This window comes from Pleuronectes platessa, chromosome 10 (genome assembly GCF_947347685.1).
Source record: "Pleuronectes platessa chromosome 10, fPlePla1.1, whole genome shotgun sequence".
In the NCBI taxonomy this organism is placed as follows: Eukaryota; Metazoa; Chordata; class Actinopteri; order Pleuronectiformes; family Pleuronectidae; genus Pleuronectes; species Pleuronectes platessa.
In genome coordinates, this window is record NC_070635.1 from 15,690,811 (window position 1) to 15,803,446 (window position 112,636).

The following is a 112,636-nucleotide window of genomic DNA, read 5'->3' on the forward strand; positions in this document are numbered from 1 at the left end:
ATTTGGGTAAACTATCCCTTTAACACCACTCAGCTTTCTGCGGATACATTTTCTCTGAAGAGATTTTCACTTCATAGCTTCACATCGATGCAAAGATGCTGCACGCTGATCAGTTAGAAGGGTCGCTCCGCCATCTAGTGGTTATTTGATAAGGTTACGTTTAAAAAAAAAAAGTCCACTGAACTATTTAGACACAAATATTTGGGCTACAAGTAGAAGAAAGCTTTAACAAGAAAATGGTAACAGCCAGGATCGCCCATGGTACTGGACTTTATTGAAATGTATTTATCAAGTGAAGACAAAGTTAACAAAATCCTTTTTAATTAAATAGGTTTTCTTAACAAAAATGTACTTAAAGTATGTATAGGTACTTCTACCTATATATTAATTTATTTCTGTTCGTTTCTATTTAATTTGACTATATTTAAGTGGTGTTTTGTTATTTTACGTTTTCTGTTTCAATTGTAAATATCTGTAAAACTATAAAAACATTGAGTTATATTGGGATGAAAGATGAAAGAAATTATCTTAAATATGAAAAAGACATAAAGGCACTATCTTGTACCTCATACATATATGATATTATATATATAAATATATGTACATGGCTGTTTGTAATTATATATTTGCACCAATACAGGAATGTTGCACGATGTAAGAGCCAGGCTTCCTCACATTCCCGCCTTCATTCAGATCATTACTACTGAGCTGCGCCAAAGAGGGTATTAGTTTATTTATGTTGAGAGAGAAACAGAAATAGTAAGATTATTTTGGTTTAATGAGGTGTGGGAGCCACACTTGATTTGTACTTTCATATGGAAATAGGCCATCAGATCTAATGCACATTCTTTGTTGTGGTAATGACCTTCAGAACAAACATGCAAACAAACAGCGCATGCAATCTTATTAAAGGTGCGTATTATTTAAAGCACTTTGATTAAAAATGTATTTCAATGAGACGGGGAGCAGATGCACAGACTAGTTGTTACACACAAACACACGGTCCTGCATGGGCTTTGTGTTGGTGGTGTGTAAACAGGCTTTCTGGGGTAATTAAGAGAGCTAGGTGCCCTGCTCAAGAGCACGCCAGTGCTGGGGCAAGGGGGAATTCATGCTTCCTCGCTAAATGTTTTTTATATAGAATATGAGAACTTATAAATCTAATGACCCAGTTTCTCTCTGCTTAAAGAAATACAGACTGTAGAACTTTATCAATCTGTGTGATGTCCAAACTACGGCCCGCGGGCCAACTGCGGCCCGCCATCCATTTTTAATTGGCCCCCATTAATTTTTTTTTTAAACTAAGAATTTAGTAGCACTTAAATGGCACTTACTTATAGCACTTTGTAGTTTTACAATTTTTTTGAAGAAATTGTACTTTCTTGATTCTTGTTGTTCTGGGTTTGTAACCTCGGGTTGAATGCACTTATTGTCAGTCGCTTTGGATAAAAGCGTCAGCTAAATGTAATGTAATGCAATGCAATGTAATGTAATGTAATGTAATGTAATGTAATGGACTATGGCACACTGTATTGCACTTCTCAGTTTAGACAATAGGTGGCGCACAACTCACCCCTGATATGCCAGTGTGTCCCTCAGAACGCCGCTGTATTTGTTTCTGTATGTGGCCCTCGGGATAAAAAGTTTTGACACCCCTGTCTGAGAACAACACAACAGAACATAGATCCAGTCATATCAGAAACCACAGTTAGGGGTTTACACTTAAATAGATCTTTGTGAAACAAGTGAGGAACCTCCCCACCTTGCATGTTTTTGTCTCCTATCATTAATTGATTTAATTTAATTTAAATTTAATTAAAGACAATATCAACTCAGTTATGCTGTGATGGCTCATTATGACTCAAAGATAAGCCGACAGGTGAGTTTTTTCTGTTGATGGTTTCGAGCAGCAGTTAATACTGGCAAAATTGCAAATAGTCTGAAAACACCAGCAAATGTCAAATGAGGCAAAGGGAACAGGAAGCTATACAGATGGCTGCAGGATGAACAATAGATATGGCAGATATCTTTACAGCTGAACCGGTTCAGGGATTGGGATCAGTTCTGCAGATACATGACGGTGAATGTTGCGGGATATTGAAGAGAAATCTGGATCTGAAACAGCAGAAAAGAATCAGCTACTGGTAGACTGACGACAGGAAAAAATATGCAAAGGTATATATATATTATATGCAAGAAAGTGAAATGTAAAGTTTATATGAATTAATCACGTTTTATAATGTGAATTATTGCGTTATATCTATGATATCTTAGCTATGGAGTGTGAGCAACAGGATGACGTCGGCAGTTCACAGTAATTGCTGCTGGTGACAATAATAGTACAAATAATAGTACAAATAAACATAGACAAACATAGATGGGTGGCTTTGGCTGAGGGGTAGAGTGGTCGTCCTCCAACCTGATGGTCGGCAGTTCGATCCCCAGTCTGACCCATCTGCATGCCGAAGTGTCCTTGGGCAAGATGCTAAACCCTAAATGGCCCCCCTAGAATAACAAAGTGCTGCGAATAGATGCACTGTATGAATGTGTGTGTGAATGGGTGAATGTAAAACTGTACTGTAAAGCACTTTGAGTGGTCATCAAGACTAGAAAAGCACTATATAAATACAAAACTATTTACAACCTTTATACTGCCGATCGAAAAACAGTCACAGTTAACATAACATGGTGAGATGGTACCTTAAAATGTATGTAAATTTCACCATTTAAACTCAAAAACTGTCAGGCAGCAGTAGAGTAAGAAGTGGTCGAAAGGCTTCATATTACATGGGTAAAAATAAAAATAAAAGTAATATGAATGCATTGGTGATTCCTCAAAGTCTAGTATTATCAGTTTCTGGCTGATTTAAAATTCAAGAACCCTTATTATATAGGAAAGAATATACATGATTTATTTCATTTGAGCGAACACTGAACCATTACTCCTCTTGAAGTCAACTCTACGAAAAAGGACAAATAGTAATCATTGAGTACTAAGTAGTTCATGCTGTACTTTGCATTCCTGCCTCTGTCCACTCTTCAGTGAACCTCGGCCTCCGCCTTCTGCTTCTTGTCATTCCTCCTATCTTTTCTCCACCAGATGGTTCTGGTCCTTATTTGTATTCATAAATCTTCCATTCCCTCCAGCTCATTGTCACATTTTCTCCTGTGTATGAACCAGTGTTCTTGTCTCCTATTTATTCACACACCGCCCTGTTCTTGTTATTCTGGTTGTGGCTCACGGGCACACTGTGACACACAAATACGAATCAACAAAACAAATAAGAGAAAGTAATGATCGAGAATTCTTAATTAGCTGCTGGATTGTCAACTCAGTTAAATTATTGTCATTGAAGGGCCCATATTGTGTCAAATAAATTTGCTGGGCTTTTACTAACCATAATGACTTGAAGGGCTCAGTAGGGACCGTCAAAGTAGGAAAACAGACACTCTACTCAGTCCATTCTAAGAAATATGTTAGTTAAACGTCATTCAGGATCGCACTCGCCACTCAGTCCCACCCAACTGGTACCAGTCCAGCCTCCTATTGTAACCAGCTGTAAATATGTGCCGGCCTTCTATAGATGTATCCAAACATAGAAATGTGACTTTCAGCTGTGTTTACAGCCAGAGATCGTAAATGCGCCAGAATGAGACTGGTGATAGGCCTGGTCGCATGTCACTCAAAATGCAGTCAGCCAATCAGAAGAGGGGTTCAAGAGGCCCCGGCAAAAAAACAGCCTGTTCTGTCTGTATCTCCAGAGAGAGGCAGAAGAGAGGACATGGAAATACACATTGCAGCACTTTTTTCTGACTTTAAACCACTGATATATCATCTTAGGGGTTCCAATACCTCAAATTAAATCCCAGAAGGTGTAAAATATGGGCTCTTTAACGGGGTAGTCCACCGAAAAATGAAAATTCACCAATTAACTACAGATGGAGGTGTGGGTGAAGTGTTTAAGTCCACAAAACACTTTAGGAGTTTCAGGGGTAAACAGTGTTTTATAAAACAATAGAAGTGTCTGTTAGCTCTTGCTTTTACATTCGACTCGAAACAAGGTAATTTACACTCTGTTCTACCGGAGGCCGCGATGCTAGCGGACACGGCCACACGATGTGGTGCCCGAGGGTACTGAACGCACCTTGAAGAGGGCTATCAGAGGACATTGAGGCTTAAAATGTGGCGGCATTTTATGTTTTTTTCTGTTGTTTTATTATGTCTGAAGAAGTGGTCGCAATTGACTTAAGTTGTATTGGATGCAGCTGCGACGCTCTTTGATAATAAGCGACTTTTCATCTATCAGTGCACTTTCCCTTTAAACAGAAGGGAGGAGTCCGCCTCAGTGGAGGAGGAGGAGTACTGCATTATTTACAGGGAAGTGAAACCACTAGTAACCTTTAATAACAAAGTCTAGTTCGTGCAAAAACACACACGACAGAGCTGCGCTTCCACATTCCAGCAGGTACGGTTCAAATCATGATAATGTTCCGATGTTCTAGAATATTTATAACTACATGTTAAATGTTGTGAAGCTTTTAAATCCAGAGAGGAATGACTGGTGGCTGTGAATCTACTTATTGAGAGTTTTTTATTGTTTTTCTGAAACTTCAGTTTGCTGCGAGAGGCATACCAGTCATTTCATGATCTGTTTGCCATCAGAAAGTATCTGATGTGAAATCAGTTTTTAAATTGTTGTTGTTGGTGTTGTTTAAAATGATTAATCCCAACAGGAAAAAAATACATTTATATTTGCTGAGTAAGACTTAGATATTGCCGCATATCACATACGAAAGATATTATATATTAATAGATATAACATACAGTAAAAATGTTCATGTACTTTGTCATGTTCATCCCGATCGGAGATGGCTTGTTGTTGTTAATCATATTGATTAAAGTGAATGATTTGATGACTAGTTTTTTTTCATGAAACCCCAGTATGACAAAAGTGACTTAATGATCTATTGCCAACAGAAATTGTTTTATCTGACATGAATTAATCTGCAGTGTTTATAGTTCCAGTCATCTTTGTGAATAATTATATGTTTGTGTAAAATGGCCAAAACAAAAAGCAATGAATTGTCTATGTTTCCTAGACTCTCCTCTCCTCTAAATATGGCCTCAGCCAGTGGGTTCCTGTCTGAAGATCAGTTCATGTGCTCCGTCTGTCTGGATTTCTTCACCGAGCCCGTTTCTATCCCATGCGGGCACAACTTCTGCAAGGCCTGTATCAGCACGCACTGGAAAGGCAAAGAGCAGTGTGAGTGTCCGCTGTGCAAAGAGAAGTACAGCAAAGGACTCAAGCTCTGCGTCAACACCGGTTTCAGGGAGGTGGTGGAGAACTTCAGGAAACAAAGTGTCTCAGCTAATAATGATGTCCTCGTCAAAGCGGGACAGGTGCCATGTGACCACTGCACTGGCAAGAAGCTCAGAGCCTCGAAAACCTGTTTGGTTTGTCTGGCCTCTTTTTGCGAAACACACCTTGAGCCTCACCGGAGAATCGCTGCATTACAGAAGCACAGACTGGCCGATCCTTTGCAGGACCTGGAGAGCAATGTGTGCAAGAAGCATAACAGGATGTTAGAGCTCTTCTGCAGGGATGACTTGACCCGTGTTTGTGTCCAGTGTACAGAACATAAAGCTCATGATATGGTCCCTTTAGAGAAGGAGTACGAAAAGACGAAGGCTCAGCTGGAGCAGAAGAAGGAGGAAGTGCAGGAGATGATTCAAGAGCGACAAAGGAAGGTCCAGGAGCTAATAGATGACGTGGACATGAGGAGGAAACACAAAGATGAAGCAAAGGTGAATAGTTCTCAGGTTTTCTCCACTTTTTTAGTGTCTTTTGACAGAGGCCTGCATGGGCTGGTGAGGGAGCTTGAGGAGAAGCAAAGAGCAGCAGAAAGACAGGCTGAGGTTCTGGTCAAAGAACTGGAGAGAGAAATCACAGAGCTCCAGAATAGAATCACTAAGCTGGAGAGCATCTCACACACTGAAGACCACCTCCAGCTCATCAAGCGCTTCCTGTCCTGCTCCTCCTCCCTCCCACGCACCAAGAACTGGTCTGATGTCAGTATCAGCGGCCAGCACCGTGTGGAAGATGTCAAGAGAGCGCTGACAGAGCTGGAGCAGACGCTCGCTAAAGAGGCGGAGCGAGCTAGTCGGGATTTCAAGGTTAGTTGTGATAAAATCATCGGTGAACAAACGGAAAAACGGGTCTACACATGCATGGACCTAGAGATGCTGCCCGAAGGCACAAAGTTGGAGGTAATCCGGCAGCGATTTGAGGTTGACATGACATTTGATCCTTGCACTGCAAGTGATCTGCTCGTGTTTTCAGAGGATTTAAAACAAGTACAAACTCCTCATGTAGTGTGGATTTCAAATATCCCGCAGAAGTTCAACAAATATGCCTACGTGTTGGGAAATCAGGGCTTGTCTGAAGGCAGATTCTACTATGAGGTGCAGGTCGCAAGGAAGACCGGATGGGATTTAGGAGTAGCTAGAGAGTCGGTGCGTGGGAAGAAGAAAATCATGCCTAACCCGAGGGAGGGAGTCTGGACCATTAGATTGAGGAACAGCAACAAATACTCGGCTCTGAAAAATGTCTCCGTCAACCTCCGATTGATGAACAAACCAGAGAGGATCGGGGTGCTTGTGGATTATGAGCAGGGGCTGGTGTCCTTCTATGATGTGGACACTTCAACTCTGATCTACTCTTTCACTGGTTGCACATTCAATGAGAAAATCTACCCATTCTTCAGCCCCGGTCTCCCTGAGGATGGTATAAATGGTGGCCCCCTGGTCCTCTCACCAGCCCCCCTCAAATCCTCGACCGCAATAGAAGGAGAATCAACAACGCAGAAAACAGACAAATTTTATGCCGCGATTATTTTTCTTGTTGTTGTGTTCTTTCATTTCATTGGGTGGATGTGAATCATTAAATAGAGTGGGTTGTCCACTAAAAAGGTTGATGGTTTGATCCCCGGCTCCTCAATTATGTGTACCAAGTGTCCATGGTCAAAATACTGAGGCCATATTGTACCTCAGAGTTTGTGTCTGTTTGTATTTAGTGAGTAGACTAGTCAGACTTGATTCTCTCCACTTCTGGAGATCAAGTAGCGTATAGTTGTGCTCAACCTAAATTAATAAGGAAGAAAGTTTTGGCAGCCAACAGCTTCATGTATTGTGCGTCTTTTTATTCAATCACTCACCGTAGTCAGACTATAAACAGGGACCACATGACAGACGTTGAAAACCCATTGACCCGTTATATTGTCAAACGATAGACAATGAGTTTTGAGATTGACAGATCTGTAGAGTGTTGTAAATTATTGGGAATACTCTCTTTCTCTTTACATGCTGTTTTTTCTTTTTTTTTACATAACGTTGCATATTTTTACCCATACCTTACCGTGTATTTCTTTTGATCACACTAATCATGTTCCTTTAACAAAATCTTTCAAATCCAATGTTACAGTTTTCCCCAATGGTGGATGTACTTAGAGACAGGCAGGTATTGGGTCTCCTTCCAGTCACAAACTCATCTGACCCTTCATCATGACAATATCTTGTAAACAGACAATATCTAACATGTTATTCTGACTTATTATGCATGCTTTCTAATGTGGTGAATTAGCTGTCTTTGATTACAAATTTACATAAAGTTTTCCTTTGATAACAAATCCTGACTGTTGTTGTGATTTCTCAAATGAATCAATGGAAACATGTAGAATACACCCAGAGCTCTGAAGGCACCCACCTGCTCCACCTGCTCCTTTAACTCTAGTTTGGCCCTTGCATTGCTTTCTCTGCATTTCCAGGGAAGGACTTTCGTCCCACTCATGAATCCTCTTTTAGTTGCCTCATGAAAATCCCAGTTTCTTTTATGTAAAGCTTCTTTTCAGACTTATGGTTGTTTCAGTTGCTTGTTTGGGTGCAACCTGTTCTGATGGGGCAACACTGTCAAGTGGGGATGTAGTGAGTGAGATAGGTTGGGAAGTTTAGTGTCAGATTCATAAATCAGTTCCTAATAATTTTGTTGTAGGCAGCCTCTGATTATCCCATAAATATATGTTTTTAGTTTCGGTCTGTATTGTGTTAGTGAAATGTATTTATTGTTTAAAAAAAACTAGACCAGTCACTCACTGAGATCACAGAACTGATCGACCCATCTACAATCCACGCCAGCCGCTCTATTACCCAGGCTAAATCAAAGACTACACAACAAACACACACTCAGGCTCCAGGTCATTTGGGTTCTCAGTGTGAAAAAGACAAATGTACTACACAAGTAAAGATGTACAGAACCTCACATTTTAATATCACAAGTTTAAGAATGGAATTCATTTCTTGACTCTTTATGAGTGAAATCAAAGAGCCGCTGAGACTAAAGGGGTGGAGAGCTGGGTCGTCCTTCGGTCTACACTCTAAAATGTTCTTTGCCAAAATACTGACCTGAATCCCCCCTGACAGCTGTGCCGAAAGTGTATGAATGGTGTGTGAGTGAAGAAGCACTGTGTATAGAGGCGTTCTAAGAATGTGTATGTGAATGTAACTATTACTGTAAAGCACTTTACAGTATACAGTTCATTCACCAAATACTATCATAGAGTGGTATAACTACAATAACATGCTGACAGAACTACAGTAAGAGGAGTATAAAATACAGCAACACATAACCAGAAGTTATCTGATGACATTATTCATTGCTCAACTTAAATTTAATAATCAAATTTCACTCATAAACAGTGGAGTTAAACCTGCGGGTATTCATTCTCATGTCTTTCTACTTCCTCGAAGTTCAAGCATAGAAACCTGCTCTGCATTAGAGAGAATATTTGTGGAGTGATTCATCGCATTTCAGTGGCGGAGGCATTAAAACGTTCCAGTGACGTTGACCCTTTAGGTGCAGAGACTGTATTTTTGTTGTGTCTTTCTGTTTTTCAGAGTCAATTGTGCGTTCCCATTCCTCTTTGAGACTACACCCACACCCACACCCCCACACACGTACACACACACAGATTGATTCACAATGATATGTTCACTTCTACTGTCGTCTTAAAGTGACATGTTTAAATATGAAAAGACTGTCCCAAGCTGAAATCTGATTGGTGTTTGGCCGATATCTTCTTTGATACCTGTAGAAAATGTATATTGCAATCCCTCCGTCTTTACACTGTTTCAGTCAGGACTGAGGTGATGGACAGGCCGACCAACTGACAAACTATCATTGCCTGAATCCACGTCACAAGCATCTGTCTTTCTTATGTTTGAATCATTTCGCTGACTCTTTCATCTGAAAATATTTTCACTGAGTGCAACATAGGAATAAGCTTCAAATCCTACATCCACAAACACAACCGACATACCACAAACCTGTGCTCGGCAGAAGCCGCCACATGTGTGCAACCAGACATGTCGACCACAGTGTTAGTCCCCCCGCTGATTCCAGCTCACTGATGAGCTGAGGTTTCCACTGAGGAGCTATTTTAAGAAGCAGGAGCAATTCTACAGGGAATAAGAGAGGGTTTCCATTGTAACCCTCCAGGTGGGTTCACTGAGAGAGGTCAGAGGTCACCACCCCCAGGGGGGGCCCGGGGTCTTTTGATCCTATTTGATGGCTTGTACATCCTGATCTGTTAAAAAGGGAATCCACAGGAAGAGGTCTAGCCTAAATGCACGTGTGGAAACTTTCAGAGTATTGAATATCAGAGACTACTTTCAAGGATATTCAGCGCAAATACTTCTCTAAAATTTGCGCATACAAGATACAAGATAAAACACATTTTTTAAATCAAATACAAAGACCAAATAGTTAGTTCAAAATTTGTTGACAAAGCTGAAGAGTCTCCCAGTGCTAAGGAATGTAGAGCAGCCATACTGTTAGTATGAGGTAACACTTGACATACATTTGATTGACCTAGAACCTGCATAGAACCTCCATGAAAACTATATTGGTAGCCCAACAGTGTGATAAGATAAGATACATTTATTGTCCCACACACATGCACACACACACAACATGCAAGGGGGGAAATGTTTTTCACTGCCTCTCCCTGCTCGGTTTAAAGTCTGATTACCTCAAACCAAGGAAGTTACGATTGCTCCTCTGCTTATCTGTTTGTTAGCGGGACTACGCAAAATCTAGAAATAACCGACTTCAACAAAACTTTATGGAACATGGGCCAAGAGAGGCCCGATAAATGTTTCCTTCTGTCCAAGGCCCCTAGTTTCATTGTGCTTCTTCCATGGCATCATACTCTCCACTATGGTCTTAGTGCCAAGGTCTATTCCTCATTCATAATTAATTTCATTTCATTCTCCTGATCGGTTTCTACTGACAGCACATAAAGTCCCCTAAAAATGTCAGTGTGAAGAGTCTTGGACACTTACTTCTCGGTTCACAATATCGTTTCTGCGTCGGTCATCATTGATAAAATGTTGAATTATTCGCAAAAAAACCTAAACTTTGTATATTGTTTGTGTTAAATAAATGCTATTTAGTGTAGCTTTGTGTTATGATTTCATTAGGTTGCACGTTTTGGCTGCTTAGCTACAAGGTTTGATTGTACTTATGGGAACTGTTGGAGTAAAGTCCTTCCACTCATACACAAATCATCACCCCAACTACCAGCCCAGTTATCTGCACCCGCACTGTGACTTGATAAATGCACCTCTTCCCCACCACCAGCATCAATACAAATTATTTATGATTAAATGACAACTAAGAGATTCAAACGTTGATACAAAAAAATACACTTTTATTTATGTTGACTTTTTGCAGATACAGAAATAAGCAGTCTGACGTATAATTCAAGTGAAAGAAACAAACAATATATACAACTACATTTCTAGCATTTAACACTGTGTATTTGATACACACTCAGTCCAACCAACTATACAGCAAGTATTTACAAAACTTTTGTCATTATACAAATAGCTGTTGTTTATGTGCACTACTTTTAACAAAAAGCGTATTAATATCTGTGCTTTCATTGCAACAGGAGTAGGATTTCTAAGCAGATGTTAGGAATGACACCCTTGACCACAGTGACCTCTCTTTCATAGATTGAGCGCTTCGCTGGGACCAGGTCAGAGTTTACAGTCTAGTTATTTCAAAAATGTGACCCAGGGTTGGAAAGTTCCCACAGCAGTATCATGGAAGGCTAAAAGTTCTCGCTAAGCTTGTCTATTTCTTTCTGCCTTCTTGCCGCTGTTTTGATCAATTTCATCCTTATTTACCTTTTTGTAGATTAAAATGACAAAATGTCACCGTACCGTGAGTGATTGAATAAAAAGACGCACAGTACATGAAGCTGTTGGCTGCCATAGCTTTCTTCCTTATTAATTTAGGTTGAGCACAGCTATACTCTACTTGATCTCCAGAAGTGGAGAGAATCAACATGTCTCGAGGGTTAAGTGCTTTACTTTGCAATAGTGGATATGACACTAATTTGTCCACAGGATGATACAAGATATAATCCCTCTGCAGATATAGAGCAATTTCATTATCTATGATCTTTTCCTTAAATGCATGCCATACTTTATAGGCCTACATACTGTTTGTATTATGTTGTGGACACTCTCCATCTAATATTTTAATATAAAGTTTTGAGTTAATGCAACTCACGTTTGTAAAATAAAGGATGTTACGTCCATGTAACAAGCTCGAGGAATCCCTGCATTTAGAGACACAGTCTTCACCTACAATCTGGATTTTTACTGTACATTATAACCTTATTATTATTATCTTATTTGGACCTATAACCTCATGCCGCTGTATCCCAGCTCTGACTGCTGCCACGCAGCATTCTCTCTGGGGCAGTGGTTGTGGCAAACGCAGGTAAGGATCGCCATGACTGGCCTCTTGGCGATTTTACCGTTGGCACACTGGAAATCCACCAGAGCAGTCCTGGTTCTGTGGGGGGTACAGCAGCGGCCGTCTGTGCAGGAGCCACAGTAGCGAGGCTTGTAGACCTGGACGCTGGTGCAGTTCTTGTAGGAGAGGTGGACGGCCTGTTCGCTCCTCACCATCCTCTGGCACTTGCTGCCTCTCTGCAGGGAGAGAAATAGTTATTCACTGACTGAATGACACATGGAACTGAATACAAACTACAGGAGCTTACAATACATTCTCATCGAACTGCCATGGATGATGAAGAAATTAAGAAACTCATTCAGAAATGATGCAGCAAGTAGATTCTCAAAAGAGAAAAGTTACCTTCAGCTGAGTCAGCTGTAGCTGATCCTGCAGGTTGTCACAGGGTCTGATCATACACAGCCGGGTCTGCTTCACCATCTCGCACCGACGGTTCTTATTGGTCACTCTGGTGGACACCCCCATGCCGCAGCTTTGGGAGCAGGCGCCCCACTCTGTGGTCTGCTCGATGCAGTTCAGGCTGAGGTCCCAGTTGTCGATGCCCACCGTCTCCTCCTCACGATAGGCTAAAGGAACACAGATAGAAGGAATATGGTTTAGAGCGATAACTTAAATTCAAAGAAGTTATGGCTGTTACGTTTTACATTTTAAAAGTGAACAATAACACATCCAAGAATATTATAGTAATGCAATATTTAGACATTTTGACTGAATATGCAGAATTCTTAATCTTGATGAGTAAATCCTCTTGAAACAAACGTTTGTGAGCATATTCTGAGAAATCCAGTGGCCAACATGATCACTGACTTCCTTGTGTGTGACTGAAACTAGCTGAGTGGTGTATTACACTACTTCAACACAGCTTCTTTCCTTTGTGTTTCCTCCTCTCTTCTCATGCCTTATTCTAGTTTCCTCCTTCCTTTGGATCTTGCTCCCTAACCCCAGAACAGCTAAGTAAAATGTACCTAACCTTTTAACTCTGTCTCACACTGGAGTGAGACTGGAGCTGTGATTGCATGTGTGTCTCTCTCTGTAAGTTCAGCCCGTATGGTCCATTTGATTTAACTCCACTCACCTGCCAGGGCAAAGCCAACCAGTGTACTGGCCTTCGCTTGGGGCTCGCACACCCATTTCTCGCAGCACTCCCCGGGAACCTGGATCTTCCGTGGCATGGGGCAGTCAGGCCCGGGCAACATCACATCCAAGTTGCAGCGAGGCAAGCAGCCGATCTGTCCGTCACGACACACACACTGGTACTTACAGCTGGGGAAGAAAGTCTGGCCGTTTTGGTAGACGGAACCACCCAAAACACACACATGTCCCCCATGAGCTGCAGGAAAGAGAGAAAGTCGGCAGAAAGGTTTTTGTTTAATTGTCTATGTACTTAGTATTTGCCTCTTTCTGGACATCTTGTTTGTATTTGTGAATGACAGCTCCAACAACAGCCCCCTCACCTTCACAGATGCCGGCCCTCTTGTGAACGTCCGCTGTGTAATCACACCGCAGGCCTTTACGTGTGTCGCAGGGGTTCGTCTCAGAGCAGATCTGTCCTTTCTGACGGGCGCACACCAGGCAGCAGGCACAGTCGTCCAGGATCAGGGGAACCCCAGGGAGACACATGGGGGGCTCTTTAGGACACAGGCATCTCCGAGGACATGACTGGGACCAGACGACTGCAAACACCTGAGTGGGAGAGAATGCAATTTGCTCTGTTAATGTTATTATATCCCTTAAGACAAATTAATATGACTGATTATTGACAGCTGGGATTAAATATTGTGTATTACAAATGTGCATGTCTAAGCTTGATGTCATTTATTAAACATGAACTATTATTTATCTTAAACTGTTAAATACAAAGATCATTTTAGAAAAGAATCACAGAATATAAAAGAAAACATTTATAAGCTAATGTCCTATTGCAAATAATGTGACAAATGTTATAATTAAAAGAAAAGCAATCATAAACTTCAGTAAACCTGAATAACATTTGCTTGGTGAGACTTATTTTTGATGACAGGAAACACGTTTTGCATTAATCAAATCGAATTCAGATAGGAAAACGCTTTGTGATTAGAGTTATTCTCATCAATGAAAGGAAAAAGCATCTTCCTTTCTTCTACAACAGTGAAAATAAAATTTTGAAAATTAAACGCTTCCACCATTTAAACCAGGTGATTTGATTTAAAAATATAAAAAACTCGGTTATGGTTCTAAATTCTTACCTGTGCTGTAAAAAAAATGAAAAATAGAGCTCCATTTGAAAGACTGGACATATTCATGTTGAAAAAGAGCAGAAGCAAAAATATATCTGCAGTCAATGAAGTGTTGTGTTGTCTTCGCAGGATCTGATGTGAGTCCTTTGGTTCGGGGAGAAGCGCTCACTCCTCTCTGGCTGTGATGTAGCAGAAGGTTGTACACTCTTTGTCGTTGTGGCTCAGGACTGCCGAGATGAGGACCTTATATAGCGGAGCTGTCCTGCTTGCACCATGACGACAAACAAGAAGGAATGCCGAGGAAGATGGGAGTCACATTTTATTGTGAGATCCTGTCAAAGTGCACAACACACAAACACACAGTGAGGTTTCACACTTTACAATTTAACATTGGGATAACATATTTTTATTTTATATACACATTTAATAGATTCACGGTATTACTATTTTAATAATAATGGCTGTAAATTAGATACTTGTACATTTGTCATTAAGTCAGTATAACTCATTTTCTTCCCGTAAACGTTGTTCTTAATGAAGTGTTATTTCTGTCATCTTATTCCATGGGTCTCTTTATTCCCACCGACACTGGGTGGTGAACCTTTGACCTTTTTCCAAAACCCACCTGGGAGGTCAGAACGGAAAAACCCTCTTATTCCCAGGACAAATGTTTCTGCTTCCTAAAATAGAAACACAGTCAAACACTGTGGTCGACACATCTGGTCAGAGATGCATATAATGGTTTCTCCCTGGCAGAGGTATGTGGACAGACTTCAGGGGGAAGCTGTGGGGATCTGTGAATGGAGAGCATCCGAAGAGATCAATGAGTTTTGATTCCAGTCCTTCAAAAGTGAGATTTACACAACTCCCCAATACAATATAATAAAATAGAAAGACTGATACAAATAAATCAATAAATCTCCTATTTGTAAAATAAAAAATCGTTCAACATGTTGAATGGCAGTCTCTGTTTCCTCACTTGTAAACAAGACAAATTCTAAAACACTCAAATAAACCACAGAAACACAACCCTACTTTACAGACTTTACAGAATGATACCTTTAAGAAGGCGGGACAACCAAAGCAGGAAGTTGGTGGAAATGGGCGACAGTTTGGACGCATTGTCTTTCAGAGACACAGCTAATGAGAAAATAAGAATAAGACCGCGCAGACAAGAGAAAAACACAACGGGCCAAAGCTTCTGGCCTGATGTGACCAAGTAACAAACCTAGCGTGAAGCTAAATGCTAGCATAGCGTTAGCCTGCTGGTAAAGTTATTAGCCTCTAGTTGTGTGTGACCTTGTGACCTTATCACAAACTGGGATGTGTTGTTCTAAAGAAACAACTCAAACACACCAAGATCCCCCAGGGCTGTCAGATACCACAACGAAACCAGGTTTTTCCACTGCTTGACAACACACAGCTGGTCCCAGGTAAGCTAGCTTACTTTGCTAACTCTGCTAAGGTTTAATGCTAGTTTATTTAGCAGTGTAATAGCAAGATGGCTCCAGGGCCTCATCACATTGTTATCAAAGTGTGACGTGTAGGTGACAGATATGGAATGTAATCCTGGTTTGTTAGAGGTGACAGACTGATTATAATCAGTGTGAAAACAGACCTGTTTTACAGCAGCCATTTTTATATGAAATAGTAAATAACACAATTTTACTTATGATGTTAATGAAGGTTACAGAGCGATGCCAATTTTAAGAAGTAAACTATCTCAGTAACCAATATATGTCCAAATTATATATTAAAATAATTGTAACTAAGTACTTAAATTAAAGAAATGTAATTGCAGCTTGATATTTTGCGGTTAAATCGCAACCTTTGTAATGAATAACAAAACACGTACAGGAAAATGCTACATTTACAAAAAAAAATATTTCTTTAGATTAAATATAAACATACATTCACATCTATTGGTACATATCGATAAACATAAATGCTGACACAGATAAGCCTGTGAAAGGCTCACATCGCCATAACCGTTATTAGATTGAACTTCATTTAAGTAAAATTTAATGAAACATTACTAAGGAAACCCCATTTTAAGAAGAGATTATTGCATTTAGTATAGTGTTATTAATCCAGAACACTTATTTAAAACGTATCTGATATTTGTTGAAAGAAGGTTTGTGAAATAGGGATTAAAATTATATAAATACTAAATACAGGCATTTCTTTTAAGGAGACAGTAATCATAAGCTGATGTGTTGTAGGAGTTGAGTGTTCTACATTTTCTATTCATGTTACTTGACTTGTATCATTTGGTTACACCCACTGCTACCAGTTGCATTTATTTGTCATCTGTTGACATAGTCATTTCTTTGTCTTGGCACCTTGGTATCTAAAATATGTGACCTAGAAACTATTTACAGCCACCCTAAAAATGATTTATCCAAAACACCTATATTAATGAAACATTCTGTCCCGTACTTCCATCTTCGAGAGAAATAAATTGAGGATAGGGATGTCAGGAGAATGACCTGTTATTCCAACAGGCAGTGGATGGCTCTGCCAAAATCTTATTTGAGTGTTGTTCAAACAGTTGGCAGGTGGAAGTCGAAGAATGTCGAACTTGGCATGGCTGTGTTTGCAGACTGTGTGGATCTATTCTCTTTTACATTTCTATGGAACAACTCTTTAATAGTCACTTTCTGCCGGGGAAAGGTGAATTTGGTTGTCTTTAATTGTCACACAGTAACTTGTTGTGCAGCTGATCTGAAAGCTGTTGTTGGATGAATTGTGAATAGTGCAAAAAATACAAATGTACATACTGGAAAACTTAATGTTACAGGCTTATTTGCTGTGTGACAGCTTGGCACAGTGTGACGTGATTTCTCCCAGGAACGAGGTGGAAAGACTGCATACGTACATACATGGTATCTGTGAAATATTTCCACTACTTTAAAGAGGAGAGGGTTACATATGGAAGAAGACAGACAGGGGTACATGGATCGAGATCGTGTAATAACAGGAAGAGAGGGAGCTAGCACCTTAAAGAAAGTTTCTTTTGTCTACAGGGGGTCTTTGGTAGAACAAGTGCTTGTTGAGATGTTACACCTCGTGGAGATGTCAGACATCCACATCATGGTGATTTAAAAAAAACTTAAATCCAGAAATGAAGAGGTGTCTTGGATGAGAGGTGAAATGTCTCCCAAGTATCTACAGCCCCGTCCAGTTGTCCTTGATCTAACGTTTTTGTTGTCACCACCCGCGTCTTTTAGGTTGCCCTGAAAATTCCCTTCATCCTCCCGTGGTAGGAAATGTTTCAGTACCACTTTACATTGAGGTTTGACACAGTCCTCTCTAAACAAAAACGGATCACACAGTCTGTCTGTGGGCCTGCGGGTTGTTGGTGTTGGACTCTGCTCTCTGGCTTCCAGCCTTTTGCCAAGTGGTCAGGCCACACAGTCGCTGCTCACCAAGATTGGCTCATAGTTTACATGGACAGTCCAACTACATTTTGCAACTGATGATATACTAACATTTGGGGTCAGCAGTCTGTGTGGCAAAGTCGTCCGAGGTTTAGGCATCTTCTTTGTATCTTTTTTTTTATGTGATGCTGTTCTTGTCACATCTAGGAGCTTAGATTTTCTTATATTCTCTTTTTATCCAGATTTTTAAGGTTCTTTTGTTTTAACAGTTTTTGGTCAACATTATGTTTCTTGAGTTGTAGCTACGCCAAATAATAAGTTCATTCAGTCAACTCACGTTTAAACGTTTATTGCAACAGTAGAACAGTGTGTGTTTGGTGTCTAGACTCCGACTTAAACACTACCCTAGATATGATTACAGATATGATGGGAGTGATGAGCAAATACTTGTAACGTGCATGGAACAGTCCATTGTAGTGGGGACTGAGGTGGGAGGGGGGTGCTGAGACCCTAATTTCTCATGAATTATAGTCATTCTGATGCATTTTAGCAAACAGGTTTGCAGAATAACATGATAAATTAATGAAAAGTGAAAGAAAATATCTTAACCATAATTGTAATTGTGTGTTTCATGGGGCCCAAGGAAACTGCAGACCCTTGCTTAGTGTTTAAGTCCGCCTCTGGTTCCATTCATAGGCTGTGTCTCAATTGAGGGGACTCAGCCTTCGAAGTCTGCATTTGAAGACCAATTTTATCAAAGCGGTGCAAAGTTAGGCTGTCCTGTTTTGACGTCTCCTGCAAATGGGGCTGACAAATGCCTCCCTCGATGCTCGAGAACCGAAGGTTCCAACGGGTGGATCCTTCTCGGGCTAACCTAAAGGCCTCTGTATGCTTCTCCGAGTCCGTTGCGGAAGGACGGACGGACGGAGCTATAAATCGGACGGACGGACGGACTATAAATCACTTTTTGATTTATAGTTCTACTAGCCTTTTTGTTCCGAAAACAATTCACCGCCAGAACAGTAGTTGGCGCAACGGAAGTCGAGCTTAGAGAAACCTACCTCATGAGGTATATAGAAGAAGTCCACGCTGGTTTATTTACGTCCCCCCGGCTCCTCACACACAGTGAACGATGACAACAGAAAAAGGCTGTTGATGACGCGACAGTTTTGCTGAAATAAAGTGACACCCAGCGGGTCATAATGCTTATGTTATCGTGTCTTAACACAACTGCGTTGCTAATTCAACAGCTGCAACAGCTTGAAGCTACACGGAGGCAGCTAGCTTCCCCCCCAGCTTCTGTCGTCGCCAGGCTTTTAAACTTGAACTCGCCTCCGGCGATTGGACAAGCGTGTTTGTTGATCCAGGATTTGAGAAGGAATAATTAGACACTTATACATGAATTTCTGGAAATTGAACATTTATTGTATTCACTGAAATACTTACAGAGAGTCTCTGGGGTTCTGCCGGACACGTCACCAGGTTCACTGGATCATGTCGAGAAGAAGCCCCCTTCAATCCTAAGTCCACAGTATATATAATCAGACACAGGGTGGGCACAGAGGCGGTTCTTTTTCCCTGAGGGAATTCAGCCATTGGCCAGATGTACACTGATTCCTCAAAGTGCAGTTTTTTGCAAGCACATCACTTTCAACTGACCAGGTGTCCCACTACTGTGGCCTTGGCAAACAGGGAGCTTGCTACAGTGGAGAGACCCAGCAGATTAAGCATTTCAGGAGGATTTCATACCTTTTTCTCACCATGTTTCATGAAGCACCTCATTGTATTAGTTCTGGCACGTCCTCTCTCTTTTCTGAGCATCCGTGCTTTCATTATTTCAAATCTCAAGATGAATTTCCATCACACACTTTTCTCTGAATTGTATTTTGGGTCAGATTGACATTCAGATTGACACCTGCTCTTTCTGTGGTCGTGCTCTGGGCCTGACCCTGCGTCTGAGTCAAAAAGATTATACATCATTCTAAATATAAGAAACAGTTGTAGCATTATTGATTATATGGATTATACAGTTAATATTTGTTCACAGGATATAGGTAAAATATAATCACAAGATACAGAGAAACATAGATATCTCAACACTTCCACACACAGTCAGCAGGGACACCCGATACTAACTACTACCAAGTGTTTTCTTCTAACCTGACGGTGTTTGAGAACAGTGTCATGAGAGCCGTGGGATTAAAGTCAGCGGGTTTTTGCGCTGTTTCCACCGCAGTTAGCATGGTGGCTAGCCCGCTATCCCCGTTATCAAAGTTCGTTATAACCGTATGTGACCGTACACACATGCTGTAAGTGCTCTAACCAGCCACCGTCAGCCGGACAACGCCGCTGGCTTAGCACACTTGTCACATTAATCATAGAGTCGTAGTTGTGATTTAGGTTTATTGTGATTTAGGGAATGAAACGGGAAGTTAGAGGTCCGGAAATGACGTTGGGCGGAAATTATGTTTTTAGTGGACCAATCACAGCCATGTGCTATCCGGGTGCTGTCCGCCATTTCGACGTGTAGTTAGAAAAATGAGAGGTGCACGAAAAGCTCTCAGAGGAGCCGCGGAGAGGCCCGAAGAGGGCGTTCCACGTTGGAGAAGGCGGTCCTATCTGTCCGTGTCCGTCAAAACGGAGAAGCATACATTGGCCTTAAGGAGGCAGACTCTAAATTGAGACTGTACGTTGGGATGGTGATACCAAACTGTCTTGACTGTCCCTAGGTGGCTGGCTGCAGTAGATATCATATACACTGGCTCCTCCGTGTTAGTGGATGGGACATGGACCAAACTACAAAAGTCTCATATGAGAGCCTCCACTGCCTCACAGCTACAAACTGAACCATCCAGAAACACGGCAATCACACAATCAGCATGCAAACCTGTCCTGGACGCATGGGCCGTGCACCTATACAGCATTTGACCAAACAGATGAAGCCTCTACTAGCTGCTGGCAACCCTCAGATTAACTGGTGACTGTGGGGATAACTAGCATGGTGGCCGAGGAAGAATATCACATATGTTTGTCTTTGTTACTTAGTTTTATTCCCTGAACTCAGCTATGTTTCCTGTCTCTCTATCTAAATCTTTTGTCCACTTTTTCCCACACACATGTCGTCAGTTTACATTATTTCCTCATCAGTTTAAAACATAAAGTTGAGTGCTCTTCATATTTTCAATTTGCTGTCAGGCGGTGGGTTGAACAGCCTGGGAGGCCACCACAAATCTCTCACTCACGGTTTATTTGTTCTACACCAATGTACATGAGCTGAGACACAGATGTGACTTATGGTCGGGTGCAATGGACGGACGAAGTAACTGGCTTCCTCTAATAAAACATGTGGTGTGGAAAAATCTCAGGACGCATGACAAGAGGATGCGCAACGAGAGGCCACGCGCAGGAGGAGGCAGTGAATGGAAAATATTAGAGGAGCTTGAGACACGTTGGTTCATCACTGTGTCAGAGCAAAAGAGAAAAACATCTTTTGTTGCCATTTATTTTAGAAGATCATTTAATTGATAATCCATAAAGTCCCTGATCATTTTTGTGATCAGGGACTGATGCTCTAATGGTGTTTACAACTAATGATTTTAGCTTTAACTAATTAATATTTGGACATTTTCAATATTTGCTCACATATTTCTTACAAGAGAATTTATTAGACTCAAACTTCTAAATGGGCTGTTATTATATTAGCGAATATATTTCCTTATTAAAGGTACTACCATCCTTGTATGTTGGCTGAGAAGTAATGTGAAATGTCAATAGGTCAATACTAGGGATGCACCGATTTATCAGCCGAACATCGGTAGCGGCCGATATTCGCCTCGTTTACTGATATCGGCTTATCGGTAATAAACTTGACTTTCACTGATATCATTGGCCGATGTTTATATTTGTTGTAAAACCGCTGGGCACGTGCCGCAGCTGGGGGAGCAGTCGCTCCGTCGCCCTCCTCTCCGCGCCGTCGGAGGCTCAGTGTGCGGCACCGGGAGGTCCTTATCCGGTGGCACCTCACGGTGTCGCTGGTGCGGGGGCTTTCTTTCTCTTGTACCGCAGGGCGGTGTCCATCGCCGGTGCGGAAGGCGGGCCGTTGGAGGGGACCGGGTACGCGGTCAGCGGCGGCCACTCTGGACACGTGTCGGGCCCTTCTTGCGGATCACCTCAGCTACGGCGACCGCTGGGGGAACCCTCCGGCTGGCGCCTAGCAGCTGACTGAGAACTGGTGCGGACCAGGGGAATCCGACTATTTAATTAAAACAAGCATCGCGAAGGGCCACGGTGGGTGTTGACGCGATGTGATTTCTGCCCGACACTAAAAACAGGTAAAACTGAGGAGGGCTTGTTAAGTTATCTTGACTCACGCAGTGTAACTTGGCGTAAAAAGTATGAGCGTAGCGTCTGTTTAAGTACTTTATTCTCATGTGCACCGGCTCTATTCATCCGTCTCATGCACAGGTAACAAGGGAATTGACAACATACGTCATACACACAGAAGCCGTAACACCTCTAATAAACGGGCAATACTGCTACCGTAAATCAATGAGAAGAGCGTTCTCTATAATGATACTTTAACAGGGCTGTTTTAGACAGTGTAAAAATGTGCTGTTTTAAATTATCCTTGTGGTATTTTGACCAAAATATGTTACAGACATTTCATTAAGATCCCGATGAACCATTTCAACTTGTGGTAAAATGGGCATAATATGTCTCTGTTAAATAAAGTTTAGTTAAATCAAAGATTGTTTCATAAATCTGATTCAATTTGTGCTTATTAAAAGATAAGAGTGATGAAGGGCTGAATGTTTTTTAAATAGTGCTTTTTAAATAATGATTTAATTATTTTTCTGGCACAAAAAGGTGAATGAATAATAACAAAAAGAAAATAAACAAATATCGGTATCGGTATCGGCTATCGGCCAGATTGTTATTTTAAATATCGGTATCGGCCAAGAATTTCCATATCGGTGCATCCCTAGTCAATACATTAAAGCCAAAAGTAATCCCTCCCTCCACTCATTATCTATACTGCTCTCTTGAGGGTTGGGGGGCAGGTGGAGCCAAATCCCTGCTGACATTGGGCGAGAGGTCGACCTGTCCACCCTGGACAGGTCGTCGGGGTATCACAGAGACAAACATGCATCCTTGCTCACATTCAAACCTTTACAGCAAGTAATAGTCTCCAGTTAACCTCCTGTAACCCCAGTCTACATGTCTTCAAGAGGGAAGAGGCGGAGAAGAAGAGAAAACCCACCCAGACACAGGGAGAACATGCCAAGTTCACATAGAAAGGCCCTGTTGAACTGGGATTTCGACCCCAGAACCTTCTTGCTAACCACTGCACCATCATACAGTATATTTAGGGCATTCTGATCCTAGATGTTGTGAACATGTTTTCCGTTAGAGAAATCCTGTGTGCCCTTGTGAAAGTTAGCCAGCTCTGTAGATCACTAACTCAGTGTGTATGGGATGTGAAAATCATTGTCAGATCTTCAACTGTGTCCACTCATTCTACTCATGAACCTGTGTGAAACATCTTACAGAGTCAAATATAGCAAATTACTTTCCACAAACTTATTGGCTACTGGTGCAAGCGGCCATGTCTCTGAACAGGACTCCCTGTTGAGTGTTCAGTTTGCAGCCACGGCCGTGCTCTGTCTGTTCAATGGAGATGTTTGTTTTAACTTCTTCTGGGTTGAAGACTTGAACACATGGCAGCCACATGGGTGAGATCTCAGAAGAAAACAAACTGAAATACATTTATGTCCACATTTTGACAGACACTGTTTTAAGCAGTGCTCAAACTAGAGAGAGGACTTGAAACAGAACAATACCAACAAGGTCCGATTAGAGAGATGAAACAATGACTTTTCCTGGAGGGTCATCCGATATTTTCTTCTTTGTCTTTTCTGTACACTAACGATTATTACTGAAGACAGTTTTTAAATTCATCCCCCAGATGCTTGGAGTTATTGGTTTTGTCCCATTTTCACACGTTCTGCTGTCATTCCCTGGTTTGTTTGGGGCAGGGGATGTTAACCTGCAGTGTTTGTCGAACACACGAGACAGTTTCTAGTTTCTAAAGAGTGTGACGTGAAGTGACAAGACTTGCGTCACACTTAATTAAACACAGTGAACACATGTTTTGCAGTGTTTACCCAACACCATTTTAATTGCACTACTCTAAGGCAGTTTACATGTTTTCATTTTCAAAGGAGTGTGTGGTGTACATGCACTTTATGATAGTTGCACACTGAGTCACACTGTTAACAGAGGAACTATCTCTTAGAAAACTCTATCTAAGGGTTAGGGTTAAAAGTGTATCGAATAGCAATCCCCTCAGATCCGATTCATTATTATACACAACAAGAAAATTACTCGTGGAGAATTATATAAAAATATAATTACAGCAATTCATGGGTTGGTCATACATTATTTTTTTTTTATTACATGTCATTTAGCTGACGCGTTTGTCCAAAGCGACTTACATTTTCAGTACACTCAACATTTATTAGGGGCCATTTAGGGGTTCAGTATCTTGCCAAGGACACTTCGGCACGCAGATGGGGAAGAGTGTGGATCGAACCGGCAACCTTCATGTTGGAGAGCGCCCGCTCTGCCGCCCGCTCTACCCCCTTGGCCACACCGCCCCACTCAACACTTTTCTGTCTCATTTTCATATTTGTCTCTAGATACTATTTTACTTGATTTAGGATGTAAACTAATTAAAATTGTCGGCACAATTTTCTTACTCTTTATCTGACCTTCTGTTGTAAAGGTCACTATGGTGCTCAGGTGCAACCACGGCAACCAGTGACCTGGCAGATCCATACATTGTCAATTATGTTTGCCGCTCAGCTTATAGGTCTCTTGAACTGCATTTGGCACTGACATTTTGGGAATGGGAGTGGGAACGCTGGGTTTCACCTAGGAGAGGAACAAAAACGCAAACTTAAAGACGGGCAGACAGAGACATTTAAGGGTTACAATTTACAGCACCCTCCCTATTTGTTTACTTTGGCAGCAACCTTTGGAAGCAGTAAAGAAAAGAGAAAAGACTTGAAACATGAAATAGGTCAGTCGCTTGTCCCTGTGAGGGGCCTGGCTCCAGGGCCTTTATAAATTTAACTCTTAGCAAAGCACAAACCGACTTCATGCAGTGTGTGTAAGCTGTTAACTTAATTCTGTGCTGTACAAATTAAATCTTGTCAGGCTCATATTTTCTGTTGCAGGTTGAGGAGAAATTCGCCTGCTGACACAACGCAGTGCTAGACACTAATGTAATTTGTGGCTTAAAGTTAGGTCTCCTGTGTCTGGGCTGTTCTCTTGTGTCCTTCAACCACCATCATCTTATTTCACTTGTGAGGAACGTATACATTCATAGTTATACCTCCATCTTCTGAAGATAATAATAAACCTACTCTAAGTTTATTTATTTGTAATTTAATTGGTGTCAGCAAATTAATAACACCCTAAAACTTTAATTAACTGTTAATTCCACAGGACTGCCATTTATTTCTTCCTATTTATTATTATTAAAAATGCTTGTGGAGCAAGAGCAAAAAACAGGCTTTAGATGGTTCAGCAGTATTTTTTTTATATTCACAGCAGAAGACTTTAAAAACGTTTCAATTTCAAAATGTGAATTTCTATTAAATGTTTATTTTCAAGAATCGTAGTACTTTGGGCTGGCCACTAGAGGGAAGCATTATGAAACATAATCTTGAAATCATGTTCACGCTCACTGGATCCATCCCCACTCGCATCAGATCTTACTTCTCTGATTTATAAGCGAATAAATACAAATATAAAAATCTTGCTTTTAGCCATTTTGACTAAATGACAGATGGTTCTGGGAGAAAGTGGAGTAAAGCGGTGTTGGTCAGACAGACAGACAGACAGACAGGCTGACACGCACACACGCACACAGACACACACACAAACACACACACACACACTCACACACACACACCCACACACCCATCCACCCACACACACACCCACACACACACTATATACTACAGACACACCAACACACACACACAGCCCCAGTTCTTCTGTCAGTATATTTCAAGGACCTAAGTGAAAGAGAATTCTTACTCATGTCTGCTTTGAGCTTGTATTTGTTCAGTTTCTTGTTGAGCTTCGTGATCAGTTGATTTATCCACGATAAACCAGGGACGGTTGTAAGGTTTCTGGTTTTCAAAGAGGTTCTTCAGAATCTCCGTGCCTATGAAGACATTCATAGATACATGTTAAATGTGAGTAGAAATTAGAAAGTGTTGAGCCTTTGTCATAATAATGATAGAATTTGTTGCATTATTAAAATAAAGGTTTTTATTCCTTTAATCTTGAAACTATTCTCAGTTTTGCATAATTTGTTTGTGCTGTATTCGTAGCTTCTTCTAGAACACAGTGAGCCGTGGGCCCCCAGGTGTAGCACTTGTTAATGTGACAGCAATGGAACCCACCACTAAATAAATGCATCCAGTTGGGTCATCACTTAAGAATTAAGTCCCAGCTAACTGCTTGATAACCTGTTTAGGAGATGCAGGAATGGTTCAGGGCTATTTCCCGGTTCAATACAGGTTCCATCTCTGCTGGATGAATGGAATCAATTTTGTTCAATGGAAATTATTTGAACAGGAACAAAATCAGGTGGATAAAAAGGCTTTTTTTGTACACAGAGCTGTTATTTTCATAGATTTGTTAATATAATATATAAGAGGATGATGTCTGTACATTATGATTATATTCACTGGTGCTTGGAAATGTATTTTGTTCTTTAACCTTTTGGCCAAAAAGACTCAAAGGTCAGATATTTTCTAAATAGTAGCCGATACATGGAAATATAGTGAAATAGTCCAGATTCAGTCTGAAATTTCACTTATTTGTTATTGAATTAAACAGGAAAAGCAGAACTTGTGTCTCTACAGATTGTTAAACCAGGTTACAATCAGAGATACATGCTCCTCTCTTCACCTTAGATAAACTATATAATGCTACGACTTACTAATATCCGACGATTAAAGTATGATCAGGTAGTATTTAAATGGGTTAGGGGTAAGTCCCAGCTGCTGCTGCACAATAACAGGTAAACCTCCAGTGTGCATTCGATCCTGTGATACAGTGAGGAGCAAAGCTTTCAGCCTGAGTGAGAAACTGTTTGTTCTGCAGCAGCTGTGTGGCAGCTGCTCTGTCCACACTCATACATATAATCATAAAGCCCTTAAAAGGTACAAAACAACATACACACGCAAACACTCACATGGATGTATCTATTCACCTTATACAAACACACTATCCAAAGTGTCCTTTCTAATGTTTGTCTGTTTAGTGAACACAAACCCACGCAGAGACTGTCAAAACACACACCGCAGCTTTTTAAGGGCAATCTGAGGCAAAGTAAAGCTTTTAGGTCTGCACCATTAGCTGTTTCTTAGTGGCCGGAGGGGTTTCCATCTACTTAACCACGTTGATGCTCTCTGTGTCTTTTAGTGAACAAACAGATGATCGCCCTGTCTGCCTATTGTATCTTACAGGAGAGGGGTCACACTGATATGTGGTTCAGTGGATCCAGTAGATATAAAGCTGTTCAGCTTTAATGTGTGATATTTATATTTGAAGGATCTATAATGATCAGCCAAAAAAATGGTATAGGTCCTGGATATGAAGGACATTTCTCTGTCTCTCCCTCTGTATCATCTATTTAGAATGGTTCTATAGTAATGTGTTTGATTGGAGTCATTGCATGAAATCCCAATTTTTTGCTGATGACAAAATTGTATTAATGAAGACTACGCATAAAGAGAAACATTACAAATTACTGAATTTATGCATGATACACATACTATCAGGTAATGCAACAGATGTAATAATCATTAAATGATCATTAAATAATGAATACAATACAATAAATGGTGTATTTCTATCATATAATAGATCAAAATGTTACTTGCCTCATTGAGTACCTTAAGCCTAATTTAACTTAATTAATATAAATTGTATGTATTTCATGTATTTAGAAAGGTTGTTAAATGCATTACATTTTGGTAAAAATATTGTGAAACAGGCTCAGTGTCTTCATCCAGAATTTATTTTCTCAACAGCTCAGTTTTTAAAATGACAATAAACCGAATCCTGCACTTTAGTCTTTTTGCAGAGTAACATGCAAGTGGCCAAACGTCAGGATTAAAGAACAACACTTTATATTCCAATGAAAATAATTTTGTTTTCAAAATTTACACTGACACATTCACCGACAAAGTGATTAATACACTGCAAAACACCAGACAGCATAAAACATTCACGTTTAATTGTTTCCTTTAAGTCCTACATCATGCACTATTCAAAATCGTAGAACACAATATCATTTGATATCTATCATACACAGGATCAATTTACACTTTATGAATATTGACCTTAAATAACCTCAGGCTGATCTGAATCAAGGCAAAGCATTCTAGCATTATTGACTACACAACAAACGCAGAGTGAGTTTCCGAACATCACAACCCATCTTTAAGGCTTGACTCCCAGACACAGAGCTAGTTCATTTCTCTGGATAATTCCGTCCATGTTGGCGTCACAGTGACGCAGCAGAAGGACTCGCAGCTTGTCCAGCTCAGGACCGGTGATGCTCGGCTGCAGAGGAGAGAGGAAGGAGGAGAAGGCGTTATTCTGTCAATGTGTTCTTTTTTATGCAGCACAAATTGATTACCTCAAAGATGTTAGGTTTTCACGCCCGTCACTTGTTGTTGTCAGGATTATGCAAAAACTACTGAACCAATTACCGTTGAAGTTTGTTGAGGGGTGTGGCACAACCCAGGGAGCAACTCATTACAGTTTAGACTGCATTGGGATAAACAGGTGGATTTTTTTTCCTTCAGTGTCTTTAACATGGTGAGAGAGGGAATTTTAGCCTGGGCAGTGGTATATATATTCTGCCAGTGTTTCTAGTTTCCATCTGGTAATCTCTGTGCATCAGGGTCATCCATCCATGAACATCTGTTCCAAAGAATATAATTTCTCTGAGGTGACATTACACTTGATAAGATTGAAATGCATTATATATGGAATTAGGTTAGCAACTAACTGGGAAAGAAATGCAGTGGTGCACTGGTGAATTGATATTTACTGCAGTTCACTGGGCTGGTTACCTCGACTTTATTGGTTTGGTAAATGTCCCAGTGCGAGTAAAGCCATAGAGTAAATGCTTTTTGAACAGTCTGACATTCACTTGCTCAGAATAGGACAACGACTCAACGCACTTTTATTCTGTGGTGTTATGGACTCTTAAGTCAGTAAAGCCACACCATCATAAACCTCCATGAAATTCCACCCACCAACCCCTTTGTTAATGCTTTGGTCGTCTTTCAGGTTCATTTAATGATCCTTAGTTAGTCTGTGCTAAAGACCTTTCTTTACACGTGGTAATTCTGCAGCAGATATTAGCGGCATGCATGTGCATTCTCAGGAGTGATGACAATGTTACACGTGGCAGATCTGTGGGTTACATTTGGTGCAATCAGCACCAGACTGTTAGAGAAGAACCATTGAAACCTCTGTGCTAATGTGCACATCAAACGTGTTGTTTTGCTGACTTATTTTACAATTACGCCTGTGGATCAACAGGAACATTGGGTACTGACACAGTGAAAACAATCAAGTAACTTTATTAAAAATCTTTGCTCAACTAAAATGTGTCTCTAATAACTTGCTATTAGCATTATTTATTATCCCCTTCAGGACTGACTGTTCTGTTTTAAAATGTAGTCTCCAAATTCCTTTGTCTTTCATATCAGCATCATGTTTATGTCACAATATGATGATTAGGCAACTATTTTATTTCTAGTTATCATTTCTATATACAAGATATTTAATATTCTACCTTCACTGTACCTATATGGCACTCCTGCAAGTATGACAAATAAAATATTACGACACTATTGTTCATGGAAAAGTGGACTTAAATCAACACTGTATTAGAGTATATTCGACCTGATGTAACCCTGGTCTAAAACAAGTTTCCTCTCAGAGTTCAGTGTTTAAAATATGTTTTTGTTTCCATGGAGACATTTTGATCAGAATGTAAAAACTGTTAGTGGTTTGATTCTGAGCCCTTGAAGCTGAAGGGAGTAAAGTAGCAGGAATAGCAGAAATATTTGACCTCTTCATAGGGACATTTTGTGTGTACATCACAACATTTGAGATAAACAACACACTGAAACCTAATCATTCTGAAACACACTTACTCTGACCAGCTCCATCATGTCTTTGACAAAGCCGTCCACCTCCGGACCCTCCAGTGCTCCTGTCTTACTCTGCATGAGAAAAGGGACAAGAAAAACATAACAAAAACAAAGAAAAGAGAGGGAATTTACAGCCATCTAATGTTATTCTATCATAAATCATTAGTTTTCCTTTCTTGGGTGTATTCCTTTGGTTAAATAATGGGCCTTACTGTTCCTTACTGGTTGTTTTTCAATGATGTGCATTAGCTGTTCACTGTACATGAATCTCCACCTTCAGATCACATTCAGTATGATTTGAAGCAGAAGTGCTAGAGCACAAGGTGACACCCCACCCCACTCTTTCTCTCTCTGTCTGTCTGCTTGTGTGCTTGTAGTGGATGGGCACAGGGGGAAATGTAATTATGTGATTGGGAAAATTGGGAAAAATGGGAAAATTTAAACTCCAGGACAACAGAAGGGGAATACAAAGAAGTTGACTGATCGTATCGGAGCGGGCAGGTAACATTAGACCCCGCCTCCTGTATCAGCAACATCATTCAGAAAATGTCACTGCGCTATTGCCTTATATGTAATTCGCCACACTCGGCAAGTGTTTTTACTTTTAATACTTAAAGGATATTTTTCGAGCAAGTCCTTATTTACTCTAAGTTTGTACTTTTCATTCCTACTTTACTGTTTGAGTACTTCCTCCACCATTTAGTGCAATGCACCTGAAAGAAGGGAGATGTCAAAGTTATAGTATTACAGATTTTGCTGTAAGAAAAAGAGGTGGAAACAAAAGGCTTTCAGATTGACTATTATTTCATACACTTATAGACAGGTTCATAAATATTGCACAGAAAAGGAAGAAGCTTATCAGAGAGTCCTGATAGTTATTACTGACTCCCATCAGGTGCTGCAGTTTAAGTGATCATCATCCCAGAGAGTGACTTGACAACATAATGGGTGCTTAGTTTTATTATGTTACATTAGAGCTAAGGAAGCCAATTGGATTCAGGCTCAGTGCTCTGAGATCTCTCATGCACACGGCGGCACACAGTTGCAGGTTTGAGGGTGTTTATTTCCTTGGGGAAGGGAAACGTTAGGAGCAGTGATATCTGCCTCGGCTGTAAAAAGATGTCATCCCTGGTTTAGTGCAAAGAATTTCGCCAGTTGTGGTCTGGAGGAGAGAACATACAAACACTCTGATACCACACATCATATATTTACCAACCTGCTCTGGAAAAAGCAACAAGATGACCATATTTCAGTGGTTGTTCTTAAAACCAAACTACTCGCTGTCCAAATTCTCATATATTTTCCTGCGGGATCAGGATCAGCAACAATAATGATCTAAGATTTGATCGATACTGTACTTACAACATCATAATGGTTAAAGATCTTCTCAAAATCTCTTTTCCTCTCGTCCTGACTACAAGCCTTGGAAAAGGAGAGACAAATTATCAAAAATTAGAAAAATAAATCAAGACAAATTATATGTAGCAGCATGATTTATGTTTTAATCCGACAAAAGTGTTGAAGAACAAGATAAACAAGCCACTTACGTCCAGCTGAAACCGGAGCATGAAATTCTCTTCTAAAGCCAAGATCCTTATTGAGAAAGAGATATAACATTAATAAGTATGTAAGTAATTTATCAGAAAGGAAAATGTATTCCTTATTTTCTTGTCAGAGGAAATTTAAGATATAGTATAACAATGTAAATGATTGGGGTTTTGGTTGTTTAGACATGTTTTCATCATAGATGGATGAAGTCTCCACTTCCTCCCACAATCCAAAAGTGAATCCAAAAAAATCCCTGATACTAACTCTGCCATCTTGGGCTTTTGAAGTCTTCGCCTGTGCAGTAGCGATCAGAATATGGAAATGTGGTATCAAGGTCCCACTGTTACATGGGCTCGACCAAATTGCAAGTTTCACCCTGTTTTTATATCAGCAAAAAAAATTTAACTTATTGGAAAAATGTTAACTTGAACAAGCATCAATAATGTTTCGTCTGCTAACATGGAGGAGGCAGGATTTAAGATCTATAGTGCAGCCAGCCACCAGGAGGTGATCCAGACACTTGGCTTTACTTTTTTCCTGATTCTTCTTCACACTCTGTGAACCAAAAAGTTTATAATCTAGATTATTTGGGCCTCATTTTTGTACAGTCGAAGGAAGTGAAGAAATATTGTCTCAATATGCAAATTCTTAACCAATGCAGTCATGGATTTGAGATGTCAGTATTTTGCTTAGTTTGATAAGATAGCCACATACTGAATGCAACACTTTTAAATAAAATAAAAAACCATAGGTTAAAGTCACATTTGAACATTGCAGGGACTAAGAATAGCTCTTAGAAAAATACCTGGCCAGGTCGTTTAGATCCAAACGGCCATCCTTGTTTTTGTCAAAGATCTTCATCTGGAAGAAAAAAAGGACATGTGTGAATCTCTGCCTGCTGTGTTTGTAGTTACTTCCTTAAACCACCCCTGGCTCCAGAGCTAGAGTTTTGATCTGATTTGAGCATGACTCAATCTCTCCTAATTGAAATCTAAACAATAACAGGACTGGTCTGTCTGAGGCTCGCAGGTTCCACAGAAGTAACTGAGAGACATGGTTAGTCAGAAATGCTATCTTGGGTTTCTGTCTTTTAATAGCTGAAACATCATCTCAACAGGATATCACAAGTGAAAGGTTCCCCTGAATCACTTTTGGTTTCTGTGGTCTCATTTAGCCGTTTCTTGGTAGAATAGCTTATGGGAGCCACTTAAAGCTTCCCAGTCGTCTGCAGCTTTTAGTGGTTAAAATGGGTATGTCAAAAATAATGGTTGACTGAGAATGTTTAGACTTTTTTCTTTTTCAATTTCAATAAATGTAGCTTCAGTTGCCCAAAGTAGTGAAAGTGAAAGTGTGTGAGTGTGTGTATTGCATTACTACCATTGCGTCAGTGTAATCCTCCAGTTTGTCAGATGACACCTCCTTGCGGTGCTGCAGAAACAGGTCTTTGAGGAAAGCCTAAGGAACAAGGGGCAAACCGGTCAAATCCAGTGAGCGTTAAATTATAAATACATATAATCGGCACATCATTTGTGCCGATTATGTAGCTAGAAATTTACCAGAAAAATTTAAATTGTTCAAAATCATAAAATTACCTCCATTCTCGAAAAATGTATCTGATGGGACAATATGCTTATCTACCAATTTCATTGGATCATAATACGATACAATTTTTAAGTATTGTGATTCTTCAAGTATTGCGATTCGATCTTACAAACCGTGTTTTCTTTTTAGACACTAGAGGCAAAGGTTGTACTATACACCTCTTTCTGTAAACTCAGAGCTTCTGGTCAACAAACGGTCGGATAACTACAATTGGCAGTCAGCTAGAAAGCTTAAGAGTTCCTTGTAGATGTGCATGTTCTCCCACTTCTCGTAGTTATTTTCTTTCCGGATCAACCACTGACTAAGAATCTAAAGTAGAACCAGAATTATTTATCCTGAAGAAAAGACATGTCTGAAGCTGAAAAAGGATCTTTTCTGAGTTTATGACATAAGATGAGTTAGTGGTGAAAGGTTGCAGTCCTTCTCTGCAAGTAGCACAACTCCACAACCATTGGTTGTTCCTTGAACAGAAAAGAAGTGTGTAATTGGTTCTGTGGTGTGAAGGTTTGTACATTTTGTTCAGCATCCTCACCTTGAGCTCTTGAGCCGATATATAGCCACTGCTGTCAGCATCATACTTCCTCCATATCTGCAGTGAGGAGCAGAGGATGAATCCGTAAATGGTTGCAGGAGTACAGCCAACTTGATATAATGTCATGTCATTTTGTATTTATATTGATTTTGACGAATAGAACTAAGTTTGTTACTGAAATATCAAACTGGATTAGATGCCAAAAAGCATAGCTAGGATTCAGATAGTAGAATGTTCCGAACCAGTGAGGTAGAGCTTAACATAAACACACACAGAGCTACTGATGTTATTCAAGAAATTTGTGGATGAAAGAAGAGCTAATTGAGAAGCAAGCAAATGCAATAATGCGGAATCATGGTTGGCAACGGTTTTCTTTTGCTCTTCTTCTATCTTTATTTCTTTGTTTATTGTTGTTAGTGCGCTGGACAGAGCAATCTGATCAAAGACACATCTCACTGTGGACACTTATTAATACCAGGAGTGAATCTAATCATGTTAGAATCATATCTAGATGAGATCTGTACACAAAATGCATTTTAGTGCCAGATATTAAAAGGGGTCTGTGTTAATCCACTGCCCAACCAGAACACCTCTGTAATGTTTTTCATGTTGTATATAATCAGTTCTTCTCGTTTCACCTTTCATTGACGTATCATGTTGTTTGATCTTACCTTCATGAAGTCAACACTGTTGTCCAGAGGAGCTTCTCTGCGGAAGATTAACAGGAAGTTCTCATCTTCGCGGAGGATCATATTGGCCAACTGGAAAACAGGAAGTAGTACTGAGATCAGACCAGGTAGCAGTGATAGGATGATGATGTTCTATGAAGTTGTTATGAGCCTGTTTTTATGAACAGTTTCCTACAGAAGAAATTAATAAAATGAAGGTCTCAACAGTCATTGGAGTAGCCAGATGAAATGGGCCACTTCAACTTTTTTGTTGATATAAACAACTAAAGCATTTCCTTCCATTCACCTGTATTTCAGTAAGGTTGCAGGAGTAGCAGCAGTATTAGGACAGCTGAATTGTGGTTCAGCTCATTCAGTTTGAAATAAAATGATGGACACTACATTACAGGGCCTAATCTGAGCCTTTCTGTGTTTGAGTTTTACAAAAGTTTTTTTTAATCTTGTGGTAAATCCTCTTCGGTCATGGTAATCAATACATCTTTTGGTCGTTGCCAAGGAAACTTGTTGGCCAACATCCTGAGAGCACTCTTGAGTTGCAGTTCCGTCATAAAGGATTTTCTTTCACCTTGCTAATCATTTTTTGCACATCCACAAGATTTGGGCTCCTCGGTCCACAAGAAGGTTTACAGTTCTCTAGTTTTCTTATTCACCTGCTTTATAACAAAGTACCATTGGTGATCTGTCAGATAGATCTTTGCTGATTTAAGCTTCATTATTATCTTCACTTCCATAGTCACCTCTTCACTTCTCATATTGACAGACAACTCCACCTCAATCTAAATGGAAACTGGATTCAACGAACTCTGCTTGTGAGCTCTGTTGTAAAAGAACTGACATTTAAACAATACACAGTTACCCAAGAAATATCAAGCAGCCGATTGTCCAATTTCTCACGAAGCCCTGCAGTTTGGTTTCTTTGTGCTGAATGTGCAATATCTCCCTCACTATTCTTTCTATATTGATGTCAACTTCCTCAAATTAAAGCTGAGACGTGGCACTTTAATGCAGCATCCGTTGTATTTCATATTGAATTTGCTTCAGCAGAGAGCCGAAACACCAATGGGGATCCATATTTTATTGTCTTTTAGATGAACCAACCCTGCACCAGCTCCTCCTGCCTCTGTGCCAATTCACGTTGCCCTCCTTCTTGTCTGTCCTTCTTTAACAATATCAGCCCTCCATTAGTAGATTAAACTGGCTCAGCATCATCACAATACAAGATGCTAGTGCAGATATTTAGGTCACAAAGCTGAAGTACAGCTCGAAGAAAAAGCGCAATGCACCAATAATGATGTCAACTGCACACAAGCAAGAAATAAAATGCTGAACAAAGCAGAAGGGATCTTGCCTTAAAGGGGACATACTATGCCCATTTTACCACAAGTTGATATGGTTCCTTAGGGTCTTAAAGAAATGTCTGTAACATATTTTGGTCAAAATACCACAAGGATCATTTAAAACAGCACCTTTTTACCCTGTCTAAAACAGCCCTCGTCAGATTGACCCGTTTTGAGTGCCCCCCCCTTCACGACATACAAGCGCCCAGATTTTTAGCTATCCATTACCTCTGTAGAAATATGGCTACTGGAGACGAAGATACAATCTTGCAACCATATAGTTTTGAACCAGAGTCAGGTGGGCTGAAGCCTGGCTGGTTTGCGAGAGTCCCAGCTCCCCAGCGCAGCCCCGCAGCCCTGCAGTGTGAGCTTGAGCTGGCGCAGCAGCAGCATCCTTCCACATGGTTGAGGCAACGTTTAGAGGTGTCCCGGGGGTCCCTTGTTTATGCGGCCACTTAAATGTCTGACAGGTAATAGCTCGTCCAAGGCCATTTAGCGAGACTCCCTACATGGGCATGGTGTGACTATGACGTTTATTTCGGTCGTAATCCCATTCGACGCACTCTAGCGTATCGTTTCTGACATAGAGGAACCACAACAAATCGCGGGAGTTGTTTTTGGGACGTTAAACATGCCAGATACCCAAATTAACATGTAGAAGCACTACAAAAGTGGAATTTTCATAATATGTCCCCTTTAAACCTTTTCTTAAAATCTTACACAATTTCTACAAAAGAGGGTAAAACACTTGTGTGTACAGTACTTTGAATTATCTATTTGCTTCCGAACAAAGCAGCTTGGGCTCCTGTTACCTGTTACTTGCTACTCAGACCTTTTCTTAACCATTTAAACTAAAGTCAGCCAAGCTGTTATCTCTCCATCTTTGTGCAACATCCAAGTTTGGGGTTTTGTTTCTAGCACTCACACTTTTGTATGTCATCTGTAGACTCATATATGTACAGCTTGACACCATCCTTGCTAAGGTGGTGAACGAGGTTAGAGGTGTTTGAGTGTCTTCTTGAGACGGCTAATTTGTACAGTTCATTTTTCTGCTCCGTGACAGACTTTTCACACACAAACCACATATATGCGACAGTAGTCACCAGCTCCTTGTCTCATCTTGGCTGCTTAGATTCCTTCCCCTGTTTGGATTTACCTTCTTCTTTGTCAAGTTCTCGCTCCTCCATATTTATTTGAGTAGTCTTCCTGCAAACTTCTGGCCTGCTTCGGTGTTGTATGGAAGGACACAAAGCGCTAGGCCCAAAAATAGTGCAGTAATGAGCATGATCTTGCCGCACAGCAAAATAAAGATATAGAAGAATATGCAAAGACAGATATTCTGTTGTCACACAATATATTTAGTTACTTCACCCAACGGTAGGCAAATTAATACCAGGATACAGTCAAAACTGTCCATCCCTTATTTCTCCTCCCATAGTAAGCGAACACTGTGTCTAATAGACCTGTCATATGATACAGAACTTAATGCAGCTGTTACACCGGATACTATCGTTTTCACACTTGCTCACTGACTTCCTCTTTAGTGCCATAGAGCAGGGCCAAAAGTAAAAAAGGAAACCGCATTACAGTGCATTGGTCTGTAGGCTCTGTTGTGCCTACAGACATGTAATCAGTTTCCAGTTTGTTGGTATACCTTGCTAATATTGATGCAGTCTAAAACAAAAAATGCTAAATTCTTTTAAATATAATTAAAGCCTCATGTATCTCAAACCTCAATGATTTCAAATTGAATGTATAAACATATTGCTTATGGAAAAAGAGCATCTGATTTGCTATTGCTATGGATCTTCCAGACTCCATAATTACTATGGGGAGATTAAAAGTGGAATGGTGCAACCCTACTCCACAGGGCGTGGATCTTGGAAAAACAGCCACAAAGAGCTTTCGACCGCCCTGTCTCTGCAACAGTCTCAGTACATCAGTGCATATATGATTCGATTTTTGTTTTTTTTCCAGCCTCATGAGTAAAAGCCAAAGCTTTGGGGTCTGTGGGTGCGAATGCATTAAGGGATTGGTCTAATGCAGATTTTTTCCCCCAAGATAAAGAGAATGCACCTCAGTGGGAGTGTGGGGGGAAAAACAATCAAAATATGGCTTTACACTTCTAGGAAACGGCCATGGTAGCTTTGTCAGACAGGTTTGATTAAATTACTGAAGTGACAGTCACTGGAGAATCAGCTTTCATCAATAAAGAGCAGTTTGTTTCAGATTTCTGAAAGTCCCACTCAACAGCACATAAGAACCATGAGGCTGTTTCTTATTTAGAGGAATCCCTGTGCCATTCAGATTCAATTTTATTTCCACTTGACTGTATTCGATTTAGATTAATGGTGTGAGTGTTTTCCCGCTCACTGTCTCTTACTGGCTCTATCGTCACTACTTAGTGTGAACCTCAGGAGAAGAGTTTTTGTTCTTCGTGAAAATAGTAAAGCTGAGTCATCGTCAGAGATACATGAGATAAATAAATACAAGTTACGGAATAGAGGAGTCTGTGAGAAAGAGGAAGGAGATCTAGAATAAGGAAGTAAGAAAAGAGATAAAACTGTGTCGAGAGTGACAGAGAGTGGGAAGAAAACACAAATGAAGTGAATGAGTTCATAATTAAAGACAGAAATATTTGTCGTACCTCCTGAATCTGCAGTTTCCCGTCAGCAGTGACATCATAGGCGGACATGAACCTCTGCTTCAGTATCTGAACCTTCTCTTCAGTCACTTTCTCCTGTGGAGACACATTGGATTAAATTGAGATATAACGTTTAAAAAAATATAAAGTACATTTTTTATCACACCGATTCTTGTAAGTATATAATCAGGTTTCCTGCGCGGTCGTAAAAAGTCTTGAATTACAGGTGATAAACCTAAGCCCCGTATAACACATTTAAAGCGGTTGAAAATAATAATTCTAAAAGGAAAATACTGACTGCGTCTACTTTTCTGGTCTACCATTTTCCTATTAAGTTTCGCCTACTCACCTCCTGACAAAATGTCCTTCAAACATTTATGAAGCTGACTGTGTGTGTGTGTGTGTGTGTGTGTGTGTGTGTGTGTGTGTGTGTGTGTGTGTGTGTGTGTGTGTGTGTGTGTAACTGGTCCTTGGCTGACTCACTGTTTTTGATACACGTGTTAACAGAAACTATAACAGTGTGTGTATACCAAAGAAACTCTCATCCAAGATCATTTATTTTATTTATTTGATAGGGACAGAGCATGGTGATGAACATCAGTCTAAAAACACTACATGTAAACAAGCCGGAGTCTAGGAGGAATGCTTATTTACATCTATAAGGAAAAGCAGATATGTCTTTGATTGAGTTAGCAACTCTACAGACTATAGATCAATTGGTTTCCCTATAATTTCCTCAAACTGAACAGTGAAAAAACTGAGGCAGTCCTCATTGGCTCCAAGCACACCCTCACCAAACAGCCCAGTTTCACCCTCACCATAGACAACTCCTTGGTTTCCCCCTCTCCTCAGGTTAAGAGCCTGGGTGTCGTCCTCGACAGCACCCTATCATTCCATACCCACATCAACAACACCATCCGGTCTGCCTACTTCCACATCCGCAATATCAACCGCCTCCGCATTGACCCAAATTCAATCCCTCTTTTTAAATCTAGCATCAAAACCCACCTGTTTAGGCAGGCATATAACTTTTAATGTTCCTGTCTGCTGAAGTTGTTGTTCTGCTGCTGCTCTGCTTTGTGCATTTAAAAAATTTGAATTAACTGTATTGTTGACTGTTGTACGGCGACCTTGAGTATCTTGAAAGGCGCCTTATAAATAAAATGTATTAGTATTATTGTATCATAAGAGTCAGGAGTAATTGAGATAAAAGCTGTTGCCATACAGGAGCATGTCTGAGTTAAGAATAACCGGATTATGTTCCCGCTTGGATCAGTTTTTTCTCAACCAGATGCAGATTTTAGTATATTTAGTCGCTAATCTTCCTCGGTCTAGTAGCTAAACAGTCCTTGGTGACCGTACTGTAACTATAGAAACCTGTAGATCCACAGGGCCGATGACTGAATCATGGATTCATGCAGTGCAGAGCACACAGTCCTCAGACTACGAGGTGCCAGGCCCTCGCTCATTATACACAGAAAAATGATTTGTCTTCAGCATCAGCCGTCTATCAGGAGCTGGTGTTCGGTGCCAGCAATCTCCTGTTGCTAAGCAGAAGTCTTTAAAGCACACATGGTTATATTGACTTCACGCACACGTCTGAAGTAGAATGTTTCCCTGCTGCATGACAAGACTGATTTATTAAATGTCATTGTATCATCTGAAGCTGCATGTGAGCAAATGTAACTAAAAAGACAAATACAAAGACAGATGTGGGGTCTGTTTCTGAGATTCCAAGTTTAACAAAGCCTGAATTCTAAGTTGATAAATCTTAAGATGGGAAAGGAAATGCAACCAAATACAGTTTTCTTAATGTCCACTGGGTCACAGTCTTATAAAGTGAACCAACCATGAACCAAGAGAGGCCACAATATCTGAACGTACCGATGTCTCAGTCCTTATTGATGACTCATTGTAAAGATAGGCTTTGAGTAACAAACTATTAACCAGTCGGATTTTTATTGTATAAGGGATAGTTCACCCAAAAATGAGGGGGAGACGGTGACAGAACTTTGAGTTTTCTGAAGGAAACCTGCCAGTGGAGCAGGTCAGCTTCAAAGAGTAATTCAGAGTTAAAGTGATGTCAGACTGAGGAGCAGGAATCCCAGAGTCCCCCCTCATCTCAGGAACACTGCGCTCAGACTGACTGCCCTCTGAAACATGAGCCTGCAACAGAACGATTGTTTCTGTGTCTTCAAATACTCATCATCCTGAGGGCGTTAATGAAAAAGCAAAAAGCAAACACCAGAGAGACTAAGTGACCTGTGGTCGGTGGTCTCTTTGTTTTAGTGCAACTCCATTAGTATCAAAGGGAGCACACGCACACAGAGGGGGAGAGAGAGAGAGAGGACATTTACTAATAGTTTTACTGTACATTCATCTAATTTTCCATTATAAATGGTCAGGGAGAGTGCTCAGTCTTTAGGCAGTAAAAGGGCATTTAGCATTGCTCAGTAAACATGATGTGTCATTAGCACACGTTAAAAGACACACACGCACACATACACACATTTGCCCCCCCCCCCCCCCCCGCCCAGGGCAATTTGTAACGAAGACAAAGGCTTTTCCTTTGACAGGGACCAGAGCTCTTAAATTGTATTGTGTCTGACATCCTGACAGTCTCCCCACCCAGTCACTGTCCAAAGACAAATTGTGTTTTCTAAACAAATCTTCTCCGATAAGTCGTTTCCCATAGACTCATCAATAAAAATTTGAAATTTGATTGTATTGTCTTGATGACTTGGATTTCCGTCGCACGTAACATGTAATACAATAAAAAAAAGATTAACATGTACATGTGCAGCTCAGATTGTCTCAGTAAGTATAAGAAATGAGTTGGAGATACAGAAAAGCATTTCAAACACAGTGGACACCGTTGAAAGTCTCAAATCAGACGGAGACACATCGCCAATTTTTGATATTTTTGGGAAAACAGCAATCAACTGCCTGAAGCTTCCAACCCACAGGTGCACAACATCTTCTCTGGTGACCTTCAGAGTTGCCACCCTCATCTCTCGCTGTTTGTGAGGTCTCTCTGTCTTGGTGGGATCTTCAGTAAGTGGAATACAGCTCAATCAGATCGAGGTATCTGACTCAGTCGTTTCCACCTCTTTACCCTGAAAACCTCTGTGGCTGATTAGGCGGCATGTTTCAGATTGTTGTCATGCTTAATAATGAAGTGTCGTCCCGTGAGTTTTGATGCTTCAATGGAAATGATGTTCTGATCCTTGTCTTTGTACCTGTTAGACTTCACGTGCACTGTATCACATTCATATTGAACTGCTGTTACAGTTTCCATCTTTACTTGGTGATGATTTGATCCAAAGCTCACTTACCTGTGGACCCAGTTTCTTCATCATGTGACGGAAAAACTCATCAAGCTCTTTGCCCTCAATGTAGCCGTTATCTGTCCAAATAATAATACACAGTGTTAGAAGTAGGTGTAGTTCGCAAATCCAGTAAAACAAGTTCAATTCTGAGTAGAGTAAAGTAAGGTAAAGTAAGAGGATTAATTCCTCCTTTCATCAAACATTGCATTTGACTATAGACATAGAAACACACAACTTAAGTTATTTATCATGACAATTATGTTTAACATGATACTAAGAAATTAAATTACTTGCAACAACCGAATTTCACAAATATTGATTCAATTGAAGTCTTTCCCTCCTTAATCTCTCGAAGCAGGGGAAGAGGAGTTGAAACCCACAGTACTTCCTGTTCTATGTATATTTATGCAGAAAACAAATAAAGACATTAAGTCATTAACTCTTCTTACCATCTGCATCAAAGTGTTGCCAGATTTCCAGGAAACCGGCTGCATCCAGGTTATCAAACGCACAATCCATGTTTAATGATGAGAGATGACAAGCTGCTGTAAGTCAGACTGAGGTGACAAACTGCTGGTGCACTGTTCAGCAGCCTGCCTGTTTGACATATGCTCTTTGTGACTTGGTAAAACCAAAACCACACCTTCTCTGTGCATGAGAGGGGGAGATGAGTGCAGCGCTGTATTTGCCATCTAGTGGCCACTTTGTCCCACTGCACAACAGACATTCAACTCAGCTGAAGCAACAAAAAGAGAAACAATACAGATTTGAAATCCTGTAAAATGACTTTAATCAGAATTAATATTTGCATGAAGGAAATGTCTAACACCAGCAGAACAACTTAGTGAAACATACTGATCCATGACAAACTAATGTATCAAGACCGATAAAATGATTAGTTGTCGTCATCGTTTTGCATTATTTCTTTTCGGAGAAACCATGATGAAAGTAACATTGAATGGATTACATGTAACAACAAATTAATACGTACAAAGAATTAATTTCTACATTTATGAACAAAATGTACAAGTGACAGGAAAAAACAACAACGGTTCAAAGACATCACCTGCAACTTTTTTTTAAATTCCAAATAAGTTACAAACAAACCCCCTAGTACAGACGTGAACTTAGTACCAGAGCAATAAAGCGTTTGCTGTGGTAACATAGGCGTGTGAATAAGTCACAGTGAGTGAGTATATTACATGTGCATATATTACACATACATATATACACATGCATACACCTACATGTAGGAAAGCACATATATACTGTACATACGGTACAACTCACAGCCAGGTCATGCAGTCTCTCTCTCACACTCACACGCACACACACACACACACACACACACACAAACAAACACACGATCTGGAGTTTAGACACAATGCTACTCGTCATTTTCACTTTCTCCACATGGGTGCAGTGGATGAATATTTTTTCTGAACAGAACAGGAAGTCAATATCCGTCTTTCACAAAACTCAACGTAAACGCTACCAGCTGTTTATGGGACTCTACACAGAAAAGCAAAACCAGTGTCTAGAAGTGCCGTGCATCAGGAAATGGAAGAGGTCTAAAATATCAACAGAATACGGTCACGTTTTTTTTCCGTTCCACTTTTCTGGAACGCCTTTCACACAAAGATGCCGTTTGATTTTGGGACTGAGGCTGAACATCTGTAGTACAGTATGACTATATACAGCAGGAACCGTGTTATTTCTAAGCCATGATTAGTGACAACAAAGCTTAAACCTAGAGAAAGACATGGACGCCACAGGAAAAGGTGCACCAGTGAGACCTTTGGCCTCGGACGTGAACTTGACTCTTGTACAGTACAATAAAAGTTGTGCCCCTTTCACACTGATCAGGCATAAGATCTGCTGCTCCTTCTACAGCCTGGCAGAAAACAACAAAACACTCAGTAAGTAACACTGTAGTTTAGGCTGTGTATAGTTTAAGTTTGACAGGCAAGTTTTATGACCCAAATTTCATATTACAAAATTAGGAAAACGGCCAGAGTCTTTATCTTTAGGTCGTAAATGCAGCTGCCAAGATCTATTAGAGAAACAGACAGTGAAGCAGTGTGAAAAGGGAATTTCTTGCTTTTATAAGAGAAACATATGAGCGGAATCATCCTGAGACCTGTTGTTGTTATTACAGAACAGTCCAGCAGAGGTCCATGTGCTACCCTCAGCTCACCTTCACTGTCACGCACCATTTACAGAGGCTGTGATGTGATCACGATGCTGCGAGTCTGGAGAGGTCTTTCCTTTTTGCACAGTACGAAGTGAAATTGAGCTGAGCCTGAAAGTCCTGAAGAACGATTCTCTAGAAAAAGCGGAGGGATGAAGAAGAGTCTACTCAGTGTTTTGCTTTTACACAAAACTGAAGAGGTTAAAAATCTGCCTCAGAAATCGAGCGCGTCTCATTCACACTTTGCTTTTCCTCTTTCTGAGTAAGTTCTCTGCTTTCATTGGACCGTCAGCACATCATTCAAAATAGACATCAGCGGCTGAATGTAAAAAATAAAGATGAATGCGTTTCATCCAGTGTTTGCTGAGGGTTAACAGTGCTGAAGCCTTATTGATTAGTCGTTAGTGAAGTTAAAGTGTACCACAGTCCTCTCAGAGCACAAACACTTCATATGATCACTCCGATTCTCCAACACATGAGAGGGAACGTGATGATTCAGTCCCTCTCTGAATACCTCAAATTCTTACTGTCCAAGCTACATCAGCTCTGTATTACTGATTTATTTATTTTGCTGATGTTCTCAGCGGAAACCTGTATTTTCCTGTAAAAAAAAATTCATGAATTGCATAAATGAAGGTAACCTGCTTGTACTGAAAATAGATCCTCCATAAATCTATTCAAAGAAACTGCGGGTCCCAGTCTGGTTAGATGTAAAGGAGAGTTCAAGTACAGTGGTCGTGGTCGGGGTGTGGTTATTGTGTTTGGTCCCTGGGAGACAAGCTACTGCAACAGATTAGTATAAAGACTTTAGATTAGTAGTTAAAGGAAGAGTTTTAGACGCACACTCAGATTCACAGTCTCTTTTTTTACACAAAAATTCAGCCTTTTCTTTTTTTTTTTATTACTTTACAAACCTATACTGCGTTTCAGTTTGTGTTGTTCACTGACTGAATAAACCGGATCATCCCGCGACCCAGTTCCTCAAATCCTGAAAACTTGATTTGTGTTTGTGAGACGGAAGCTCTAAAGAGATTTAGTTTGGTTTTCTAGGAGACATGACAACAAATTATTAAGCAAACTCCCCAAAATATTCTCTTTGTAGATTAAATTAAATTAAATTGAATTTGAAACTGTCTATTACCTGATACTATAGCAGGTCGTCCTGCAAACCAAACATGATAAGTACTTTGTGGTCGGACAGGACCTAGAGAACAGGTACAGCCTCTTCACATAAATAAAAACATATATATCATAATCCCCCTTGGTTTCATTTCTTAAGGAGAACATCTGAGGCTCGTCGACAGTTTTTTGCTCATATTAAAATAAAGTCTTTATCTGCCTCCTCCCTAGAATCGGATGACTTCCTGCCCGCTGCTTTGTCCTTGTCTGGGTTTGGAGTTTGGTCCTTGGTCTTCAAGGGGCCGTGATCCTCGGAGTTGGTCCGGACAGGGTTGGACCGCTGGACAGAGTCTGATGCTGTCCTCACTGAAAGAGGAGACAGAGAAGATGATGGTAAGTGTTGGTGATGAAAGGAAGAGAAAGAAGAGAGGGAGAATGGAAAGAGTTGAAAAACCCGATGCGTTTTAACTTAAATAAATACAAATAAATAAAATTGTACAGATATTTTGTGACACATGTAGTTACTAATAAGTCAGAGCCTCATCTTCTTATGTTGGCCTTACATCCAGTTAGAATGGACCAACTAAAACAGAGAGAAATGTAATCAAACCACCTCAGTCCCACTTTTAACTTGGCAGCTTTTGGAAAATGTGGACTGTAAACTGTTGGTGTGGATCAGGGGCAGATACAGGATTTTCTTTGTGCTTTCTTCAACATTTAATTTTCCAGTTTCTTGATTTTCCAAGAATCAAGATGTAAAACATCAGGAATATTTTTTGTGAAGCTTGATTGAATTTAAGGGGATTATTGGGCCTTGGCCAGGGTGTGCGCTCTACTGAGTGCCAATCTAGTTATTCTGTAATGAGGTTGCTACAGAGGAAGTGAGATTAAGATTATGTGTGTAGCTCTGCCAGACACCAGAGGGTTTCATCATCACCCACTAAAAAAATCACCAAGCCTGTCAGTGACAGAATAATCGATGAAAGGCTTAAGAGAAACTGAGTGAGAGTTGTGACCTGAATCTATCAGTCTGATGTGTCAAAACGGACATGTTGACTGCGTGAGAACAATGCAAATAAGTGAGACCATAGGGGAAGTTGGATCCTGACAGTGACATCAAACATCCACCGTCTGTGTCTGAGGAATCTGCTCTAATCACAGGACGGGTTTTAGATGAAGGAGGAGGCTTCACTTTCTATTTATCAAGTAACATTGACACATGGATTGATTGGGCTAAGGAGACACACTCAAAGATTTTGACAAATTTTCTCGACCCACCTTCCTGAGTGGTTTTGTTGGAGCCTCCTGACTGCAGACTGGTCTGACCCTCCTTGTCTTTCTCTGACACCGCCCTCTTCAGTGTGGGGAGAACAGCTGCTTTAGGAGACACACTGCCGCTGCTGGGGGAATCTGGACTCTCATCTGTCAGAAAGATGACCAGGAAACACATGTTACTTAAGCATTGGGTTTCGAAGGTAAAGGTCTCTTTATTCCTTAAACATGATCTATCTAGTCCCTCAGTGTGACGACCTGTTCAGATCCAGGGCTTGTTTATTACCTATGCTCTTGCTGCTGCTGTTGGTCCTGGGCTTCTGCAGGATGCTGGGTCGTGCAGCCAGGGCCGGCTTCGCCCCCTGCGGCATCGGTGGCTTGGGACTTACTGAAGCCCCCGGGGGACTGGAGGAGGATGTGGCTCTGAGACGAGGAACTGTTTCAGGCTTGTTCTCACCCCGCAGTGGGTTCTTTTCTGGAGAGCCAGTGTCTGGTTTAGGGGCACTAGTGGGAGGCTTGCTGCTCTCTGGGTTAGGAGGCTGAGATTTGGTTGCTGAAAAAACATAAAAGAAAGTTAATTAGATGAAAAAACTTTTTAAAACTTGTAAAACACATTTTGGGAGGGGGAAGTGGCTGTCTGTGTCTATTTTGACTTTCTGATCAATTCCAAACATGGCGAGTGTGATGCTGAGGACCTGAAGAAGTGTTATGCTGACTGAAGCTTTTCAGATATTGGTTCATGAGAAAGTTTCAAACATCCAATTTCTGTTAATTATCCGATTTGAAAAAAACGAGCCACTACATTAGATGGGCAGTGCAGCACACGGTTAATTTCCAATGCACAGAGCTCAACTGGGACTTTAATTTCTACGCTGCCAGCGAGGGATGGGAATCGATAAGATGTTGTTGATACCAATGCAATTATTGATTCTTCTAATCTATCCAATTCCTTGGCATCTTCCTCAATGATTCCTAATAAATTTTCTGTGTGGACAGAAACGCCCCAGTGCTTTCATTACAATCCTCCCTGCTGGTATCGATAAAAGAAATTGATAAGCGTAAATGGTGCGTGACAGTGAAGGTTCGTATGATTTCGATGGTTTGGACAATTTTGAACCAGTTCTCTATTCCCATCTCTACCATCACCCAGACGCTCAGAGCAGAGCTGAGCAGCAAACCCCAGCAGTAACAGATGTGCAGTGTGACGATAATTAGATGATGCTCTCGAAAAAGCTGCAGGGCTAAAACAATCAGCCTCTACTAACGGGCAAATTTTGATTCAGTGTTGCACTAGTCTAGAAAATGCAGAAATAATATTATTTTTTTTAATCGAAACAGATCAATAAGTTGATATTAATGGAGATATATGCTATTTGAAGGTGGCCCGCATGCATGTATTCAATGGTTTAAGAAAAAGTCTTGACTGACGCTAAAAACATTCAATAATAACAGATAAAAGGCCAAATCAGATCAACACTAACAGTTAACACACGTCAGAAAGGTTTATTGCTAATAATGAAAAGAAAATGTAGAATAAAACTTACTTGTTGCATTACTCTCAGGTCTATCAGGGCTGGAAGACTGAAGGAAAGACAAGGACATTATTCAGTTTCATGAATAAAGTAAATATTAAATGTAACGTTACCCCTCATGCAAAACCTAATTAATGCTAAGACCATACTTCACAGTTTAAGTCAATTTATATATTTGTTTTCAGATGAAAGCTCTTTTAATTGTATGTGCAACTTTTCAACAGAGGGGGGCGCCTTTGTGTAAAATAAGACACACGTGGAATCCAGCCAGAACAAGCAGATGGCAGAAGTAGCTTTAGTGCCGCTGATACAAGGACAGTAAAAAACCCTAATGCTGCAAACACTATAAACCTCTTACTACACACACGGTTTACAAAGCAGTGACTAGTAAGGGACCGATTATACGTTGAGTGAACACACACAGGTGCCAACACCAACTCACCTCTTTAATGCTGACACACACCAGTTGCCTTCATAAATCTCTGTGGATACATGTTGTCACAGTATTTTTGGCAAAATTACGCCATTATTTATTTTAGATTTTAATTAATCTCTTTGTTTTGCTTTTTCAGGAAATAGTAATAAATTACATAGGAAAGAGAGAAATGTATTGAATTCTGGAATTTGAAGTAATATAAAAAGGGAAACACATCTCATAACATTTACATCCTACAGTGAGTCATGAGTATTTGCGGCTGAGCCCTCTTTCTTGTCTTCATTCTGTTGATGTGCTTCTGCACCTCCTCCCCCTCCTCCTCCTTCCACCTTGTCCTCTGGCACAAACAAATCTGGGTTGTTTGTGTTTTTATGTCAACATGTCGACCGGCACAATGACTAGCCTGGAGATAAATGCTAATCTTAGCATCTGCGCGTGTGTGCATGTATGTATGCGTGTCAGTCAGTGTTTCTTATTTTATGTCGTCTGCAAGCTACAATCCTCTGTGTGGGTTGACAGAACAGTGTTGACAGGTGGAGGCTGAACACCTTCAGCAGCTTGTCCCCAAAACAAAATGTGTCCTGGTTGAAACAAGCATCTCTCTGAACCTCGCTGCTCGTCTTAACATATACACACCAATAGATACAAAGGCTGAGTTATAGTTAATGTATAATTGTCACGTTATTTTGAAATTTATGAATAGTTATGGCTTTCCACAAAACTTTATAAATGCAATTATTTTTAGTATATTTAGCATTTAACATGATATTAAATCAAGATATTTTTGGGGCACCACATGGGCTCATTTATAGCAGGTGGTCTCCATTTTCACTCTGCACCAACCGCAACACACTTTCCCCAAATTTCTCAACCTGTTTCTTCTTTACTGTGTTTTTAAATAAAGGCTTAAACCCCTTATAAATGAATGTCCAACATAAATGTTGCTGGTGCAGGGAATTCGAGCTGAAACGGTTAGGTAATTCATCAAATTATTATTTGGACTCAGACTGAACAAGACATTTGAAGACCTCCTGTTTAATTCAGTGATGTTGCGCTGGAAAAGATTGACAGTTTATTTTACCACTTAAAAAAAAAAATAATTGGAAGGAAAGTAACCTTCACATGTGGCTGCACAAGTTATTCAATATTTACGCTAATGCAGCAGTTCAGCACAACCTCAGCCACATGTTGCTGACTTTTAAATTCCCTTCTTTCCTGTCACTGTTTAAATCACCTCACCTTGTGTGCTCTCCTCTCCTGCTTAGCCTTCATCTCTGCCAGGAGGCCGCCGCCCATAATCTGCATCCCCGGGTACCGCCTCCCTCCCTGAGGACTGCCCCGGCCGTCTGACCCCTCCCACGGCTCGTCCATGGAATCAGGCGTCCTCAGCTCGTCTGATCGGTCTGAGCTGCTGCTGTAGTCTGTGGGCTGCGAGCGACTGGAGGCCTCTCTACAGCGCAGACAGAAATTATTAGTGATGCTGGATTCCACTGGTGCATTCAGTGACCAGTTGACTCAAACAAGTATGTAAATCAGTATATAAAACCTTACCAATATAAGCCTGACAGTATTGGTAGATAATAGGAAAATAATTTAGTTTTTGTTCATCTATACCTTGACTTTGACTCAGGTACTGGGCTCTTCACTGCCACCTTTGGTGAGGAGGGCTCCTCAGGGATGGTGGAGGCTGGTGCTGAGGACGTAGCAGAGGATGAAGGAGTCGTCTGGTTTTTCTCAGATTTATCTGCTTTGTCCGATTTGGTGGATCGTTTGATGAGGTTGAGGAATCCTCCTTTCTTCTTTTTCTCTCCATCTTGAGACTCGGAATTCTTCAGGGAACGTCTGACAGGCGAAGACAAAGAAAGGCAGAGAAAGTGACAGAAGGAAAAATATTTAACATGGTTCATGTGTATAAAATAAAGACAGTTTCAAGAAATATTGGTAACAGCCACTAGTACCTAAATACACTTCCACTTGAATACAATGTAATACATGTCAGTCGATAACGAGGAGAAAACAGTTACTGCATTGTCCTTACTTGGAATCCATCTTGGTGACTTTTTTCGAGAAGAACTCATCTACACCCTCATCCACTCGTCCCATGAGGCCGTTCTGCTCCCCATCCTGAGGTGGAGCACTGTTTATTTGCTGAAAGAGAAAGTTGGAGAATATGACACCATATCTGATAGGGTTGGGTACCGGTACCAAACACTCGTATCTTGACCATTTGACAAACAGTGGAAATGCGTGAGACAAAGCCATGTTATAGATTCACAGTTCATAAGTGCAGCGGTAAGTTTATTTTGACTCACAGGTACCTTGCTGGAATGTCTTTTTTTGTTCCTGCGTGGTCGCAGTTTGGTGAAGTGCTGCAGCTTCTTCTCCTCCTCAGACGGCAGCTCCACCATCTTTCCCGGCAGACGGTGCTCCAGTTTGGGCAGGACCTGAGATGGAGTAGGCGGAGTCTGAGATGATGTCGAAGTGTCATCCACATGGATGGGAACGTCCTCCAGAGCCTTGTCCAGGTCAAACTCCATCTCTGTAGGTTTGTTATTAGACATCTGTTTACTCGTATTTACAGCAAGTTGTATCAGGCCAAATATTCAACGAAATGAGGTAAGCATTTTACAGTATGATTTAAAACAAATGTCTGATGAAGTATAAACTAAAAACATTTAATGAGCTACTTACCAAAGGCACGAGACACTGGTCGAAGCATTCTGCTGTGGATGCTTTTCCTCTTGGTTTTAGGAGTCATCTGAAGAGGAGACTAACATTAGTGAATATCAGGAAACTGTGAATCCAAAACCGAAACTTTCATTTGCACAATTGATGCCTGAATAAGTATTTCAGGGTTCATATGCCATATGATGCATGTTCGAGTTAAAACTGAAAATTTAGATGATTAATTATAGACAATCTAAGACCTTGTGGAAACCCTGGGAGATGAGCAGTGCAATGTGGTTTGACACATTAAAAATATGTATTGTATTGTTTCAGTTTGACATATAATTTGGAAAGTGAGTGATGAAGTGACAGACAAATGGCTGTTTGCACCGACTACAGGTCTTTTTCAAATTCACAGAGTGCAGGAGGTTCTCTGTGCCGTAGAAACACACTACAGCAGAGAGGAGTGTGTGAGAGGCAGTGAGGAGAGACAGAAAAAGGAAAAGAACAGTGAGACTTTAAGAGAAGCTTGAAAGGTGAGCTTAGAGGGACAGTCCAAGAGTACTTACACTGGTGCAGCACAAAGTCTCCATGGAGCAAAGGTAGAAAGAGCAGGAAGAACAGAGGAACAGAGGATTGAAGAGAAAGAGAGACAACAAACAGTAAGGCTGAAGAATTAAAAGGAAAAAGATGGAGAGGCAGGCTTGACAGCTGTGAGCTCTAGTGTAGCCTTTTCACAGTAGAAAGCAGAGGTAGGTAGGAGAGAGGGATTAAGAATGAAAAAAGGGGAAGAGCAAGAGTATGAAGGTATTAACATACAGATGAGGAATCTGACGAACATGTTTCTTTCATATCGTCAATCAGACTGCTATTCTTTTCTTACTGCCAACAAAACTATCTATTTACTAGATAACACTCAATATTAAGAGCTAAAATAACCTATCCCTCATCTCAAGACCCAAATATAGGTTCTGTTATCGAATGTATAAGCCATCTCTTATAGGCTGCTTTGCTTATTTTTGCAAATCAAGTGGAGTTTACTGAACAGCAAGCTCTTTACATTATTATCAAAATCAATCCTTTTGTTGCTTTTGGTAAAATGAAGAGTTACTGTTCACAATGTATAAACCAGACCAGCACTTTAAAACCACACTTGCCTAATTCAGACAGTTTATGTTGATTCTTTACATATAAAATTCAATCATTGCCAAAACTGTGTCAGAATATACTTTACATACTCTGAGTTCACACCCAGCCACGCCTACCATGCACGTCTCCAGATCGTCCAGCCTCTCTGCCTCTAATATTTCAGCCGATGCCCGCTTAGGGATCTTCCCCTCTGGGACGTCCAGATCCAACGACCCCTGCTGCACCAGAGGGCGACCTCTGCGTACCAAATGGTCGGCCTGGGATGAGTAGAATAAAGATAGGACAGAGGTAGAATTAAGGGTACAGAGAGGTGAGGTGATGTAGAAGTTTAAGAAAAAGAGAAAGATTGGAAAGATTAGATGAGAAGGTGAAATAGAAGAGTAACAAATGGAGGAAATGAGGGAGAAGAAGAAATAAGAGAGACATCAAAGAAAAGTTTTAGATTTACATTTAAAAACAGTGCTGCTGCATTGGTTTCATGCCCAGGCAAAATGATTATTAATCACATGAAAACAACGATACTCTGTGAATAATCAGTACTCTGAAAGAGTTGAGTGAAGGTAGTTGTAGCAGAAAATACGATACAGATAATTTAGCGACACACATTGTGAATGAATCGATAAACCATTTGAAGCCCTGATGACTGTAATCTTACCAGAGTGTGTTGTGAAGTGGAAAGAGCCTCTAATATCTCATCAACGATGCGATCGGACAGGAAGGACGCTAGACTCAGCTTCACCTCACTGACACAAAGAAAGTCTTTTAGAAACCGCACACATACACATATACACACATATTAGTGCTATATAACCCACAAACACACACCTGAGCTTGTTGGTAATATCCACCCCTGACTGCTCCAGCAGTGTTTTGGTGACAAAGCTCTTCGGCACGACCATCTTGGCTGAGCTGGTCTTCACCAACTCTGGACGAAGATTACTACTCTTCATCACATGCGGACACAGGGACTCTGCAGTGTCCACCATGGACTCCAGCAGAGCCTGCAATGGATGAGGATAAGAAGGTGGGTGGATTATTTCAAATATCGTCTCATTGATCAAAGTTAAGATCGTCTGTTGCTTAACTTCCAGCATCGACAGGTGGCATCCATGTTTTCACTCTCTATTATCATAATGTAATATAATTAATTTTATTTTATCATACTATAATGATAGTATCTTCTGCAATACCTCTGACCCCTTCTTAGTATTCGATTTTAGGGTTAACATGCTTGAACAGATATTTAGTTGACGTTTTAACTCTACCTGGAGCTGTTGGTCCATGACCGTTGTCACCTCCCCGGCCATAGACTCCAGTTTCTCCTGGATGGGGCCCACTGAGGACCTGTCTTCGTCTCTGGACGCTGATCCGAGGTGGTAGAGGTGAGGAAGCAGCTGAGGAGACAAAGACGATGACAAGGAGACCGTTTTAGACTTAGGAGAAAAAAAAAAACTAATATTTCATTTTAAAGTAATTCTCCATGTATTTTAGTGTCGTAGTTAAATAATATAATAATATGTCTTCTTCGAAAAGATATAGAAACTGATCTCCAAATGGGTTATGAGATAAAGTCTTAATTTACACACAACAGTAAGATTGTGACACACGTGTGTCTCCTCACCGTTTTAGAGTTTCTGGCGTCTTTGATGAGGTTCTCTGCTGATCTGACGTCCTCCAAGATGGCATCCGTCTCCGAGTTCCTCAGAGAGTTCAGGTGGTCCTGCACCTTCACGCAAATCCTGTCAATCATCTGAAAAACAACAACACATGAAAGTTTTTATGGGATATGTCAAAGCCCAGAATGTTTACTGGATCTCCTGACACAGTAACTGACGTGTCTAAATGACATTTAAGAGCAACTACAGTTCTATATATCATCTATATCCATATGATTTGGAATCAGTCGAGTAAGAGTTGTTAAGTCTAAGTTAATTTTTCCCCAGAAGTAGCTGCAGAGTGAGCGCTCCTCTTTTTCACTCTGCGCTCTGAGGTACACGGCTCTCCATCGTGTCAACAGTTCCTGTCCTCTTGGGGAAGACGTCTGTGATGGTGCAGGCAGCCGTCCACTCAGGACAAAAGATAAAGTTAACTTCAGTCACCAGCTTAGAATTGGTGAGCTCACGGCCACCTAATAACGTTATTAGCATAATTAGTATGCATTAGCTCGGAGGGAAAACATGGCTTGTTTATTACATTATGTGAATGTCACCGTGAATGTCACATTGAACCCTGTTCCAAAATCTGGTGGTGTGATAAAGAGTTGCTTGATAGTTCAATGAATCAAGTGTGTGTGTATGTGTGTGCGTGTGACTCAGACCTGTTGTGTAGTTGTGGTGACAATGCCCTGCTGAAGCCGATAGGCCTGTTCCTGTAGGTATTTTCTGGTCTCGTGGTTCCTGTAGATATAATTCTCAATCTAGACAAGGACACAAAACCAAAGTCATTAGAGTAAACCAAAGAAATGATTTAAACAGCAACAAATAACAGGCAGAGGAGGAGGAAAAAATGGAACTTATTAAAGTACCTTTAGCAAAGCATCCTCTGTTTTGTCTGGACTGGTCTTCAGAGCCTGAGAGGCATCGATGATGGGGATGGGCATGAAACGAATGGTGAAGTTTCTAATGCACACAGCCAAAGGACATTATAACACATTAGGTCACAATTCTGAGTTAGGAAAAAATATAGAAGCCGACAGAGCAATCAAAAACCTGCTGCATTTGAAACAGATCAAAGCATTCCGAGTTGGTCATTTTACTTGTGAAATTCGCTTTCATTCATTATGCTTATTGAACATATACAGCAAATATGTGCTTTCAAGGTTTATACAGCATATTGTACTTTCATCAATGAGGGAGAAGATGTAGGAGGAAATACTGGTTGTGTTGTTAAGCACCAGAGAAATCAGATCTGTGGTGAAACAAGGCTCATGTGGCTAAAATGGATTCACAGCTGCTGAACCTCCCTCCAGTTTAACAAATATTATTTCACCACAGAATCAAAGAAACATCTGCTACTAATGATCAGATTTCTGCATGACAAGTCTAACTGTGTTTGCCTCTTGATGAATTAAAGATACTGGGTGTGAATAACACATTATATTAGGCTGTGTGTGTGTGTGTGTGTGTGTGTGTGTACGTGTGTGGTAACAAGGCTGAGATGTGGCACGACCTCTCAGCTGGTATCACACTGCTCTATTAGAGAGCAGCGAACTGACACCATTGGAGGTTACTGATCTTGAAAGAGAGGTCACCACACGGTATTAATATTCATATCATGATGGAGGAGAGGAAAGAATGAAAGGGAAATAAGAGAATAGAAAAATATATAATAGAACGGAAAGAAATCATTGATTTTGTTCTATGGAACATCTGATAGAAACCTTTAAAGAATGCACAGAAAACACAAACACAGGAGACATGGGGAAATAGACTGATACTAATGAAATACCATGCACTCAAACACACAGTGAAACGCACACGCACACACACACACACACATACACACACACACACATACACACACAGAGACAGAAACTGAACAGATGGAAAATTGTTATTTCAATAATACAATACAGGGAGTCAGAGAGGAAATAGGGAGCTGTGCTGCTGGGAGAATATGATAAACAGAGACAGGAGATGAGACGGAGGTTGTACAGATGTGTCCCAGAAGTCAATTTAGTCAGACGCTCACAATCACACAGAATATTGAACCTTTAGATGAGCAGACAGAAGATACAGTAGACACAAGTCTGATTTATTCAGCCTCGATTTTTTGTCTCTAACTTTCTCTGAGTCTGAGCATCTTTCCTTTGTTGTAGTATTCCCTGTGTGTGTGTGTCCCTCTCTCTCCCCTCATCAGCTTCCTGTCTCTCATCCTTTCTTCCTGTCTACACACAGCTCAAGGTTTCCTCCTGCTCAGCATGAGGCAGAGTCACATCACAACTCATCAATCCCACTCAGCGTGTAACACACGATTTTGGTAGGTTATTAGATTTCATTCAACAGGAACACAAGTAGGGAGTCATCAACCTACAATTATACTGTATATACATGACTCACAAATAAAACAATAGAGGCAGTGCCACTCACTTCTCCAGAGCAGCTGCTACATCCTGAAGACCTTGCGGGCTGGTGTTGTTCCTATCCCAGATCACTGTCCTGTACAAAAAAACAAAAGAAAAAAGGTGATCATCAAAAAAAAGAATTAGTCATTTCGAGACATTTGCATGGGTCTCTGAACACTTAGGCTCAAATGACAAAGCTAATGACTCTTTGTTACCACAAAGTACAACTAGAGGGGCAACCAGATCAAATCCAAAAATGATTAGGTCATCCTCTGGTCAGACTCCACCCCTCCACAAAATGTCATGACATCCATTCAGAGGTTGTTGCATAATCCTGCTACATAACAAACACACAAGCAATGAAAACACTAGAATGGCACTTAAGGGCATATCTTGGCCAAGCACAAACAGTCTTATGAAACCAAACTTGAATTCACTAGATCTGGATTTTAATCTGGATCTGATCGATTTTGTTTCTAGGTTATCTCTATCAAGATAAATTATAATTCTCTGAGAAATTTACATTTTTGAAAAATGTCCATATCTTACAATGTTAAAGTAGGTGATAAAAACCTGCCCCCTGATAAGGATCCACACCAAAATTCAATGGGTTCTTCCTTAGGTCATCCCAAAAAATATCATGATAATCTGTTCAGTAGTTTTTGCGTATTCCTGCTAATAAACAAACTAAACAAATACAAACAGAGATGAAAACGTAACAGTAACTACACATAAGGAACTTCTATATATATATATAAACTATTGATGGTCTATAATTACACTTGTCTGTTTGTATTTTATCTTGTTGGTAACACAGTAACATTTTAACCCATTGTTTCTCCTCTATTGACTGCATATAACAGTCACAAGTCAGCACTGCGACCCGTTGAACAGGTTGTGTACTGACCTGAGTTTGGAGTTGATCTGCAGAGCCTTGGCCAGCATCTTGGCTCCCATGTCCCCCATGGCGTTGCCACTGATGTCCAGTCTGGTGAGCGAGGAGTTGCTGCCGAGGGCGTTGAGGACGATGGTCAGATCGCTCTTTAGTCTGGAGTCTGCTAGAGACAGGGAGGTGAGGGGCTGTGGAGGGGAGGAGGAGGAGGAGGAGGGGAGGATGGAGGGAGGACATGTGGGGTAAGAGGAGGAGAAAAGAAAAGTGTTTAGAGGGGTTTTAAATTATGAGAAGAAGAGATAAAATATAATTATACTGCGACTGACTCTTGGGTGTCATTGACAGTGTTATGGGACTGCAGGACAGTCAGGGTTTATCTACAACCTGCAGGCTGGTGAGAAGCCCTTCAGTTGTGTGTGTTGGCATCAACAGCACTGAGTATCCACAAGGAGACTTCTTGGCCACAAGTCTACTGTAATTTATGACACTGGTATTAATATTCCTTTGAGAGCTGCCTTTGTTTCTTGTCTGTGTCCTGTAAAATGTACGTGGATGTAAGTGTGAGCAGAGTTCACAGTTACTTTGACACTGTTACAAAAGACTCTGCATACAAACTATAAAGTTAAGCCCCAACGATTCATTCACTGACAGTTCTACCAAAACATAAAAGTTAAATATAATCCAACGCTTACTCTTTTGCCATTATACCACTTATGAAACTGTATGGTCCTTTAGGTGGTTGTTACTAAAAAGAGCAAACAAACAAACTATACTTTTATCAGCAGATCAAGTGGACGTTTAAGAGCCTTCTGTCAAATGTCTGAAATGCGATATCATCATTCAAAACTTCAGAGGCAAAAGGAATCACGAGATCAAGTGGATTTCTTTGTAACATGAGAGTGATACAAGGTTTTACAAATCCCCAACAGCATGCGTCTGTTCAGCAGATTGGAGCTGCTCTGTGATGCGTAACATCTACACAGCTGGAGTCTCCTGTGATCTGCCCTCTACAGGCCACTCACTATACCGGCTGCCAAGTCGCCCAGTTGAACCAAACTCATTCATTCTTTTATAAAATAAATGATAACTCAGCTTAACGAAGAGGAAAAGCCACTGCACTGCTTACTTCATAGTCGCGCTGCATTAGTGATACAGTGGTTTGAGATATTTTACTCAAGAAAAATTTGAGATGCCAAACTTGAAATATTGAAATCAAAATCTAAGAAAGTGATAAACAAAAACATACTTTGAGTATAAAATTTCCCCATCGCTTCACTTCCCTTTAAAGTCAATGGGGGGTTTCAAGTAATGTCAAAATGTGAAAGGCTTGTGGTTTGTCCATTTGGGCCACTGTAGAGAGAAGGCGATGCAACACAGAGAACCATCATAGTGAGATGGGCTCATTCTAACGAAACCGAATATATCCATGAATAATAATAGTATTATTCTGCCAAAAGACGCCCTAAATCAAACACACTTTAATTAAATGTATAAACACATAGTGTATTTTACCAAATTCGATATAATAAACATAACGTTACCTCATGTTTATGACCTAAATAATGGCTCCTGATCCTGAGGAGGAGACTCTCACCTCCACATAGATTAACACAGTGAAAGTGCAAAATAACATAAAAAAACGAATAAGCTCAGTCAGCTCAGTGGTTATCAGATGACTTTGGGCTTTAATGAATGTGTGCTGATGTCAGTGTGGAGAAACAACATCAACATGGTTGTATAGGCGGAAAATGAGCGCAGAGAGACTTATTTAGTGCCTGCATGTGTTCCTGTGGAGCACACAGCAGACATTATACATGCACATTTAAATAGGTAGGAGACGATGCACCAGTGGGCGCTGTAGCTTATTCTTTCTGAAGTGTTGTAAAGAAGAAACAAAATGTTCATCACTGGGTTCCCACACAGACCCTTAAGAATAAAAACTGTGTTCTTCTAAAAAGGCTCAGTAACGTCTGGTTGTGCAGCACAAGAAAGGAAGACGACATCATGAAGGTGTATTGACAATAGTAAAGTAACTGTGATTTCCATCCCCTGCTATGGCTGAAGTGAAGAGAGTAAAAAAACGTGAAAAAGTGAATGACTTTCAGGAGCTCAGATTTTTCAGACATTATAAATCAGTAAGATTGTGAAATAATTTTGCTGGAAACGCAGACACGTCCTGTTTAATAAAACCAGGAAAATTAGAGATTATAACACAAGACACGCAAATGAAAGTGACCTTGTACCGGAGACAAATGAACCTTTTTAATGGCAGTCGATAAAATGCTGATTTGTGTTCAATACTGAAATGACTTAATGCATCTCTCCACTACAGTCTGCAGTGGCTCTACAAAGGAGACCAGGGTGTTCTTATGATGATAAACAGTAAAGAATTATTATTATTATCGTTGTTGTGCAGAGATAAGTGCAGTTGCATTTACCCTGTTAAATGTCCCCATGTCCCCTTCTATATCTTTCCCTCTAAATTTGAACTGGAGATATTTAGGTTGTGACTTATTTTTCTCCAAATTGTAAACATTCCTTCAACTTCCACCATCACATTCACTAACATGCTGATAACTACTAACGTGTATGTTTTCTCCCGGGTTAATTATAAAGTTCATATGAAATGTTGTTTGTTTATCGCAGCCTAAGAACAACTTAAAGAGATTTCTTAATTTGTTTTTGCAGATTCTAACTAATTTAGGTTTTTACTCTTTAACTGTATTAATTATTGTCAATAAGATGTTTGAGTGCTGTTAATTCTCAATAAATTATGATGTTTTCTGTTAATTGGTGAAGAGTAAACTTGGTGGATAAGTGAACCACATTCCTGCTCACTAATAAAATAGAGTTTATGTCTGTACCCTGGCAGCTCGGAGCGATTCCAGGTCTGAGTGTCTGGACTCCAGCCAGGACAGAAACACAAGGTAAACGTGACGCCTGCAGCTCCGTCTCTTTCTCTGTCAGGTATTTTTGTGTATTCTCACTATTTTCCAAGACGCACAGCAGAAAAAGAAAACAAACATTCTGTTGAATAAATAATTTTACATGCAGAAAAACTGTGCACATTAGAGATAATACTCTGAAGCCCCTGGTCTAAACAAATCTCTGACAAAAATGTGGCTGCTGGTCTATAGCTTTGATAACTTTGTACTTGCCCTCTATGCAAATTAAGAATGATCAAATCTATACGCAGATTGTAGCCACTTGTACTCGCCATGATGCAAATTAACAGTGATCGTCAACTGGGACAACGTCCTCACTGACCCTGGAGCCCAGTTATTAATCCAGAGGGCTCTTTATGTGTAAGGCTTTTGCTGCTGTGTGACAATCCCTGTTTGCCCAAATCTCGACATTGGAGGTAGAAATTGCAAAGTGAGCACAACCTTAGTCACAATGTGTACATTTATAGGAAATGAATCAATTTGGAAAATAGCGGAGTTATCCTTTAACCCTCTCCCTTCTTCTCAGCTTTTCTGAGCTCCAGCGTCCACCTGCACAGCCAGATAAGCAGCTCGTACACATACTGACATATTTTTATGGAGAATGCATGCACGCACATGCTCGCACACACTCGCTCACACGCACAAACACACCCACACACACACACCGACACCCACACAGAAGACCACAAGAGTAAGCACCAAGAGACCAATCCAGTGTGGCGCAGCTCAATAGGACCATCAATCTAGCACATCCAGCACTGTGGGAGACAAAGACAGGCAGGCACCAGGACAAAATCTGTTACAGCTCCCATGATGGAGGGAGAGATAAAACGAGTGGGATTGATCGAGGGACAGGAAGGAGAGGAGCGCTTTGTTTCGCTGCAGGTTTTCTGAAATATATAACCACTGAGGAAAATTATATTCTTTTAATATCTATATAATATCACTTGTCCCTTTAGACGTTGATAGACACTGTGGGGATGATGATCACAAGCAGCCAACGATTGGAAGAGTAGTTTTGAGTTTTAATCCCACGAGTTCTTTCCATGAGGTTTCCCTTTGTAGTGTAATAACCCACCAACAACTCACTTTTACTACGATTTCAAAATTAAATGACATCTACCCTAGGTTTAACAGATAAAGTTACACCTCCAGTGTTTATCTATCTTCATGTACCATACCCTATTAATCCAACAGCTTCAATATTTGCGTGCAACTCCCAGAAACCACACAGTTTCCCTTCACTTTGAGCAATGTAGGGAAATTCTATTCACACCACCCTCTGCTGCAGAGGTCAAGGGTCAGCTGTGGAGCAGCTGGCTGAGTCTCAACTGGTAAGATGATTGCTCATATAGGATTTGGAGCTCGAGGTCGTTCCCTGTTATCACCAGGCTACAGCGCTCCATGAAGAATAACATACAGTCGGAGGAAATTTACAAACTCACCGACTCCTCCTCTTGAATCATGTGAACCAGGCTGTCCAGGATCGGGCCGAGGTTTCTGAGTCAGGTTGAAGAAAGACAAGAAGAGACATTTTAGCCATGTGTAGACCTGCTCATTTTGGTTTAAAACAGGCATAAGGTCTCTTTTCCTGCCCTGTATTCTTACTTTGACTTGATGTTGTTGAAGTTCTTGCCCAGAGAGAGGTGTTTGATGGAGCGGTTCTTGGCCAACCACACCAGCAGAGTGGACAGATCTGAGTCCAGGCCTGGAGGTTTTAGAGAGGATAATATGAGAGGCTGATCTCTGCCGTTTATTGGATTCCACAGATTTTTGAATCAGGTTTAAAAAGCTCAGTCACTGTTTGGTACAATGTATGGATGCTGTCACCCACCGTTGTCAGAGATATCCAGGCTGGAGATGTTTGGGATCTCTGCTATACAACTCTCAAGGATCTGAGAACCTCCTGAGCGCAGCTGGAAAGACAGAGGGGGGGGTGAACTTTAAACTCACAGTGCATCAGACCCAGACACATCTAAAACCTTTACAGGCTACAAATCAAACGGTTTAGACTCAAAGACCTACAGGACTCTTTAGGTGAAACGTGCAACTTAAGATGGAATCATTAAGGAATTAACATGGTGATGTCACGGTTTAAAATACCACTGATCATCCAGTATAACTGCAGCTGGGAGCTGTTGGTAGTTGTAATCATGTAATTTCTTAAGGTTGATGGAAAGTGGGCTCGGGAAGAGGAAAAGGCTGAGCAGGAAGCAGGCGTGCAAATTAAAAGAGGAGTGAATGAAATGTTAATTATGAAGAGTGAGTTCACTGGTACTTACACAATGACCGAGCTTAGAGCAGCGTTACGGGGAGAGAAGAGCATTTCAGAGCCAAGCCAACAATTACCAACAAAAGAAAAACCACACACAGATGCTTAATGCTCATTCTTCTGATCCGACATACACACGTGTGCACGCATCTGCACAAACACACTCATCGGGGAGTCATACACGCTCCTTATTCCGCACAGTTTCGGGCTGCCCCCACCCAAACGCTTCATTAAAGCTCCGAGAGGAAACGCATGGAACGCATCATCCCTCCCTCCACCCCTCCATCCCTCCCTCCACCACCGCAGCTTCTGTTCGTTATCTCTCTTTATCTGTTGGAGCAGGGGTGTAGACGGGGGGCTGGTGCGTGTGTGTGTGTGTGTGAGAGAGAGAGAGTTGTGATGAAACAATTACAGAGGCACGCCGAGCCATCCCCCACCTCACCTCGTCCTCACCCGCCCCTCCCTCTGCTCATCTCTCCGCCCCCGCCTGCTGTCTGCCAACTCTTCCATTATACAGCCTCTTAACGGCGTCGCTGGCCTGTCAAATGCTTTTTGGAGTGGATCCTAAAAAGGCTGATTGCATTGAATTGAGTCTTGACACCAAAACTATAAAAAAAAAAGCAGCACTCAATAAACTTTAGCCGATAACAGCACTTATAGAAATGGGACCAATACTGGAAACATGATTAATAAAGGAATAAAAGCGAGAGAATGCAATGCTTCCACCGGTTTATGCTTTAGACTGGCTCCACTGGATTTCGCAGCACGTGATTAAACTGTGCTGCCGCAGAGCTGTGCATGTTTGCCTGCATTCTCATCAGCTTCTCTGTGCATTGAATATAACTGCTGCTGTGGGATCTAGGTCCAGTATACTGCGACTGATCAGGAAAGTGATGTGAAATAGAGAGAGGGAAAGGGCCTCACCACACTGGTGATATATAACACTTGAGTCTAATGGGAGTCAGGGGCTTTAACTTGAACCATTAAGATTTCAACTGTACAAATGGGTTCTCGTCATTTATATGATTTGGAATTCATTGTGAACAGGGTTTGAAAAAGTTCCCAGATTCCGGCTTGTCTCACACATTGACAAGCTGCACCGAAAATCTACAAATTCTTTGATCTTGGTTATAAATATGCACAAACACACACTCACAGACACACACCAATTACCCCAACAAGTAAAAATCTGCCTGTAGAAAATGATTTCTCATGAGCCAGGTACAAATGTATGCACTGCAAAAGATATCTCTGTGAGATAAAATAAATTGATGAGGGTAAATGATGACGTGCAGGATGTTTATGATGACGTGCAGGATGTTTATGATGACATGCAGGATGTTTATGATGACGTCTGTGGTTCTCACCTCACAGCAGCTGAGGTCTACAGACACGTCCTTCAGACTGGGGTTACTGGCCAGACCAAGCAGGAAAGCTCTGAAACAATACAAATACAGACAGTTTAAAAAAAGGGAATTATCAGATAGAGAGAGAGAGAGAGAGAGAGAGAGAGTAAATGAGTATGCATTGTTTTTATTATACATTCTTTTTTGTTCTGTTTTGTCTAGTTTACAACAGTAAAACCACTTCAGTTAAACATTTAACTGCAGTGTCTCTGTGCGCTGTGAGCTTCAGCAGCTGCTCTCTGGGATGAAAGCTGACAGGACAAGTCTAGTTTCTACTCTACTTTTAAATAGTGATATAAACAGTGTGTAGTGAAATAAGATGAGGAACAAGAAGAACAAAGAGTGTGGGACAGAGGAAGCCGCTCGTCGAGACGCATTAAATGTGAATGAATGGTGGTCTCACTTGAGGGCCTCTGGTGGCAGCTTGGTTCCTGACACGTTGATGGAGCTTAGCGTCAGGGCGCTGCTGAAGAAGTGCTTGAACGATGGAGGCACCTCTTTGCCTTTCCTGCAGAAAGAGAGGAGGAAATAAATTCCAGATGGATTCACAGACGACCGATTTTAGTCCGTGACACATTTTAGGTTTTACCTTCTCTTAAAGAAACAATTTTAACTGAACAAAAAGGACACAGCGGGGATTCATAAAATGGCACAAAGTCCCGGGCAGAAAGTAAAACTCAGTAGCACACCTCCTCCACACACTCCATCTACCTCTTTTCCCGTTATTTCCCTCCACTTTCACTACACTGTCGTCCTCCCCCTCTCCTCTTCTGCCCCCCCTCCTCATCCTCTGCCCTCACCCCTTGATGAAGTCCTCAATTCCCCAGAGACAAACTGGAAAGAGAGATAATGATAGGAAGACAGCTGCCTCAACCGCCCATCTGTTACACACACACACAGATAACTATCATGCAAAGTCCCAAAGAGGTAACAAAAACGAGTACACACCTATGGTACACACACACACTCATAAATATCATGCAATGTCCTAAAGAGGAAACATAAACGAGAACACACACAAACAAATATAATGTCCTAAAGAGGTAATAAAAAGGAGAACAGACGCACATACACACGCACATACACATCCTGTATTTTATCCGGCCTGTAATAGCATGTTGCTACCAGCAGGTGTCACACACACCAGCACACAGACTGAATTCCTGGCTAAAACGGTCATGTCTGTTCAAATCTGAATTTCGGGGCAAAAGGAAACTTACACTATTATCAAACTGGCACAGACAACCACAGTATAGGTTCTACAATGTATAAGTCACTCACCACACACACAATAAGAAACTCTGATTGGTTAACATGGACAAATGCCCATCTTCCATCACTGGTTGGATCGTTGGTACAACAGATCTCTGACTAGTTTTACATTAATACATGTTCACAATGCAACTAATATGGAGAGTGCACAGTTTGATCCCACAAAAGATGCAGCTGGAAGTTGTAGATAAGTATGGATGTCATCTCAATCATCATGAAGAGAAAAAAGAAGTTTGCAGTTTGGGAATGAGTGGACAGTCCAGTTGGTCATCATGTAGACACGGCCGGTGCTGTCTTTTCTTAAATCTCTTATTTAGAAAAGACAGCAGTGTTATTCTAACACTATCATAGCCTCCGAACTCTAACTTCCTTTTCGTAATACATTGTTTTCAGACGACCTCCAACTGACGCATGTGCAATGTTTCCAGTGCGCGTTTGATCCATAAACCTTGGAAGCAGGAGGCTACAGTTTGACAACAACACGATTATTAGTAAAGTCCAGACGGGTTCTCACCGGTGAGAGAAGACACTTTTCGACATGTTGAGAACAGAGAGGTGTTGGACTGAGCCTCGCAGCAGAGCAGAACAAACCTGGTGAACACACACAACATCAAAAAGTGTGAAGGTTTTCTTTGATTTATGAGTTTGAATTACATTCTAACATTATATTTTTGAAATAGGCTTTAAATATCAATAACTGTTGTTACAACACACACTTTTTCTCTGCACCTCCCAACCCTGCTGTGTGTTTACAAGCGTGTGAACATATGTACAGCCGAGTGCACGTGACCAAGACAGAATATGATTTAAGAGCTCATGAATATCTGCAGTGACAGGCTGACAGCTGGCTACATCTCAGAGGGATCAATACACAGTGTTTGGCTCTCAGACCCACATCAATACATCACATACAGTGTTCAGACCACTACACAGGCAGCAACACTGATTTACTGTTTGATTACACTCCCTCCTACATGGATGTTAATGGCCACCACCTCCTCTTACACTGCTGTTTAATGAGATAAAACTCGGCGGAGCAAGCAGTTGATCAGGATTGTGAGCTCTGGTGGTTTTACACGGTATCTCTTTACTCATGTGTTCCTCTTGAGATCGGATATAATATGGACGTGCCACACGACTCACCTGGTCCAATGAGCAGTCAGTGTTGGAGAGGTCAAGGGTCACCAGGCTGTTGGGCTGAGCAAGGAAATGGCAGAAAAGCTGGAAAACACCACACACACAGTGTTAGAGAGCAGAGGATGAGACCTTCTCCATGTGGGGGGGGGGGGGGGGGGGGGGGGGGGGCATGAACATTCATCTACATGACTCATGTGTTGTTGATGTGAGAAAGTCTGATGTGCCCCTAGAAACACGGTCACTGTCACTCCTGCAGATTCCATGTTGTTCTTAAACTCTTTTGTTATGTTTTATGATTGATAGTTATTTTCCAGCCATCTTGATCCCCTCTTTTATTTGTATTTCAAACATCGCCTTGTTTGATGCTGTTAAAGTACAAGTGGCCAGTTAGCTTAGCTTAGCATAAAGACTGGAAACAGGGAGAAAGGGTTAGCCTGGCTCTGTTGGGTAACAAAATCTTGACTACCAGTACGTTGCTATACTTGTTGTAAATTGTAAGATGATAATCACTGGACATGTGAGTGGTATCAATCTTCTGTTTAACTCCTAATGAAAACTATTCCTTTAAACCAGTCTTCACCCACTCAATGATTTATTGTCAAGCCTCAAATACAATACATTAAACTGATGGGTGTGACTGTATCTGATTTCTAACCTCAGAGTAAAGACTTTCCCCCCCCATCTCTGTATCTGTGCTCTGAACAGACGTCTAATGTCCTGAGTGCTGAGTGATTTATAAGAGTCCGAATAAGGTCTCCACATAACTGCAGCACTGAACTGTTTCAATCAATTAAGTGTTATTGATACCAGCTCTGAGATGGATTAAAAACTGTGTGTGTATATGTGTCTGTGCATGTGTGTGTGTCTGAGTGTGTGTTTATACCTGCATGTCGTCCCCTCGGAGGATGTTCCCTGAGAGGTCCAGATGGACCAGGCTGCTGGAGATGGACGGGTTGGCACTCAGTGACTGGCAAAGGCTGTTCACCCCTAAAACACACACACACAACACACAAACACACAGCACACAGCACACACACACACAAAAGCAATGTCAGCAATATCTCCAGCCTCAAATCTCCCTCGATGTTTTGACAGCATATTGAAGGAAGTAGCAGAGGAAATGAGCAGTGACAGGAAAGAACAGGATCAGAATGTAGAGTGAATGGAAAGAGAAGAGAGTCAGGCCTTCTCCTGTTTGTGAAGAAGTGATCACCGGGAGTGTATCAGCATTTGGCAGCATTTCACACTGGGAAGTCCCAAAAGTTAAACTGCAACATGAACCATGTGCCACACTTTTTTCGAGTGGTGGCTCTAGTTCTGAAAATGACTTACAAGCTGACATTTTTATAAAGCTCTATTTAAAGGTGTTTAACCTGAGCCAGGTCCTAAACAATGATAGTAATCTTCACACATACAGAATTAGTATCATAAAGCTGTTAAAATATATTTTTTAAATAGACTGGTATTGGATCAGAACTGGGTATCAGCTGATACACTTAGTCCAGGCATCAGAATCTGGTAATTATGGACAATCTGAACATCTCTAATAATTAATAAGCTGAATTAAAAGCCATATAAAAATAAATTGGAGTAAAAATGTAATAAAATGTCTTCCATCCTCTGCTTTACCTCTGAGCGCTGGGGGTTTTGGGCCGTTAGCAGGGATGTGCAGGGCTCAGTTTAAGCAGCACTAACCCTGCTCTGTGGAATATGATAGCCGTCTATTGATCTCCTGAGAGCAAAGCATGTTCACAGCGGCTCCCTGCAGATGGTACCTGGTGCAGGGACATTTACTTTGGAGGAGAACCAAGAGGAAAGTTTACCTTCCATCGACTGTTGATAAGATCAGCACTTAATTTAGAAATGATGATGAGAATAATCTACAAATCCTCTGCAGCCTCGTCATCGCTTTTCATTAAGAGGACTTTACTTTCTCGTGCCAAGACAATATTTGTGCTGCTGAAAACTGGTGCACTGTTTACAGATCGTCTTCGCACAATCACACAATAAAAATACATCTCTTTTTCATTCCCCCCTGGCTCCCACGCTCGGTGTTTATCGTGCAATAATTAAGAGTCATTAGCATCCCAGTGGTAGGTGCCATCAGATTAGTGGAAAGTGTGAATTACAACAGATTGCAGGGGGGGGGGGGGGGGGGGGGGGGGGGGGGGTTGGTAGTGAGTGAATTAGAACGACAAAGAATCATGCCGATCACAAAGCAGCGCTCGCACGCTACAGGGGAGGAAGGCACGTACCTTTGGGTGAGAGTGAGGTTTTGGAGAAGTTTAAATGCTTGAGCCCCGTACGAAGTTTGGCAAACTGAGCTCCGAGGGAAGAGATACCTGCATCGAGAGAGAGAGAGGGCGAGAAGACACAGTTATTTTCATCTTGTCACTGATCTCCCATGGGGCGGCTGAAGCTTTTTTCATTCACGCTACAACGACTTTCTTTAAATACCAAACCACTTTTCACAATGTTGCAGGTGTTTCATCTCTGGTTAACACTTATATTACAGGGTAGACAGTGCACTGTGTACTCTGCATTCTCCAAGCTTTTTCATTTCTGATATTATAATTATTATTAACATTCAATTTAAAAGAGACTATCAACATCAACAGTGGATTTCAAAACAAAGCGATTTTTAATAAATAATAGTGCATTTAAATCTCAAAGGGAAAAAGAAGGCATCTGCATTTATTGTTTTGCAGAAAGTGCCTCTATTTGTTCCAGTTTAATATCTTTAGTAGTCACTAATCAGTAAAAGTGACGAGTTAAAAACTAAAAATGCTGGTGTCTAAATGTCTATGAAGGCAACTGTCTAAAAGTGTCAGTCATCGAGTTAATTCCCATTAAAGTAAATGGTTTTCTTTTAGCAGAAAATTCGGTGGATCCCTGTAGTAGGTTTTTCATAAAGACAAATAATCCAGAGATTGTCTATCCCCAGAAATCTATTTTAAGTTTAAATGCCAGCCCCTAAACATTTGGTGGAATGCATCTTTAATTTATGTGCCCTGGATAAACCGACAGGCCTGAGGATGGAGCTGATGAAATATTAAACTTGTTGAACTCACTGCACTGGGACAAGGAAACCTAAACTGTATATTCACAGTATAATAACACACCCATTACCTCTAACAGACTGTGGTACAGTAGTTTATGCAGTGTAGAATTTATAAATAATCTTATAACCTATTATCTGTCATACATGATATTTAGAATGATCTTTCTTATCAAATACAACCTGTGTAGCCTGATAATGGTTCAATTCCTTAATATTTACAGGGCTGGACTCTGTGTTGTTAATATAGTACAGTACTGGTGGACTGAGTCAAAACAAGCTGTTTAGAGTAAAGCACAGAGGAGAGAATAATAGAGCAGGGACGAGCACATTAGTCTGGATCAGAGCAGATATCATACCTCTGTCCTCCAGTGGGTTGTTGGCAAGATTAATGGTGGTGAGTCCTGAGCTGGGGTTGTGAGCCAGAGCAGCAGCGAGCTTCTGGGCGAAGTCACTGTAGAGCATGAGAGAGTGTTTCCATTATGCGGGTATGACCAGTGAACTGCACACGTGGAACCTATCAAAGTGCTTTATTCTTACCCAGCTACACCCAAAGGCCGGGATGAACCGAGGTGTATTGAAATGCTAAATTAGAACTGTGGTGAAAGACTGACTGTATTTGTGTGTTTGGTAAATGTACCAATACAAATCTTGTTTAACAGCTAAATACAGAAACAGTATGAAAATCACCAAACTGAACAACAACCCGTTTCCCTCATAGAGCGGAAAAATGTAGACATCCAGACAACGTCAACACTCCTGAGTGGAGTGGCTAAAATTGTTTATATACACAACTTGTATCTTTTAACTTGACAGTCTGGATTTTGTTTTGATGACAACAACGGTGTGTCTGCACCATAGGTTCTGCACATATACAGTTATGAATACAGTAGTTTTCTCTTCCTCTTTTATAAATATATTTTATAATAATAAGATATTATATGAAGTGTAATCACAAAAAATCTGATTCAAGTATGAATCTTGCAATTCACTAATGCATTTTTGGAGGGTAAGGGGATTTCCAAACTGAAAGGTATCGTCATCCACTAAACTAATCACGAATGAATCATGTCTGTACTGTTCATTCCAAGTTAACTGACTTTGGATTGTTTGCAGCCTCTTACGTTTTGAGTCCAGCGTTGTCCAGAACCAACTCTTCCAGTCGACTGGATCGAGACACCACCCTGAAGATCTGCTCACACACATCTGCAGACTGAACACACACACACAAGTAACAGCTGTCAGATAAATCTTTGTTATACAATCTTTTGTCGGTAGCATTATAAAAAAAGAGATATCCGGAAAAGATACTGAAAGGACAATGTCTAAGTTTTCCACAGTTTTTCAAATGGCAGATAGTGTGACGGATAAGTAAGAGATACAATGAGTCACACTCACAGAGGCACAGTTTCATCTCAAATTAAATACAGTTTTATTTAAGAAGCCCATTCACAACACCCTGCTCATAGCTACAGTGAGAAAACAGCCAAAACAAACATAACAGGGGGAAAGACACAGAAATCTCCCTCACAACTGAGGGTCCCTCTTCCAGAGGTGCAATAGATGTCACATGTAACAGAGCTCATCAAAAAAATATTTACAACATTCACGTGAAAGGACTGTGTCTCACATGAATGGAGAAGTGCATCAATGTTTAAAGCATCCCATAAAAAGAAAATGTCAAATTTCTCTGGTAGATTTTGTGCTTTTATTCATCATTTCTAATCACCAGTACAAAGAAGGTATACAAATTAACTAAAGCAGCTCTGAGGCTTGAAATGCTACATGAACAGGGAGCAAAAAAGTTTGTAGTGAAACATTGAAGGTCATGGGAATACCAGAGAAATGTACTTCTGGGACATGTGATTTCCAGCAAGTGATCCTGAGCAGAACGCAGGCAAAACACTCGGGGAATCTGTTCATTTAAGCTCATTAGAGCTGTAGAGTAGAACGCTTCTTTAAAAAAAGTTTCTCTCTTCCACTTAAAGACCATTTATGCATAACAAGCAGAGACTGGGGAGCGAGCGAGAGGAGAGTTTGGACACTTAGGAGGGAGAAAGTTGTCTCGCTTCCGTGGTCACAGCACGACGGAGGAGGGGGGGAAGGAGAGTCGAGGGAGCAGTGGCACTCATATTTAGACAAAAATGAAAAATTCAGCAGTCGGACGTCTGTGCCTTACCCAGATATTCACTGACCCAGTTCGCTGTGTGCTGTGTCACTGACTCACAAATGCACACAACCTCTTATTACTGACAACACAACATTTTCTATCGTAAAAACTTTACTGGATCGTTGTACTGTTGTTATTCTTTGGGACTGACATTCCTGCTATAAGGGACTGTTTCTCTTGCTGCGGCCACAACACTGGCAACATTGTCCCACACTGTTATCTAAAGCGATGGAGGGGGGGAAAGAGGAGAGAGAAGGAGGTAGGGAGAGGGAGAGAGAGAGAGAGAGAGAGAGAGAGAGAGAGAGAGAGAGAGAGAGAGAGAGAGAGAGAGAGAGAGAGAGAGAGAAAGGGACTTTTGTTCACATGTTTACTCTGTTGAAAGTGTGAGTATGACAGGAGAGGGATGAGAGTGATGGAGGGCAGTGAGGGATGACATAATAAAGAGAAAAAGGAGATATGAGGGCAGCGAGGGGTGAAATGGAGGAAAAGAGGAGCGAGAGCAGAGGGTTGTGGCCTTAGAGGGAGAGAGTGAACAAAGAGGCCTGTATTTTCCACATGAGTCACAACAAGACTGCCGGGTGACACTGTCAGCGTGAAGACTGCACCATTTACTGCCTGTTAAAGAAGAGCCTCGTCATGCTGCGCTGTTCAGACCCTGGGACCTGCTGGAATGTCCCACAGACCCACAGACACACACACACTGATCACACAGAACGGTGAGATCATGAGGTAAAGAGAAAATAAGTCCTCTCATCACTGTCCCCACCTCGTCTTCTCCTCCTGTCTTCTATTAACAACTCAGCATCTTGATTAGGCCACAAACTGACTGATTGAACGCAGGACGTGCTGCACAATCCCTCGCTCTGATAGCCTCTGTGTCTGTGTGTGTGTGTGTGTGTGTGTGTGTTACCGTCTCTTGTGTTGTATTGGCCACTCAGCTACATTGAGATATCCCTTATCTGTTTGGAGCTGGTTAGACTCACTGCACTTTGCGTCTGACGCTTGTGAATTTACCGCTCCTTTTATAAATCCCTAGTGTGACTGTGTGGCTCCACCACCACAGAAGATAGTTGAGGTTGCCCTTGTGTTGAACTTCCGTCACTCGATCTGGCAGGAACATCCACTGACATGCTTCTGGTCGTGGAAAGTAAACACGAGTTTCCCGAGCTTTTGATCTCTGTCTACCACTCTTTCTCCCAAACGTCCATTCTTTAAATCTCTTCTTTATTCATTCGACTTCTCTCCTCGTCCATTTAAGGCTTGTTTATGCTCAACTTTAGATACACATACAGAAACAGACCGAGCCCTGTGTTTACACTCTGCATTCATTTCATCCGTATTTGTGTACGTCTACTGAAAGCTTACAAATACAGATAAAACAGACAAACCCGAGTGGTCAAGACATTTCAACAACGGTGGAACTTTTTCAGGAGAGATTTTGTGTTGGTTTGGAGATACAGGCGTCTTTCGCCCGGGCACAAGGACAAACAAACAGCCGATCTTGCCTCTTTCTTAAAAGTCTCATAATCAAATTTGTTGTCGTCAGAAAGTCTCGACTCCTCTGACACATGGTGGTAAGTGGAGAGAACCTGTGACACTGTTAAAGAAGCCGCATCTTAGGCTGAATCACTAAAGTACACGCTCAGGAACAATTGAAAATATCTCCACTCAAACCTTCCCATCACTAAACGCTGCTCTGTTATAGCACTCACTAATCTGGGATAAAAGAAAGACACATATTAGACACAGGCTGCACATGTGCCTGCCTGAGAAACTAAATATGCACATGGGCTGGGGGGGAGGCCGGATTTTCAAACTCAATACAAAAGGAATAGCCCGTGACGGAGGAGGAAGATAATGATTTGGACTGAGGAAGCTGCGTGTGGTGACTGGTGAGGCCGAGCACAGCCTGGAGACACGGTCGGTAATGGAGCGCTGCAAGGGGGCACCAGCCTGAGACTTTTGAGTCCCTTTGTCTAGCTGGGATTAGGAGTCTTATCACACAAGAACACGGGACTGATCCTCAGTCAGCACACATGAGGGATGACAGAAAACTGAAACAAGGGGGAAATGCTCGGAACAGTCTGACACATGCAGCTGTAATCACTGTCAGGCAAAGGTAGAGGGGAGGGAGGATGCACGGAAAAGTGAATTCAGATAGAAAAGGACACGTTAGACTTAGAAGATACAGATACTATCAATAAATAAAGTTGAATATTATTTTTTAAAACATCTTTAAATGATAAACTGTAAATGGTGACTGTATTTGTTAAGAGCTTTTCCAGTCTTTTCAACCACCTCTTTACAGTACAAATCACATTCATCCATTCACACACACAGTCATTCAGAGCTTCTATCACCCACTCAGCACTTTTTCTATCACCCACCATTCATATACTCTCAGCACAGCAGTCAGGGGCAATTTAGGGTCAGTACCCTGCCCAAAGTGGTGCCCGGGATCAGACCACCGAGCCTCAAGTGGACGACCCACTCCAACTCCTGAACCACAGCCTCCCCCCATTTAAGCTAAGATGACAGACTCAAGTTCTCAAATGTGAATTATTGCCATTTTTCTAATTATAACCTTTTTCTTAGTTATATTAATTTGTATAATAAAATATAAAGCAGAAGCAGAAGTGCAGAAAGACAGTGAAAAGCAGAACCTTCACCCAAGTGACAGGAACAGATAAGAACCTGACAAACGCAGTAACACCACTTATCTCTGAGATGGGATTAAATCTGAATTATCTTGTCATTTTGTGGCAGCAGGCTACAATACTATCCATCATGGTGATGTGCTAGAGTTGATATACCGTGAATCTACTACTATAATGGGACACTTGGGCTACATACATACTATTACTATTTCATTTTAAATGTTTTAAAGCTAAAACAATCCCTGTCCACAACAATATTTTAGCTACGTATCAGTAATAATCCCCATCTGTACTAACACAGCTGAAAATGCAGATCACATGACCATTGACGTACACTGGGCATGTGCAAGCTGGTGTAAACAGGAAGCAGATTGTCATCTCTGCAGGTGGTTGATTGGTTAAAGAAAATATTGACAATGAAACAAATATGGTGAAAGGAATGCACTGGGATTTCTTTTCCTGGACCGAGTTTCCATACTTCTCCGTTTTAGGAGCTCAAACTTTCAAGAGAAGCATAGATATTAAAATGAAAACCTATTGGTTTGGATGCAGCCTAAAGAGCCTGATAAAGAGAGATGCACCACCTCTTCATTTCAAAAGGATAAAGCTATACAGGCAGTGGTTAGAAAAGACAAGCATGGGACGGGGTACGAGAAGAAGATGGTGAAAACAGGAACTGACCAGTTTGTAGTCCTTGGTGGAGAGTTTGGTGAACCACTGGTTAAACTCCAGCACGGCTATTATGGCCACCAGATCCCTGAGGAACGGAGAAAAGGTCAGAGCAGCAATTAAACACTCCTCTTCATCCATACTACCTGAGACTGTAAAATGACTTCAGCATTTTTGCATTGGAAAATAAATCATGTCACAATAACAATACCTCCTATCTCCTTCCCTTGGTTTGGTGCCACATGGCCTTTATCTGTGATTTATTGCATTGGCTTTGGTGTGGTTTTATCTCACCTGTTCTCCAGATGGCTGAAGTCCTGCAGGTTGAGTTCTCTGGTGTCTTGTGTTAAATAGATGGTGTCCACATCCTTCAAGAGGAACAGTTCATCAAAGATCATATCAACCAACATGTTTATATTTAGACAAGTATCTGTTAATGAGTCACATAGAGACAAGAAACTGGAAGGAGCCATTACAGATGTGAGCTCATGTCCTATTAAATTGATATTTTTTATAAAAGGGTTTCCTGCAGGTGTATGTTATATATCGAACTGCACTGAAGCACAGTTAGACCCGGATCTATAAATACTGTACAATAATGCACAAACAAACATGAATAATACTGACCCACTGCACCTCCTCCTTGTAGGGCAGCCCCAACCAGTCACACACACATCTGTACATCTGAGAAAACCCACCTGCAACACACAGAGATGTAGCTCAACAAAAATGTAAATCACACAAATCTTTGGCTAAAGCTGTGATATGTGGTTCATGCAAACAAAATATAAGCAAACAAAAATGCACATATTTCTACATTGTTTAATTCTGTAAAACCAACATTTATATGCACATTTACACACTGTTAAGGATGCATCTGTGTGAGGCTCATGTTGGCTGAAATTATCAGCCATCCACTTTATCAATTCGGCTCTAAAAACTTCTATACCCTTAATGTTAACTCACTATATGACTGAACCATTAGATAAACAGGCTCCTACCACAGGGTCCAGGTTCTGCAGGCTTGTTGTTCTCCCACAGAGTCTGCAGAGAGGTCAGCCGGTCTGGAGGCTCCATACAAAGCTTCTTCATCACTTTGCTGAGAAGAGAAGATGAATGGAAACGTGACTTCCTGTTTCTATGTAGCGGTGAAATTTTCAAAAACGTCCCTCCCTTCAAAAAAGGTTCCATCAAGAAGCTCCAGGCTAATTTCTCACTGTCTGACTCAACACTGGAGATCTTTCAAGCTGAACAACCGAGTGTTCCAATAATATGGGGTTCAAATAAATTAATTGAAAAGAAATGTGTAAGGGAAAGAAATATTTTGGATAATACAGTCAAATCAGTACTATGAGGGGAGTATTGGTTCATATCTCCACACGACTGGTACAATAACATCACAATGAATCTATGAACAGAAGCATGACTTGTTGGTTAAACTCACCTGGGTGGTAAACCAGGACATATCCTCACGAGGCAGTTTCCTATGTGGGCCACCACCTCATTGACCTCCTCGGTCGAGAGCAGCTTCAGGGAGAAGGATCCGCGCTCGTACTCTATCAGCAGCTGAAAGGACACAACGCTGATCAGAGATTCATACCAGCTGCCATTGTTCCACCTGCACCAGCTTCAACCACTGCTATTTGTCGCATAAGAAATAAAATCACTGTTTTATTTATTTCAGTACAGCAATCTCTTTCTAGATTAAATCTACTGTATAATACAAACCTTCCTATCACATTTCCCTTTTGCTCCATCTCATATAAAACCCCACAGATTTGTTGCCTTTTCTACAAAAATCACCCAATATGGGGGTCTGTGTTTATGTTTGCTGATATGTACAATATTAGACATTTCACAGAATAAAAAATTCAGAAAAGATGTAAACATGCGTTTTCATTTTCTATAGAAAAATATGTTTATTTCTTCATTTGAGTTCAATATATTTGGTTGTTTGTTTGTTTCTAATTATTTAAAATAAGGTTTTGGTGTGAAATATCAGACCTCAATAGCTAACATATAGTTACACCAATTTTTTTTACACCCTAATATTGGTAAAGATCCCTATGAGCCAGGCTTTTGTTTCATATTCCACTTCTCTGCCCATCTACTCCCATGTCTCTATCTGTAGAATTTACCCTACGATAATATAAATAACAAGAATAACCATAACCAAGTATCACCATCTGTCCACTCAAACATCTGAAGCCCACATCTTTGCATGAAGTAAAGATTTAACGACATTTACCAAGACTACAATTATGCAAATGCTTATGTAAGTTAATATGTGCCTCCTCTATAGGCCAGAATTAACATAATCCTGGATGGTACAGGAGAGCAGCAGGCAGTTATTACGAGGACACACCTCCTGAGATGAGCGGGGGGGAGGTTCAGCTGCAGGAGCAGTGTAGTAAGTGACAGATTATCATATTTTGTAGGTAGATCCTCTTCACTGACACCGAGCCAGCTCTGGTCAAAAAGCCAAATGGAAGCTCTCTCCAGATGGAAGAAAAAATCTAAACCAGATCGTTTCTGGGCCCCAGGACAGATTTCACTGTCTCCTATGTAAATCATTTTCTTTAAGGATTAAACTGGCCTTCAAGATATTTGGTTTTCTCCTCCGGTTTGTGTGTCCCACTTGCAAACATTTTTGTAGACAGGCACTGTTTAAATGCAGAGTCGTATCGATCTTTTCATCATCAAGAAGCAAAAAAGCTTATTGTAAAAAAGCAGACTGTTTTTATTGTTGGTTTGTTTTTACCTGTGTCGGCTTGTTACAAGCAATCCCCTGGATCTCCAGGTAATTAAGGGAGTGTTCCACCTAAAAAAGAGTAAAGAAATCACCATTAAAATCAAAATAGACAGTACATGATTAAATAAGTGACTGACAGCGAGTATATGGTTTCTGAAGGCACATTTTATGTATTATCAGAAAGGAAAAGAAGGAAAGATGCATATTTTTGTGCATTTATGGGTGCCAGTCATATTTGAATGAATGATAATGAACATTTAAGTGTGAGTGTGCTTGTGAGATCTCACAGTTTGTGACAGTAATCAATGTTTAATAACACCAGTCGAGCACAGTGACTGTCTGACTGTGCTGTAAAAATATGTCTGTTCTAAAATTAAGCTAACTCAAGCTAACACTTAAGTCTTTAGCAAAAATATTACAGCATTTCATCTCTACCAGCTGAATATATTTAAAATGTGCACCACATTAAGACACTTAAGAACTTCAATTTGTTTTTCTCCTTGCAGCTTTTACAGTTTGCTTCCTGACTGATGTGAACTGAGAGATAGTCGAGTGCAGCTTTTGACAGAAATCGGAAAATACGGTAAATCAAAAAACGGCCTCTATATTATTTTTTTTTTCATGTGCAAAAGACATTATTTAGAAAGCAGGTCCAGATAAAGACACATCTTTTCATTCTCTCTTTCGTGAGAGCATTTGAGGACAAAGAAAACAAAGAGAAGCGGAAGTCTGCCTTTCCCTACCTAAGAGGAGGGAAAAAAAATCATTGGTTTATGTGAGAGGGGGAAACTTGAATACAAATTCCTACGTCTATATACAGAGCACACTGTCTTCCTGCACTGTCTCTTCATCTCTCAGAGACACACACACACACACACACACAAACACACACACATGCTGCACAGTGCCTGAGGGCAGACCAGGGAGCGAGGCCAGACTATTCCAGGTGGGCGCTGCTGAGTTCCTGAGGCCTGGCTCAGAGATGAGAGGTGGGAGACTGTCTGTGTACTGTCTGACTGTCTGTTTGCAGTATATGCAGTGTGTGTTCGTGTGTGTGTTCTAAGTATTTCAGTGATGCCTGTGGTTACCAACTTATGATGGAAATAACTACTAGATATAGAAATGAAACACATAATCCTGAATGAAAACCTCACTATAAAAAAATTCATCTAAAATAGTTTCAGTTCCTTGAAATAAAAGATATCACACTCATTGCTTACCAATTATTTAAAAAAATCCGCCTTAATATAAATTATGTTGATTTAGAAAAGAATAACACCCCATTGCCATATTGACAGCATGGGATAGCTACTAACTATAGCCATGTATGAAAGGAAAGTCAGCATAAATAGGTTATTGATATAATAATAATCATAATAATCACAAATTTGATTTGTATTCTGCTTTTCAATGTATCCAAGGCAGAGTAACACTGACAAAGCTAAGTATACCAACTTAAACCTACAAAAAATACTTAAATTTATTTTTTTATTTAAGTGATCAATTGTGATATTTTTACGTTCTAACAAACTTAATTAATTAGTGTGTCAGGAATGAAAACAATTTTCTTTTTTTAATGTAGAAACACTTAGGTCTGACTAGTCTGCAATAGATATGTTGTTGACTTCTCTACAGGGAGATTATCACCAGTAATTTACAGTGTTGTGGCAAACAAGTGTCCAACCCCAACTCAAAAGGGGTCAATGAGTTTGTTTGATACAGCCAATATATTACATGATAGCCTACATATTGAACTTAGCACCAGCCAATGATGAGTGAGCGTGCTGATAAATACGAGCTCTAGCCAATGACAGGCCTCATGCTGGGCGGTGTGGGGAGGAACCAAATGCCCGAGTAATTGCATGGTTCACTCATTCGTTCACTGTCCGTCTGTCACTGGAACCACACCTTTTTTGTTGTTCCATGTTTTATGTAAAAGTCAATGCACGCTTTTGGTCATGTAGGCTTGAAGATTTCAGGGAGCACAGATTGACTTTACTTCTGACGTGTTACAGTCGGTGATGAGACCAATCTTTGTATTTATTGAGATGTGTCTTTGAGTGGGACCATTCAAGGAGCTGAGTAAACAAGATCAGATGAAACGTTTTTAGGAAGAAAAGAGAGATAAGAGTGTCGAGTTGTGTGACATTTATGGACAAGATATTCCAGACACAAAAAAGACCAGAGGAAAAGAAGGAGAGGTGGATGCAATGTAGTGTATAAGTATGTGTGTGTGTGTGTGTGTGTGAGAGAGAGACTGTGATGTTTAGGGGGTTAAACAGACAGATTGTAAAGACCCCTGCAGCATCTCAAGAGCAGCCAAACCACCAATTGGAGACAGAAAACCCACTGAGAGGAGCTGGAGAGAGCTGGAGGGAGATATCAACTGAGAGAAGAGAAATACTCAGTGAGTGTTAAACTGAGGGATTACTGCTACTGCGACACAATACTTCAATGTAAAAGCCTTGGGCTCTGCTCGGCAAAACAATTCTAACAAATCCAGTGGTACGGATTGTTCTCTTGTGCGTTTTAGATGCGTCTCCAGGGCTTTCACTCATAAGACTGATCAAATGCATTGTCTACAATACATTCAGTTTGCCAGAAGCATAAATACATGTTCAATTCAACTGCCGACAAAAGCAGAGTTTAGCAAAAAAACATCTGGAACACAGAGTCAATAGTTCACGTCGTGGAACAGTGAGTAACAGCTAATCTTCATTTGCACTTAACTCATCCCACTGTAATATATATTTCACATCAAAAAATCAATACGAGGAAGAAATACAGTGAGTTTTGTAATGAGAGTTGGCAGGTTTCATCTTTTAAAAATGTCCATACGCAGCAAGACCTGACCCAGAAGTTTCCCTATTGGTACCAATCCTGCATCTACTTTATTAAACTTGATTCAACATATTAGAAACGCTACAACTTTAAAAAGGTCATCAGTTACAATATTTAATCAGGCCAAAATGGCATGTTACCATAGTTTACCCAGTTTAAACTTTAAGCCTTTAAGCTTTTGCCTTTATTTTAATCAATATTAATTGAATATCAGTTTTTTTACTGCACGGAAAATATTAAGATCATCATGGTCTAGCTCTGGAAATGTTTAATGACTAAATGATTAATTGACAATGACAATTATCTTTAGTCTTTAGTGCAGAGAGGTCCTGGTGGAAAAGCTAGCGATGTTTACTTATGGGAATACAGTTAATCAAGAAAATGTATTTAATTTGATTTTAAACTTTTTAGGTTATCCCTGTGGACTGCTAGCTCAGTGGTGAGTGAGAGAGGAAAAACACAAAGAGAATAGGATGAAAGGATGACGAGCGAAGAAGGATGGTTGAGGAAAAGATAAAAGGTGAGGGTGGGAAACCAGAATGAATGGCTTGAAGAGAATAAGAGGAGGAGAGCAAAGGTTATCTGTGGCTGTAATCTGGTTAAGAGACAGGATACAATGGCAGTACGCTGAAAGAATACAGCAAGACATCCTACAGTACCTTCTCCTAATTAAATCATACTATAGTATGGTACAAAAGCAAAAGCAAAATCTAAAGTAAGGAAGAGAACAAAGCAAATTAAACCAGGTAAACAATCCAATATTAAAACCAGTGTGAGACGTTAAGCAGACAGGAGAGCAGAGGGGTTAGTTCGTCAAATAGGTGTCTGATTGCAGGTGTCTGATTCTTCCAGGTCAGAGCAGATAGAAAACAGCAGCTCCAGCTAAGTAAACGTCTCCCAACACTGGAAACACACGACGTCATGTGAAGAAGGGGTCAGTTCGACTCTTCTTCGTGAACTCTCCTGCCCCCAGTAAACCTATAAATCAGTTATCAAGGAACCTGAACTGTCCCTGGAGGCATCCTGTTGACTGGAAAGCATCTAATTGAATAGCAGCCGTTAAGCGTTTCCTGGACCTGGAGCAACATGTGATGTGAGCTCATGAGTTTGGGGAATTACAATCGAGTGCTTCTCTCTCCTTGCAGGAGGATCGTCAGTCCAGATAATATAAGCAGAACACTTTTATTTTTGTCTGTTACTATACACTATCAAAGCAGTGTTTGGCTTTATGACTTTGTTTTGGTTAGTGTGTGTGTGGTCTGACTACAGGAAGTTTAATGATTTAATTAATTATTATTAGTTTCATTAGTTAATTATCTCTGCAAAGGAGGTTATGATACATTGCCTTTTGTTGTCTACTCTAACACTTTTAATTTAACTTTTTTGAGTCTGCAAACACGCTGGTGTGATTAAATCATGTGTCGTGTGTGTTTAGTGTTCTGATATTTTGAATTTAAGGGTCTGTTGGGTCTTGGCAGAGATATGCGCTCTACTTAGTGCTAAACAGCATATGTTGGAAAAATGATACAGCAAAGTTAACACAACTATGTCATCTCACAGTCCATTTAGCAGCTGGGCTGGAGCCCTTGATCATATCAGATGATCATCAGCAGATGGAGTTGCCCATTGTGGCATTACAGACATTCAATATTTGGATTTTAAAGACTTTGCACAACCTCTATGGCGTAAAAAAAGTTTCTCTTTAAGGTTCAGTCAGCTGAAAACCAACAGGTGATAAGATTGGAGGCTGTGGAAGAAGGGCTAAATGGACCATGAGGTGAGACAGTTTTCCAATTGGTCAAGAATGAACTTTAAAATTCTTACAACAAAGTGACCTTTCTTAAACAGGTTAGAATATCTCCAAATATCAATAATCCAGTTTTCTCAACATGCAGTTGCAACCTGAAATAACCTAGAGAACAATCAAAAGCTCAACGCATTTCTATCCTATGAAAAATTCAAGGTTTTAATATTACCTCAATTCACCTCCTCAGCTATTCCTGTTTTAAAAATGTGATCGTTTCTTATTTGTGGTTTCTTTGATTATTTGGTGTACTTTCTGTACTTGGCTGTAATTCACATTAGGGTTTCTACCTTGATGTTTTTCCGAGTTCAAATAAAGAGTTGAATGAATTAATCAATCTTTCCCTCCCTAGTAAACTCAATTGTCCACGTTTATGGTGCCAGCAATGGATTCTATTTACACTTGCTGTTGCATTGTCATGTTGTTGGATCGGTGCTGCTGGAAGTTTGAGTGAACATCTGCATCATGTTACTGCACTACTGGTTTTTATGTGCTGGTGGGGACAATGATGCTGGTAAAGATTATGACAGATGTTTCAGTGATGGTGCAAACCGATGCCATCTGTGCTGCATTATGACACAGCTGTTCCATGCTTAAAAAAAGACTTGTCAACCAGCTATATAATTGCACTATAATCAGGCAAACACAGAGTTGCTACTTTTAGCATAATTTGCTATTTTAAATCACCCATGCAACACACAGGCACATGTGCACAAACACACAAAGTCACAGTAAAACTAAAATGGGTGAGTTGGAGGCAAACTAAGAATGTTTGAGTATATCAAATGAAGCTTTCAAGAATTCAAATTAAAGTTACAATAAGTAGCTTTGGCCTGTAGGGGTCTCTAAAACAAAATAATAAGAACAAGTCTAGTTTGATGACTTACGCCGGGTTCACACCGGACGCGGAAGCGACGCCGAAGCGTGGCGTAAGCGCAGCGCCAAGCCTTAAAAAACTACTGGCTCCCATCCACTCCCATGTTAAACCTTTGTGTGGGTCACACCAGACGCTGAAGCGCAGCGCCGCACCGTGGCTGCCTAGCGCCGTGAAGCGATCGTTTCGGCGTCGAGTCTATTTTTCCCGCTTGACGCGGATCGCGACAGGAAACACACTGAAAAATGATTTTAAACGATATTGATGACATATTTCATATGATATTAATGATCAAATATGCATCCCATACTTTGTATTCACCTTCTGTTGTCTCGGAGTTTTAATTTTACCACTTTTACCAACCACATTATTAAATGTCCCCCTCTGCCCATCCACTACAGCCACACAAGCAGTCATAAAGATAAAAAGAGGGGGGGGGGGAATCCCTTAAGCATGACCGATACAAACAGTGGAAGGAACAATAACATCCGCTAAGCTAACTGGCTAACTGGCTTACTGACTAGCAGTGTGCTCATTATGTAATTATGTAATTTACACTGGGAGTTATATCAGAGACAACACAACTGTGTTGTCAATCAATTACTGAAAGAAGAAAGCAATTTCCAACATTGTCTTGTGATAACTTTTTGTTCAGGCAGGCGAGAAATAAACATTCTACAACATTTGTGGCACTTTAACCAATGTCTGGTCTCTGGAAACAAGGTGCTGACTGTGCAACACACAAAAAGTTAAAGGAGCTCCTGCTCTTACCTTGGCGGGGATGCGTGCTGTCAGGAGGTAGACTCGGTGAGTCGCGAGAGCCTGAAACAGAGAGAGAACAGAGAGAATAATGAGTACGTGGCTGTAAATATACACTCTGAATGACAGGAACATGGAAATGACAAAGAACGCAGGGAGCTCTCCCGCTGACTCATCAAGATGAAAAGGCTTGTGACTCTGAAACAAGTCTGGCGAAGGACAATATGGTGAAATATTCCCCTCCACTTGAAAACAAACAAAAAGACAGAAAATAACTCAAGAGCCACTTAGAGACGTGTCTGACATCAGCATGAACAAGACAAGATGTCTTTGTTTTTATTGGAGAACACCCTGTCTGAGTGAGACCATCATTAGGTCAGAGTGTTTCCCTTTATGTTGCCTCGGCCTGCTGAGCAAACTGGACTCATGCTGCCACTGGTCATTAGAGCGCACAGCACGCTGAGGACCGAGTTTGCTTCGGTTGCTGCGCTACGAATAAGTGGAATACATAGACATGGCATTCATACCACGAAAAACAGCCTTAAAAGGGCCGGTTTATAGAAAATCTAGGAAGGATTCCAGTCCTGCGTGCAGCGAATAGTCAAACCACTGCGTCTCTCGTATTCTAATTCTATGGTGAAGTGCAGGTGTGCAAAAGTGAATTATCATTTATCGACCTGAAAAATCATTTACTGGAGGATAAAGGGTCAACACAAGGAAATACTTAGATCTGAAAAACAAATTTATTTAAAATCTAATGCAAAGCGATGTTTAAAGCTGATGCCAAGTGCCATGACCCTTTTTGCCATGATTTTCTCTTCATAACACATTGGATGTTGGCCTAAAATTCATTAAGAGACGCTGCTGTCTTAAAAGAAAACACTGTTTGGTCAGCAAAGGCACAAAACAGGAAAATCTAAAGCTAACCAAATTGTTTTAACTAGATTATAATATCATTTTACTTTACTAATCATAAAAGTGACTCTAAAAAAATCGCCTAGACAGCTAAGAAAACCACCAAATTGAATCAGTGATTATTTCTATTGCATGAAACAAGATTTTTGCCGATTGTGTTTTGCAGTGCAACCTGCAATGACCTTTGAGGCAGCACATCTTTTTTCCTTTTACTCTGCACTGAATACAAACTCAACCAAACTAAGATGCCGTAAATATAAAAACCAGTTCATAAACATTGACGATCTTGGTGTTTAGAAAGCTTGTGTGTAAAGACTCAGGGGAAAAAAGGCCACACAAACATTTGGGGTTTTGCTGCAACAGGAGGATCAAGGTTAGAAGTCACGAAAATAAATGTCAATAGATGAAACAGGGAACAAGAGAATGGAGTTAAACACAAAAGCTGAGCTTACAGTGGAAGAAACATGTAAAGAAGGAGAAACTGACATCGGGGAGATGAGACAAGAGGGAGCAGAGAGACTGATCAAAGGTGAGAGAAAAGTGGAGATGTGGTTTGAAAGCAGAAGATAAAATAAAAGACTACACAGGAGGGAAGGTAGAGAGAGTGCAGCATACTAATAAACACCGACAGGCATGAAGGGAAAGAGAGCAGGGAAGAAAATGGAGAGAGAGAGAGAGGGAGCACAAGAGAGACGTCTAAAAACAGTCACACAACACATGAAAGAAAGAAAACAGAGGGATGAGAGATGGAGGTAAAAATGGACGACAGTGTCTCACAGCCCTCTGTGGCCCGGCTCCACAGGCAGGGTCTGTGTGTTTGATGTGATGGAGGGAGACAGGCCGGCCTACGTGACCAGAGATAACCTCTCCTAAAGAGCACCAGGCACCACGGCTCCACTCCGCTCGCACGCTCACTTTGTTCTGTAGTCGAGAACGATGCTAAAATACAAAGCATGTCGACTGCTGGTGTGTGTTAATCCACAGCAACGATTATTTTCTAAAACACCCTCTTAAATTCTACGCCTGGCCGACTGCAGTGATACCCTGGTATCTTTAAAAGGACACAAGGACACTTCAGAGACTCCTGCTTTGAACTTATTAAAACACTTTTAACTATACTCTGATTCCTGTCGCCGATACATCCGGGATCCTTCTTTACTTTTTCATCCTCTTCATCCTCCTCCTCCTCCTCCTCCTCCTCCAGTCAGTGCATGACTGCCCGTCTGTAGCTCTCCCTTCCCTCTCTCTCTATCTGCCCTTTGGACTGGACAAAGCCTGAACACCCCCCTGTTTCCTGAACCCCCCTCCTCCCCGTTAACCCTCCTCTCTCTCTCCCTCTTTCAGCTTTCTGTCTTAACTGGACTTGAAGCTCTGGGCTTTCCCACCGGCCAATCATTTCACAGCAGCCACCATCCCGCCATCAGCTCTACTCAGCCAACCAGATGGCAGCTGCATTGGAGCATGTCTACAAGACCAGAGAGCATCTGCCATTAATCTCTCTCTCACTCAAACACACATTCAGTGCTTTGGCATTAAAGTTAAAAACAACAACACTGTCCCTCAAGTTGTGGCATGTTGGACAGAAACATAACCTGTGTCCTTCCTCAGGAACTATTTTAGACTTTGAAATGTCATTTAGCTAATTTCTGTAAATTTAGATTTACAGAACTGAATTGGCAACAGTAAATATTCTTTATCTCATTAAATGATTTGCATTTTAGGAAGAGGTGCATCTCTGTCTCAGTCTCACTTGTCCAACAGTGGCTACATGTTCTGTTTTCTTTTGGTTGTTCATGTTTTCCGTGTTCGACCGGCTGTTTGAGTTCACTGAGCCTGGTCCTGCTCCGGATCGCTGACATTTTAGAGATAATCTCCTGATTTATAATCTGAGTTTCGTAACATTTATAATTCTAATCTACTTTGACTCTTACTTTCTTTCTAGTGTTTTGAGTAAATAAATCTCATAGCTGTGTGGAAAGACAGTTATACGACGAGTCAGTCGGTGTCTTCCCAGCACTGCAATAACAGGAGCCTTTACTGGGCTCAGCTCTAAAAGTCTTTGGACTGGAGGGCGTCTGAGGAGCCAGAAATAAAGTGTTTAAAAATGGGAGAGCTCTGTTCTGAATGTTAATTATCAGAGGGTCGATAAGCATTTTTGTGATTTTTTCTTTGGTGGCTATTTATCCGTACGGTAATGACTGAGTGAATACTTCTACATGAGACTATTAAATATCTTAAGGCAGATATTAATTGGAATTAAAAACAGATAAAAATGTATCTTGATTACATTTGGAGCATGTTGAATCAGCCTCGTGCTGTTATGTTTAGACCAGAGTTGAATTCTCCCTCTATCTCCCTCTCTCACACACGCAGAGTAAGAGACACACACACACTCCAAAACTAGTGGCTCCCATACAAGATAAGTGCCACAGGCTCTAAGGCACCATTTGTCTCCTTGGTCTGCGACACATGCAAGAGAGGGGGAGAGAGAGTAGTTTGTGTGTGTATATTCAGAGTATACAACATATACCACAACATATAATTCCTGCTCCACAACCACATACACACACACACACACACACACACACACAAACACACTCAACATTCAACTTCATAGACATGTGTGTCCATCAGTGATCCTTTAATGGTATTCAAGACCTTGTAAACTTCTTCCATGTTGTGTTATCTGTGTGTGCGTGTGTGTGTTATCTGTGTGTGCGTGTGTGTGTTTGTACAGTGTGGCCACTCGCAGGACTTCCATTCCTCGGATTATCTTTTTTCGGTCGGATGTGAAAACCCACCCAGCCCCTCCCAGTTACCCACGCCACATGTGCCAGTCACACATATTGCGTTGCTATGGTAACGGTTAACCCATACCACATACACACATTTGTGAATACACACTCAGTCGTGCTGCGGTGCCAAGCCTCGCTTGAGAATGTCAATGAGTTTTCAGGCCCTTAGACAACGTTGTCGCTGGCCTACAGTTAAACTGGTTCTCCGTAGGAAGCGGAGCAGCACAGAGCAGCGTTTCATCTGCACTCGTTCAGCTGTGGCAGAACTCAGCCACAGGAAATCTACCCCCGCCAAACATGCTTTCTTCATCCATCATGTCTTGGCGTGCATTCACACTCTATTCTATCTATCTCACCAATTTGTGCTCAGTCTTTTAGTTCAGTCTGGTGTGGTGAGAACTTTCTTATAAAACTCTGCTGGTTAACAAAGACAATAATGAAACGTGGTAACTGAAAGGGCTCCACATGTTTGACCACCCAGATTTGTTTGATTCATCCACCTGGAAATAAAACTATTAAAAAACAAGTCCCTTGGGAAAATAATGGTACATTATTATGTCTTCTCATACATGTGCAACGTTCCTCATTGGTTATTATAGTTTGACATTATGGGAAATACACTTGTTTACTGCCTTGCTGATATTAAAGCAAGAATTTTGATACCAGTCTCCATATGCAGTGACTGCAGGGGCAGAGAGAGTGTGACTACCCCAGGTCCCTCACTCAGGGACCTCGTTTTTAGAACTTTGAACGGTTCGCCTCCTGCTGCTTCTCTATGAGTCTCATCACTGCTTGAGACCCTCAGTCAGGGACCTGCTGATGGTTTCAAAATCTCAACTTGTCACCAAACGTTGACCAGGCCTGTGTTGTCTGGGTCCCTCAGCTGTTAGCGCAACATCTGAGGACCTGATGATATTTGTTGTGATTGTTTCAGTTGTTGATTATTTTTGCTTGAAAGATTCTAAAACCAATTATCAAATAATTTTTTTGTAACCCTGATATGAACAGAATAGTGGAGGGGGGGAAACTGTCGCAATTACAATCATGCCCACACTGCTGAGTCGTTATTGCATAACAATGCCAGAGTGTCCTGCATGTGCATGTGTTTCTAACATCAATGAGTCATGATGTTCACGCTGCAAAATGTTAATGCAGCACAACGGAAATGAGGATATTTTTAGAGAAAGAGAAAAAAAAATAGAGAGAGAGAGAGAGAGAGAGAGAGAGAGGAGGCAGAATGGCAAAGCAAGTGAAATGACTTAATATATTCTAAGTGCTGTTTCGCTGATAAGAGCCAAGATTTAAATTGCAAACAGCTGCAAAAGATATCTAATGAAAGGAAGAGTTTAAAAGTCGTATTTTCATCTCTATCAGAATGCTGCTGGGATGAGCCCATGTCAGCTCTCCACTCAAATCAATCAGCGCTCCCTGGATCAAGTGCAGAAGATTGCTCCCCTCCTCTTATCCAGCACTTCTCCGCTTCTCCCTCCTACTCTTTTTCTCCTCTCCATGTCCTTAACCCTCATTTAGCCCCGATGTGTTCTCTCTGTATTGATAAGTGCCTAAACACATATGTACTCAAACTATGTGATTACAAAGGTTCCAGATGATGAACAACACAAGCATGATGGCCATTTTACACAGTTTGCACTCTATTTGTGAGACTTTATGCCGTTATCTTAAACTGGTTGTCTGGTGGACTGCACCATGAAGAAGTGTGTACGGAGGTGAACATATTCCCACATTGTACAGACTAACCTAAAATATATATTTTATGCAGTACAGTATGCAGGCGTTGCATAAGTGTGTGAGTGTGGGTGAATGCATTCAAATGGGGAGCCCCACGTAAAGCTCGGGACAAAAGAGGTACGGGAACACACACACACACCGCCCTGCTTTCATCTTTGGCTTCTTTCACGGATGGTGTAATTCTGTGTAATAGAGGAGCGTGCTGATGTTCTATATATGGACAGTGGTAATTACACAGGGCAAAAAGACTGCACAGCACCATCTGCAAGGAGGATGTCTTCATGTGTCGCGGTCAGAGTCGACTTGGGTTTCCACAAAAGCTGGGTTTATGTGTCAGTATGTCTAATACCCAAGTGGAGGCTGTGGCTCAGGACGTAAAGCATGACATCTACTCAGCAGACAGCTGGAGGTCCACTCCACGGCATTGTTTGAATATACAAAGACAGAATTTATACGTAGAAAAAGCACTGTATGTGAATGTGTAGTGCCTTGAGTGATCGTCTGGAAAAGTGCTGTAGGAATGCAGTCAAGTCACTGAGCATATCTAGTATCAGTTCTGAACATGTGGTAATGATGACAATATTTAGGGGGTTCATACTTCATAGCTGCTTCTTTATGAAACCATATTTGAATTCACTAGATCCAGATTTATATTTGGATTTTGCACCATCGAGATCCATAAATGATTCTCTGAGAAATCAATATAAATGTTAAAGAAAGGGAAAATATTCCTTAAACAGTCCTCTGGTCCAGATCTGCACTTAACATTTTATGGGTTCTATCCTGGCTCAAAACGCATCAGCCTGCCAAGATTCCTGGTAATCCATCCAATCAAAATACACCCTAAAATCTACAGCCTTCGAATGTGTCGAAACATCCTCAGAATAACACTGAGAACACGATATAAACCTGCTCAAATCCCCTCAGCTGCAGAGGAATCACACTCTTTCAGACCACGAGCCTGCAATGAGAACTGACTCTGAAACCAAATATAACCACTTATCTGTGGGAAAGCTGAGAAGGAGATGCAGGAGAGATCATCATCATGGTGGGATCAGCACTGAGGCCAACTTAAACCTAATCTGATTCGAGGAAAGAGCCCCCTCACTGCTCTGAAACGCAGGCAGAAAAATCGTTTGTTTTACAATACTCGAGTTCAGCGCTGCCAAGACGAGAAGCTGACAGTGCAGCTGAGGTCTCGTCCTGCAGACTCACACTGCTGGAGAACCACAGTACAATGTGTGTATGTGGGCAGGGTTCAGGGCCAGGACAGAAAACGTGGACAGTCAGTTGCTCGTTGTGCCGCCTGGAAAGGTGATAGTCTGCACCCAACATAAAACCATAAAAACAATCAGATCACACCATAGGGCACAACAGCAGCCAAATAAGTAAAGACTGTACCTTAACCTGGAGGATTAATAGGATTATTACAGACAGAATTTGTAGAAACATTAAAAAAACAAAAGATCTGAATATAATGCTTGAAAATGCAGATTTTTACTTGAAAGAGCCCACTGACACCTAAGCTACAAATCACATCGCTTCGAAATTCATTCACTTTTTTTCAAATTATGGATGAAGACGTTTTTTCTGCAGTGCTGGTCCTCCTCTCACTGCTCCGGCAGCCAAGGAGAACGTTACGAGAGAGACATCAATTTTCTTTTATCACTGCCCTGCTCATCATTATGTGCTTTGCAGCCGAGGAGACGAGCGTGGTGAGGAACAAAGGCGGCTGACACCGGTACTTCCTGGACAAATTTGATTGGCCGATCTCATCAGACCACAGCTGCAGCGGGCTGAGGCATGAATAAATGTGCAGTCTGATTATGTTTCATGACACGATTGAGGCTGATTTCTGCTATTTATTATTGCCTCTGTTCTCAGTAAGAATATAAAGTGCCAGCACATAAGCATGGTGTGTTAAATAATAAATGAGACACACACAATGTAAGCTTGATGATTAAAATATATGGAGACACTTTGGTGGCAATAAAAATTTCTTTGAAGCCGCTGAGAATTTATCTCTGGACCAAAAATCAATTCAATTAAAATGGTTGTGATAAACAGGACCTAAATGCATGATATCATAAAGTATACACCAGGAATGCCTGTGTATCATTGTCTCATTAACAGGCTAAAAATATACAACCAACCTCCCGAGCACGTCGCACACAACACAACTGAGGTTGAGCGAGCAGGCATTCAAAAGGACGAGGGCAGAGGGATTAAATGATTGTGCTTTCAGATAAGGATTATGGTCCAAGTTGGCGAGACGCCTCCGAACGCTGGATGGATGTCAGGGCTTTTAGACACTGGACCCTGGAGGGAATGTTAAAAGGAGTTCCTCTTAGAACAGTGTCAGCCTGCAGGGCGTCCTCTAAGAACCCTGTGTGTGTTTAGGTTACAGAGATAAGCAGTAAATGACAAGGGTCCATTCATTCATCAGCAAGGCAGCCAGACACAATGGATGTGTCTCTCTCTCTCTCTCTCTGTGTCTGTGTGTGTGGGTGCGTATGTGTGTGCTTAGCTATGCGGTGGCGAGCCAAGGTTTCTGGCTAAATGGGATATCACTGCAGACCACAGAGAGAAAAGAAAAATAGAGATCAGACGTGCAGAGGCTGTTATTTTTACAGCTCAAACAAAGAAAGCCAAAGTGGAAAAATCTCCTGAAACTGGAGAAAAGTGCATTTTTGAGGAGAGCGAGAGGAAGAAGGAGACAGACACACAGGTACGACAAAGAGAAAGTGAGGGAGAAGAAGAAAGGACTGACAGAGACAAAGGCACAGCGAGGAGAGAAGCAGGAGGTAGGAGGGAGGGAGGGAGGGAGGGAATGGGAGGATTTCGTTCTGCGCCGGCAGTACCCGTGGTTTCCCTCTGGAGTAGGTAGATAACATCAGTCGGCACTAATAACACACACACATACACACACACACCCTTAGCGCTGAACACTGATTGAAACGATAAAGTCGGTGAGGCTTAGATCGTGAATTATATTTCCCAGCAGTCAAGCAAAAGGTCCTCTAAAGAATATGTTTGTGTTATCAAAGTAAAAAATGTCCCAAACAAGAGGCTGTAAGAGGGTTCCCTGTCAGGACTCCATGCTTTTCAGAAGAAAATGTCACCAGAATAAACTTAAAGTGGGAACGCTCCTTTGATACATTTCTCCCAGAATAGGTGGACACAGTAACAACAGCACCTTTGGATGTTCAAAAAGGCTGTGAACCTCAGCACCTTTAAAGCTCACCATTAATTACATCTGCTTTTGTTTATACTTTCATACTGCTTATGTATGCCAAAATCAAAATGTAAAAATGACAATCATTTGATTTTGTTGACAGGGCCATCCATTTCAGAAAAAAACTGTGTTGGAGAAAATGTATTGTATTTCATGGCATTTCATAAGGTCACAAAACATCAATATCCACTGCAACAAACTGCTGATCTGGCAAACATCCCCCCAACACACACACACACACACACACACAGAAACATGGACACACATGAGTGCACACAAAGACCCACAGTGAGCAGCATGGTTAAGAGGTTGGGTATTTCCCCCTACAAAGCCTGCAACATGGGATTTGAACCCATCCGCTGTACGATGCATAATGAATGAAATGAAATGAAATAAAATAGAAGAGCGTACGGAAAAGGTAAAGAGGGACCGCAGTTTGCAGGAGGCAATGATAAAACTGCAGAGACATCATAAAAACCAAACCATGCGGTAAAAGCATACGACATCGCTGGCAGAGTCGCCGCTGCGGTGGTTTTGTGAGAAGCAGCTGCATGGTTGCCAGAAAATGACTTGAAGGCAGAGGGAGCGTCCAGGATCACACACATAGTTACAGTCTCATCTGATCCGGTTTAAAACATCATAGTGGCAATAAAGCAACAAAAAGTGTCATGTAATTATTACCTGTGATTACCTTATTTCCATTCACTCATTGTTTCCACAAAAAGTAAAAATCCCATTGATTCAATGGATTGCTTCGCGGCTGTTTACTATGACACCGCCCACGAATGTCATTATCGGCCGATCAATCTGTTTACTGCTGCGACCTACAAACCCCATTCAATAACACCCAATGAGAGCAGGCTGATACTGTAACAACCAGGCCACTCCATTATAACACCCAATAGCCACTCTGACCTCAGTTAGATGGATTTACAAGGGACGATACCAGTTGGATCAAATGTGAAGGATTACGAACAAACTACAAAAGTAACAAGATCTCGTTTGCCTCTATGGACTCCAGGTTGAAACCACACATTTTGTAGGTAAACGGGACAAGATTATGAAAATCAAACCAAGCCAAGGACCTGAGGGAGGGTCACTGTGTTACTTTGACTGTCTGAGTGACCATGACCCTGATCCTGACCTATGAGATAATGATGATGAATGGCTGTGGGCGGGACTTACGTGGAGCAACGCTATATTGCTGGGTAATATGTCTCTAGGGAGTTTTGGCAGAGCATTGTTGGCAGGAGGCCTGCTATAAAAAAAATCCTTATTCAGCATTATGGTGCTTAATACAACACAGACACTGACACATACTACAAAATAAAAAAGTGACAGTGAGTGAACATACTACAGGACACAATGAACATTTCATAGGGCTGCCCCAACCAAAGATTTTAGTAGTGGACTGATCGTCGTGAGATCGAGCAACTACCACACGTTGATGCATGACTATAATATTCTTTTAACTGTATAAACACAACTGACGTCCTGCAGCTCATGGTACTATTTCAAATGATACATATATAACACTTAAGGTGTTGTTATGACTATGAAAATATTTTGTTCTGTAGAATTAATATAATTTTCTGCAGTTTACTTTATTTCATTTTACTCACTAATCCCAACTAAATGTACATGTGTGGCACTTCCTGTAACTTTACTTCTTTGCTCCGTTTCCCTTCGGCATTTATATAATAAATGTGATGCATAGTTATTTTTTTATTCAAGTTTTATATATTTTAAAACATTGTCATCTTTCTTACTGTGCATTTTTCTCTTTTTATCCTTAACTCTCTTCACAGGGGCCCAGATTACGCCATGGCAGTCCTAGGAACCGTGGGACACAATGTGCCAGACCCGCCTACACACTCACACACACACACACACAGTGAGAACCAGCCCCATGTTGAAATTCTCCTAATTAACCAGCTCACTCAGCTAAATCTGTTCCAGCACAGAAACCAAACCTCTCAGACAGAAGGGGAACAAAACTAGACTCCATGACTAACCTAAAATTACATCTGCATTCAGCCTGTTCTGACAGAGGACTCTGGTGTGACACAGAAAATCAGCTTCAAGTTGAGACGAATCACTGTTGAGTGTTTTTTGGTTTATTCATCCTATTTAAATGCACAAGGACATGAGACGCAGCTCTGTTTGATGAGAGGCCAAGACGTAGAACTAATGGGATTACTTCAGACTGGAAACACTGTTTAAATATATCCACAATTTGATCTGTGGGAGCAAGGAACCAAATCAACACTGACGTCTCACAGCAAGGTGCGTTTAAACAGCACCTGGGACCTTCCTGTGCTCGTCTGTGTGAGTTTCCTCTCCCACGTTGTGTGTGAGGTGAATTAGGAACTAACAATGGATCTGTGATTTACTTTGAAAAGGGTAAGTGGGCGGCATATTAAAGTGTGATACACATACAAAAACACTACTTTAAAATCTTTTGCAGTTTTTTTTTATTAGCTGGCTGTTTTAAAACTTTTAATAGAAGTTCAATTAATTATCTTTGACACCTTGGTCGTCACAACTTCTCAAAGAACAGTGTCCGTTGCTTATACGGTATTTTAAATATAATAAAAATGTAGGTTTTTGACTGACAAGACATTTGAACAGATTATCTTGTGCTTTTGAAAATTACAAGGGCAAGTTTAAGCAAGAAACAAATTTATAATTTTGCGACAACATCACACTTTCACATGTATCTATTTTCCATTTAACCAAACACGAATCATTAAACTCTGCACTTTAATGGATTATAAAGTGACTGTGTGTTCTCTGCAGGGAAACTGTTTGCCCTGAATGTCACCCCAATTATGTTAATAATCACCACAGCATTGTGATAGAAAACACAGAGCCTTCAGGCAGGCACGATTATTTAATAGAGACAATTATTATGTGTAGCACAACATTATCACTGTTTGAACTCAGACTGAACATCTATTAAAGGACAAGAACAGTACTCCTATGTTCATGTCCACTCTAGCAAAGGTTCAAATACATAAGTGTTGACCTTTGCTGCGTTGAGTTAATTATACTGTGTGTATATTGTGGATTGATGTTTTCATTCCTTTACGGGTCATTGAAACTAGAGTCCGCAAGCGATATGGATTTTTATGGGCCGATGCTGATTATTATTAGGGAGTAAAGAAACTGGCAATGACTCCTAAGACTTTAAAATCCCTGACTAGAGGGAATGGTAAAAAAGAAATATCAACAGCCTACAGCAAAGACAGGATGCCAGTGTCTATTATCAAAAGTTTAGAGGATATTTGCTCTGCAGGAGATTTAGTTCCTCTGACAAAAGATTGTGGTTCCCATGAGAGGACATTACAGGTGATCATCTGGGAGAACAGAACTGAGTCAACATCATTTTCTCACCGTCCATAATGACAGACCTCAAGCCTTAGAAAGAGGGGAGGGGAGAGAGGGGCCGCGGGAAGGACGAGCTGGATCAGATTCTAGGCTCTCGTATGCAGCAGGGCATCATCATTCATCCTTTTCTACATGCGGAGGGAGCAGAATATATTGCTTCTTGAAAAAACGAATTAGACACTGACGAAGCTAAATTTGCTGTTGTTCTGTTACAAAACCATGTTTTATCACATTTTATAATTTATCTCAGATACAACAATAAAAAGAATGATGTTTTTGTGTGACACCAGAGGAGAGCAGAACACGCATTTGCAAATCAATGTTTTCAGTAACTTGCTAGTCACCGTAAAATAAGATGAAAATCGGTGTCACTGTAGATTGAATTGATGTGCAGAAGCTGTTTTTCACACCGAGTCATCTGTGTCATTTCCATTTACAAAGACAACAATGAGATGCAATAGAGCAGTTAACTAAAGGTGACAGTCTGTGGAGAGGACAGACACACACACAAACTGTCCTTTATTTACACTACGAGATCAAGAGGCATGATGGTTTCCTGTGTTAATTTAGCATGTCTGTATGCTAACATGTCTGAATGCTAACATGTCTGTATGCTAACTTTAGCTTTTTAACGCCATTAATCCTGGATCATGGACGTCTTCACCGAATTTCATTTTAATTCTTCCAATAGTTGTTGAGACATTTTACGCAAAACCACATGTGGCTTTCCAAGTACACGCTCGTATACCCAATATTAGTTAGTAGGATTTATCATCTGGAAACCGTGCATGTCGGTATTAGTAGATGTGGACATATCTCACTAAAAAGGTAAAAAACATAGAGAAAAAGTCAAAGGATCCCGAAGGTCACTACAGTCCGTCCTCTAGGCACCATGAATATCTGTACTGTATTTCACAGAAAACCATTTAACAGCTGTAGAGATATTTCACTCTGAATCTAAAAAGTCAACCCTTTCGTGGTTCTACAGAAATAATCATGAGGATTCATCCTCAGGAGCCCATGAATGTCTGTGGCGTAGTTCATGGTGATTCATCCAAATGGTGAGATATTTCAGTGCGGCCCAGAGTGACTGATGGTTTCTGTCTGTCACAGTTTTACAGCAAACATCTGTTTCTTTTCTCTTTGTGTATCTCCTGTTTTTCCCCTCTCCCCCCCGTCCCTTCTGCCCTGTACAGTACGTCCCAATGCCCATTTTCTCCCTCTCTCCCTCACACTCCCCTCTCCTCTTCCCCCGGGTGTGTTTGATGGACTGATGTTATTATCTCCCCCTCCTTCATCCTCCGTCTTCAAAGAAGGGAGATGACTGTATCTGTCAGGCTTTAGTGTGCTTAAGAGAAGCCCCGAGCGCTGTAGAGCTCCACTCTCAGTCTGAGCCAAGCTAAGAAGGAAAAGAGGGCCAAAAGCCATGTGTGTATTTGACGGACTAGAAAATTGAAAGAGGAAATAGCCATATTCCTCCCTTCATTATCTATGTTCTTTACACTGAAGATGCATGACCTGTATTGAGGTGAATCAACCTCTGTGCTGTATGTTGCCGCGGTGAGCTGAAAGAGGAAGTTCAAGAAATGCAGAAGAGGAAAATCCAATGTGGACTGTGAACATAGTCTCTGTACCTAATGTGTTTGACATTTTAGGTGATTTATGGTTGGAAATACTGTGCATATTTTTCATGCTGCTTACGCATGCAACTGCTTTAAGTTCGTAATGGTTGATACATTATTATATAGTGATATAAAACAACAAACACATCCTCTTCACAGGATGTAGAAAAATGAATCTGGCTTTGATGGAACATCCGAAAAACTCAAAGAAGTAAGACAGTGATACTCTGTGGTTTGAACAGACACCACAACTCCTACTGTGTTAAAATACAATAACACACCAACCAATGAGTGTTTCAATCTCAACCACAGGACGCAGGATTCAGGCAGTGGAAGTAGTCACTTTTCTTCTCTCATTAGCCACAGAGACACTGCAAAGTCGATTAAACCACTGCGCGCACACAAACGCACATGCACACACGCAGGCACACACGCACAGACTGCTGCTGCTTATTATACTGCATCTTCATCTGTTAATAAACATCACACATTTGTCTACCCTCCACGTCTCGTTCTCTTTTCAGACATACACGAGCAAACATTAATTATTCATTTACTTTGCGGGGGGGTATCCATTCCACTTATCTTGTGTTCTGAGGCCTGAAGTGTTTTGTATGTAGTGTTTAGTTCTTTTTTCTCAGAACATCATAAAAATTCTACACCACTGTCAGGCTGACATTCTACAACTGGTTTGTTTTCTCTCTGAGCCACTTCCTCCATAATCAGTGTCTCCACGTCAGTTTTTCAGGAGAGCAACAAACAAGTGGTTTATTTGTTCAGTCCGGTCGAGCAGAGCGACCGATACAAACTCACCGTGTCACTCTCATTCTCTGCTTCTGGACGAAATACCAGAACCTCTCCACTGGAATTCTTCACTTCCCAGTGCTGCCTCCCACTACTTTACATTGTTCTCTGTATACGTGTTGGAGAACTACTCGCCTCTGTCTCCATCTCCCACATACTAGCATTGTTGTCACGGTCACATGAGGAGTCAGCCTCAAACCAAGCACTTGACTGCACTGAATTAGATTGTAGAAGAATAGTTTTCTAGTTTCAAGGGGTTTTTATTCCTGTAAATTTAGGTAAAGTCTCCCACCGATGAAAATCAAGTTCTTCAACCTGTTAACATGTCTCCCAGGCTTTAACAATACATTAAATAAATGTCAGTCTGAAAAAAAAATGGATTCTTTCCAGATTACCTACATTAACCTAATGTAGCAGTAGATCTCCACATTCTAGGTCCACAGTCCTTTGCTGATAAAACACTGATGAGGCCAGACTCCAGCAGTGATGAAGTCCCTGCAATTGATGACTACATTACATAAACTGACAAGTGCAATTTCCCAGCACAGAAATTCCCTCTCTCCCGCTGCTTCCCACCTCAGCGTGGTCCCACTTCATTTAGCGACAACAAGAGGCAACAAAGTGAAGCCCATCACTTCTCTGCCTGGGTCTTTGTTTTAAGTTAAAAATAATAAATACATAAGGGCCATCACGCCAAGGTGGTTTGGGTAATAGGACAAAACAGCAGACGGTTTGTCTATTCTCAAGTCTGCACACAGCCTCATAACTAAAAGCTTCTCTTTCCGCTGGGAGCTGTATCAGTAAAGGGCTGCTGCCATCTCCACCCACAGCTCCACATATTATATGCTGGTTCATTCACAGAACATCAAAGCTTTCTGATTCAACCATCAAACTGTACGGAGCTCATACTCAGACACTGATTTACAGAGGGAACCATTCTGTCTTAACTATCTTCAGCTACTTTGCCTAGAAAGAGACAATATGCATATTTAATGATCTAACAGGTATTAATTATTTAGCATTCATTTACTGCTCCCTGGCGAAAGTTAATGGCCTGAGTTGCTATTTCCAACCGGCCAATGGACACACTGTGGGCTGGTGTAGACACACACTGTGAGGTGTGACTGGATGAGTGGACATGGACTTTGAGTCAGAGGGTTTAACTTTACCTGCAGCTTTTATTGTTCCAACAGGACCACACAAAGACGTCTGAGAGAGACGGTGTGAGTCAGAAGTTTCAAACTGAGTGGGCGGCAGCAGCAGCGGTGACTTACAACTCATGCAGACAGAACGGTCTTAGCACCCAATTGCTACGATGTCCATCAATTATAAAAGATTTCTGTGATTCACATTATAAAAAAAATAAAGCTTAGAAACATAGATTATCGTTTGTCCTTCATGATTTTTCTTCAGCTTTACCGTGATAATCTGTACATCATGGGTGCAAGTGCAAACATGGACGGCTTGCTTTCACCTAGAACGTTATGTTTACATCTGTATTTGTTTGCTTGTTTGTTGGTTAGCAGGATAACACAAAAACTGCAGGGCTGATTTCCATGACTCTTGGTGGAAGGATGTGGTATGCAGATCAGGGGGGATTTTTCCACTTTCCCTAACATTACTAGACAGGGTGCTAGACATTTTCATTAATTTCTCACAGAATACTTCAGGGATCTTGATGAAATAAATCAGGCACATTTAGGGGTCTGATATTCAGTTTCAGAGTTTGTGCTGTTGGACCCTGGCAGAGGAATGCACCCAACTGAATACCCTTCTAGTTCAGTAATACTTCCAATAAACACATCAAGCGTACCCCATAATAACAGTGTAACTTACTGAATCCATGTCTCTTATTGACCTTTAAGTCTGATTTATCAAACTTGAGTCATTCAGGTCTTGTGACTTTACGCACATACAGCACTTTTTGTCCAGTTGTTACTCAACTAGTGAAATGTCAAAGTGCTTCTAAAATTAAAGCACAGAGCAAAAAAGGAAGGTTTCAAAAGGAATCATGGAATCTCAAATCCAAAATTGTATCTACATTTTAACTCATTCAGCACACGAAAACACTTGTGATGCTCTTTCTGCAATGGAAATGAAACATTGTTTTGAAAGTTTGTCTCAACACTGTAGAAGTTCCCAAAAATGTGTTTAACTTACAGGTTTCACCTTGTGTCCAGATCGTCTTGAACCGGTTCTGTGGGGTTCAAGTCTGGAGACTGAGCGACTCTTTCATCGTTTTGTTCTTTTCTTCAAAGGATCGGTCTCATTATTTTGCTGATAGATGAATCTATGATCAACCAAGGGTTATTTGTCTTTTTCTAACAATTCTGATAAAATTATTTACTTTAGATCAATACCTTCCGCAGTATTGTCCAAATAATGTGTCAGAAGGGGAAGTGACAGTTTGCTTCAATGCTGTCTTTGTACAGACAAAGGGTTTGTAACAAAAGCTGGAAAACCTGTTGGATTTTTAAAATTAACTTTTAAGGATTCATTTCCTTCCGCTGCTGCAGGAAAGTTGTAAGTTAACTTATTTCCTGATCCCTGAAAAAGGCCTTTTTACTAATAAATTGACATGACCTTATCTAGAGTGACGTCTGAATTTTTCTAGAGAACCGCTCATCCACAAACCCTCTCAGTCAACACAGCACTTCCATGAGTCCTCAGCAACCCACCTGTCAAGTTTGAGAACTGTCGGACGAGAGGTTGTCATGAAAGTCAGTGTAAAGCCAAGGAGACAGATGCTTCCATTTATAGTAGCTGTTCCCTCAGCTGACCCAACTCAAACCAAGGAGGAGATGTTCAGGGTGATGTTAGCATTGTTTCTACTGATCTCTCACTTTGATTTAAGGGAAATTACCTAAATACAGAAATCAAAATATAACTGAGCCTTAAACAAAAAAAGTGATGGTGCAGTGCAGAGATGTTCACTGTGAGCATTAAAAATAAAGAATGTCTTTCAAGTGCTAATGACAAGAGAGAGGTTCTGACATTCTTTTGTGAAAACTGTACATCTCAAGAGCAGAGGAAAGGAGAGAGAAAGATTTAACTCCCGTTAATGAGGAAGTAACGTGAGAGAAGCAGGAGTTGACTCACCAACACTCTGTTCTCCGTCTTGTCTGCTTTGATCTCCAGTTTGACTCTCCTCCTCAGCGACAGCTTCACCTTCCTCCCCAACGCATCCCTCACGCTCTCTGCACGGAGGAGAAGAAAGGCAAAAACAATTATTTCACATATCTGAGCAGTGGATCCAAATGCCTTTTTGACGGGGGTTCATTTAAGAAAAAACTAAAACATAATTCCATTTAACAGAAGGGCCACATTTTCTTTCAAGTGATTCATCCTGCATTGCATGAGGCTTCTCTTTTTTTCGGCAGCTCTTTTCCACAAAGTCTTAACATAGACCTGATTTAAATCAAAAGCTCAAGTTGAGTCAGAATTTCAACATTTTGACTTCCTCAGCAGAGAACAGATCAGTGCACTTCTGCCTCAGGGGGAATAATTTCCCATTTCCTCTTATTTGAAATAACATGCTTACATATTCAATAAAAGATTTATTAAACCCAACTGCAACCCACAAGGGGAGGAAACGTCGGTCTTCTAGTTTTCACCTAAATTACCAATCATGAGTTTCTTCTGATGAGACGTGAAACTGTCTCCAGTATTCCTAAACCAATACACTCATTTAAACTGGGCTTACAGTTCATGTGACTTTAGAGATGTTGTTAGCTAACAATGCTAGCTATGCATGAGGCTGCAAGATTGGACATTGATCCCAATGACAAAATAACTCTCCTGTAAGAGCGCCTTCCGCTACCTCTATTTTTTAAGTGGAAAAAAAGGGGGAAGTATTTAGGGGATATACTTGTGACTATGCTCCAACTGTGCGACAGCATGAACAACAGCAACCAAATTATTCTGATATTTCACAAATTCATCTGATTTGTCCGACTGGCAGCCGGAGCATCAGATCGCTCCTCGCTCCTCTGTACACTGCATAATAAATGACGCATGAAGAAGCTGAAATTCGGTCAGACTCTAAAATGAGTTGGGTGTCCCAGAGTGAGCCCAGCTTTACACAGTCAGAGAAAGTAGAACATTAAAAACACACGAGACTTAACGTCCTTGGTTAAACAATCATCCATCATAGTGATGACACCGTTTGATTGACACTACATTTGTCAATAACGATTTTGATCATTGATGAATTCCATTGGACATTAAACATATATTTGGCTTTTGAAGATGTCAGGATGCAGGATGGTTCTCTCTAGACTGACGTATCCAAGGGTATTGGATGGATTATCATGCCATGATACAAACATTCATTATCCCCAGAGGATGAATCCTATTGATTTTGGTGATTCCCTGACTTCCTATAGCGTTATCATAAGCAACAGCTAGCTCCTGGTTAAAAATGAATGAAAATGAATGGCATTCCCAATAGTTCAGATAGGCTAATCAGTAAATGCTGACACACTATAAGTGAGATAACATTCCAGTTTAGCTCCTTTACAGTATGCTAGCATTGTCATTAATTGCATGCTAGCAAGCTGGTGTCAGCATTAAGCTCAAAGCATTGTGCCTAAGTACCAGGGCTGCAAGCATGGCTGCAAACTGTTGGTCTTTTGTTCACTATTTTCTTAAATTAATTAGATAAATAATGAATTTAAAGTATCCTTTACATTAATTCATAAAATAACAGATAGTTAAATCATTAAATATATACATGTGTGTATTCGGATAAGCTACAGGGTGAGATGAGCATTATGCTCAGTGTGTGTTCCGCTGCTCCGATTGATTGTTCACACCCATCCGAAGCGCCCGTGGCTTAGGGAGCAGAAGTGGGTCAGCCGCCTCTCCACGCGCCTCGCTCACCCACCACAGCAGCTGATATCGTCCGTGTGCACATGTGCCTGAGACAGAGCGTCATCCTGTGTGTGTGTGTGTGTGTGTGTGTGTGTGTGTGTGCATCTGTGCTGGCACGCGTGTGCCCTCGCCCACGGGCTTCCTCGAGCCGTCGTCAGATCAAAGTGAAACTAATAATTAGGGAAAGTGCTAAATTGTTCATCTGCCAGCCTTGAGCTCGCTACAAGACACTGGGATGAGAATGTGCAGCGTTTCCTACTGCAGCATTTCTAAAAACTCCAGATCACACACTCAATAACTTACAAAGAGGTCTCTGGTGGGCCTCAACGCCAAATGAGACCTGGTGGGTTTTAATGAGCCGAGGCAGTTCTTGGTCCCAGACAGGAAAAGTTCCTGACAGAATATCATCTCTCTTTTTTTTTTCTAATTCAGTTCCTCTTCTTATTCATTAAAACTGTGACAGGAGCAGAGGATTTGTCAGCCGGCGGCCCTGGGGTTCATATTCAGCTGTGGAGGCATTTTGCGGGAGGTTACACCAGGTAGCATTTCAGTTGGGATTTGTTTATAACACGAGGAACCAGGAGACCTATGGCCTAGTAAAAGCTTAAACAATCACAAGCCCATACAGTCACTTTCTAGTTCATGGAGGTTTGCATATTGAGGATGTCACAGGATAAAGTCCTGGATATTAAATGTCACTGCGGCAGCTATTCATGGCGAAGGTTTCTCCAGCTGTAACTCATTTCTCACACAAAGCCATTACGAAAACTGATGAGTACACAAATACAGTCACTGAATATCCTCCATATCAGTTCCTGGAAATCAGATAATATCACTTACAAAACCAGTCAGTTGGTAAAAAAGTGTAAATCTGAAATTAATTTCACACCAAAAATGAAATACACCTTCCATAAAAGGCTGATCTTCCTCCTGCAGCATTGGCCTGAAATTCCTGCCAACACTGACGTATTGTGATGGTGAATCACCAGCACCAGTGTATGTTTCATACAATAGCTGGTTATACACTCATCCAGACAACACCACATGACAATAGGATCACGCCGACACAAAGTCCTTATGTTAAGTGTGCAGTGTTGAGCAAAGACCGGGGATAAAGATAGAGAAGCTTGCTCACTAGAAGGCACAAGAAACCTGCATTTCTAGTCCAGGACAAAATATGGTGATACATTAGATTAATAGATTAACTTTAGACAAGAATGAAATCATCTTCACAAAGTTCCCTGGACGCCATGATTAACCGGGCGGTTTGAGAGATCTGTGCTTTTCAGAGGACAAAAGACAGAACGTTTTTTACCACATTAACCTATAAACTCCCAGTCATTTTAAATTCAAATTAATCCCCAAAATGTCAGGATGGATTAAATTCGGAATGTGTAGAAAGGACAGTGATTAATTCAGCATGTAAACACTGCAAGGTTGGGACAAGTTGATATACTGAATATACAGTGTGAGACTGATGCTGTTTGATATGGTGGAATAAGATGAATTCAATCAGACCTACAGCTACTTAAGAAATAAATGCTAAGAGTATGAGCATGACCTGAACCACATGAAGATGGTGGAATTCCCACATCAAACAGAAACACGTTTGTGCCTTTCTGTTCCTAATCCCAACTGTTCGGAAGAGTTCAAACAACTTGGATGGACGGAATTAAGTGACTCCTTGAATGAAACAGTCAATGACTCTGTAGGGAAAAGCCTGAACCAGGTGTCTGCATGACCAAGCAACATTTTCCTTTAAGCCTCGTCCGCACGCAACATACACCGTCTTTAAGAAACCTAAGCAAAGGAACATTCTGGCTGAGACGAAGACGGAGACATGGAGCTTGTGCTTGTCCAACATTGCACTGAGGTGTCACAAACTGAGCTATAATGCCAAACAAAGAGAGCGGGAGCTACAGCCACACAGCTTTAGTCCTCAACCAGTCCAAATACAGTGAGTCAGGAGAAACGCTGCAGACTCCAGGGGGAGAGTCTTCAGGACCAGAGGTGACCGGGCCCGTCTGGGCTCCCACCCTGTGGAAACACTCTCCCCGGGGGGATCAAACTCCTGGTCCTTTTTTAAATTAACATTTTTTTATAAGTGTGCTTTCTCTTATTTCTTATCTCAACATCTTTTCAGAATGTTCTATTTTGTCTTGTTTTTACCAATTTCTCATCTGTAACATTTTGTATTTCTTGTTCTGTGCTCTCTTGCTGTGTGACTTTCAAATTGTTTTTTAAATCGTTTCTCATCGGTCATTTTTGTTGTTTGTTATTGTTTATTTTCCTAATGTTTGCCTTCAATTATTAACTCTTAACTAGTAAAGCACCTTGTGATTTGAAAGGTACGACAGAAATACAGTTCATTATATATTATTAATATTATTAAAGGCATGACAAAACTCCAGGTTTTATAGAATTGAGACTGCACTGTGGTCAATGGGGGGGGGGGGGGGTAATCCTGCACGTTATGTGCTCGGGCAAGAACAAGCTGACCACTCATCTCTAAAGAATTTGGCTTGTGCTGAACACATGCACTTCACCTTGACTATCGTGAACAGATTCATACTGTACAACTCATCTTCACCAGGATACGAAGTAACACATGTTGTGAGGAACCGTCCAGCCAGGATGGGGACAATAAACATCACAATGGAAACGGCTCTAAAGTGGTTTCTAGTGGCATCATAGGGACAATAACACCAGTGTTGTGTCTTAGCGCGGTGCGTGTTGCTCTGTTGCATTAACACAATACACTACACGGATCAAATGTGGTCACAGTGAACTTGCAGCTCCTGCGGACAGTGAGATCCAGCGCGTACAATGACAGAGAGAGAATCAGGGATTGTTCCCTGTCTGGTCTGGACACATGGCCGAGACGCGTCTCTTACCCAGCAGCTCTTTGGGCACCTCTGACACCTCCTCGCTCATGTTGGCCGCAGGAAAGAAACGTCCGGAGGAAGAACGAGTTCAGTGAGGAGCCTCAAATAAGGAGGGACGAGAGAGAGAAGGGAACAAGAGGGAGAGGAGTCAGGTGGTGCCTGCTCCTGCTCCTGCTCCTCCACCACCACCGCCGCTGCCGCTGCCGGTGCGTCTCTCCCGGTTACATGCTCCTCTCCTCCGCCGCCCCTTCTACCTCTTCTCCCCGCGGTGTCCGGACGATGTATATCCGCGGTTCTCCGGGCGCATCTCCCGTCGGTTGGACCGGGTTCAGACGGGGTCTACAGGAGACAACGCAGGGGCCGAAGTCTTCTCAGTGGAAATCATGCCGAGGACCAGCGCTACCGCCGCTCACGCACATCCTCTGTGGCCGTAAAGCTGTCGGCGGCTCAGCAGCAGCCAATGGTGGGAACCGGCGGGGCCCCTCCTTCTCCCCCTCTCTCTCTCCCTCCCTCTGTCCCTCCCTCTCCCCGCTCGGTGATGCGACAGTGACGGGAGACGATGCTGAGCCGGGGCGGTGTGGCGTGGCAGCAGGGGAGGAGGGGAGGGGGGGCGGTGTCAGCTACATTATTAATGAGCAGTCCCGCTACACGGCGTCCAAGCTGGGACCCCTAGTGGTGCCTGAGGGGGGGTGTGTGTGTGTGGGGGGGGGGCACGTGGTCCCATTCAAACACAGCATATGTGCAGAAATATCCCCAAGACCACTAATAGATGATGTAGCCATGATTATATAATAAACAATACAGGCCTGCTGTGCCCCCACTCCATCATGATGTCACTGTGAGGTCAGAGGCTTTAAGGGATAGTTCACCCAAAAAGGAAAGTTCTCTCATCATCTACTTACCACTGTGCCAATGGAGGGGCGGGTGAAGTGCTTGAGTCCGCAAAACACTTTCAGTTTTGCAGCCAAATCCAATACAATTAAAATGACTGTTGACCACTTCTTCAAACGTAGATTAAATCAAATTAAACGCCTCCATACTGCTCCTGTGGTGTCACCCAAGCTCGAAATGGCGTCATACATACACCATGTTTTTTAAATGTCCGTTGTTATCCTCAACCCGGGTCCTCGTTCACTTTCACACGCTCACACCACACAAGCTCGTGCCCCCATGCTTTCGCCTAATGGGCACTTAATGACGTGACTCGCACACCCACACGTGAGCGCGACTCCAGAGGATAACAGAGGACATATGGAATAAAAACATGGTGTAAATGAAACCGCTTTGAGTTGGATTTGAATGTCGGAGCTTACGGACACTTGGACATTTGGACACAACAGGAGCAGTATGGAGGCATTTAGGGTTTTTTCTGTTGTTGTTGTACATTTGAAGAAGTGGTCACCAGTTACTTAAATTTGTTTGGCTGCAACACTGTTTACCCCCGATACTCCACACGTGTGTTGTGGACTCTTCATCACACCTCCATCAACATAGTGGTGAGTAGATAATGAGTGCATTTTCGTTTTAGGGTGAACTATCCGTTTAATATCACTCAGGGAAATGTCATGGGATTTTTACAGACACACCTTATGTTAGAGAGTGCAAAGAGGTCTACTGTTTTAACATTAAAAAATAAAGAGCCTGCTGCTGCACCAGTCGAAATCCACTGCAACTGGTGGGAAACATGGCCAACAAAGTAATAACAAATGAGTGAGTGGTTATGAGTTATGGTTAATTGCAGTCCTTTCAAAGTATGACACACCTGGCCTTGGGTATATTTGGAATTCTGTACAAAATACACACTTTTATTGTGGAATGATAGATTGTCCCAACAGGTTTAGGCCCCAGAGTCAGTGAGAAACAGGTTCTGATGCATGAAAAGGTCATTTTGATGATTATAAAACACTGTGTTTGTAAAATAACTATTTTGAATATGTTAAAACATATGTCTACAAGGACCAGAGGTAAAGATGGAGGAGGGCGACATCCAGTGGTCATTTGGTTAAATTACAGCCATGCTTGGTTAAACTGATAAATAGTAATCAGAATTTTGGTTTAGAAGTATTCTTTCGATGTTTGCAGCGTTGATGCAATATTCAAATTAATCTGTAGATGTAAGTAAATCCATATCCAATTAATGGAAACAGTCCATCATCATGCTTTTCATATATCTGTCATATATTTCTCACTGATTTCTACGAAATATCACGTGGCAATGCACTCTCACAGGAAAATAAACAATGTGGTAAAAAAAATTCAAGTGCTTTTCAAATAGGCAAAAAATTCAGCTGTATCACACTGAGGTATGTGGCTTTTAATGTCTCAAACATGTCATACTCCTACATATACCATGAGCTGTCAGTCTAATAGATTTAAGCTACAGTTTGGAATCTTGTGCTGGATCTCCATGAGCCTCTTCTCCAGTTTTTCTGCTATGGTTTTGAGGTTTGAGTCCTTCAGCATCTGTGGCAGTTTTCTCAGCTGCTCCTCTGGAGCCTGGGCCAGCCACGCTGTGATCTGATGCATGAGAGCGCCTCTCTTTCTGGGGGCCGAACGGTTGATGTACCTGTGAGATGGAGAAGTCGGTTTAGTGGGTGAACAGAGGCAAGAGACGAAGGGAGAGAAACACGTGTAGTCTCACCTGGTGACAAATCTCCACATCTTTACCACACGCATCCTGTGCATTGAGAAGAAGTCCGAGAGGAAGGTCCTGAGTGGCTCACCTGAGAGACAAGTTTGTATCATGTGAGTAGGAAAATTCAGTTTAAGTTGGGGCAGTTCAAAAACAACTAGCACAATTCGCACACCAACTACACACCTCCATTTGCAAGCGAATCGCAGGTGCCGCACACCGAGTCATGGTAAACAGAGCTGGGAAGCAGCACAGTCTGTCCAATTGCACATTCCTGATGCCTTACACACGTTTCCAGAGCAGAAGACGAGTTGGAGAAGTAGCCATCGGAACACTGTTCACAAACAGTGTTCTTCTGCGACGTACCTGAAATAAGACACAGAGCATTTTGGGTTCACTCACATGTTTCAAGCTGACACTGTGAGTGCAAAGAGCCCAAATGATCACAGGTACTTCTGCAGAGATTCTGTGCACTTTGTGAATTTCTACTTTATCCTTAAACTCTATTGTTTTGGGCTGCTAAGCCTTTAAAATATTGAGTATCTGATGCATTGATTATTGGAGGATCCTCAGCTATTTCTTTACTCCTACAGATTTACAAAAGTCGACAGGAACATGATGAACGTGCCCTTTTATCTAAGACTTTTTAAAATGTATTTTTCTGAATTTATTCTACATTTTTAAATCTGGCCAATGATGGCAACAATTCTAAATTTAAAATGTGTTACAATGCCCAACAACTGCATTTCTAATTATGCAAGACCATACAAGACTGTATATAGGCTACTATATGTACTCACTATATACAAATGTAGAAATAGTGGAATCAAGACTTTATTCTCTGTGTAACAAAAAATAATTTCCAGTGATCTGAATTGAGTCTTAAACATCCTAATGTGTGAACGTGTAATCAAAAGATCTGCTGCTGTGTGAAACTTTCACTTGAGCACCTGTCATGCAAATACAGAAACGCGCTGCAAATAGCAAAAACAATAACGGAAATGTTTCCAGGAGACCCAAACAAATGATGACGCTGGCTGTGGTTCAATGCTTTGTGAGGTCATTGAACTCTGTTACTCGTCAGTGGTGATGGAACTTCACAAAGCATTGACACGCAGCCGGGTGCATCATTTTTGTTGTTGTCGTTTTCGCAATCTGCAGCGCAAGTGTCGTCAACTGATGAAGTTGTTAGTTTGCAGTGATCTTACCTTTGGTCCGAACGCCCTCCCCGGGCTCGCACTCCGAGTGTCGCACACAGAAGTCACTGGCCCAGTAGAAGCCCTCCTTGCACCGACACGCCCGGTTGCTGACCGGCGAGCACTCGGTCTCCACCTCCTGGTTGTCGGTGCAGAAGTTGTCGCAGTACAGACACCGGGGCAGGTGGTTCCACAGCTCGGTGAAGTGCTCCCTCCGGCACGGCGCGCACTTGGTGGCCGTGGAGGCGCTGCAGTGCGCGGTCATGTGGGTGCCTGGTGGACACCGGTCACACGTCAGGTCCTCCCCGGTCCAAGGGCTCCGGAACTGGAAGGTGCGGAGAGGATCGACCGCGGGTACAGCGGAGAGAACCCCGGAGACCAGGAGGAGCTGTAAGACGAGCTGAGGAGAGGACCATGGTCACTGCTACTGCAGGTATTAAACTACTTCTACTACTACTAGTATACTACTACTACTACTACTTCTACTACCAGGGTCACTGCTACTGCATGTAATAAACTAATACTACTACTGGTAGTATACTACTACTACTACTACTACTTCTACTACCAGGGTCACTGCTACTGCAGGTATTAAACTACTACTACTACTACTACTGGTAGTATACTACTAATACTACTACTTCTACTACCAGGGTAACTGCTACTGAAGGTATTAAACTACTTCTACTACTGCTACTAGTATACTACTACTACTACTACTACTACTACCATGGTCACTGCTACTGGAGGTATTAAAAGTTATACTACAACTACTAGTATACTACTACTGCCACTACCACAACTACTACATCTTCTACTAACATGGTCACTGCTAATGCAGGTATTAAAATGTATACTACTAGTGAACTATTTCTGCCACTACTGCTACTACTTCTTCTATCACTACAACCACAAGATTTAAATAAATACAATGTGTCTTTAAAGGTCCCGTGTATAAGATTTATGAGAATGGGATCTACTGCCAGAAATTGAATATAGAATAATCCTATTGATATATTCACTAGTGTGTAATCATCTAAAATAATTGTCGTTTTCTTTACCCTAGAATAGGCCCTTTATATTTAAATACTTTATATTTACATACATGGGTCCTCAGGCACCGCAATGTTTTTTACAGTAGCCCACGGCATCTTTCACGGCAGTTACAGGTAAATCACAGCAATATGATTTTTTTTTTCAATTTATTGGAAATTGCCCATATATCTTCATCACTGTATTATTATTGTAATTCCTTAGGCAAACATACAATTATTAATTATTATTTGACTGCAGCAGCGGCATTTTACTTATAAATTATGTTCCCTCTTTTCACTATTTTTATCACACACAATCAGTTTTCCCACAATTTTTTCATTCAGACATTTACTGAATTAAGAGTTATTTTGGGAGGTAAGTAGTAGTAGCTACTACTACTTACCTCCCAAAATAACTCTTAGGTGTCCACAAGGGACATAAATATATTTTGGGGACTTATTATTATTAATATTATGAATAATATTATTATTAGACTGTAAATACAACTGTCCTTGATTAACATAGTGAAGTTTTAGTCCATTTAACATTGGGTAATTTAGTCAATTTCCAATCAATAAAAACCATATAAGATACACATTTTATTCTAAATGGTTTTCAGTAATTTGACTGCCTTTAAATTAGATATTTTTTGTGATTAAACATCAATCAAAGCAACACTAATCCTCACGTCTCTGTCTGTGCAGGATTTGATCATTTTTAACTTAATCACATGAAATTTATAGAGAACACTCACCATGCTGATAATGTTGGGACTCCAGTTGAAGTGGATTTGGTAGTGGAAGCAAGTATTCTTATAGTGAACGACTAACGTACAGGAACTGCCAGTGCGTAGGCGTCCGGTGAGAGATCAACCGCAATTCAAAAAAAAGGTCAGCTATCTTCTAACTTCCACTTCCACAAAGAGAGCGGCTCAGGTTCGGAGTAAATTAAATTACTAATAAAAGCTTCTAGGAAGTATTAAAGCAATCGGTGCGTCAAACCAAGAGATCAGTTAATTAGATTCAAAGCCATTAAAGGACATTTAATTCTGCTGTTTACAGTTCCCCCTGTCTGTATAGAAGAAGCTGATGTTTCCACTTTGCACAGTTTCTCATTTACTGCAATTGAATCTGAGTTCATCAGCTTTGATTCCCCGGATGTTTCAGGATCTAATATGCAAGTCAAGAAAATTCAACAATCTTCCATGCTGCAGTAATTTTATAGCAGTCATGACCCCAGAGGTTGTGAAACTGCTAAAGGAATCTCAAGAAAATGTCTGCTTTTGCACAACCTCTTTAAAAGACATTTTAAAATGTCCTTTATCGTCATTTGTATGGAGATGTGGATCATTTTTCAATGGTTTGACATTTGAGGAGTAGGTAAGTAAGTCAGCCAATAAGTCAAATATTTTCTGTGAAAAAAAAAACCTAAGTATTGGTGAGTCACTCAGAATGTACAGTATGACAGTTTGCTGATAAGGGGAAATGAGTCAAATAAGTGACTAAGTTTTGTTCACCTCCTGTTTCTGCAGAATACAAGAATATGATATCATGTCAGGGTGATATTAATTCAGATCATGTAAAAGAAAACTAGTTTTTTCTAGAAGTACATTCTTATGAAGAATACAAAAATATATAAAAAAAAATTATGATGCTAATAAATTCTCAAAAGCACCTTGTGCTTAATTTGCTCCGTCCTAACAGAAAGAAGCTGTACACGCTATTTGCCTGAATAAAATAAAGTGGCTTTAGAAAGTAATCAAACCTCTTTAATTCAGATTCAAATGTAAAGGGGAAACATGTTATTAGAAATGTATGTCTTAACATTTCATTTATAAAAGTTTCATTGACAGCTTCTGTCTTCTTGGTTGAATCTCGCTCTGAACACCTGGATTTGGAGAGTTTAACTCCTGCTTCCTGGCAGATCCTCTCACTCCTTCTCTTTGAAACTGGGACACTCAAGGACAGGTCAGAAACTTGTCCTGAAGCCACTCTGATGTTGCCTTGCACTGAGAGTTGAACCATTGCTCCAGCAGGTCACCTGCACTTGAGCGGAATTCCTTAAAGAATCTCTGGGTTAGGCTGCATTCATCCCTCAACCCTGGCCCACCACCAGGCTGTAGACAGTGTAGCAGCCCGGCTGTGAGCTCTGCC

General features: G+C 41.1%; 5 protein-coding genes across 6 annotated transcripts; 1 reads left to right on the top strand and 4 right to left on the bottom strand.

Moving 5' to 3' along the window:
- Window positions 1-4,341: 4,341 nt before the first annotated feature.
- LOC128449260 (E3 ubiquitin-protein ligase TRIM39) lies at window positions 4,342-7,686 on the top strand. The gene is made up of 2 exons (XM_053432331.1): window positions 4,342-4,466; window positions 5,101-7,686. The coding sequence occupies exon 2, from the start codon at window positions 5,120-5,122 to the stop codon at window positions 6,935-6,937; it is 1,818 nt and encodes a 605-aa protein (XP_053288306.1). The 5' UTR covers window positions 4,342-4,466; window positions 5,101-5,119; the 3' UTR covers window positions 6,938-7,686.
- A 3,057-nt stretch (window positions 7,687-10,743) lies between these two features.
- On the bottom strand, window positions 10,744-14,307 carry LOC128449620 (CCN family member 3). The gene is made up of 5 exons (XM_053432880.1): window positions 14,108-14,307; window positions 13,337-13,565; window positions 12,958-13,212; window positions 12,225-12,448; window positions 10,744-12,058 (listed from the first exon to the last, which is right to left on the bottom strand). Exons 1-5 carry the CDS (start codon window positions 14,162-14,164, stop codon window positions 11,765-11,767), a joined length of 1,059 nt encoding a protein of 352 aa, XP_053288855.1. The 5' UTR covers window positions 14,165-14,307; the 3' UTR covers window positions 10,744-11,764.
- Window positions 14,308-27,558: 13,251 nt separating this feature from the next.
- scgn (secretagogin, EF-hand calcium binding protein) lies at window positions 27,559-42,039 on the bottom strand. Its single transcript, XM_053433276.1, has 11 exons — window positions 41,866-42,039; window positions 41,423-41,493; window positions 38,091-38,183; window positions 34,089-34,178; window positions 33,418-33,474; window positions 32,661-32,738; window positions 32,089-32,144; window positions 31,283-31,328; window positions 31,098-31,157; window positions 29,739-29,807; window positions 27,559-28,128 (listed from the first exon to the last, which is right to left on the bottom strand). Exons 1-11 carry the CDS (start codon window positions 41,933-41,935, stop codon window positions 28,006-28,008), a joined length of 813 nt encoding a protein of 270 aa, XP_053289251.1. The 5' UTR covers window positions 41,936-42,039; the 3' UTR covers window positions 27,559-28,005.
- A 143-nt stretch (window positions 42,040-42,182) lies between these two features.
- LOC128449426 (F-actin-uncapping protein LRRC16A) lies at window positions 42,183-106,082 on the bottom strand. 2 transcript variants are annotated; one of them, XM_053432589.1, is made up of 38 exons: window positions 105,630-106,082; window positions 100,963-101,060; window positions 83,366-83,416; window positions 77,085-77,144; window positions 75,768-75,889; window positions 75,325-75,422; window positions 74,951-75,021; window positions 74,618-74,691; window positions 74,336-74,411; window positions 69,952-70,040; window positions 69,187-69,281; window positions 68,025-68,111; window positions 66,653-66,756; window positions 65,776-65,853; window positions 65,147-65,223; window positions 63,764-63,868; window positions 63,322-63,391; window positions 61,517-61,598; window positions 61,291-61,390; window positions 61,128-61,182; window positions 56,753-56,925; window positions 55,871-55,939; window positions 54,307-54,400; window positions 54,100-54,198; window positions 53,404-53,532; window positions 53,048-53,176; window positions 52,608-52,783; window positions 52,438-52,525; window positions 51,899-52,039; window positions 50,658-50,724; window positions 50,279-50,505; window positions 50,005-50,114; window positions 49,581-49,808; window positions 49,206-49,416; window positions 47,543-47,579; window positions 46,285-46,551; window positions 46,005-46,148; window positions 42,183-45,092 (listed from the first exon to the last, which is right to left on the bottom strand). In XM_053432589.1, exons 1-38 carry the CDS (start codon window positions 105,667-105,669, stop codon window positions 44,920-44,922), a joined length of 4,194 nt encoding a protein of 1,397 aa, XP_053288564.1. In that variant the 5' UTR covers window positions 105,670-106,082; the 3' UTR covers window positions 42,183-44,919. The 2 variants fall into 2 exon arrangements, with proteins under 2 accessions (XP_053288564.1, XP_053288565.1); XM_053432590.1 differs by having other exon boundaries at window positions 50,285-50,505; window positions 105,630-106,081.
- A 1,311-nt stretch (window positions 106,083-107,393) lies between these two features.
- On the bottom strand, window positions 107,394-111,572 carry LOC128449427 (tumor necrosis factor receptor superfamily member 6B). The gene is made up of 5 exons (XM_053432591.1): window positions 111,238-111,572; window positions 109,461-109,848; window positions 108,439-108,618; window positions 108,262-108,343; window positions 107,394-108,186 (listed from the first exon to the last, which is right to left on the bottom strand). Exons 1-5 carry the CDS (start codon window positions 111,238-111,240, stop codon window positions 107,979-107,981), a joined length of 861 nt encoding a protein of 286 aa, XP_053288566.1. The 5' UTR covers window positions 111,241-111,572; the 3' UTR covers window positions 107,394-107,978.
- Window positions 111,573-112,636: the final 1,064 nt, after the last annotated feature.

Bases quoted from the DNA above. Each gene is read 5' to 3' on its own strand.
- LOC128449260 (XM_053432331.1), top strand. From the start codon at position 5,120: ATGGCCTCAGCCAGTGGGTTCCTGTCTGAAGATCAGTTCATGTGCTCC.
- LOC128449620 (XM_053432880.1), bottom strand. From the start codon at position 14,164: ATGAATATGTCCAGTCTTTCAAATGGAGCTCTATTTTTCATTTTTTTT. The intron at 13,566-14,107 runs GTAAGAATTTAG...TCTCCCACTCAG, and splicing joins TCATTTTTTTTACAGCACAG to GTGTTTGCAGTCGTCTGGTC. The intron at 12,059-12,224 runs GTAACTTTTCTC...CTCTCCCTGCAG, and splicing joins TACAGCTGACTCAGCTGAAG to AGAGGCAGCAAGTGCCAGAG.
- scgn (XM_053433276.1), bottom strand. From the start codon at position 41,935: ATGGATTGTGCGTTTGATAACCTGGATGCAGCCGGTTTCCTGGAAATC. The intron at 31,329-32,088 runs GTATTTTTCTAA...TTTCTCAATAAG, and splicing joins GATCTAAACGACCTGGCCAG to GATCTTGGCTTTAGAAGAGA. The intron at 28,129-29,738 runs GTAAGTGTGTTT...TCTCCTCTGCAG, and splicing joins ACATGATGGAGCTGGTCAGA to CCGAGCATCACCGGTCCTGA.
- LOC128449426 (XM_053432589.1), bottom strand. From the start codon at position 105,669: ATGAGCGAGGAGGTGTCAGAGGTGCCCAAAGAGCTGCTGG. The intron at 61,599-63,321 runs GTGAGAACCACA...CTGTCTTTCCAG, and splicing joins TAGACCTCAGCTGCTGTGAG to CTGCGCTCAGGAGGTTCTCA. The intron at 50,506-50,657 runs GTAAGTAGCTCA...ACAAACCTACAG, and splicing joins ACCAGTGTCTCGTGCCTTTG to AGATGGAGTTTGACCTGGAC.
- LOC128449427 (XM_053432591.1), bottom strand. The intron at 108,344-108,438 runs GTGTGTAGTTGG...CTTGTCTCTCAG, and splicing joins CGATTCGCTTGCAAATGGAG to GTGAGCCACTCAGGACCTTC. The intron at 108,187-108,261 runs GTGAGACTACAC...TCCATCTCACAG, and splicing joins ATGTGGAGATTTGTCACCAG to GTACATCAACCGTTCGGCCC.